Genomic DNA, 144179 nt, shown 5'->3' with positions numbered 1-144179 from the left:
TGATTAAAAATTGACCTTTAGCTCTAGTGACATGACACCTTTTCTCTAGTTGTGCGGGGTTGATTGTGAGTGTGACTCATGGTGACTAAAGTGAAGGGGAGGGACATTCTTCAGCCAGGTCACTCTGCTCCTGGGGCTCCTTGCACCTCTGAAGGCTAATCCCTTGCTAGGGCCTGTGTGTGAACATATGTCAGGGCTGGTGTGTCACCCTTGAGCTGATGTGGTGACTTAATGATGCAAGGGCCTGTGTGGAAATCATCAAACCGGCTGGCTCGGAGGCTCCAGCTCCCATCTCAGCCTGCTTCTACCTGGCAAGCCAGGAGGACCTGGGGCAAGGCCCTGCATCCCCTGCATCCTGCCCTCCTCATATGACCACCTCACCCACTCTTCCAGCCCTGGGCTTCCTCTGTCCATGCTGCCTCCCTTGCCTGCAGAAGGCCTTTGTGGTTGCTGCTCTGTACTTGCTGGTTTAATATCAATTTGACAGAAGCTAGAGTCATGAGAGAGGAAGGAGCCTCAGCTGAGAAGATGCCTCCCTAAGATCCAGCTGTAAGGCATTTCCTTAGTTAATGATCAATTGGGGAGGGCCCAGCCCACTGTGGGCGGGGCCATCCCTGGGCTGGTGGTCCTGGGTTCTATAAAAAAAAAAAAGGCTGAGCAAGCCATGAGGAGCAAGCCAGGAAGCAGCACCTCTCCATGGCCTCTGCATCAGCTCCTGCCTCCAGGTTCCTGCCCTGCTTGAGTTCCTGTCCTGACTTCTTTTGGTGATGAACAGCAATGTGGAAGTGTAAGCCAGATAAACCCTTTCCTCCCCAACTTGCTTTTTTTTTTTTTCCGTCATGGTATTTTGCTGCATCAAGAGAAACTGTAACTAAGACATGCCCCCTTCCCAGCCCAGGTCTTATTTTAATCTGGACACGACCAGTACCTTCTTATCCATCAAGTCTCATACTTAGTACCTATCACCTCCTGCGCACACTCTCTAACTTGGCCTTCCCTCTTGGCCATAGTTGTTTGAAGTCATCTTGTACAATCTATTTATGCTAGTTTATGGACTGGGTCGTACCCTCAAACCTAGAAAGAGTAAGAACCTGTTCCACCTCCCCTCAGCCCAAGCCTGAGGGTGGTGCCTGGCACACGGTACAACCTAGTAACCATTACTTGAATGAAAATATGAACAGCACAGGTTCAGTGTGAAGAAGGAGTTCAGAGCAGATCTCTAGGCCACGCTGGGAGCGCAATCTCCGAGGCAAGCAGGGATGAGCAATCTAAGCCTGGAGTCCCAAGTTGGTCCCTGCAGGCTGAAGGATGGGACCTGTTACTTGGTCTCCCAGGTTCTCCAGTTTGCTCACATGGGAGATAAAGGGATTGGATGAGATGCTTTTGCTCGGTGCCAGGCTTTCCCCGTGTCACACAGTATAAACAGTTATATGCTTGAACTTAACCTTCTCAAGTACTGCCTGATACATTTGGGTGTTTTCTGTTTCCCCTTTCCCTCTTTCTCATTTAAAAAAAAAAATGGAATGGGCCGGGTGTGGTGGCGCATGCCTGTGATGCCAGGACTTGGGAGGCAGAGGCAGGTGGATCACTGTGAGTTCGAGGCCAGCCTGATCTACAAAGAGACTTCAGGACAGCCAAGAGTACACAGAGAAACCCTGTCTCAAAAAAACCAAAAAGGGGAAAAAAAAAAAAAAGGAACAGGAAGAATGTGGCAACACAGGTCTTCCAGCCACGGTGGTGTGTTCTGAATCTATGCGTGTGCGCTGAAGAACATGCAGTATTTATTTTCCAGCCCCCTTGTTGTGAGCAGAAATGGAGATGGCTGAAGTCCTGAATTTCCTCCCCGTAGAAAGAAGCTGGGTCAGGTTCCGATTTCAGCACTGGCAGGTTCCAATTTCAGCATGTCTCTTCTTTAGAGAGGTAACTGATCAGGTGCTGATCTGGAGCTAAAGGCGGAGAGCATAAACGGCCTCCTTTTACACAGAGCTAGGCACCGCACAGGAGGTTTTTGCACACTATTATCTCATTTAACCTTAATTTTCCTGGGAGGCCTGTGAGATAGGAATTGTACTGCCATTTTTTTTTTCACATGGGGAAACTAAGCCTTGGAGATGGAAAATTGAATGTCTTAACTCACATCATGTTTGCCTCTCCTATAGAAATACAAAGTGAACTATGTCAGCACAAGTCTGGTTGTGCCAAAAGATGTGCGCAGTAACATTAATCCCTAATATTCATGCCTTAACTGACACTGTGTGTTGTTTGTATCTGTTCATGTGTGCACACAGGCTTATGGAGGGCAGGTGTTAATGAGGGCATCTTCCTCAATTGTTTTCCACCATAGTTTTCAGAACCTGGAGCTCAGGAATTGGCTAGACTGGCTGGCCAATGACCTCCCACAATCCACTGATCCCCATCTTTCCTGCCCTGGGACTAGGAAGCCTTGTTTGAAAGTCCGAGGCTCTATGGTTCTGGTTCGGGATGGCTTGCCTGTGATCTTTCTCTTACCTGGAATCTGGGGCAATATTTTAAAATGTCATCCACTGAGTCAGCAGAGATGGGGCTGAGGGTGAGTCACACAGAATGTACCAGGGAGAGCTTTGCCCCTGCCATTGTAAGCAGGGCATTCTTCGGGGCGCTGTGCTGTTCATTGGGGGTGCTTGGCAGCTTATGTATTCCTGTCTCGTATGCTAATGGAAAGCTAGTAGCTGGTTGTGACCATGAAAAAGGCCCCAGGTTAGGTGTCCTTAACGGGATAAAAGTCTTCTTTGATAAATCCTGCAGAAAACCCAAACAAACGCACCTTGTCCTTTGCTCCAAGCAAAGGTTGTATACTTAGCATTTCTATCACATTCGGGATTAGCGACTCAGAATTTAGGAGCCTGCAAATTTGGCATTTGCAGGTTCTTCAGGTTCTTCAGGTGAGTATAAAGTGATCAGCTCCAGAGAGCAGTATGTCTTTAAGCTTTGGGCCACCCTCAGTGGGGAGAGGTGTTTAGAACCGGGAGGTCCACAGCTCCACTGTTCACGTCACGTCACGCTGGCTGAGGGCCTCCACTCATGCGGAGGAATGGCAGAGGCTGGAGGGGCGTGGAGTGTGTGTCCCTACTGCTGGATTATCACAGAGCAGCGAGCTAGAGAGCGCCTCACCCCTGCAGGTGCAGTCTGCATCTCGATAAGACCCCAGGTAGTTTGTTTTCACTTTAAAGCTTGAGACATAGTGGTACATTATGCGCATGGGCTTTAGGAACAGAAAGACAGTTTGTGGTGTTGAACTGGTTCTCTCTCAGCAGCTCTCCTGTGTGTGACTGTACAGTATGGGGACAGGGCTCTGTCACTTGTTTGCTTGATCTCCATTGGAATGTGGCTCTGTGCAGGCTGAAAGCACCTGCACTTTCAGTGAGCCAAACTCCTAAAGGTCAGGTTTCTGGTTCATTTGGTCTGATTGATTAATTGATTGATTGATAGAGTGATTGAGACAAGTTCTCTCACTGGCCTGAAACTATCGCAGTGGCTGAGCCTGGCTGGTCAGTGAGCCACATATATGTCACCCCCACTTTAGGGGTTTCAAGTGCATGGCCGCCATGCCTGTTTTCATCTTCTGTGGGTTCTGGGGAGCAAAGCCATGTTCTCACACTGGTAAGGCAAATACATTAACAAGCAGACCTACTCTCCAGGCCTCTGTCACCTAAGTTTTATAAGATGAGGCAACCATGTGTGGTTCCTGTTTCACCTGACCCTCTCCCACAATCCACGTGAAGATTATCTCTTCCATATATTGGTCATAAGCCTTAGAGAAGTCAGCAGACCTCTCTCAGCCACAGATTTCCTCAGTAATACGAAGGTGGAATGCCTGCTTTGAAGGCTGTCAGGAATGTGACTTTGGAGAGGCTCCAAAAACAGGCATGCCGCTCTGTGCAATGAGTGGAAGGGCAGTCAACTCTTGTGATAACTGTTTGCAGGAATTAAAAAGATCATAAAGAGCTCTCTGAGGCCCAATTGCTCTGCCCATGCTGCCCCCTGTTGGCAGAGTCTTTAATTGACCAGCGTGGATTAGGAGAGTGAGAAAGAAATCCAAGAGCCTGCCCTCTCACATGTGTGTGGCGATGTTTGCCAACACATACTCTAATCAGAATTCCCTAGGAAGCACCTAAAAGTTCCCAAGGACTTTGTGCTAGAGGTTCTGACTCTCCATCTGCCCTAATGATCTTGGCATACAGCCAGTCAGAGCCTGAGTGATGCTTAAAGCACATTTGTGGGACTGTGGCTGACAGACATGATACCGGAAGGACAGTGAGTGACACAAGCACCTGAACTTCCGGGTGAGGATTTGGGCATACAGCTTCCAGAAAGAGTTGACCAGAAGCCTTCCAAAGGACAGCAGAGGTGTGAGGGGCCTGAAGAACTGGGAAAGCACAGACAGACAAATGCTCGGTTTGCTCAAGGTCACCCACAGAAACTTATCACTAAACACACCCAAGATGAGACAGACACCTGGATGTTCCTTATTGTAAAAATTGGTTAATCAAACCAGATAGCATAGTGATGAGAAGAGCTGAGTACGTAGCTTCATTTTGTTTTCTTTGCTTATGAGGAGAAGAACTTGCAAAATCCATCTGTGGAAAAAGACAGGCAGTTCGAGGACATGAGGAGAGAAGCTGGCCAGAGGGCCCAGGACTGAGGCAACGGAAAGGAATCTCTGTTTCTCTGAGGACAGGCAGATCTGGTTTGACATGGATGCACTTCCATGTAGCCTTTCCTGTTGAAACAGATTTTATCTCCATGCTAGCTGCAGGTGCATTCTGCGTACCTGGCCATCTCTTCCTCCTTATCCCCCTGAAACCTGTAGAATGTGCCACCTTCCCACACTTGTTGGGTACAAGCTTTGAGTTAACAAAACTCAAGCACTTGTGAACATTTCTGAATCCTCATAGCTATTCAATAAGACAAACCTTAAAATTATCCCATCCACAATAACTAACAACAACAACAAAAACAACAATAATTCATATTTGTTATATGGCTATACTTCCCTGTAAAGGAATGTAGCTTAAAACAGACAGAGCCAGGGTTTGGATGGAGACCTTTGACCTCAGATTTAATAACAATATTTAGAGCATATAGAATGGAGGATAAAATGTTTGCTATCCTATTTGCCAACAATTGATCTTGTTGGTTTTCCTTTGCAGGCCAGAAGACAAAGCTAAGCTCAGGGCGGGAGTCAAGTGGGAAGGATGTGTCCCTCTGTATGTACATTATAATCTATGTTACTTTTCTTCATCTGCTCCTGGGTAGTGTGTCTTGGTGGAGTGTACCTTTGAGAAGGATGGGGGCAGGGCTCTTTAAAAACCTGCTTATTCAGAGAGCGCAGTCTGTGATCAGGAAGAGGATGGTAGGACCACATCAGATGGCATTCATGGAGGAAGATGGAGGTGTTTCCCTGAGATCTTTTCATAAAGCCCCTCCAGACAGGGGCCTGGAAGAGACCTCATGGTGTATGGTGGTGTGTGGGTGAGGAATGCTCCCCACCCCAAGCTCAGGTGTTTGAATTCTTGGTGGTGGCACTGTTTGGGAAGGATATGGAACCTTGGGAAGGTGGAGTCTTGCTGGAGGAAGTGCATCACTGGGAGTGGGCTTTGAGAGTTTATGGCCCTGTCCCATTTCCAGTTTGCTTACTGCTTCTTGCCTGTGGATGGAGATGTGATCTCCGCCTTTGCTGCCTGTTCCAGCTGCCTGAGGCCACGCCTCTCCTTCCATTATGGACTCTTTCTCTGGAAACATAAGCCCAAATAAACTCTTCCATAAGTTGCTTTTGGTCACGGTGTTTTATCACAGCAACAGGACTCTTCAGTTGGCGGGACCCAGTTGCTGCGGGAGAAACAAACTCTTGACTTCCCACCTCTTTTTTTCTCAGGCCCTGGCCGTTGTGCTTGGGGTGGCGGATGGCGCCTGCTTGCTGGGTTGCAACAGCCTAGGGCACACTGGACTCTCTTCTAAGAAGTCCTGTGACCCTCGGCCCTTAGCCAGTGATACCCTTCCCTCTCCTTCTCTTACATACATGTCTGTAATGACACATTCATGAATAAATCATTTTGCAAAAGCTTCAGATGATACAGAGTGTTATTTCGTTTTTTTATAAAGATGGCGTCTCTTCCTCAACCTTGTCAGTATTGGCTCCTTTTCTCATTGCCAAGACAAAATACCCGACAGAAAGCAACTTTAGGAAGAAAAGGTGTCTTTTGTTGTGCTTTGTTCTTCTTCTACGTCAAAGGTACTGTCCCCATTATGGTGGCAGGCCATCTACAGTCATGAAGGAGAGACTGAGTGTTTGTGTTCCATTCTCCTTTTTGTTCAGTCCAAGACTCCAGCCAGTGACAATGACCCTACCTACCTTTAGGGCTGGTCTTTCCACCTCACTTACCCTAAACTAGAAAACCCTTCAAAGATGTGTCCAGAGGCTTGTCTCCATGGTGATCCCAGATCATGCGGAGTTGACAATAAAGATTAACCTTCCCCGCCCCCCATTCCTTACACTGTTGGTAGAGGCAGGGTGTGGCCCATTCTATCTGCCCCCCCCTCACAGCAGAGGAGGCCACTTAGTGCATTCTTGGAGGGACCAGACACATGCCAACTGTCATGTGAAGAAGCTTCTGTGCACAAGACACACATGTACATATCCTTTTTGATAAACGGGTTCATGTTGGCTCCATTGTACTGCCAGTTTTTCTTTTCTCTTCCTCCTGTTTCTTTTTACATAATATATCTTTTTTCTTAGAATTCCTTCTTTTATTCTTGCCACCTACCTGTTTCTCACTGGGCATTCTCATTCCTCATCCCTCACTGTTTCCATGATGCTCTGGCCAGTCTCCCTGGGCAGCCTCCTGGGGTCCAGGAGTAAGCATCCTTTGGGAAGGACCCCCAGGTGGGCTCACTGGCCAGCAGGTTCCTGCTCTCTATCCCCTTTACTGAGTCTGATGCCTGAGTCCTAAATTTCTCTGCAAGTTGAGTTGAACTGAAGAGAAATTCCTTTGCCTGGGAGTGGTAGGGAGTGTCAGGCCTGGGCTAGGGCCATGAACTTGACACATGCAGGCAAACAGGCACACAGGCACCCACGCGCACTCTCAGTGGCCTTCTACCCCAGCCTGCTGTGAGGTAACCTAATCTTTGACATGAATTACACAGTGTTGGTGTGCTGTGAATGGAGGACAATTAACCAAATCTTCAGACATGAGTTCTGATTCAGACAGGCTTGGCCACACAAATTGTCTAAAAGTATAGACCTCGGTTTCTCTGTCTTTAAGTGGGCTTGGAGGAGGAGGAGGAGGAGGAGGAACAGAAGGGCTGACACTGCTGCTGAAGGGCACTTCAGGGATCTTTTCTAGCTATGGAAACGGGTTGTTCATCTTTCACCCTAGTTTACTGTGGAGCCAAGCAATGGGGAGCTGACATTTTGGACAGAGCAACTGGCTCTTTTGGGTGATGACCTCTTGATGACCTCTGCTTTGGTCAGCAGCCATCTTCCCTCTTGGAGCAGCTGCTTCTGGCACCTCAGCTGACCTCTGATAAGGGCGTTTCCTGAAAGCCGAGCTGACAGCAGGCCACAATCAGTGTTCCAACTGGCTGCCGGCCTGCACCTGGCAGGTGCCTGGACGGGTTATCCTGTCCCAGCAGTGAAGAAGACTGGTAAGGACAAAGGTCCCAGGCTCACACTGTCAGCTTCTATTTTACCTCTGTTCTACCTGTAAGCTAAGAGGTTGTGTGGAGGGCGAGGGGGGCGGGTGTGCAATAGCAACTTGGTTTCCTTACTTTTCGGCTGGGGAGATTTCCAAAGTGGCTTTACAAACCACGAGTCCCTCCGACTTTGTCTTCTCCTACCTCTTTTCAACAGGGCTTTGCTACGTTCCCTAGGCTCGCCTCAAACTCACCCCCCACCCCCCAGCCTCCACCTCAGCCCAGAAGGGCCAGGATTTCAGGAGTGCGCCATCATTCCTATTTCCAGCCTTCATTATCTTGCTTTCTTACTCCTAACAATCTTCAGACATGCCTTGTCCACAGACAGGTGGGCAGCCGATATCACGATTCGTCTGGGATGGTGTGATCCCTGAGAGTCCTTGGTATCCACTCTCTGAGAAGCCTGGCTGTGTTCCTTTAACAAGAGTTGTACCAACACTCTTATCAGCAGCCCTTTCTCCTTGACAGCAGGCTGGGCTGGTCCAAGTGCCAGCAATCTTGCTTTCTGCTGCCCCCTTCTGACGTGAAAGAGTAAAGTCATCCAGCTACAGCCGGCCTAGTGACTAACTTTATCTATAGGTTTGTAAATGTTCTCTTCATGTAATACACATTATCATCATCATCATAATTATTATTGTTGTTGTTGTTGTTGTTGTTGTTATTATTATTATTATTATTATTATTAGAGACAAAGTTCCTCTGTGTAGCCTTGGCTACCCTGGACTTGTTTTGTAGAACAGGCTGGCCTTGAACTCACAGAGATCCACCTGCTTCTGCCTCCCAGAGTCAGTTTCTGCATACTGACAGGCATGCACCAACATGCTTGGCTCACTTCAATTATTTTTATAAAAATATTACCCATCACCTGTAACTCAGAGCACTCTACTTACTTGTTACTTCCACTGTCTGGGGGTAAGGACTTGGTTCCCTGATGACGCTCTATGCTAAGGTAAATGGCAGGGGTATTGTAGGGATGGCAGAAGACTTACTGAGTCAGTAAAGATATCACCCCCTCCCTTTGTGCTCATCTTTCTGTGAGTAGAATTGCACACTACATTAACATGTAGAATCTTAATGTGCATCTCAATATCTCAACCAGACTGTAAGATCTTCAAAGTGAAGAACCATTGCAAAGGCCATTAGGCTGGACCTGTCTGGCATGTAGGAGAGTCTTTTTTTTTTTTTTTTTGTGCAAGGTAAGAGGTATGAGCTGAATTTTACTATTTTACTCATTGGTACCCACTTTTTTTGGCACCATTTTCTGAAGAGCATATTTAATAAATACCTTTAAAATTAGGTGGCTGTGTTACGGTTCTGTAGAGCAACAGTACTTTTAGAATGAATGAATCTCTCTCTCTCTCTCTCTCTCTCTCTCTCTCTCTCTCTCTCTCTCTCTCTCTCTCTCCACACACACACACACACACACACACACACCTATTAGAATATTAGAATGGCTTACAGGCTGTGTTCCATCTAGTCCAACAATAGCTGCCTATGAATGGAAGGTCCAAGAATCCAGTAGTGGTTCAGTCCTCTAGGCTGGATGTCTCTGCTGGTCTTCAGCGTACATTGGAATCCCGAAGAAGTAGGCTCTGATGCCAGTGAGGGAATAGACCTGCTAGCTTCCTTCTTCCATGCCCTTATATAGACTTCCGGCAGAAGGCATGGCCCAGGTGAGAGGTGGCCCTCCCACCTCAAAGATCTGTACTAAATATGTGTCTTCCCACCTCACAGATCCAGATTAGAAGTGGGTCTTTCCACTTGAAGTAAAAATAGCTCACGGGTGACCCTTTCTCTTTTGGGTTTTAGTTAATTCCAGATGTAGTCAAGTTGACAAATAGAAAACAGTGGCTATAGTGTATGGATTTACTTTTGGGTCCTTTATTCTAGTCCATTGGTCTGCATGCCTGTTTTGTGCCAGTACCATGCTGATTTTCTTCCTATGGCTCTGTAGTATAGTTAGAAGGCAGGTAGTTGGGTGCTTATTAAATTACCCTTTCTGCTCAGAACTGCTTTGGCTATTCAGTATCTTTCTTGATTCCATAATGAATTTTAGGATTTAAAATTTTTTAGGTGAATAATGTAGTTGTGTCATTGGAATTTTGATGGAGATTACATAAAATCTACAGATTACTTTTGGTGATGTAATTGTTCTTAATAACACTGATACTGGAAGTCCATGCATGCAGGTGGCCTTTTATCTTCTGGTTTCTCTTCAGTTACTTTAGTCCGTGTCTCAAGGTTTGCATGGTAAAAATCTTTCACATCCTTGGTTAGGCTTAGTCTTAGGTATTTTTAAAAGTTATTGTGCATGCGATGTTTTTCTCAGCAAATTCACTGTTGGTGTATAGACATGCTGTAGATTTCTGTATGCTGATTCTTACATCTTGCTAATTGCTAATTGTCTGCAAGTTTGTCAGAGCTAAGAGTTCTGATGGCGCTACTAGGATCTTCCCCCATCCCCCACTTTAAACATAGCAGTAGAACTGCATGATGCCTCAGGTCCTTCCTGCTGCTAGCTAATTTTAAAGAGTGACTTATTTATTTTTATTTTATGTGCATTAGCGTTTTGCCTGTGTGTATATCTGTGTGAGGGTGTTGAATTCTCTGGAGCCAAACTTAACAGACAGTTGTGAGCTGCCATGTGGGTGCTGGGAATTTAACCTGGGTCACCTGGAAGAGCAGCCCGTGCTCTTAACCACTGAGCCATTGCTCCAGGCACGCTATTAGAATCTTTTAAGTGTGGGACCCTGTCATCTGCAGACTTGACTTGACGTCTCCTTTTGCTTTTTGTATTATTGTGATTTATTTCTCTCTTTTTAAAAATTGCTCTTCTTAAGACTCAAGCATTATATTGAACAACAGCAATGGGAGCGGGCACTCTTATCATGTATCTGATTTTAGAGAGATGGTTTTCAGTTTTTCTCCACTAATATAATTTGGCTATAGTTTTGGTTTGTTTTTGTTTATGTTTTGAGTTCACGTCCATCACTAGTTTATTACCTGTCAGAAAACTCACATGATTCAACACAATTAATATCCTGCAATATAGTTTTTTTTACTATTGCACTTTTCTTTATTTTTAAAAATATTTTTTTATTTTTTACATATACATTTATATTATTACACATATATACAATAAACTACCTATAGCAAGAAGAACCATGACACAATCAGGAATTATATATAGTGTTTTGGCTATTTGTATTTGCCAGCCTTGAAGAAAACATCTTTCCTATCCTGGTGCATCTAAAATTTTGAATGTAAATCAATATCCATCATATCTCATCATTATCAACTTAAAACACCTATCTAGACCTAAAAACATCTTAACCCCTATACAACTAAGCTTAATTGTGAAACTAAACTATGGTCTTCAACCCCATCAGAGACTTGAGAAGGAATAAAATTGATTACCTGAGTATACCGGGAGTGCAGGTGAGTAGCTTTCCAAATGAGAAGATGAAAGAGACAGTTTGCTACCTGAGCAGTCACCCATAACTCTCTATAACATTGGAGCATCATCTTCAGCCTTCTGGCCCAATATATCTGACAGACATATTTGTAAGGCAGGAATTATTGAGAACTTACTTACCCTGTCTTGGCAGAGTTTGGCTATTGACTTTGCCTGCATCCAAGCTTGCCCTTTCTTGGGCAGAATTCTGTTTGTGGTAGAAATGGGAGAGACATTTTTCCCAGTGTCTTTGAAAGGACCAGACAAACTCCATTTTAAAAAAGAAATTCCATTTTGTGTTAAACCTAGCCAAGGGCTGAACCCAGATTCCAGAAAAACCACAAACTAGTCTAAAAAATATTTCCTAGCAACACAATCAGCTCACCTTGGGAAAGTCTTTCTTTCTTTCTTCCTTCCTTCCTTCCTTCCTTCCTTCCTTTCTTTCTTTCTTTGGTGTTTTGAGACAGGGTTTCTTTGTGTAACAGCTCTGGCTGTCCTGGAACTCTTTAGACCAGACTGGCCTCAAACTCACAGAGATCTGCCTGCCTCTGTCTCCCAAGGGCTGGGATTAAAGTTGTGCACCACCATCGCCTGGATTGTGGTCCAGTTTCTAAATTTTGAGAAATTCCAGGCTGAATTAGAGTCCTGTGTGGGACAGTCTGAAATGCTGGACCAATTGAGATTAGAAGCTTTCTTTGAAGGTGTCCTGGGAGCTGTCTTGTTCTGATGAGGAACAGCAACTGAAGCACTTGGTCCTGGGAATCAGCAGCACTAGGGTTTTGTAGATCTGTTTGGTCTTTAAGTTACTGTATTCAGTCTTGGTTGTCCTGCTGATCAGATGCTGTGTGTGATCAGCCCCGCCATCTTGGATCTCCTCTTGGCTATAGTTTTATTGTGCTAAGACACATCCCTTTCATTCCTAGTTTTTTTCAGGGTTTTTACCTGAAAAAAACAAAACATTGAACTTTGTCAAATACCTTTCTGTGTTTATTGAGATGATCATGTGATTCTTGCCCCTTTGTTATATATTACATGTATTGATTGGTAATTACTATGTGCCCTTGGGATGAAACAAACTTGGTCATGGTATATGATATTTTTAAATATGTTTAAAAATATAATCTACAAGAGCTTTATTGAGCATTTAAAATATATGTTCATCAGGGAAATTGATCTATGTTCCTCTGTTTGCCTGCCTCTTGTTTCTCAGTCTCTGACTCTCCTCATCTGGTTTTGGTACCCAGCAAATATTGGAAAATTAACTCAGCTTGTGAACACAACAAAGCTTAAAACACATTTATGTTGAAGCTCTTTACAAAGCACATGTGACTGTGGCTGTTAAATGGAGTCTTGCTGACTTAGAAACAATGCTCAAGGTAAGGTTCTAGGGAGAATGACTGACGCAGACCCAATGCCTGGAGTCAGGATTTGGCCTGGCCCTAAGATGACACAGAGGTCACTTAGGCTGTTTGTAAAGTACAAATGACATCTCTCACAAGGATCAGTTTTATGTCTAAGAAGTAATCCTCAGAACCTCTTGCTTAACAGGTAGCAAAAGGGTCACCAGGTTGTAAACTACGTCCGTTGTCAGCATTCCACGAGGAACATGTTTCTGGTTTCTCCAGTGTTTGTCTGTGTGCACAAGGACTTTCTTCGCTCTACAGGAATAGAATCAGAATTAAGTTTAAGAATTTGCTCACAGCCAGGCATGGTGTCTCCAACCTTTAATCCCAGCACTTGGGATCTCTGTGAGTTTGAGGCCAGCCTAGTTTACAAAATGAGTCCAAAACAGCCAAGGCCAGACAGAGAAACCATGTCTCAAAGCCATCCTCCCCCAAAAGCATTTGTTCAAAAAACAGTGCCCAAGCAAGAATTGAGTAATTTATTTTTTTTAAAAAATATTTATTTATTTATTATGTCTACAGTGTTCTTCCTACAGGTCAGAAGAGGGAATCAGATCTCATTACAGATGGTCATGAGCCACCAGGTGGTTGCTGGGAATTGAACTCAGGACCTTTGGAAGAGCAGCCAGTGCTCTTAACTTCTGAGCCATCTCTCTAGCCCCTTCAAGTAATTTATTAGAAGTCTTTACATCTGTTATTAATCTCTCTTCTTGTGTTTGTACTCAGCCCATATATATATTTTTTCTATCTCATTTGTGGGAGCTCATGTTTTAGCTCATGGGCCAATTGCATTCTCCTGCTTGTCTAACCCATTCAAAAAGGTAGCTGAAAGCAAATTTCTTCTGGCTGTCCTTATGGACAGTATTGAGGGGGAAAAACATTTGTAAGACCAATAGTTGCATACCAGATACCAGGAGATGTATTGATTTGCGGTGTATGGCTGGATTTTGTATATACTTGCAGCCTAAAGCATATTTGGTCTTCCAGTTCATCACATGGGAAGTGTTGGTCTGCACTGCACCATGGGAAGCAGTGCCCAAGGGCTTGGGTGATCACAGAGAAGAGCTGACTCATGCCTAGTGCTGGTGCTCAGGTGAAACTGCACCCACGTCTCCAGATTTATCAGAAAGCCAAGGGAGGGCTTGCCAGAGTGGGCATGGGTGGGGTTATTTTCCAAGGGCTCTCTGCCCTCCTCCACTCTAATAGCCATCATAAGAAACAAACTGTGCCTCTTGAGCCTAGAATGTGAGGAATGTTCCGTAGCCTGATAGGCATGAAGCAATCTGCAGAGAGGCAGGGAGGAGCGGGCTCCAAGGCCAAGGCCTGACAGCTCAGGAGCTCTGTGGAAGTGGGCAGCTGCCCATCCTATTTTCCTACCTCCTCGCTGTTGCCTGGATACACAAAGTTGTCTTGTGCAGAGAGGCTGCTCTTGGGTCTATGGTATGTCTAGTAGGAGAGGAGAGGAGAGGCCCTGTGTCAAAGGGCCCCACGCAGCTCTCACAATCCTTGGCCTCACAGCCCTGGAGGAGAGTGTTAACAGGGGGCTCTTGGTCCAGGGGCAGGAAACATTTGTTCATCTTTGAATGAGATAACTGGCTTTGCTGACTTTTTTTTTTTTTTTTTTTTTTTGGTCGTTGTTTGTTTCCCATTTGATTTCTGCTCTTTATTCTTTTCATTCTATATTCTCCTTACACTGGATTTAATTTCTTTTCTTAGATGCCCTGTTTGAGACTCTCTCTGTTCTTATTGTAGAATCTGATGCATAACAGGCCCTTTGCGCACTTCTTTTGCAGAGTTGACAGCTGTTTTTTAAAAACAGTATTTGTTTATTTTTATTTTAATGTGCATCGATGTTTTGCCTACATGTAAATCTGTGGGAAGGTGTCAGATCTTAGAATTACAGGCAGTTGTGAACCGCCATGTGGGTGCTGGGAATCGAACCCGTGTCCTCTGGAAGAGCAGTCAGTGCTCTTAACTTCCGAGCCATGTCTCCAGCCCCCAGGCAACAGACTTGACAGGTTTCATGCATTGTTTGGAATACTTTCTGCTCAAACTACTTTCCAATTTCTCTCGCCATCCCTCCCTTGTCCCCTGAAATACTTAGGATCATTTTGACCAGCTTGCTCTTGGGAATGTTTCCAGATTTATCTCTCTTATTGACTTCTAATTTAATCCCTTTGTTGTTAGAGAATATGCTGGGCTGACTTCAACCCTTTTAAATTTATTAACATTTGTATTTTATTCCAGAATGTGTTTTGTTTTGATGACTACCTCACATTTACTTGAAAAGAATGTCTATTCAGCTCATTTTTGGTGAAGTGTTGCATAAATACCAATTAGGCTGAGTTGATTATTAAAGTTTTAATGAAATCTTGGGTTAGCTTACTACCATCTTGTCTGCATCTTCTGTTAATCACCGTGGGAGATTTTTTTCTAGCCCCTTCACCTCCCCTACTTACTGAAGGCAATTCTTTTACTAAAGAATGCAAGAAGTATTATTGCAGTGTACACCTACGGGAAGCAGTCAGGGACAGAAGAGATAGCTGTTCCCTCTTAAAAAGTTAAGTGTGGACAAGGGCAACATAAGCAAGGAAAAGTCAGTGTTCAGAAGCATGTTTTAAACTTACTGTGTGTGTGCATGGTATGTGTGTAGGGGCATGTGTGCCATGTGTGTGTGTGTGGGGGGTGGTCAGCGGATGAGTGTGTACAGTCAGAGCTCCCCTCTGCTTTACATGGCTCTAGGGATCAGGCTCAGGCCACCAGGTTTGCGTGGCAAATGCCTTTACGCACTGGACCACCTGTAAATATGTTTTAAAAAAACTACACATTCATTGCCACTGTGGAAAACAGCTTAGAGGTTCCTCTAAAAATTAAAATACAGAGCTTCCATACATAGGCTTGGATATTTTAAACCTACTTTATTTGGGGCTCCTTAATGCCTCCATGTCCCTTCCAACCCACTGACCCTAGACAGGAGAGAAAGAAGGTCAGTAGGGAGAAAGGTCATAGTTTGGCTGCCTCCTGTTGATTAGGGTCATCTGGGCCTTTGGGGCAATACCAACCTCCATCATCAGGCTATTCAGCCAGCAACAGCAAACGCAGCAGCAGCAGCAGCAGCAGCCTTTTCTCCCTCCTCTGACTATCTCCTTCATGTTTTCTTTTCGCAGCCCTCCTCTCCCCTAGCTCCTCTCTCTCTCTGTCTCTCTGTCTCAGCTCTTGTATTTTTTTTTCCAACTGGAAAAGACAATGCCTCCATACAAGGCAGTTTCCTGTTGACAAAGATCGTACCGTCATGAGACTTCTATCAGCTGTGGACAAACTGGAGCAGCCCCCATATCCCACACATGGGATTAAAGCAAAAACATGTTTACATCCTCTACATATGACCCAGAAATTCTGCTACAAAAGGTGATGACATGGGTGTGCCAGGAGATGGCTGTGTTCTTACATGCACTTCAGCAATGTCACTATAGCCAGAGCCCAAGTGTCCATCCCTGAGTAAATGGCTAAAGACAATATGGAATATATGTATTTGATCACAAAAAGGAGTGAAGCCATATGATTTGTGACAATATGCTAGGAACTGGTAGTCATTATTTAAATGAAGTAAGACAGGCACAGGAGGGCAAGTACACACATACATGCATAAAAGCTAGACAATCCTTTCTCCTACAGGCTGAAAGTAGAATGGTGATGGTTATCAAGGGCTGAGGAGAACAGATAGGGTCGAGTGGGGAAGGTTTATTAATGGGTTCTGAGTTACAAGGGAGGAGGAAGTTATGGTGTACTAACATGCTGTAGGGTGACTAACGGTAGCGATAAAGCCCTGGGCACTTGAAAACGCTTGATGGTCCTTCTCCTGTTCTGAGATCCACTCAAAACTAGCAGCTTTTTGAATCGCTTGGTGGATGGGCCAGATTAGCACACAGGAGGTCAGAACGTGCCGCCTCCAAATCCCAATCGCCCACTAAGTGATGGGCTTCTTTCCTGGTGGGAGGGGCCGCGTGCAGCAGCTTACCCTCCACATTAGAAGGAATACCTTTTAGTCTTTTCCACCACTGGATTCATCGCCATTTCACTGAGGCAGAAGGCCCTTACCTTACATTTTGGTTGTATATATCCCCACCCTCTGGTATGCAGATGATTTCCCATCAAGTCCAGATTCGTGGATACCTCCTGCTCACTTGATCTGATCAGCATAATGTCACTCATACAAAAGGCTATTATGACATCTTATGGAAGAGACAGACAATCAGGGTCCCTGAAGACCAAATTACAATGTATGTGTGGCAGAACTGTAAAGGTATACTGCTGGCTTTGCCAGCTTGAGGCAACTAGCTTTTGGTGGTGGTCCTCCACCTAGGAGGAAAAGCTGCATACTAGGTAGCAGGTGATGCACTAGTCTGCTCAAGCTAGGAAACCACACCCAGGGCAGTAGCTGCAGCTGGAGTCATCAAGTTGGTGACAATCACCTGGTTAACTCTGGGGCCAAGCCTCACTAGGTGACTTAAGTAGGGTTGCAGGAGGCCTTTGGGATCCACCATTGCCAAACCACTAGGTGGCAGCATAGCTCACAGTTTTCGGAGTTCTGTGTCAGCCACGTGTGCGTGTGAGTTCATCTGATATGTACATGCCCGAGTTTTTCCTTGTGTGTAAAAGTGTGTGTGATGTTAGCATCTGCTTAACAAGCTTTTCGTGAGGTTACATGCACTAACAACATAAGGCACTTGCAATGGTGTCTGGTCCAGCGTGCTCCTGTGTGTTGAGACGCATTTGCTGTTATAGTTGGGCGTGTTACTGGTGGTGACTTTTTTGAGGGCACGCTCACGGGATGCTAGTGGGGGTACTTGATTTTACAGCCTGCTTGTGTGTGTCTGCAACTAAGCTGGCATTTCAAAACAAACAAACAAAACCCAACCAATCTCCAGTCAGTAGCTGCTGCAGTGGCTGGGAGGAATGCTGTAGCTCTCTTTGCAGAAATGGCATCCCCCTTTTCACTGGTGCCTTTTTCAGATAGAGGGGCTCCACCATCGCTCCAACATATATCCTCAATAGCTCCACCGACACCTCAATACCTCTCTCTGTCCTGAACTTCAGCAACCTAGCACCATTGAGTTTATTGCACGTCAGCCGCCTGGCTAAGGGCTACCCTTACACCAGGAATAGCATCCTCCATGCCACTGGAAGTAACACTACCTCTTCCTCGTTACCCACAGTGTCATCCATTAGCCTGCGCTGATCAGCTGTGGGACCCAAAGCTCTGGCTTGATACTTTGATTGGAAGGGAGAAGAGCCAAGAACGTGGGGGTAGGGGGGGAGGAGGAAGGTAAAGTGGATCCTTGTGCTCTCAGAACACTCTGGATTGTTGACATTCAGCAGCTTAGGGTGGACCCAAAGGAATGACAGGCAGGCCACCTGGCCTCAACCAGCTTTAGGGGCTGATCTGGTGCTATGTATACAAACGCTAAATGCTGAGCCCCAAGATCTAGCTGTAGTCCAAACGAGTGCATTCTTGTGTAGACCAAAGGGTGTTGTATAAACTTTGCACCCCAATATTCTCTGGTTGATTAAATAAAAGAGGTTGGGCAGCCTGTAACTGGGCAGAAGAGAAGTAGGCAGAGCTTCGGTTCCCAGGCTTGGGGGGGTCTCAGGTAGACACCACGAGGCCAGGAGGAAAGAAGAAAAGACCTGGAAAAGATCGAGAGAAGATGTAGCCTGATGGAGCAGATCCAGCCCAGACAGGGTGAATTTTAGCAAGTGACTTGGGGAGTACAGCTGGGAGGTAGCCAGACTAACTTAGAAAATTAGTATAAGTTGTACCTGCCCAGTTATTGTACATAGAGCTGTTTAAATAAATCAACAGGTCCCTGTCTCAATTATTAGAGAACAAGCTGGGTCATAGAAAAGCTCTCTAGAATTAATACATATCCAACAACAGCCAGAACCATGCTTAGGTCCTTGGAAACCACCTGTGTACCACGCCTGCAGGTACCGTTGGCTGTCACTCTTAAGACCGTGTTCATTTATTTGTATTTTTTTTTTTTTGGCAGGTGTCAGCATGTTCTGTACCTCCATCTTGTTCCTGCAGACTCTCTCCCTGTGCCATTGTGTTACCCCCCCATGATGGTTTGAATAGGAATGGCTCCCATAGACTCGTGCATTTGAATGCTTGACCCATAAGAAGTGGCACTGTTAGAAGGTGTGGCCTTATTGGAGCAGGTGTGGTCTTGTTGGAGGAAGTGTGTCACTGTAGAGGGCGGGCTTTGAGGTCTTAGATGCTCCAGCTATGGCCAGTGTTACACACAGTCTTCTTCTGCTGCCTGCGGATCAAGATGTAGAACTCTTAGCTTCTCCAGCGCCATGTCTACCTGTATGCCGCCATGCTTCTCACCATGATAATAATAGACTAAACCTCTAAACGGTAAGCCAGCCCCAATTAATGTTTTTCTTTATAAGAGTTGCCTTGGTCACAGTGTCTCTTCACAGCAATCGAAACCCTAAGTAAGACAACCCCTGAGAGCTTTAAATGGCTATATGGGTGGGCATTATGTTGAGAGGGAAATCACCCTTGAAATCTTGCCAATTCATAGGGTTGGGTAGGATGCTTGTCAGAGGGAGAGGGTGATTTGGCTCTTGGTGACTAACTTTGTAGGAAAAGCAGCAAAGGAAGAGAGATGACACAGGGTCTCCCTTTTTAGTTCAGGCTGGCTTGAAACTCCCTACTCTCTTGCCTCCTTCTCTCAAGGACTAGGATTGCCAGGCATACATCATAACAACTGGTTCTTAAATGTTCTCAAAGGCATGGCACCATCCTCCTCAGGAAGCAATTCTAGCATCGAGTCCAGCCAGGGTGGCAATGGGGATCTCAGGTCTTCTGAAGGTAACAGAACTTTATTGTTGACATTTGTTCTTATTGATGTGATGAGTGTGTGTGTGTGCGCGCGCGCGCGTGTGTGTCTGTGTGTGTGTGCGCGTGCACATGCCTCTCTGTGTGCTCACTTGTGGGTGCAGTTGAAAGGACTAGTAGGCATATATATAGTTATTTTCTCATCCTTACACCTTGGGAACACTCTTGCACTGGACAGTGGAGGTCATTCCAATCTGTGTTCTTATGCTCTTATTATTTCTATGCTATTTGTAAATAAAGCAAAGTTTTCTTTTCTTTTCTTTTCTTTCTTTCTTTCTTTCTTTTTTTTCTTTTAGACAGGGTTTCTCTGTTTTGCCTTGGCTGTCCTAGATTCACTTTGTAGACCACAGTGTCCTCAAACTCACAGCAATCTGCCTGCCTCTGCTTCCCAAGTGTTGGGATTAAAGGTGTGCGCCTTCATGCCCAGCTCAATAGAGCAAAGTTTTAAAAGGCTTGCAAAAAAATCTTTGGACGGTTAATATTGATTGTCAGTCTCACAGGATTTAAAGTCACCTGTGAGATTAGCCCCTGGTCTTGCCTGTGAGGAAATACCTGGATGAGGCTGGGAAGACCTACTGTGACTGGGCAGCGCTCTTCCGCGGGCTGGGGTGAGCCGAGCACAGGCAGTCATCTCTCTCTACTTCCTGATTGCACATTTAATGTGGCCGGCTGTGTCACACTTCCACCACACTTCCACATGACTTTCCCTCGTACTGGACTGTAACCCTTGAACTGTGAGCCAAAGTGAACCCTTCCTTCCCTAAGCTGCTTCTGTCAGGTATTTTATTATGGCAATGATACAAGTGACAGGCTCATCTCTAGTACTCCTTGCTTGTGCCTTTTTGTATCTACATTTTGCTGATTAGAATCTTCATATCTCCATAATAGTTAATTGTCCTTTTTTTTAAGGACTCTTAAAACTCTTAACATGGGATCTGCTCTCGATTTATTTATTTATTTATTTTGTTGTTGTTGTTGTTGTTGTTGTTGTTTTGAGACAGGGTTTCTCTGTGTTAGCCTTGGTTGTCCTGGACTCACTCCGTAGACCAGGCTGGCCTTGAATTCACAGCCATCCACCTGCCTCTGCCTCCTGAGCGCTGAGATTACAGGTGTGCACCACCATGCCCTGCTGAGATCTGCTCTTTAAACACTATTCTTTACAGACGTAGAAAAAACAAATTTACAAAGCATATTATTGAAGCACAAAAGAACTTAGACAGCCAAAGCAATCCTGAGGGGGATATAGAATGCTAATTAATAAAGCAACAGTTTTCTTTAGTTTCCAAAAGAATAGACACAGAGAGACTGTGATTTATTATTAAGCTGTAGGTACTATGCTGGGCAGATTCTGAGCCATTCTAATCCTACTATCCTTTAAAACCAAAAGCCACTCACTTGCCAATCTGATGACCCTTGCATGGCTTCTGATCCATCAGTCTGTCTTCACGGCCACTGTGCTCATCATCCAACTTGCCTCGTGGTGACTCCTTCCTCTCCTTCTGCCATATTTGCCCTTCCCTCATGGTCTCTGGACCCCAAGTCCTGTGACTTAAACTCTGTCAACCAAGGATAATTGGGGAACATTACTTACATCACATGGGTATAGGAGATGGTTCAACATTCACAACAATGCTCACGGTAGGGTGTTAACTAGATCTCAGGGCACTTAGAAGATTCCTTATATCACGTGGGTACAGGGGACAATACAGGTAGTGAGATATACACCAGCGTCCCCAAACACAAAGGCTACATTTACTATGCTTAAAAGTGGAGCCACCCATGCCATGTGGAGAAAGGGAAGGGCAAAATTAGTGACAGTGGGTGTAAAAAGCCAGGCCTGAACCTCTAAACAGGTACAATATGCCTAGGGTGTGCTTGAACCTTAAAGGTACAATGGAGTTTACATAAAGTTGGTTTAAAAGTTAGTGCCAGGACAGGTGTGGTGGTGAATGTCTTTAATCCCAGAACTTGGGAAGCAGAGGCAGGAGGATCTCTGTGAGCTCAAAGCCAGCCTGGTCTAAAGAGCTAGTTCCAGGAAAACCAGAGACACACAAAGAAATCCTGTCTCAAAATAAAAGCCACCCCCATACAATCTTGTTATGATTTATCAACGTGAAAATGTTTATATATTCAGTGATGATGTTATTCATCCTCTTTGAGGAAAGTCAAAATATAGCAGACCTGGATAAAAATTGAACTGCCAAACTAGATCATTCTACACTTGTAATGGCTTCACCCACCCTTATTTTAGATTTGCTGAGAATGGTGTGTATTTTGTAATGTTTGTATAGAATGCTTTCGTTGTCCATTTTAAGATTTTATTTATTTACTTTATATATATGAAGGCTTTATCTGCATGTATACCTGCATACCCAAAGAGGGAATTAGAGGGTACAGATGGTTCTGAGCCATTATGTGGTTGCTGGGACTTGAACTCAGGACTTCTGGAAGAACAGTCAATGCTCTTAACCACTTAGCTATCTCTCCAGCCCTGGTAGTCCATTTTAATGATGTCATTTAGCTCCAATGTTTTGCTCTACTGTGTTGGGGTAACCTGTCTATTTGTGGAAGTAGGGTATAGGCATAGGGTTATTGTGTAATTTGAATGCTGATTTCTATACCTCCCATATCTGTTTGCAGTCCTTGTTCTGAGACTCTTCTGTCTCAATGTTGTGTGAACACTGCTCCCCAATTGTCCCCTGATATGCCAATAAAGCAGCTTACAGCCAATCCTTGAGTAGGGGAGTGAATAGGACTGGACTTCCTGCCAGCCAGGGGAGGAGGAGTTAGAAGAGGAAGTTGTGGATTGAGCCATGGAAGCTGTCCGGGAAACATTAGGAGAAGGAGCTGGAAGAGAAAAGGTACAAAGTGCAAGTACTTCTGGGATGCACTCTGGGCGGAAGCCAAATTAGCCTAGTGAATTAAAAATGAAGTAATAATAGCTGCTCAGTTCTTGTGCTGTGAAGTTCATTTAAATAATATAATAGAGTCTCAATTATTGGTGTAATTGTCAGGTTAAGAGAGACAGAAACAAACACAGTTATATGAGAATAACTTTGAGAGGAGGGTATTGAAGCCACCCACTATTTCTGTGTTGGAATTAATCTGTGTTTTCCTTATTGAATTGGCTGTGCTTGCATTTGGTGCTTATATGTTCAGAATCCTAACAACTTCTTGATGGCTAGTCCCCTTACTTGGTATGAATTAAGAGATAAGACCTTTATCTCATCTGTTTTGTTGACAGACATTTAACAATGATTTTTTATTGCCAGCATCATATTAAGTTTTTTTCATTATTTTGTGTCTTTATCGAATTCCATTTTCATATCCTGCATTAACTTCCTTATTTCATTTAATTGTTCATTTGTGTTCTTTTGAACCAACTGAGGCATTTGTTTATGTCTTTCATTTATTTGAGCACATTCAACATCACTTTGCTGATTTGTTGTCAGGGGTTTCCTTTAAGTCATATTTAGTAGGAATCATTACTCCGAAGTTGGTAGATTGTAGAGGAGACGTGTTGACTTGGCTTTTTATGATGTTATTGGCATTTTTGCATCGAGGCTTGTACATTAGGAGTTAGATCTGTGGTTGAATTTTTAAATTTAGTTTTTAAAGTGCCCCTTTCTTCTTTCACTGGAAATGTTTGCAGTGTTTTGCAGGAACTGGGTTGAGGTGACATTTTCTCCTGCTAGACTGTTGTTTATGAGGGTAGTATTTAATCAAAGTTTGCTTCAATTTTGGCTTTAAACTGTGAGGGGAAAGCAACATAGATGGAATGGAGTGAGCAACAAAGAACTGAGTGGAGCTGAGCTGGCTTGCTAAAATAGCATCGGGTATTAAAAAGGTATAAATGGAAAGAGAGAGCTGGGTGGAGATAAAGACAGGAAAACTGATTGGCCCGACTGCTGTCTCTCAGTCCTTTTCCAGGTCCTGGAATGCTGAGAGTTCAGCAAAGGCCTATTTGTTCTCCACTTGAGCCTTCCTTTGGAGGATTCCTTATGCTATCCCGGTCTGTGGAGAGTGAGTGCCTCACAGGTGGAGTCTCAGATCTGGTCATCCCTTGACGAATTGCTCTTATTTTCTATTCTTGCAGTGTAGATTAACCAGTTGGATAGCTCTGCTCATGTGTGAGTGTGTGTGTGTGTGTGTGTGTGTGTGTGTGTGTGTGTGTGTGTTCCTTCTCAATTCCTGCTTGCCCACTGGTGGCTAATTTCTTGTGAGTTTTGAATCTGTGTAACTGTGAGCCTCTCTGAGCCCCTCTTCAGTCCCGCTTCTGAAATGGGAATCTTAGGAACATTTCCTTGTCAAAGTCATCACAGAGTAGCTTTGCCATAGTGGCTTTTCTGTGATGAGTCCGCACTCGATGCCTGCTGTCCGGACTCCCTCTCCTGGGTGGGGTGCCTGGACCAGCAGGTGGGTTTAGTTCCTACACTGTCTCAGGGAGCGGCCTGCAGATTGGCAGTTACCACACGTGGTCTCAGACATGCTATGTTTCTTCTGCATATCCTTGGAAGGTAGAAGGTTTTTTGTTTTTGTTTTTGTTTTTGTTTTTTTGTTTTTTTGGTTTTTTGGTTTTTCGAGACAAGGTTTCTCTGTGTAGCCTTGGCTGTCCTGGACTCGCATTGTAGACCAAACTGGCCTCGAACTCACAGGGATCTACCTGCCTCTGCCTCCCAAGTGCTGGGATTAAAGGCGTGTGCCACCACCGCCCAGCTTATTGTTGTTTTTTAAACTCCCATTTGATTGAGAAATAACCTTTCAAGTCTTTGCGTGCTTTTGACAAGAGCCATTTCTAGCTTCCTGGCCTCACACAAGTTCAGGGGCATCGCTGCCATCTGGGGGGAAACAGAAGGTCTAGTTTCAGCTTGGACCACCACCAGGCTCCTGGTCAAGCTCCCACTTGCCCAGGGGCTTTGATGTCTGCCTTTGTTTCTGACTCCTACGTTTCCCCTTTCTTTCTTTAAAGCTAAATTAACCTCTGCCTTTCACATTTTGTCCAATGTTGCTCTTGACTGATTAAGTTTATTGCCTGACCACCTCATCTGGGCCACAGAGTGCTCTGTGTAGAAGGTTATAGACCCTCAACACTGCAGCTCTGCTCTCTGACTGCTTACACAGGGCAGCCTTTGCTTCATCCTCCTTCAAGACAGCATCACTATGTGAGTTTGTCAGGTATGACATCTTTTTTTTAAAAGACATATGTATGTATGTATGTATGTATGTATGTATGTATGTATACAGTACTCTGTTTGCATATACACTGGCAGGCCAGAAGAGGGCACCAGACCTCTTTATAGATGGTTGTGAGCCACCATGTGGTGGCTGGGAATTGAACTCAGGACCTCTGGAAGAACAGTCAGTGCTCTTATCCACTGGACCATCTCTCTACCCAGGTGTGACATCTTTTTTGAGCCTCCACTTCTTCATCTGCATGAAGGAGACAGTGGTAGTCCCTGCCTGGCAGGAGTGCTTTGCACTATGAATGAGGTGAGACCGAGGTGCAGGCACTCAGCCCAGAGCAGAGTCGGCTTCACACAGCCCAGTCAATGACTACTGTGCTGATCCTTTGACCTCCAAGTTATTATTTACTTTCTTTTTGTTTTTTTGTTTTTTGTTTTTGTTTTTTTGAGACAGGGGTTTCTCTGTATAACAGCTGTGGCTGTCCTGGACTCACTCTGTAGACCAGGCTGGCCTTGAACTCAGAGATCTGCTTGCCTCTGCCTCCTGAGTCCTGGGATTAAAGGCCTGTGCCACCATACCAGGCTTCAAGTTATTTCTTTTAAAATTGGCTCTGAGCTGGGAATGGTGGCGCATGCCTTTAATCCCAGCACTTGGGAGGCAGAGGCAGGTGTATCTTTGTGAGTTCGAGGCCAGCCTGGTCTACAAAGTGAGCTCCAGAACAGCAAGGCTACACAGAGAAACCCTGTCTTGGTGGGGTGGGGTGGTAGGGGTGGGGACCCAAGTAAAAGACAAGCAAACAAAATGGCCTTGAGCTTAAAAACAACAATAACAAGACAAACAACAATAACAATACGACAACAACAATGCTGTTTTAAGTCTAGAAAGGGCTTTAAAAACTATTTTCAAGACTGGACTCTTTCTGAAAGTCTGATGGTTCTTCACTTCTACATCTTGCTGCAGGAGGAAGTGAGCTTTAACCAAGCTAGAAACAGGGTAGCCTGGATACAATGGCCCCCACGTTGTGATGAATTTCTTTCACACCACGATACTCCTTCAAGCCCCATTCTCCCTAATGACTCATAATAAATTTGGCATAGGCTGCAGAATCACGTTTCAATAGCACCGAGCTTCCTTTTTGTGTCTTAGTTCCTCATTGCTTTGTCACCTGTCCCTAGGCGTTTGCTGAAACCACCTAGTAGGGTGCAGGCCAGTGGTGGCCTACTTGATTAAGTGTGTAGATCATGGGCCTAATCCCTAGTGCCACACAGATCAAAAGACAAGACAAAACAAAACAAAAGCAAACAAAGAGAAGTGAATAAATATATAATAAATTTCCCTCGCTAACCATACATGTGTGCTGACCTCTGTCAGCTCCATGGAAGTGGGGACCGTGCGCCTCACAAAGGGAACAAATGTTACAGAAAAACCTTGTTTTCAGTTATGACTAGCTCTTCTTCTTTGTATGCTGAATCTTGGCTTTAGGATGGTCAAATGTTTACCCACAGGAAGGATTTTGACAAGGTTTGCCTCCTTCTCCTTGGGCTGTGAAAGCGATGAATTTTACATGCAACAGTCACCACTGAACTATGAATACAAAACTAACATTTCTACATGCCATCTTCCCACAAGCGTTGCCGTCACGCAGCTGCTGAAGCCGGCGATGGAGTCTCTGCAGTGCTAAACGGCTTAGCAGAGGGATGAAAGTAAGACACTTGCGACTCTTTCCCAGCAGCTGTAATTTGAAAAGCAGATGTACTTATTTATTTTTTTAAATTTATGTTTCTATTGCTCATGTGGACTTAAAATACTAGCTGTCAGGTGTTGTGGAGTGGGCAGTGCAGACTGTGTGACATTGGTTTGATTACCAACACTTTTATAAAGGATCCTTCTCAGGCATTCTGTTTAAGGTATCACTTTATACACTACCAAACAAGTCCACATTTGTTTAGATTTTAAAACAGCAGGCCATGCCTGGTCATTTTTGGCAGTATGCTTAGTACCTGGGCACTAGAACCCGAGAAGAAGGTGACTCAACAGTTAGCTCCATGGGCATTTCCCGACTCTTGGTGTGGCTTGCTTGCTTGCTGTCTGGATTTCCCCGGAACTTTACTCTTGTTTTTTATATCAAGTACGGCTTCTGTGCTGAGATTCTTTTGCCAGTTTTTTATTTACTAATCTGTTTCCTAACATATGGTTTGAGAATAATAGACAGCGCAACATAAACTAAAAGGCGACTTCGGTACAAAAGTGAAACAACAAACCAGAGAGAGAGGCATTTTTATTCCTACTCCGACCAATTCAGCGGTTTCTTAGCTCTGCTCTCCACTGAGGAGCCAGCCACAATTGTCCCCACTTGGGAAGCTGATTAACCCAAGGAGCTGATGAGAAGATGATCTGCTGATGTCCAACATTCCTTGAAGTTCTGGATTCTCAACAATACTATACATAATCCATTTATTATTATGTGCCACAAATATTACATTGCCTGAGGTGTCACTTCCGCACTAAGTCCTGCCTCAGAGGAAAGCTTCAGACAACTGGTCTGCCATCAAACACCGGTGTGCAGCATGGTCTCTTCTATGGGCGAACACCACTCATTTAGTCAAAATACACTCTTTTGGCTTCTACTGTGTGCTAGGTGTCAATTCTAGAACAGCTATAAAGAAGGTAGAAAGATCGCAGGGCAAAATAAGGATAAGTAGTTAGGGATAATATTTATATTAGAGGCACAGCGTTGTTCTAAGCACTTGATTTAATTTTCACAACAGTCCTCCAAGGCAGGTTCCATCGTATCCCACATATCCCAATTTTATTGAACAGAGAAGCTCTGTGTGTTTTCTCAAGGCCACACGGTTTGTTTGCGCATAAGTAAGCTTCAAATCAGGTCCCTATCTCGTGTATGTTCTAGGACAGGCTGCTCCCTCCTACAGCCTTACCTGGCTTCTATGCTGAGTGACCTGAATTTCTTTTGTGTCCTCATCCACCACGTGCAGTGGAAGTTTTGACTGCAACCATAAGTTTGTTCTTATCTACCAGGTCCCTCAGATAGATCAAGGGGAGCCTCTATCTGTCCAGTGGTCTGGCAAAGGCAAACCAGGCTGCTCTGCTGGAGTCTCGGATCTATGCCAGGTGCACAACCGCTCGCTAGCCTTCTTTATTCTGCAGACACATTGCAGACACAAAGTATCGGATATAGATAACTTAGTGTGGCTGACCATCCTCCAACAGTCCGGTGACTCAAAACCAGGCAGGCATGTAGTAAGGGAAGGCAGTGTGGAACTAGATAAAAAACGAAGGCTAAAAATAATGTAGTTTCATACCTGTAAGGATGAACAGACGGCAACCATAGAAGACCAGGTCTTTTAAAGGCCCAGCAAAGGCTGGAGGGCATAGGCGACATCCCAGGAGAGCAGAGGGGTTGGAACATCAGGGATGGTGGGACCTGCTCAAAGCAACTCCCAGAGGAAGCTCGAGAAATGCGCATTTAACCATGTATAACAGATGCTATTTTCTTTGACATAAGGCTTTTGCTACGGATGAGATGGACTGAAGGAGCACTGAAGAATGGAAGGTCCCATTTGCACAGAGTGTATGTATACATCTGTTGTTAACAATAGTCACCACTGCTGCAGAGCCAGGAGAGGGTGTGAACCGCAGGAAGGCAGGGAGGAGGCAGCAGGTCACACAAAGCCACCCATGACCAGCTTTTGGAGCTCCAGGCCCCAGCCTGATGCCCTGGCTTCTGAGAGGGGTCACGAATCCTGTTGGTCATAGGATGCCAAGGAGAGCCAGGTGATCTCCATTCATGACGTGGGCTCTGCAGGGCCCAGGCAGTGCTGCGGCAGGTGGGTGTGTGGGTGGGGGACAGGGATCATTGCTGCTCACTGCTGCCACCTGCAGGACGTATAGGTGCCTGTCTGAGGCTCTGCCCCATGGGGCATCTGCTTCGGTGTTGTGGGTGGTGGGTGAAGTAGGGGCTTCTGATGTTCTGAGGCCAACACTGTCCTGGACCTGAACCATAAGAGATAGAGAAGGAAGGATTTGCCTGGGAGGGGCTTAGAAGGAAAGACTGCCTTAGTGGAAGGAGAGCGTCCACCTCAGCCCAGGGCTGACAGGCTGCCTGCATTCTGGCTCTGGACTGAGGTACATGCTGTCTCTGAACTGAAGCATGTGGCAGCTGGACTAGTGGATGAGACGCTGGGATGCCTTTGGCTTTCCTGCTATGTGTCTATATATTATCTATCTATCTATCTATCTATCTATCTATCTATCTATCTATCTATCTTTCTATCTATCTTAAAGTGGCCTACAGGCTGTGTTCTGGGTTGTCCAACAATGGGAAATTTGTGTGTCACATAGTGATGCCTTCAGGTTCTTTCTTTGACTTTGGACACTGACTTCTTTCAAACTACCAAACAACCACGTCAGCCTGTTTTTATGACGCTGTAGTTAGCCTCCTCTCATAGCCACCCAATGTCCAGGTGTGAGCCTACCTCAGGGCAGGCTGCTCTTCCCCACCCTCTCTGCTAGGTCTGAATCCCGAGATTTAAATTCCTCTAGAACTAAAGAGAAATTCCTTTGTATGGGAGAGGAAGGGAGTGTTAGCCCTGTCTGGGGTCATCAGCATGTTCAAACGTACAGCGTATACAAACACACGCACGCACGCACACGCAAGCACATTCAATCCTACCTCAATCCTACTCAGTCCTACTTCACTGTTGACCTGGAAACCTGATTTTAAGACTTAAGGTGGGGGGCGCAGTAAGCAATGCTAGTGACACACTGCATCATGCTAGCGTCCTAGCTCTTAAGCTTAGAAATCCACACTGTAGTGTCAGCAGATGGGTCTAGAGAGATGGCTCCTCAGTTAAGAGAACTCAACTGCTTGTGTGGGTAGTTTTTTTTTGTTATCTTCATACAAGCTATGGTCATCTTCGAAGAAAGAAGCTTCATTGAGAAAATGCTTCCATTAGAGTGGACTACAGGTATGTCTGTGGGGGCATTTTTCTTTTTTAAAGATTTATTTATTTGGAGCTGGAGAGATGGCTCAGAGGTTAAGAGCACCAACTGCTCTTTCGGAGGTCCTGAGTTCAATTCCCAGCAACCACATGGTGGCTCACAACCATCTATAATGTGATCTGATGCCCTCTTCTGGTGGGCAGGTGTACATGCAGGCAGAGCACTGTATATGTAATAATGAATATGAGTGCTCTATAGTGTGACATCTGTTTGGGAAATGCCAAAGCAGAAAGTGAGATGTCTATCTTACACAAGATACAGGCACTACACAAATTATTTCTTGCAGGGATGACATCACTGATATATATATATATATATTTTTATGTTTCTCTGCTTTCAGCTTCTCTTTCTTTCTTTCTTTCTTTCTTTCTTTCTTTCTTTTTCGAGACAGGATTTCTCTGTGTAACAGCCCTGGCTGTCCTGGACTCGCTTTATAGACCAGGCTAGCCTCGAACTCAGAGATCCACCTGCCTCTGCCTCCTGAGTGCTGGGATTAAAGGTGTGCGCCACCACGCCTGGCTTTCTTTAAGCTTTTCAACAGTAAGGGCTTTTATTACTAGGAAAAAGTAAGTTCGTTTACTTTAATTAATTAAAATTTAAGGTTAAGCATACAAAATAATGGGTGTCATTATGTCCTTTGCCCACATATGTATCACTGTACTTTGCTCATGTTTTCCCTCCCTTCTCCCATCCTTCCTTTTTCTCTTTTGATTTTAGACAGGGCCTCAGTGTGTGTCCCTGGCTGTCCTGGAACTTACTGTGTACACCAGGCTGGCCCTAATCCTGCCTCTGCCTCCTGAGGCAGGTGTTACTATGTTCAACTGAGTTTCCTCCCTCTCTCTCTCCCCCTTCTTTTTTTCCCCTTCCTTCCTTCCTCTTTCTGACAACCACTAATATTGGCTTAGCAGTCTACTGTTCTCCAGTATGAACCTACCCTACTTTATATGACATCTATGATGACCAAATTTCCAATGAAGTCTCATTCTAAAGGCTGGTACTTAGAACTTCTGTTTTTGTTTGTTTGTTCTTGCTCTGTTTTGTTTTTCAGGAGAACATTATTTAACCAGCAGCAGAGTCTTCTTGGTTCTTCCCTGCAGGTGTAGTCTGCCTTCCTTTCTTCCTTTTTTGTTTTTATGCTGTAGTTGGGATGAAGGGCCTTCTGTATGTTTAGCAGGCCATATACCCCTGAGATATGCTCTCCACCCACTTATTATTACTCTGACAAGACTGTAAAATTTTCAAGAGAAGATGTAGTTCCAATGTGCAGTGGCAAGGCTAGTGGCTGTCTGGCTAGGTCTGGTCTGCAGCCCCTGCCCTGCAGTCCTGGAAGATGTCTTTGAATTAGCTTGTGGCATTTACAAGCTGGGAAACTCCACCAGCAGATCTGGATTTTGGGTCTCCAGGACAAATCAGAAACACCTGCTGACTTGAGTAGTCTGTCCTGTGTTCCCCCTAGGCCAGAACACATTAGGGGCTTCCCAAAGTTGGGCCCAGGTGCCTTCTCCCTGTTGCTTTCCAGCTGGGTAAGTTGCCACTTGTCACTCAGGGAACTTTACTTATACCAGCTGCCACTAAAAAATATAAAGGGAATAAATACTCGGTAACAGCGTTGGTGGCTAATGGCATGGGTCTGGATTTCCACTTTTTCTTTTAGCACATGCTCCTGAATCTGCCCCAGTGAATCTTCCATCCTCACAGTTCTACTGAGACAGTCGGTGGCAGGCTCTTTACCTATATCTCATTATCAGCAGCAAGGACACAGTGGGTCACCTGTTGTGTTAGTATTAATCTTGCTGTGATGAAACTCCCAGAACAAAAAAAAAAATCCTGGGGAGGAAAGGGGTCGTTTGGCTTTTTCTTCTACATCACAGTTTATCATTAAAGGAAGTCGGGACAGGAACCGAAGCAGGGCAGAACCTGGAGGCAGGAGCTGATGCAGAGGCCACTGAGGAGGGCTACTCACTGGCTTGCTCTTGGTGGCCTACTCAGACTGCTCTCTTATAGAACCCAGGACAACTACTAGCCCAGGGATGGCACCACCCATAATGGGTTAGTCCCTTTCTCATCAAACACTAATTAAGAAAATGCTTTACAGCTGGATCTTTTAAAAAAATTTTTATTAATTTATTCATATTACATCTCAATGCTTATCCCCTCCCTTGTATCCTTCCATTCCTCCCTCTCTCCCATTTTCCCCTTACTCCCCTCCCCTATGACTATGACTGAGGGGGACCTCCTCCCCCTGTATATGCTCATAGGGTATCAAGTCTCTTCTTGGTAGCCTTACAGCTGGATCTTATGGGGGCATCTTGTTTTGTCCAGTTGACTCTCCCTTCCTCTCGGATGACTCTAGTATGTGTCAAGGTGACATAAAACTAGCCAGCACACCAGCTGCAAAGACACTTTCTCCCCAGGAATTCAGTCACACTGGAATCCTTTCACTGGCCCCTTTCTCATTCTTTCTTCTGCCCAAATCAGTGGCTTGTATGGCCCAGTCTCCATATTTCCTTTCTATTATACTGCTTTAGCTGTCTCAGAACACCACATTTAATCTCGTGACTTTAAACATCTCCCTTCTCACTGCTGAAGTTTTTGCCTGTGGCTGGTCCGCCCCTTTGAGCTCCCACTCCTACTTTTGTCTTCGCTTAGACACATGGTTCAAAGGCCTTTAAACTTCCTATGTGGAAGCCAGCTCTTCCGAAGTGTGTTTCTCAAGGCCCAACATTTCAGTAGACGTCACACTAATGCTCTCACTTGTTCAGGGGGAGACAGCATGCTCTCCATGGGCTTGTTCCCCTCAAGTACTCTGTCTGCTGCCACATCCTTTGAGATGGTTAGTTCTGTGCCAACTTAAAGAGCTCGTGGTACCCAGGTTGCTAGATTATTGAGGGAGAGAGAGAGAGAGAGAGAGAGAGAGAGAGAGAGAGAGAGAGAGAGAGAGAGAGAGGGCTTGGCCTGATATTAGGTGGGGCCATGTTTATTCATGGTGAAGGGGCATCTTATCACTCACATGCATGCATGGCTAAAATACCTACAGTGCAGATGGAATGTGGTCTTTCATAGGGGCAGAAATGACATCTGTAACCTGCAAGGGAAGCTGGCAATTGTAATCTTTTAGCAGGGAACTGTCACAGGTGTTTGGCCAACACACCAGTGTAAAAGTAGATATAGAGGCACCTAGGGTGGCTCAAGAAATTCATCCTAAGACAAAAACATGATAAATCAGGCGTAAGGCCCTGGGCTTGATTCTGAGGGATTTTTGTTTGTTTGTTTGTTTGTTTGCTTGTTTGCTTGTTTTTTGAGACAGGGTTTTTTTCTGTGTAACAGCCTTGGCTGTCCTAGACTCTTTGTAGACCAAGCTGGCCTTTAACTCACAGAGATCCACCTGCCTCTGCCTCCTGAGTGCTAGGATTAAAGGCGTGCACGACCATACCTTTCTGAGTTTTTTCAAAAGCAAGGAACAAAAGACAGTAAGTATCTTAAGTCAAAAACGTCATTGAATGCCCTGAGCCTGCCGGATGATCTAAGCCATTGACACTGAACTTCAGCTGTTTGTCATCAAGAGCTCCAGCATGGAGAACAGGACAGTTTGCTGCTGTGGTCTCTGAGATTGTCCACAAATCCTTCCCGTGGGCACCCTCCTCCTCCACCCCCAATCACACTCTAACCACTGGGCTTCCTTTAGGATGCAGTCCAGGCTTCTGCCACAGGGCTTTCGGCCCCAAGGCTTCTCTGCCTAAAAATCTCTCTGTTCTGACAGATTCATCGGAACAATTCATGAACAGAACTGAGGTCTTTGCATCTCAAGGGAAGTGACTGGACTTCTTCAAGAATGGGTTGGGTTGTTTAGGTTGGGTGTGCTGGTGCCCACCTTTAATCCCAGCACAGGCAGAGGCAGGTGGATTTCTGTGAGTTCAAGGCCACCCTGGTCTACAAAGAGAGTTCTAGGGCAGTCAGGGCTACACAGAGAAACCCTGTCTCAGAAAAACAAACAAGCAAGCAAACAAACAAACAAACAAACACGAACAGAATGAGTTGTTCATTTCATACTTGCCAAAATGTCTGTTCAACTAGCCATTCCAGGGTGTCCTCTAATAAAGTTGATTGATGCCTTGACCCTTCATTATTTCTGGTTGTGTGGTTCCCTGTGTGACAGTGGCATGTGCGTAAGTCCCACAGAAGAGAGAAGTTTATCCATTTGTACAGAGGCCAGAGCTTGGCTTCTCTTCATCATCTGGTTCCTAGGTTCCTCTCAGAGTCTTTGAATGGTTGCTTTCTAAAGAACACTTACCCTTTCTTCTTTAGGTTTTGGTGAGGGGAGGGCATGGTACACATCATGGAAAACAGATACTCTAAACAGTTGTGCATAGACAAAACACCCACCATGAGAGGGCTAGAATGAAGGGACCACACCCTGTGAGTCCTGGTCATCTCTGGCCCTCCTCTTCGTGTGTGCCTCCCACCATGGCTGGCTGGTCCAGAGGGTTCTCTATAAGAACACCTCACTGTGATCTGATAACTGTGGTAGGAGCTCACATGCCAGAAAGGTGATGCTTCAAAACACTGAACCAATTAGGATGGGTCCAGGTACTAAGTCTGACATCCAGAAATGGTCTCTCTCTCTCTCTCTCTCTCTCTCTCTCTCTCTCTCTCTCTCTCTCTCTCTGTGTGTGTGTGTGTGTGTGCGCGTATGTGCTCCCTTGGGCAAATTAAATGCCCCCTTCACTTATTTTCTCTGCTATCAAAAAGAAAACAACAATGCTTATATTATGGGGCCCTTGTGACACTTAATATCTAATGAGTGTTTGGTTTGTGAGCGCTTGGTTTGTGGAAAACAGTCTCTGATTGAGTTATAACCAATTAGCAGACAGTCTTTGAAGCTATAGTAGAGACCTGCTGGAAATCCTATGTGCTGTGTGCCCCCAGGCGGATCTGGTACACACTGTAGACACTGGACTTTTCCAGAGAGAATGTCTCCTGTCCTTCACAGTGTCACCCAAGGCTCCTCCTAGAATGGACACCTGACCAGGCTACTGCCCTTCCTAAAAGCCCTCTGGGACCTGAAAGTTCAGACTCCAGAGAGCCTGAGGCACACGGCTGCCAGGACCCCGCCTCTCTCTGCAAGCACCTTCTTGTCTTTGGGCGTTCCTGCAGACCTTGCCTCTGGGTAGGAAGGGAAGTGAGTGCCCAGTGATCCTGTGGCTGGCTTGTTAGAGCAGTCTCGGAGATATGCAGCCTGTTTGCTCTACCTCCTGGGAGCGATCTCGTGGGAGATTTTCTGAGGTTCAGCCTCCTTGTGTGACCATATGCCTTCCCCTGCTTCCCTGCCCATCTGAAACAGAGAAGAGGACCAGTTCTAGCAGGACCAGTTCTTCATGAATGCCTGACACTTTAAAGGTTTTGGGCAGTCCAGTCCTGCAGCCATAAAGTTCTTGGTGACTCTAGGTGATTTCCTGGGTTCTCTCCCACCAGGACTTGGTGGAGGTGGTGGGTGGTGGTGGTCCACAGCTGGGGGGGGGGCTTGTGTACGCAGCCCAGTTCACCAGCCAGGACTGCTTCACTGCTACTGATGCTCACTCACAGGCGGCCATCTGCTTTACCAAACGGCCAAGGAAACACATTTGCAGAGAGGCTATCTAAGAGCTGCCTGGGGAGTCTGTGGGCCAAGTCCATCTGGGAGAGAGCAAGAGTACCACCCTTGATTCCTGGGATGCTCTCTGCCCTCCCCTGCCCTAGCCACCCTCACAAGAACCAAACTGTATCTGGATCCTAGAATGTGAGGAATGTGCCACGGCCTGATAGACATGAAGCAATCTGTAAAAAGGCAGGGAGGAGCTGCTCCCAGCCCAAGGCCTGACAGTGCAAGGACTATCTAGCCTGCAGGCTGAGTGGCCCCTCCCACCCTCCCCAGCCTCCCCACCGGCCGGATATCAAAGGCTGCATTGTGCATTGAACAGCCTAGGTCCCTCATGTGCCAGGGAGGAGGCGGGAGGAGGGACACCACCGATGGGAGGCTCCCAAGTTTCTCCTGACTGGCGTTCCCAGGGGCCTTGGCCCAGGGAGGATGGTGCACACATGGGTGGCTGCTTCTGTATCCCTGGGGAGCGGAGTCTACCCTGGGGCCCAGGTGAGTTTCCTGAGGGGATCTAGCCTGGGGTTTAGGCAAGCTGCTGGTCCAGGAAAGGCTCAGGGCGTTGGTGCTTTGGAAACACTGTCCTTCCAAAGATTGGGAGATGGCTGTACTTTCTGGCTGCCTCTTTTCCGTCTTAAGGTTGGTGTTTCCTGTTCTGAGCGGGGCGGGGGGTGGGGGGGGGGGGAGGCAATGAAGACTGGGAACCATCTCCTTTTCCTGAGAGGCAGGCTGTGTGCTGGGTCTGTGCTCTGTGGAAGGGGAGTGAGGGCAGCTCTTGGCAGCTGCTCCTAGTGTGTGACTAAGCCCTTCCTTCCTTTCTTCCCAAGATTCCCTGGGACAGGAAGAAGGCTCTGCAGTGAGTTCCCCTGTGGCCCATGGGTGGTCATAAATTTGGCCTGGGTCACTCAGAGCTATTTTCTTCAGGGCTTCCTCCACTGAGGAAACACAGGCGGTTTTCTCCCTTTTACCTGTTCTGGTGGCTTTTGGCCTTTTGGGTTGCGGTCATGGAAAGTTGCCCTAAGATGTCCAGCAATCTGGACACATGGTGACCAGCCTTCCTAGCTTACCTGAGATTGAGGGCTTGCCTGAGATGTGGCCAGCTTTAAAACACACATGGTCCCAGCGACTAGGACAGGTCATATTGTTGAAAGCAACTTCTCATACACCGTCGGATGTTCATCCAGATGAGGGGTGATTGTAGGGGAAAAGGGCTGGCCTTGGGGGAGGATTCACTTAGGAGGCAGCTTTTTGAACCTTTATTAGGACCATGAATCTTCCGGGAGCACCACCATAATTTGAGAGAGCACAGCTGGGAGGCTCTTCTAGCTATGGGCTTTTCTTCTCGTAGACTACTTCCCTGTTTGGTCTAGTGACTTGGGCTCATCAAAAGGATTTGAGAGTTTGTTCTCTTTCTCTGTCTCTGTTTCTGTCTTGATCTCTGTCTCTCTCTTTCTGTCTCTGTCTGTCTGTCTGTCTGTCTTTCTCCAGGGTTTCTCTGTGTAACATTCCTGGCTACCTTGGAATTTGCTTTGCAGACCAGGCTGGCCTTGATCTCATAGAGATCCGCCTGCCTCTGCCTCCCAAGCACTGGGATTAAAGGTGTGCACCACCACACTGGTTAAAAGGCCTTGAGATTTCTAAAGTGACCCTAAAGCAAGCTAGAAATCCTAGACAACACATTTTGACATGCAAGGACTTCTTAGACAAGGGGCATGAAGTACTCAGACTCACCCAAAACTATAAGCAGACAAACTCCAAACAACATAAAATATTTGAGCGTGGCTCTTTTATTCACTCTGAGTAGCTTATTTAATGCCTTTCTTTCAGTTTCCTCACCCTTTTATGTATCACTTTTATGACACATCATGCTTCCCTCACAGGGTTGTGGTGGGCTCAAGACTCCACTTTCAACATAGAAAGCAGCCCAGCACACGGTTAATCATGCATAGTAGATGCCAGGCCTTGTTAATGGTATTTCTATAACCCTCACCCAGCACGTTCTCAGAGTTCCACACGGTCATCTATGAAGTCCGAGGCTGTAATCGGCTGGTGGAGATGCTCAAGGGTTTGGTCCCTGGTGCCAAATTCCAGCTTCACTGGGCAGAGCTCTGCTGCCCTTTGGCATGAGTCCCATTCGGAACAAGTTCTGCTGCGCAGAACTAGGAAAGCGATATTGAAGGTGTCTTCAATGTTCCACCACCCTGTCCTCTAATAATTGTATTCTTTCGCTTTTCCTTTTCACCATTGGCACTGGTCAGCCTCTGGATTCCCTGTCTCACCGAGAGCCAGCTTACTGTTTATTCTGTCACAGTTTTCCATGTCATTCTTCCTGTGTTGCTCTCCACCCACCAGGCTTTTCCTGAGGGAAGTTGCTAGGGGTGTATCTAAGGCCAGATGGTGTAAATATTTTCATCCTAGCCTCCTGGTACGTCCTAGGGAAAAGTCACGAAGTCTGAATACCTCTCAGAACAACTTAAATGGCTGCATGACCTTAGACGGGCAAGTTAGCTGACAGTGTGCTGCAGTGAGCGCTGCTGCTGGTCACAGGAACTTTGGGGAGGATTAGGGTGGACAGTGTGTCTCATGGGCATGACTTTTGGTGATGGCTGGCCGCTTTACTTTAGCTAACATGGACCACACCTCATTTCTCATTTGTTATTCTCTACTGGAGAGAGGTCTATCTGTGTTTTGGTTCTCTGGCTGCCTCCGCTGCTGTGTCTGTTGCGGTGGGAGTTAACAGCGAGGACTAAACCATGTGTCCTTGTGTGCAGGGGAGGCAAGAGAGAAGGTTCGAGGCAGTGTGGGACCCTGGGATTGCTGCCTAGGTTTTTCCATGGGGTGACCAGTAATGGAAGCTGGCTCGGGCTGCCTCAGCAAGCTGTGTAGACCTTTCTGGAAGCTTCTCCTGGTGATGTTTCTCGTTTCTGCAGAAATCTCCCACTAGCACATGGTGAGAGGGCAGGTCCTGGTCAGTTGCCAGTACCTGTGACTCCTCCCCTTTGGGTTTCTTGGTGTTGTTAGTAACCAACAAGTGCCCCCTTTAGATCACAAAGGAAACCGTGTCAGAAGTGCCTAACACTTGTTCCTTGTCTCCAACACCTTTTTGAAGAGATTTGGCATATATATATAATGTAGGGGAGACTTTTGTAGATACTGTCACTTTCTTTTCAGCCTTTCTAGTATGACTGACTCATTGATGTAATTACAGGAGGAGGGGAATGCCCACTGTAACAAACAGGGCATCACTCTAAATTTAAAGGCATGGAGAGATATTTTGACCACAGTGATGGGGCAGAGTGTTGGAATAACGAGCCCCTCCATGTTAACACACTTCTACTCTTCACCCTGTTCTCTTTTTTGAATAAGTGAAAGAGCTGCATCTACAGTTAGGGTTCCTGGATGGCTCTTTTCAGTCCGACTCCCACTCTCACTCAGTAAAATTAATCGCTTTTATGAATTCTGTGGTTTTTAATTTTTTTTTTTTTGGCCTCTTACTACATATCCATGCACATTTAAAATACTTTGCAGTTTTAAACATAAACAAAAGGCAATTGTTATGCAACTTGCTTGCCCACCCATTGATATTGCCGTCTGTGATACATCTCTATGGATGGATAGAAGTGTAGTTAGAGTCTGGGTTTTTGTTTTTTGTTTTTGTTCCAGCAAGGAGATGTAGGTTTACCTCACAAAAATTGCTGATGGCATGTTTGCTGTGTCAAAGGAAAAAAAAAAAAGATCAGTGAGTAACGAAGACTGTGCAGGCGGCCTTCACTGTTGATTTTCTTCTTTAAGTTTGGGGGTGATGATAGATGCAGAGAAACCATAGGAAGAGAAGGGGAGGGGCTCCATTTCCAACAAGTTTTTGCCTTGAGATGCTTTTATCATCAGAGACCTTTGACCTTAGAGTTCCAAGGTCAGCTACTGCAGTAGAAATAGCAGTCTGTCCCCCGTGATTTCGACGACCCCCTGACTCTTTTGATAACTTGATCTATGGCCTTGGTAAAATCACCACTCTTTTCTGGGACTAAATTTCCCAACATTCATTTTCAGTGGTGATTTTTTTTTTTTTTTGGTCCCTCATATTTATCTCCAGCATTTGGTATTTGGCAAGTCAGGATGCCTTCTCTTTTCTTATTTTAAAACAGTGTATCATTTACTCTGCTCTCTCTCTCATTTCACACTGCTAGCATTCCAGCCCAGCCTCCCACTCCCTCCCATGATTTTCTACCAGCTTTCCAGCTGGCCTCTGGGAGTCCTTTGTTTCTTTCTCTGGGTCCTGCTACTCCTAGCAAGGCGATCACCTTTATTATACCACTGCACTGCCAAGAAGGTTCCAAAGCTTCCCACTGCTTACATACCCACTCCCTCATTCCTCCTGCCATAAAATGCTCGTCTCTCTTGGCCCTACTATGTTTTCCAAGCATGTCCACCCGCTCGCCCAGAGTGTGCTGATGGCTTCTACCACCATATATGCACGCAGAGCTTATCACTACCCTGAATGCTTATTTCCTACAGATTAAAAGACTTCTTAGTTAGATGGATTCATTTTATTTTATGTATTTCGATTGCATGTATGTGTGTGTACCGCATGCATGCTTGGTGCCTGAGGAGGCCAGAGGGCAGCACTGGATCCCCTGAAACTGGATTTACAGATGGCTGTGAACCACCATGTAGGTGCTGGGAATAGAACCTAAGTCCTCTGTGAGAGTAACAAGTATGTTTAACATCCCCAGCCCCAGACATCTTTTTTAAAAAATGTGCCTAGAAGCTGGAGAGATGCCTTAGTGGTTAAGAGCACTGGCTGCTCTTCCAGAGGACGTGGGTTCTAGTCCCAGCACCCTCAATTAGGTGGCTCACCACTGTCTGTCACTCTAGTTCCAGGGGATCTAATGCTCTGGCTTTTTGCAGAGGGTCTTCTGGCTTTTGCAGACTGCAGGCATGCAAGTGGTGCACAGACTGCATGCAGGCAAAACACCCATACACATTAAAAAAAAAAAAAAGAAATTAAAAAAGTAATTGTGAGACATACGGTCCATGGATGATCACACTTGGAAAAACTGATTAGCTTCTCCAAACCTCACATCTCCTTTACAGGCCATGTGACTTTTGCCCCATACCAGGGTCACTGCTGTGGACGTTCTTTCCTGAAAGTGGGCTCACTTCACAGGCCGCTACTGTCAGATCTTTTTCTGTGTAAGGACACAGTGAGTGACTGGGTGGCTGGTCCGTGGTGGCTGGACAGCACGTGCTCTGTAGTGGGACAGCAGCCATTCACCTTTGCTGACTATGAGAGAAGGCCCTGGGCTAGGATCTTCCATGTTTCAGAGTAAACACAAGCACTTGGGGGTGAATAAAACGTCCTGACTTCTAAATGGTTTAAGCAATTAAAAATAAAAAATGTGTTCTGTAGGAGGGGGAAAAGATGTTTGGGGGTTTACTAAAGTTTGTGGTTAAACTTTGTTATAGGGTAGAAGAGCAGCTGCCACTCCTAATGTGTTCATCACGTCAGTGATCATGATGTCATTTAGAAATGCTGGAAAAGCAGAACCTCAGTGGACAGGGCACTCGTTACATTTGAGGAGCCCCAGTCTGCTCATGTGGGTCTCTACCCTGCCTTAAACTGTGTTGTCATGTAGGAATTAAAAACGGTAAAAGCTAATTTTAGTGATAAGTCTTATTCAAACTTTTAAAAAATATTTATCTTTGTGTGTGTGTGTGTGTGTGTGTGTGTGTGTGTGTGTGTGTGTGTGTATACCATGAGCTCTCAGAGACAAGAGGACAGTGCTGGATTACCTGAACCAGGAGTTACAGGCAATGTGGGTGTTGGGAATCCATGTTGATGAAGCCTAAGCTTCAATATGTACATACAAATACATGCATATACATATACCCATATCACATATATGACACACACATGATATATCATATATATTACACATGTGTATATATATATCACACACATATATAAATATGCGTATATGTCACATATACACGATACATGTACATATATCATATATGTATAGATATTTATATTCTGGATGACTCACATAAGCAACCAGGGTAAGAAACTGTGATTTGAGCAACTCCTTTTATAACTGGAGAAATGAAGGCCTTCCAAAGTGGGCTGGGCAAATGCTTTGTCCAGTATCATTTAACCAGTCCATGGAGAGGCCTGACCTGTGTTCTTTCTCACATCTCATGATTTCCAGTGAGTGCCTTTAGTTACTTCTGATTCCTGGGGGCAGAACTACAGTTTGACTCTAGCTCGTTACTGCCAGATTTCTCACTAAGCAGCTGACAGGTTCCCTGGATGAAGAGCTGGCACTTCCTTCTGCCCACGCAAGCTGAAATCTCTTTTGTTCTTACTGTACTTCTAACTGTTCCCACATTGAGGAAAGGGAGAGGCCCCTGGATATCAAGATGCCACCCTCAGTGGAGAGAGACCACGCCTCTTGGCAGCTGTATGAGGACTCAAGTTTGGGACTATCAAGGGTGATTATGACGGCTTGAGTCTTGTCATACGCTTGGGCCACATCATTAAACTTGGTGGGGCCTAAATTTTATAGGCAATTGTGGAGCTAAAATAAATGGCTCAGATAGTGGTAGAGATAAGTGTTAACCTTTTCCCCTAGGAGTAGGTTATGCTTATATGGTTCTGGTCCAATGGTTTAGTTCTTGAGAAATTTTGTGGCTGAAAGGACAAAGTCCAGCAACCAAAATGAACGTGCTCAAGCTCCTTTGTATTTGGAGAGTAACCATCAAAGAGGCCCATCCTGCATGGCTAGCCAACTTTTTGGGGTTCTCTGGTCCACACTGGGTGAAGACCCAGCATAGGCTATGCATTATCGGTGGAGTCCAAGGTGTGAGCATGATTCACTGGACACCACAGCACAAAAGAACTACATGGCCCAGGGGTGGTGGCTGGACACACCTTTGTGTCTATAGCAATGGGTACATTTCTCTGCTTTTTCTGTCCACTTCCTCATGCTTTTTAGTTGCACTCTCTGCCCTCTTTTCAACCTCAAGTAATCAAAATACTGCTCACCTCAGCTCACCCCAGTCCCTACCCTGTGTCCTGATCTCCTTTCCCCCCTCTTCTTTGTTTATATTATGAGTGTGAGTGTGTATGTGTGCATTAGAGGTCAGAGGACAATTTGTAGGTATCAGTTCTGTCCTACGGACTGAAATCAGATTTGCCTGAGTCAGGCTTGGCAGCCTTTACCTGCTGAGACCCACACTGCATCAGCCCACAGCCTTCCTTCTTTGAAGTCTGCTATTTTGGTGACGGTAGCAATGGTGCTTATGATGGGTTTAGAACCTGGTTCATGTTAGGCAAGCACTTTTTTAAAATTTGTTTTTGTTTTATGAGACAGGGTTTCTACATGTAGCCTTGGCTGTCTTGGACTCACTTTGTAGACCAGGCTGGTCTCGAACTCACAGAAATCCACCCACCTCTGCCTTCTCTAGTGCTGGGATTACAAGCGTGCGCTACCGCGCCCTGCTTAGACAAGCACTCTTCTAGTAGCTACAGCCCATGCCCTTTACTCCTCTTCTACAGCTACAAAAACAGTAACTATTTTAAGAGCTGGGAGGAATAGAGTTTTTTTTTTTTTTTAGACAGGACCCTATTTTGTGGGCAGTACAAGGACAGCATAGGGCATTCCAAGCGTTCCTCAGCCATCTCTCTAATGGTAACATTTCTCACTCCATTCCAGTCTTCCCATACCTATTCATTGATCTAGACCTTGCTGTAGTTAGGGGCATAACGGTCTGTGTAGGCCCCACACACTGGGAGCACCTTCAGTGTATTAAAGCCTTAGAACTTAGTTTGACCTATGGGTGGGAATAGTTAATGAAATGGGAACACCCAGGCTGCTGCAGGATTGAGATAGCATATATGACAGTTCTTTGATAACAGCTGGCTGCAAAGTAATTATAAGGCAATGGTGATAATAATAATAATAATAATAATAATAATAATAATAATAATAATAATAATAATAATTTTTTTTTTTCTACTTAACCAGTCTTTAATGAGAGTTGTGTAAGAGAGGCCTCTACTTCTGCATCTTTTTGACTGTTTCTTCCTTGTATTTGCCCTTCTCCCTTCCTACTTGTCCGGACTTGGCTTTCCTTTCCAGGATCTTCTTATAGTCTTTGTCCAATTTTAGCCTGGTTGTAACCACCTTGCTGGGGTGGATGCTCACATAGACAGTTATGCCATTAGCCTTTTCAATAATTCTTTCATGCCCTTAGTCCTGGGAAAAGCATTGATACTTGGTAGGAACTTTCAGTCCATTCTTACTAACTGCATACACTCTTTTGAGACAGGGTTTCTCTGTGTAGCCTTGGTTGACCTGGACTCACTTTGAGGACCTGGCTGCCCTCGAACTCACAGAGATCTGCCTGCCTCTGCCTCCGGAGTGCTGGGATTACAGGCATGCACCACTGCGCCCAGCTTTGCATACAAAGGATCTTTTGCTTTATTTTCTTCAGGTAAAGAAAGTCCTTCTAAGGGTCCACTCGGATTGAGTGAGGATACACCCTCATCTGAAAACAAGGGAAAATGTTTCCTGCCACAGAATACGACTCAAGGTATCTAAATCTCAAAGATATGTGTAATTTTAAAGACCGCCTTTTGGGTAGACTCTTACAGGGTCTTTGCTGCCAGAGATTGTGAACTGTAAAAACCTCTTTGATCCCATTGTGATCCCTGAGATTGTGAACTGTAAATCCTTGTCTCTTGTGGTTGAGCCCTTACACATCTTTAATCCAAGAACTTTCTGTTTATTGTAAACAGGTGATTAAGGTGCGGCTCAGCCTTATACACACCTTTAATCCAAGAGCTTTCTGTGCACAGGATTTAATAAAGTTGATCCTAGGTCAAGAGGCAGAGCAAGAAACCAGCTGACAGGGATTAGAGTAGGAGGGACTTTGAGTTGAGGGGAATTTAAGACAGCATGTAGAAGTAGAAGGGGGTCTTTGGCACTTCTTAGCTTGGAATTTTAGCATTGGCTCTTAGCTCTCTAGCTCTTAAGCTCCTCAGCGCCTTGGCCTTTGGCTTTTTGGGCTTTGAGCTAGCAAGCCTTTGGCCTTGTGGTTTGTGGCCTTTTCTTCATGGGCTATCAGCTGAGCTAGTGAGCCTTTTGGGCCTTTTATATCAGGACACAAGCTGAATAGGAAGGTCAGCTGGGTGCTTTCTCTGCCTCTCTGAGCTAGCCGGATTTTCACCACAACATCTGGCTCCTGAGTCTTTATTGGTAAAATAGAATGATCAGAGTTTTTCAATTAAAACAACACTAGACAATTTCAGGAGCTTCCTCACCTGTCCAGGTGCAGACACCCCTCTTGTCCTTGTCTCTTGTCACCTCCAAGTGCATTTTTTTTGTGTGTCTTTATCATATTGGCATGCTCGCGAACCTCCCAGGCTGTTACTCAAAGCTCTTTAGGATCTGACATATGTTAGGAACTCCATGAATATATATATGTATATATATATATATATCATGGTTAGAGAAATATATCATTGATTTAGATTTTCAAGGTGATGGGTGGCAGGGTTAAATTGAAAATAAAATGCACATTCAACACAGTACCTTAAAGAGTTGTTTGTCTGCAGTTGGTGTCCAGAAAATGCATGACAAAGACACAGACTGAGGAATGAGTGTGTGGAGGACTGTTTATATTCTGTATAACATTTATCACAGTCTCTTACATGTTCTAGGCTCCCAGTAGATATCTCTTAAATGAATGAACAGTAAAATGAAGACTGAGTATAAAGAAGGAAATTGATACCTGAGGGCATAGGATGAGACTGGCTGGCTAGAAGGCATCTGAGTGACCATTTTAGACGCAGAAGCAGATAAAGATTTGGGAATCAATGTGATGGGGATTGTCCAGTTAATGAGTGTCTCATATGGTCCTCTTTTATGAGACTTCAGCAAACCTCACAAAGAGAGAATTCTCAGTAGAAAATGCTGTCACTGAAATGAACCAGAGGACAGACAAGAGGGGTAGCTTCTGGTATACAGTAGTAGGGACTGTTTTGTTTTTTTTTTCTTTTTAAAAAAGATTTATTTATGTTATGTTTATGAGTCCTCTACTTGCATGTACACCTGCATGCCAGAAGAGGGCATCAGATCTCATTATAGATGGTTGTAAGCCACCATGTGGTTGCTGGGAATTGAACTCAGGACCTCTGGAAGAGAAGATAGTGAGCCATCTCTCTAGCCCTCCTTTTTTTTTTTTTTTTTAAATCCTTTTAGGTTTTGAAAATGAGGTCTCATTTTGTAGCTCTGGTTGTCCTGGACCTTGCTATGTAGATTAGATTGGCCTTGAACTCTCAGAGATCCATCTGCCTCTGCCTTCCTAGTGCTGGGATTAAAGGAGTGCAGCACCATGCTGGGCTTGGCGTGTCAGGGGGTCTGTGACATGGTCCTCTTCTGTATAATCACTACCTATCAGGTGGGAGTCAGAGTCTCAGAAGGGACGATGACTTGACTGTCATTTACTTAATATGTGTTGAGGAAGAGGCTTGAGCCCTTGTTCTGTTCGGTTAGGGTTCTCTTGAGGAACGGAACTGACAGAATGTATAAAGGGGGTTATTGGAGTGGCTTATAGGCTGTGGTCCAGCTAATCCAACAATGGCCAACGACCATTCCTTTTTTTTTTAAATTTTATTTTATTACTTTATTCAGATTGCATCCCAATTGTTATCCCATCACTTGTGTCCTCCCACTCCTCTCTCCCCCAACAACCATTCTTATGTTCAGTCCATGGACTGGATGTCTCAGCTGGCCTTCAGTATATGCTGGGATGCTAAAGACGTGAGGGCTAATGCCAGTGAAGGGATGGACGTGCCAGTGAACGTGAGGGCAAGGAGACAGGCAGCTCAGCCTTCCTTCTTCCGTGCCCTTTGTATAGGCTGACACCATAAGGCACGGCCTAGATTTAAGGTGTCTTTTATCACCTCAGAAGATCCAGAGTAAAGGCAGGTCTTCCCACTTCGGATGACTTAATTAGGAAAAATTCCTCTCAGGTGTATCCAGCCACGTGGGTTTTAGTTAATTACAGATGTAGTCAGGTTGACAACCAAGAATAGGCTTGATGCCCATCCTGTTTGCAACCATCATGATCCACAGTCTTCCAAAAATGTACTTTTCCTTGTGATTTGTCGAAGTGTTACATTTTGGGTACTTTTAAGGATATAAATGGTGTTAGTAGATATTGTGCAATTATCAAACCAGGTTCTTTCTTTTTCTCATTGAAAACTGTGTCAAAATGGTAGTTTTTTTTTTTAATTTAAAATTTTTTGTCACACTTATTTGTGTGTGTGTGTGTGTGATCTGATTTCCACATCAGGATGTGGCAATTGGTTCTTTCCCACTACATGTGTCTCGAACTCAGGTCCTCAGGTGTAACAAGTGCCTTTATCCACTAAGCCATCTCAGCAGTAATGAGAAAAATCTCACTCTTGGGTCACTGGCTTGACATCTGTAAGTTAGGGCCATCCCAGAAAATCCCTTGAATTGCCATCTGCTGTTCCAGAAACTCAGTGAAGTCAGCATTTGACTTACGAGTGTGTGAAAGCTGATGAACCTTTGTTCACCTTGCCTGGGCTCTGCTGGCCGTCAGTGTCTTTCCTGGCTCCTGGAGAAGACACTTAAAAGGAAGCTTTACCATCCTCAGATCTATTGTCAGTGGAGTCACCAATGCAGGGCTTGTTCATTAGTTTTTATACACTAAGATTAGGTGAAACCAAATCTGTAGCCTGAGCTTGCAGGAAGGTCACAGTGTGGAAGTAGAAGACATGTTGCTATCTGCCATCTTGTTTTATGCAGTACAATCCCAGACAGAGTCAGACAGATTACTCTCATCACTAGCCTGGCTTCCAGAAAGGTTAAACTAGGACACAACGTGCTTCAGTCTGCACTAGAGTGAACTGGAATTACTGCCCCGTGTGGTGATTTGGGGTACTACAGGCTCCCACATGCACAGAGGTTCTCCTCTTAGTATCAACTAAGATCTCAAAAGACATAATAGATCCTTCAGCCTCTGCCTCTCAAACTCTGGGATTAAAGGCGTGCGTCCCCACTGCCTGACAGGATAAAATGTTTTTCATTCGGAACGCTTGCACATCATTTGCTGGAAGCAATGTTTGCCCTGGTTGATTCTGTGTCAGCACCTGAGCAGAAGTAAGCACTGCTCACCTTACCTGGGCTCTGCTGGCAGTCAGTGTCTTTCCTGGCTCCTGGGGAAGACACTTAAAAGGAAGCTTGGAAGCTGGCGTGGTGGCGCATGCCTTTAACCCTGGCACTCGGGAGGCAGAGGCAGGTGGATCGCTATGAGTTCGAGGCCAGCCTGGTCTACAAAGCTTGTCCAGGACAGCCAAGGCTACACAGAGAAACCCTGTCTCGAAAAAAACAAAAACAACAACCACAAAAAACCCAAAACAACAACAACAACAACAACAACAAAGGAAGCTTGGAGGACCTTTTAGCCTCCTCAGATCTATTGTCAGTGGAAGACACCAATGTAGGGCTTGTGCGGAAACGTTTCCCCGTACTTCTTTCTTCTTTCCCACAGTGTGTCCAGCCTTAGCTCTTTTCTCTCTCAGATCTGGTGCTCTCCTTCTCTGTGAAGAGTCGCTCCCAGCGGTGTGCCAACGCCCCCTTACAAGAAGCTGCACGGAGGAGGCTCTGGGCCCTGGAGAATGAAGACCATGAAGTCTGTTCGCTCTTTAAGGTGAGCTGGGATGGCTGGCTCTTTACCCTAGGTTCCGAACAGCAAGGCCTGTGTCTTGAACAAAGTAAGTCCCCAAGAAAACAGCTGGCTGACAAAGGGCATCGGCGATTGTGTTTATATTCTCTGCCTAGCAGGAATGGGTGAACTAAACCAGAGAAAACGTATTTTTCTTTTTTTTTTTTTTCTGCCTTTGATTTTGGACAAGTTGCTTGAACTATGCAGAATAGGAGTGTTTATAGCAACTGCTTCAGAAGTATACTTCGCCCCCTAACTTGCCCAATTTGAATTTTGTTCTGTTACTTGGACATGACATTCATATATTTTTCCTATTGTGACTTAAAAATGAACATTGTCCCCAGAACACCTCATTTACTCTGTTACTCCAACTTCTATCTCTGTACCTGTAACCAACTGTCCGTTTCTCCTTTTCATCAGGTAAACGTTGAGTACATATTTTAAAAGTAACAATATTGTCAAGGAGAAGCCATAATTATAAATATTGGGATGACAGAGAAACAATGCAATAAATTAAATGGTTTTTCACAGTAGATAGATAGGAGGGTTAATAGTAACACTATATTTGGTATTACCAAAGGTTTGATCAAAGAACAAGAGTCAGAAATGGAGAGACTTTGTTCCTGTTAGTGTTTTGTGTGTGTGGTATGGTGTGTGTGTGTGTGTGTGTGTGTGTGTGTGTGTGTGTGTGTGTGTTTGTGATGACAACGAAAGTATTGCTTTACATAACAAGATGATATCTCCTATTATTTTCACACTCTCCTTCTTACCTGGTCCAAGCTGAGAGGAAAAGAGTGCTGTGGCTGTCAGGTAGCAGAGTGACAGTGGCTGCTTTTCAGGAGACTGCACCTGTAGAGACCTTGGCTTTGTGCATGGGTAGTGTGGTATCTGCTTCCTAATTAACAGCCAAAAGTTTAAGAAAAAATATGCGTTCCTGTGTGTGCCTGCGGCCTATGCGCACGTGTGTGGGTGTTGAGCAGGCCATTGTGGTGAGGCAGTCAAGGAGGCTGGAGAGGACACTAGACATCTTGCTCTATCGCTTTCCATCTTACTCCTTTGAGACAGAGTTTTTGCTCACGTTGGACTAGGCTGATGACCAACAAGCCCCAGAAACCCTCCAGGCTCTGCCCCACCCCTCAGGACTGGGGTTATAAATGCAGGGCTTACCTCTGGCTTTTCTTTCCTTTTTCCTTTTTTTTTTCTGGCTGGCTGGCTTTTATTATGTAACTTTTGATTGTTTCTTAGTAAATTTCACACCATGCACCCCAATTCCACCACCTCCCCATCCCTTTGTACCTGCCCTCCACCTTTGCAACCCTGCCCTGCTCCCCAAGAAAACCAAATCTCGCCACGGAAGCTGAGCTGTGGTGTGTGACATCCACCTGGCTTTCCTTACATGGGTGCTGGGGATCTGAACTCATATCTTATGCTCCAGAGACACGTGGTTTTACCCACCGAGCCATTTCTCCAGCCCTGGGCTTCTAATTTTCTTTTATTTTAATCCCTGGAGCTCAACTATGAAAGACATGGGCTGCTGCTGACTTCTGTGAACTTCCCTATAAGTCAAGTCACCTTTACTAAGGGCAGGGGCAGGACTTGATGGTGAGGGCTGTCTGTTAGGTCATGGGTAGGGAGGAAGCTGAGGGCAGGAGTTGGCTATATCCAAGATTCAGTCATGGCTCTACAGTTTACTCAATGTAGGTGACCCTGGGCAAGCCACCTCACCTCTCTGTGTCCTCATCTCTTTGTTTACAAAACTGGGGCAATGCTATTAGCTCCATGATACTATTAGTCATATCATCCATCCTTATTTAGAGAAAGCACACCTTGTCTGTTAGGCAGGGTACCGCTTTCCCTCGTCTTTTATTTAAGAAGTGCTTGGATGTTATAAAAGCCTGTTTTACAATGGAATAAATTCTATAGTTGCATTCTTTTAGGTGGGTTATATGTAAGTGCATTCTACAAGTGAAGTGAATACTACAAGTGCACTCTTTTCTGTGGGAGCTGAATGAGGTGTTGCTCACAAAGATTTGCCTTGCTACAGCAACAGGCTGGTTGATCACTGGATTCGAATCAAAGACCCAGATATGAACCCACACACATATGGTCACTTGATTTTTGACAAAGAACCCAAATCCATTCGATGGAAAAAGGATAGCATCTTCAACAAATGGTGCTGGTCTAACTGGAGGTCTATGTGTAAAAAAATGCAACTGGACCCATATTTGTCACCTTGCACAAAACTCAAATCCAAGTGGATCAAAGACCTCAACATAAAACCAGAGACACTAAGTCAGTTAGAAGAAAAAGTGGGGGAAGAACCTGGAACATATTGGCACAGGAGACAACTTCCTGAACAGAGCACCAACAGCCCAGGCTTTAATGTCAACAATTAATAAATGGTACCTCATGAGGCTGAGAAGCTTCTGTAAGGCAGGAGACACTGTCAAGAGAACAAAGCGACAGCCTACAGACTGGGAAAAGTTCTTCACCAACCCTACATCTGACAAAGGTCTAATATCCAAAATATATAAAGAACTCAAGAAATTAAACACCACCAAACCAAATAACCCAATTGAGAAATGGGGCTTGGAACTAAACAGAGAATTCTCAACAGAGGAATATCAAATGGCTGAGAAACACTTAAAGAAATGCTCAACCTCCTTAGTCATCAGGGAAATGCAAATCAAAACAATTCTGATATTCCATCTTATACCCATCAGTATGGCTAAGATCAAAAATTCAAGCGACACCACATGCTGGCGAGGATGTGGGGAGAGAGGAACACTCCTTCATTGCTGGTGGGAATGCAAACTAGTACAACCACTTTGGAAATCTATCTGGTGCTTTCTCAGAAAACTGGGAATAGGGCTTCCTCAAGACCCGGCTATTCCATTCCTTGGAATATACCCAGAAGATGCTCCAGCACACAACAAGAAAATTTGTTCAACCATGTTCATAGCAGCCTTATATAATAGCCAGAACATGGAAACAGCCTAAGTGTCCCTCAGTAGAAGCATGGATAAAGAAACGGTGGTACATATACACTATGGAATACTACTCAGCTATTAAAAACAAGGAATTCCCGAAAATTGTGGATAAATGGATTGAGCTAGAAATGATCATAATAAGTGAGTTAACTCAGAAGCAGAAAGACTCAAATGGTATATACTCACTTATATCTGCATACTAGCCCAAGAGGCATGTCCCACGAAAGCCTTCACTTACCAGGAAACTGGGACAGAGGGGAGGACATCCTATTGGGACTCTAGATGAGAGAAGCATGGGAGAATAGCAAAGCAGAAGGATTCAGAGGGTCCTAGAAACCTACAAGTAGAACATTATGATAGGCAGATTTGGGCCCAGGGGTCCCGCTCAAACTAAGGCACCAGCCAAGGACAATACAGGCGGTAAACCTTAAACCCCTACCCAGATCTAGCCAATGGACTGAACACTCTCCACAGTTGAGTGGAGAGTGGGATATGACTTTCACACAAACTCTGGTGCCTCATATTTGACCATGTCCCCTGGAGGGGGAGACCTGGTGGCACTCAGAGGAAGGACAGCAGGTTACCAAGAAGAGACTTGATACCCTATGAACATATACAGGGGGAGGAAATCCCCCTCACAAGCAGTCATAGGGGAGGGGAATAGGGGGAAAATGGGAGGAAGGGAAGAATGGGAGGATACAAGGGATGGAATAACCATTGAGATGTAATAAGAATAAATTAATAAAAAAGAAAAAAAAGATTTGCCTTGCAAAGGTCTGATATCTAGCATATTCTCTATACCCCTTCCCAAGCATCCCTACTTGCCCATAGGATGTATACCTGGGACCTGCGGTCTCTGGTATTGAGGGTATAGATTCTGTCTTAGCTGAGCTGAGAGCCTGTCTTTTGGACCTGTTTTTCCCCTTTGGCTCCCTAAGGACCGGGGTCTAGCAGGAGTCTCGGGAGTAGCTGTTGTTTGTCATCACCATGCTCCAGATGGCAGGCCTTGTCTGATCAGATGTTCAGACCATCACACTGAGGGACCAATAGAGAAAGACTGAGGGGATTCAAGCCTACTTTGGCCCCATATTAGAGAGCCAGAGGCTCACAGTCCTTTTTTTGTTCATCTTATGGACACAAGTTGGCAAATTTCCTTGGAGGTTGTTGGGTGGCTGGCTGGCTTTTGGAACAGAAACTGCATATATCCTCCATGGTCAATTGTGCTTCTTAGAATCACTTATGCCCAGGCAAGCAAGGGCTGCATAAAGATTTATCTATTGAGGTAGTTATCTCGGTGCTGTTTAGGGCATTAGCATGGTAAAATAATTCAAGTGTGAAAGGATGGCATTGTAACCATTGAACATAATGTAGGCCGCTCACTGACGTAAGAGATGGTTTATGTTACAGCGCACTGCTTAGTAACAACTTGTCTGCTCTTGGTTCATGCTGAGTCCTCACATGAGCCCCTCAAAGAAGACTCTGTTACCCCAGGCTTACTTGTTACTTTTGTTCAGGACCTCTCTGCAAGGTTGGTGAGCGTCCAGTCCCAGAAGGACCAGTTCCTCATCACCTTCAAGACCATGGAGGAGATCTGGAAGTTCTCTACCTACTTGAACTTAGGTATGTCCTGGGTAGGTAGAGGAGAGAACATTCTTACGCTAGCCAGTACGTTGAGCCTGGTGGTAGGAAATTGGTTTGTCTTCCATACTTAAGATGCAGCCCTGAAATGGATGGTTGACCTTGAAGTCTCACAAACTCTCTAAAATAAGTATTAACTATTACTCTAAGGTGTCATGTGAAGACATTTTATGAATGAAATGTTATTTCCCTGTGTTTAGGGAGAATTCTTTTTTTTTTTTTTTTTTTTTTTTTTTTTTTTTAGTTACACACTTGGCGAACAATTTTACAATTTGGTGAGCTCCTGAGTCAGAAGCAGTGGGATAGATGTTGAGTTCATTAAGACGAAAGACTATCCAGGCATCGGTGGCACACGCCTTTAAGCCCAGCACTCGGGAGGCAGAGGCAGGTGGATCGCTGTGAGTTCGAGGCCAGCCTGGTCTACAAAGTGAGTCTAGGATAGCCAAGGCTACATAGAGAAACACTGTCTTGAAAAACAAACAAACAAACAAAACAAAACAAGACGAAAGACTAGCTGGGCACACACATGTAATCACAGCACTCTGGGAGGCAGAGGCAGGCAGATCTCTATGAGTTCGAGACCAGCCTGGTCTAAGCGAAGCCAGGACAGTCAGGGCCACATAGAGAAACCCTGTCTCAAAACACCCCCCAAGAAACAAAAAAAGCTACCACCAAAGAAGAGCGAGACAGTACTCCAAATGTTGAAGTTCAGAGACGCTCTGTCACACGCATTTGTAAAAGAGTCAAAGAAACAGATGGAAGACCTAGCTTGTAAAATGGCCCTGGACTTCAGGGTTTTCTAGAAAGTTAAGGATGTTGGGGACACAGTGACGTTACCACTGCAGTGGGCGCTGTTTCCTCCTCTGCTCCAGGATAAAAACAAACAAGCAAACAAACACAAAACAAAACTGGCAGGAACCGAGGGCTTCCAAGCCAAGACACCTAATTAAGAGATAAATAACACTGGGTTCTCTGCAGTTGTACCCAGAAAGCACCGCTGAGCTGGGCTGAGGGTCAACCCTTGCCTGGAAGGAGAAGTTTCCCTTAGAGCATGGCGATTTTCCTTCTCTCTATAGGACATATTTCCTGTGACCATCACTGATGGTCAGTATTAAGATTTTGCTTTATGGCCGGATTTGTTCGTTCCATGGAGTGCATTGATGTTAAAGGGTCAGATACCCAGGCTCTAACACAGCCTATTAACTAGGCTCTGTGTTTTTATAAGAGTCCCAGGTGTGACCTTTCAAGTTTATGAAGACTTTTGTGGTGGACAATGAGGGTGGAGAATGGCAGACTGTTGCATTATAGGAACAGTGAAGGAGACGCAAAAGAAGAAGCAAAATTTCAATATGAGTAACTCATGGTCTGAAGAATAGTGACCTACAATAGTGATAATTAGTTTTATCTCACTCCCCTTTTTCCTCTCTCTTTCAATTCTGAGCATCAAACCCAGAGCTTTGCTCATGCTAGGCAAGCCCTATAGCCATTGTGTTCCATCCATCTCCAGCCATTTTTGCTTGTAAGGAGACAGAGCTTCTTAGGCTGTGGGTAAGGCCAGAGTCCGAGCAGATGGAAGGAAGTGCCTCATCCGGGTACAGAAGTATGAACTTCAGGTTAGGACTTGAAGCGGAGACCAGGGACCCTGAGTCACCACAGGGACTGGAAGACCTCCATTGTTGTAGTAGAAAAAAAAAATAGCTGAGGGCCAGTGAAATGGCTCCCGCCAAGCCCAATGACCACAATTCTATCCCAGAAACCCACATGGTGAAAGGACTAAAGTGACTCTTGCAAGTTGCCCTTTGGTCTCCACTTATTCATGGTGGCATACAAGTGTGTGTGTGCCCACATGTACACAACACAACACACACACAATAAATGAATACCTGTAAAAAGATTTAAAATGATAAATATGCATTTTGAAGACTGCAACTTTTTTTTGTTTTTGTTTTTTTTTTGTTTTAGTTTTTCGAGACAGGGTCTCTCTGTATTAGCCTTGCCTGTTCTGGACTTGCTTTGTAGACCAGGCTGGCCTTGAACTCACAGCAATCCTCCTGCCTCTGCCTCCCAAGTTCTGGGATTAAAGGTGTGCACCACCACACCCAGCCCGACTACAATGTTCTTATAATGGTAAACTTCACTAACGCCCAACTTATATTTCCTAACAGATGTTGACAAGAACCAGTTCCTTCTAGAAAGTGTCTGGTTAGCACTCTGCTCCATTTAAATGGCGGGTCTAGGTGTGTAGGCAGGAGGGATCCCGCTTTCTCTTTTGTGGTGGCTGAGGGTAGAACTCAGCGGGCTCAGCTTTGGCTTGACCTCTAGGCTATGTGTCCACATGTCTGGAGCACCTCTTCTTTGACCACAACTACTGGCTCAACTGCCGACTGGTGGATGACACAGAGATCCAAGTGTCTGTAGATGACAGCCACCTGGAAAACATATACCTGGGCCTCCTGCTGCAGGAAGGTGAGTCTGGCATGGGATTTGGGATGGGAGACTCATCCAGTTACTTGTTATCAGAGTCCCTCAGATAATTAAGGTACCGGGAAGAGGCAAAAGATAAATAAATACATCTCCAAAAAGATGAAAAGAACCTATTTGTTTTAACAAAACTTCAAACATCCTTCTCAACGCAGTCCTGACATCACACAAACAGCTGTGTCATTTGGTCTCAGTGACTCACGTTCAGGTCGCTTGGGAGTGTAAGAGGGTGTGCCCTGCCAGGCTCTATCCAGGATGGTAGAGTCCCTTGAGGTGGGGACCCTGGCCCCTGGCATCTTAAATGGAAGCTTTCCCTTGTGCTCCTAATGGCCTCCAGGATCGAGAAACAGTTCTATGAACACATGACGCAACTTGATTATAAAATAAATTCGTCAAACCTGAATTACTTCATGAAAGTCAATAGCAGCACGCTGGAGACCCAGCAGAAGCTGCCCATCCACTTTTTCACAAGTCCAGATGCCGTCAGACTGGTGGGTGCTCAAGTCTGACCACTTAATAAGTTTTGAAAGCCAGATTGGCTCCTGATAGTTTTACAAAAGCGGTTGATCCCATTGCACGGCTCCTAGGAAGGACACAACTCCTCTTATGATACTGCAAAGCTCATTCGGAGTCACCGCATTCCTCTCAACGGACTTCCTTTTCTCTGAAGGAAGGAAGCCCCGGGCTGCAAGGACAGCCAGAGTTTAGTGAGTGCACATGCATTTCGCTGGATCTTTTTTAATCTCTTTTTTTGAGGTAAAGTTCAGTTAAGCCTATGTCTCACCAATTACTCAGAACTGTTAGTATCTATCCCTGTCGGTGATTTTTTTTCTTCCTCTCTGGGATCAAAGCACATGGACCTTGGGCCTCCTCCAGGGTGGGGGACTTTACTCAGAGGAAGAAAATTGTCTGGGTCCTGCCTCTGAGTGTTACCTTATAAGAGATCCCTTCTCATTTCCAGTGACTTCTTGGAAGGACTTTTCTTGTTCTCTGCAGGTCACTTCTTCTGCAGAGCCGTGTGCGCCGTGGCTCAGCCAGCCGAGAAGGAAGGAGAGTATTTGACACTGTGCAAGAATGAGCTAATCTCTGTGCTCTCTGAGGGCGAATCTGAGTGGGAAGGCATGTCCTTAGTGACTGGTCAGAGGGGCCTGGTGCCCGTGTCAGCCCTGGAGCCCCTGCCGGTCCCCTTTCACCAGTGAGTAGCTGCCCACTCCCTGCGGGGGAAGGTCCCAGGGCAGACTGAAGTTTGTGCAGAATTGAATAGATGTCCTTTTAGATATGGTATTTCTAGTGCCTGGAGGAGGAAAAAATTGGGGCTTTTAAATATTTTTTAAGCCAAAATTTTAATTATTTGATTAAAGTGGGGAAAACTCTAAATTTTAGATGGATATAGTATATAGAAGAAATATACGACGTCCATTGCAGTGCTTTTCAATACATGGAGTGGTGCCACTTGTGTCACCTGAGGGTGTTACTATATGACCTGACCCTCCTCTGACTCTCTTGGTGTTGGTCCCAGAGGACCCCCTCCCTTTTAAATTGGCTCCCCGGGCATGTTCTTCACACTAACATTTGAGAATTTCTGCTGGACGATACTGTAAACTTGAGCATATAGAGTGGCAACATTTTCTTATGTCCTATAAATTCTGCTTGGTCCTGGCAGAATTGACAGCGGAAATACCAAAATAAGTTGTTTAACTGGCAGAATAGTTGCAGAGCTAGGAAACATTCCGTTTGGCTGAACTTTCACTTTTCACAGCATAAAGTAAGTTCTCAGTTTCCTATCATTAAATAAGACTCACAATAATACCACCATCGTCACTTTTCTATGGGACCATTTTGCTCGTTGTTCTAATGTCTTGAAATTCCCATGTTTTCACTGGCAGATGGTTCCTAAAGAATTACCCAGGAATCTGTGGCCTTCCCAGGAAGAGGGACTGGACAGGCTCCTGTCAGATCGGTATGAGTTGAAAACAGTGTTGTCAGGAGGACGATGTTTACCTGGCTCCTGACAGGGCATGGGGAGCCAGGGATTGTCCTCACACTTGGGGTCTTTGCCTGTGAAGTGAAGGTCACCAAACAGGCCTGAGGAAACATACATAAACAGGCAGAACACACGGATGTGGAGAGGGCTGGGAGATAGGTGTTACAAATGGCAGGGCTGAGAGAGATTTAAAGATAGGTGTGGGGGGGGGGAAGCCTTGCGTGGGCCAAATGAAACATTTTTTGAGCCAAATATGACCTGCTTCTAAGTCCTCACCCTAACCATTTTCTTAGATTTTTCATAGAGTACTGTGATTTAGGGGAACTGTCAATGCCTAGTACATAGTGAGCACCCAGTAAACACTAGATGAGCAGATGATTGAACTATGCAACTTTGGAGTTTGTTATGGGCCACACTGCCTCAACAGCAACTTCCTGCTTTCACTTCAATAAAGAAGTGCTGTAACCAAGCCAGATGTTGTCACAGAACCAAGCAAATGGACCAGAGAGGTGAGCAGCATTAGGGAAGCCCCACGGCCACTTGGAAGCTCCTTAGACGGTCACTCAGCGTTGCCTCCCACGTCTTTTCTGTGAGGAGAGAATTCTGCCAGGTACCCTGCTGGGTGCTTGGGAAGATCCGAGAGTGAAAGTGTGCTTTGTAAACTAGGCTGTGTCATAGGCACAAAAACATTGCTCTTGGATCCCAGGTGAGCCATAAGGAGACCCCAGATCCCTCTGGGTCCCCCACAGCACTCTGCTCCTCCAGTGACTGTGCAGTAACATTGGGTGGATGAGAGCTGATGACGTACCAGGCATGATGCGCGCCTGATTTCCACTCTAGTATTTATGAGCATCAGCTGTCATAGTGGCTCAAGCAGCTGGAAGGAGGTGTAGGCATCTTCCGGTGGGAAGATTCTCATACAGGGCTGGGCGCCTTGTGCCAAGCATGACGATGATATGTACGATGGTGGCAGAATCAGTTGAGGACAGTAAAAGGGACATTGCAGTTTTCCACGAGCTTATCAGTTTAAACCCATGCATATTCTGTGTTCTAAGAATGCCTTTCCTACACTTGTTAAAGTGTCTACTCTTTTTAAGCAATAAGAGCATCTGGGTTGTAGTTCCTTTTGGGGCTGTCCTGGTTTCGCAAAATGAAAAGCCATCCATCCCTTGCCATTCCTTTGAATTTGATTTTGGGATGTGTGTGTGTGTGTGTGTGTGTGTGTGTGTGTGTGTGTGTGTGTGTGTGTTACTGACTAAATTGTTGACATTTCTAAAGCTGGGATAACCTAGTCTGTAGCACATTGATGGAGAGGGGAGGATTCTCTCCCTCCCTTAAAGTGTTTTCCAGTTGCCCTGTGTGTTGTTTCTCACAGGAAGAGGGCGGTGCAAGGCTCTGATGGATTACAAACAGGAGGAAAAGGATGAACTGCGTTTCCTCCAGGGAGAAAGCATTGAAGTCATCGGCTTTGTCATACCCGGGCTGCAGTGGTTCATTGGGAAGTCTGTGAGCTCAGGAGAAGTGGGCTTTGTCCCCACCAGGATCATAGATCTCGATTCCTGCTCCCCGGTGTGAGTATGCTTTTGGGGCTCAGCTGCCTTCCCCTTTGCCTTAGTTAGGGTTTTATCACTGTGATGCAACACCTTGACCAAAAAGCAAGTTGTAGAAGAAAGGATTTATTTGGCTTACACGTCTAGATCACTGGAGGAAGTCAGGACAGGAACTCAGGCAGGGCTGGAACCTGGAGGCAGGAGCTGATGTGGAGGCCACGGAGGGATGCTGCTGACTGGCTAGCTCCTTATGGCTTGCTCAGTTTGCTTTCTTTTAGAACCCGGGACCACCAGCCCAGGCATGGCACCACCCACCATGGGCTGGCCCCTCCCTCATTGATCACTAATTGAGAAAATGCCTCACAGCTGCATCTCATGGAGGCATTTCCTCCACTGAAGCTCCGTCCTCTCTGATGACTTGTGTCAGGTTGACGCCAAACTTAGCCAATGCACCCTCTGAGCAGCTTTGCAGAGTGCAGGGAGTGCCCTGGATGAAGAAGAGCCAGAGAGCCTCACTCTGACATCCATGGTGGACACAGAAAGTTCGAGGAAGGAGGCGTGATCAGAAAAAGAATCATGTTGGTTATTTCAACAGATTTTTTTTGAAGTCTTGCTGTGTTCAAATAGAGAAGAGGAGCCTCAAGGTGCAGTGTAAGAGTCTGGATCCCATCACTCATGGTGTCCCATCACGAGACTCCCATCAAAGGATGAACATAGACAGAGAGCAGCAGATTACTGGCTTGGTCAATGACAGTCTCTTCTTCATAGGTCCTTTGGAGATGTTTGCACACTTAGTGTTCAGGCTAAAACTTGAATGTGTGAAGTCAGCATTGGCAGGGCACCTTCTCCTTCTTTCTACCTTGATGCTGGGAGGCCTGGTTCTGAGGAGCAGACCTACCCCTTTGACCAGTTAGCAGCAGGGTATCCTGTCATGGAGGGGTAGAGATGAGCAGCATTGCCCATTCTACTTGGGTGGGCTTTCAAAGGATATAGGAAAGCAGAAAGTTGGGCTCAGAAACTACATAGGAAATGATAAAACTGCTTATATTGCAAGAAGTTGTGGTGGCCACATTTCCCACAGTGGGGAGAATATAAAGCTACATAAAGAACATCTAAGGCTATCAAAGGAATATCAAAGGCTACATAAGGAATAATATTTAAGTCTACATGAGACATCCCTAAGGCTACATAAGGAGAAAGGCTACCTTTTAGTTAAGCCTTGCATCATAGGAAATTGAGCCTCCTCTTGGGAATAGGTTACCAGGAGGGCACGGGTGTAGTCAAGACTTTGCATGGTCTTCCCTGATGCAGAAGGTGGGGAGACTGCGTAAGGTGTCCCTTTACCTTATAGAGGATAGCGAGTGTCTGAATTTCTGCAGAGGCTGTGACGTGATGGGTGCTGCCTGGCTTTGGGGGAGGTATGTATTAATAGGGTACTGACCAGGGATCAGGAGTCCAGGGCTAAGGCTAAGGCTGGAATCCTGGAGGAGAAGTGGGGAGGAAGAGGGATGAGACCCTGGTGATGAGCACCAGCCAATAGTAACTTAAAGAAATCAGAAAGACTTGCAAATATGGATGTCTGTGTTTCCCCCACCCAGAGGTTTCATCTAATTGTTCTGAGAAGGGTTTGGGTCATGACACTTAACAAAAGGTTGGTCTAGTGGCAGCCTGGGGAAAGATGTCAGTCTAAATGACTCCTTTCTTTTGCTGCAGGGGGTAGTGGGGACCCACAGGAGTAAAGGACTTGAATCCAAAGTCCTGTATCTAGAATATTAGAATCCTGGTGTTGAGTGAATGGATCCTGTAACCAAGGTTCTGGTGAGCAGGGGGGAGGGGGGGAAGGAAAGGAGCAGATACTTAATGGGGGAAGAGCCATTTCTATAGCTGTGGGGGGAAGAAGGAAGACTACAAAAGGGCCCCTGAGGAAGAAGCTGACCAGGAGACTCTGGGCTGGTCCACACTGTTGGTGGCATCTGTGCATGAGGCAGGGCTGGTGTGTGTGTGTGGGGTGTGTGTGTGTGTGTGTGTGAAGCTTTCATAGTTGTCATTGAGGGAATGATTTGGAGGTATGAAAGCTTATTGGTTTTCGGATTTCTGGGTCAGCCTGGCCAACAGGCATCTGTAGCCAGTGGATCCCATGTCTTCATGAGCTGACCTGCACTGAATTTGCACATAATGAGTTATCTTTCTGGCCTTCTGTTCTTCTCACCTGTAAAATGTGTGTAATGCTGGTGCCGCCTGATAGGACCATCATGAGCTTAAACAAGACCATGCACACAGAGTGTGCAAAGCCTGGTGCAGTGTGTGTCAGCGTTTGATAGCTTGGCTTTTATCATTGTTTTTGCTTGCTTGTTTGTTTGTTTTTCAAGACAGGATTTCTCTGTGTAGCCTTGGCTGACCTAGACTCACTTTGTAGACCATGCTGGCCTCGAACTCATGTTGATCCACCTGCCTCTGCCTCCTGAGTGCTGGGATTAAAGGTGTGCGCCACCACGCCTGGCTACTATTATTGTGTTTTTGTCTCCCTTGTCCATGGTACTCTTTAAGGTTCAGTTTGGAAGGAGGCACTAGAGTTTATAAATCATATTGGGACTTCTGTGGCTCTGACATTACCCAGATGACAACCCAGTCTCATTAAGTTGATTTGGTGCTTGGCTATAAGGGCCCCCTCTCACACAGAGGAAGAGCATCTCCCACCCAAAGGACATGGCAGCGCACTTGTCACTTGTGGGATCCAATGCATTAGAAGCTGCATATTTGGTAGGAAGGGGAAAGGGTCAGGAACCAGGGAGTGGTGTGAGAGGAAGGGGGACCCTGGGTCCTTTACCCCTAGAAGCACTCTTTGGACTCTGTGTCTCTGCAGCACAGCAAGTGAAGGGTGGAGCTTAGCGGTGTACTCAGAGGTGTGACAGCCAAGCAATCTGGCCACAGCAGCCACTGTTGAGGTTTCTGTGGGTCACCCCTGTGCAATGTGCCTGCAATGCCACAGGGTGTCGCTCTTAGACTGTGTTCATTTATTTGAAAAGTTTCTGCGATAGATGTCACTGCTTGAAGCAGACTCTTCCTATAGATTTCCTCCCCGTGCTCATGTGCTGTTCCATAAAGGGTGTGAAAATGAACATATGTGAGTTTGTATGGTGTATGTGTCCGTGCACATCCAATTGTCCATGTGTTGTGAGAGTGATATTTCCCGGGATTGTTTTCGGAATCACCTTTGACTGATGCTTAGAACACATGGCCAAGACCCCATGCTTGCCCAAGGAAGCCAACAGATGACTTTCCTTTTTATAGCATTTTAATGGCAGCCACTTAATTTCACAGCAATGGCAGCTAGTAAACAAACCTGTAAAACTTGTGGCAAGCATTTGTCTTATTTTATATTTGTTTATTTATTAAAGATCAAGAGCAATTTAATTTGGGGCTTGAAAGAAAAAGAAAAGAAAACCAAAAATACCCAAGGCATGTAAGCTATAAATCTCAAAGGCTTCCCAGGGGAGGAGAAAGGGGGGCGGGGAGGGGTAACCATGCCATTTAAGCTGGCATGGGATCAGACACATGGTGGCCAAACAGCCACATGGAGAAGGGGAAGAGAACTTCAGAGAAAGAGTAAGAAAGCCCAAAGTGTTGTGGAAGCTTAAATGATAAGATGCTTAGAAAAGGGATAGAAATAAGAAAACAATGCTTTTCTGGATAGTTTAGAAGAGTGGGCCAGCTCAAGAAGCCTAGGCCTAGACAAATTATCATCCAAGAGTATCAGATGAGACAAAGGCTGAGGCCTGGAGGCGCTCACAGCTGCAGGATCACACTGGAAGTAGCTGTGAAAGGGTGAGCTTCTGCTGATGGCAGTGGTTAACCTGCTATCAACACATAACAGGCACTGTTCTTGGTAAAATTGTAAAATATCAAGTTCCAAGATGGAAAAAAGACCGCCTATCTCCGATGAACTGGCTGTGGCACCAAGAGCAGAATGTCAATTGGCAAAGGTAGTTGGATGTGAGAAACAGGATTATAAACAGAAGAGTAATAAAGAGTAAAAGAGACAATGCAGCAAAAGACAGAATGGTTTTTTTTTTTGAAAAATAAAATTATTCATATTACATCTCAATTGCTATCCCATCCCGTGCATCCTACCATTCCTCCCTCCCTCCCACTTTCACCTCATTCCCATGACTGAAGGGGACCTCCTCCCCTTGAATATGATGCTAGGGTATCAGGTTTCTTCTTGGTAGTCTGCTATCCTTCCTCCAAGTGCCATCGGGCCTCCCCATCAAGGGGACATGGCCAAATATGGGGCACCAGAGTTCGTGTGAAAGTCAGAAAAGACAGAATTTTTAACACTATAAAATTCTGAGTTTTTTCCTACTCTTTTTGCTGGATCTGAGAAAACTGGTTTATAGTTTAGGCATCTGGGAGTATTTCCCATTGGTTGTGCTTTATTAAAATGAACTATATCACAATGGAGATATGTTTTACTAAAAAAAAAAAATCAAAATACTCGCCATGAGAGGCACCTGTTCCTTTGTTTGGGGAGGCTGTGGAGACCCCACAATGTGAGCTCTTGCTAGTGTCCAGTCTACAGAGAAAGGTCATCCCAGAAGAAAAATTTCCTTCATACTTGCAAACAAAGCCATGGTCAAGTGAGACTTTGGCTTTTCCTAACATACAGGACCAGCTAGCAATAGGAAGAGGAGAGGCTCACCCTGAGCCAAGGTGGCCACTGAGGACCAGATCCTCAACTAGATTTGATAGTAAAAAGCAACATGGTTAATTTTGGCCACCTGCATGGTCTTAAACACTGAACAAAAAAGTATAACCAAAGATGACAATGATTGATCCGCTTCCTCCCCAGAAGAACAGTCCAAGAGATCACACTCATTAGACATGAGGCTTCACTTGTATGAGATGTCACTTAGACAATTATTTATCATTAACATTTAAAAAAATTTTTTTTTAGACAGGGTCTCACTATGTGGCTTTGGCTGTCCTGGAACTTAGTTTGTAGACCCGGCTGGCCTCATACTCAGAGATCCACCTGCCTCTGCCCCTCAAGTGCGGAGGTAGAAGGTTTGTTATTTTCCCACACACATATACCACATGCATGCATGGTGCTGTAGAGGCCAGAAGATGGGGTTGGATCTCCTGGAGCTGGAGTTACGGATGATTGTGAGTCACCTTGTGGGCGGTGGGAATGAAATCTGGTCACCTGGAGGAGGAGCCGGTTCACTTCACTGCTGAGCCATCTCTCCAGCATCAAGAAGTTGTTTTCTTAATGGTATATGTAGGTGTGGGAAAGTAACAAGAAAGATATAAGGCCATCGTGCTAGGACTTTGCCCACCTTATTTAGTGTTTTCAAACAACCATGTCTTTTGTTTGTTTGTTTCCTGTCTATCTTTGCTTTCTGCGCTGTTATCACATTTGCCTTGATTATTTTCTTCTCTCTTTGGCTTTATTTCAGATGTGTGTGCCCTTGTCATTTGTATTTCTCTCAATGCCATTAAACTTAAATTGTGGATAGTTAAACCCCAAAACTAAGAACTATGAAAAAAAAAATCCCAAAAACAATAGATAACTGGGAAAGACCTATAAGAATTGGGTTCCTTGTTTAAAATACTATTTTTATTTGTTTTGCTCAGGACTTGGTGTGCTTCTTCAGTTTGAAGACTCATCATGTCTTTCTCCAATTCTGGAACATTCTCAGTCACTCTCCCTTTGAATGTTGCCCCTCTCTCAATCTCTTAGTCTCTCTCCTGGGATCCTGGTGGAGGTACGTTGGACTTACTCTATCACTAATCTTGCTGAATCAGCTATTTTATCACCAGTCATCTTTTCGTCATTGGAGGCCACATTCTGGGGGATTCTACAGTTTTTCTAACTTTCTCCTCCATTACAGCTGAGCTTCCCTGTACCTCATCCTTGCCATTCTTAGTGTGCATGCCTCCGCTTTCCATTTATTGAGCTGTGTTCTCCTCAGAGGGTTGTTGTACTGAAAGGCGCTCATCCTTTCATTGTAGCATCCATCCCCTTCTTCTGTTTCTTTGTTCTAAGCAGGCGTTGTAAGTTAGCCTGTGGATGGCTGTTGCTTCCGGTTATGTGCCTGTCACTGGCTTCTTTGGGATTCTGCTGGGTTTTTCCGTTAGGTGAACTGCTTTTCAATATTGTAAAAGATTGACTTTGCACGAATCCTGTAGTAAAGAAAACTTCCTTGCCAAGAGGAGCCTTAGCGTTTGCTTCTCCGGAACTCATGGCCTAGGCCCTGTATGAGTTCTCTGTGGTCCCTGCGCTGTGCCTGTACACTAGCACCCCGCACACTCCACTGGTGTAGGCATTGGGGCCTGATGTTTTTCAGGACTCAGTGAAGAGAAGAGTGTGACTAGAAGTCAGGCAGTAAGACATTTTGGAGCCCCCTGGAAGGAAAGCTGCATACACAGGCTATTAATTTTGTTATTACTTTACGCGGGGCTGGGCAGATATTTCCACCTCAGCAACCTTTTTATCTCCCAGCCCCCATCCCTGGCCATCTGCTTTAATCATGGCTACCCAGGCTACTTCCATCCATAATCCCAAAACACTTGCACCTGCTTTCTGTCCGGGCCGCCTCTCTCCACGCGGGGCCTCAGGGTTTCTCTTCCTGGCCCATGTGGTTCTTTCTATCCCATGGTGGCTCTGCACCTTCTTTCTCTTCTGGTACCTGGGAGATAATGAGACAGCTTAGGAGGTAATATCTGCCCAGCCCCAGGTGAAATAAGTCGTATTCTAAAATCTATCAGGTGTCTGTGTCTTTTATTGATTATGATAGGGGGTTAGATAATACCACTGTAGTAATTATAGGCTTTTAATAACAAACATCATTAGACATTTTTTGTTTGTTTTTCAAGACAGGGTCTCTCTGTGTAACCTTAGCTGTCCTGGACTCACTTTGTAGACCAGGTTGGCCTCGAACTCACATCGATCTACCTGCTTCTGCCTCCTGAGTGCTGGGATTAAAGGCATGCACCACCACGCCCAGCATTAGACATTTTTATATTTTCTCAACAGTGGGATTTATGAAAGAGCTTATGTCCATCCCCCTCTTACACACAGGCTCAAGATCAAGTTTCCTGTCCCTGGGGAGCCCCAGTTTTGAGCCCCAATGTCCAGGCTAAACTACTACAGTCTGTGACATCTGCTCTCACCTTTCCTGGGTTTGGCTTTTCCTTTTGTCCTGTACCCCCAAGATTTCTCTTTTGTCTCTTAAAGTTTAAGGGGGTTAAGCTATTTCTCTCTTTTATGTGTGTAGAAGAGAGTTGCCTTGGAGCACGTGCTGTGTTCCTGGGTGCTTTGCTGGGTTCACTAGCTTTGTTTTGCGTTCAGAAATTCATAACGTAGGTCGTCACGTTTCTTGGATTCTCTTTAAACACCTGGAAGTCAGGGCGCTGGTAGATCAGCTCTGAGGCAGTGGGCATGGATGCTGATGGACAAGGCACCACTTTTGGTCTTGGTTTTACCACCCTCCAACTGTGGAATTCTGAACAGGTTCCTGAATCATACTCACTGACAAACATGGGTTAAAAACAATTTACAAAGAGAGTTGTGATACATAGCAAATGAACAGGCAAATTCAGAATACATTGTAACATTTAAGGCTTCTGCAAAACTTGGGTTTATATATGTAGTATGTGATATATATATATATATATATATATATATATATATATATATATATATATATATAAAACCACACACATATATATAATTTATGATTTATTTTTTTTTTAGTTTATGTGTATGTATGTGAGTCTGCATGCACCATGTGCATGTATTACCCATGGAGGCTAGTAGGTGTTGGAAGTAGAGTTACAGGTGGCCGTGAGCCAACCAGTGTGGGTGCTGGAAGCTGGACTCAGATCCTATGTCAGAGCAGTGTGCACGCTTAATCACTGAGCCACCACTCTAGACCCCTTGTATCTATTGTTAGTCCAACCCAAGGTTTTAACTGTATGCTATTTTGAGGCTGAAAATTGAGGATACTAGGAGGAATCTGGAGAGCCGACCAAGGATGGGGTTCACATGTATGGGAGAAGAGCTCTGGGCCAGGTGTCAGTACAGCACTCTAGTGCATGTTTGCCAGTGAGGGGGCGGGGGTGACCTTGAGCAGGTCCTGCAGCTGCTGGACTTGTTTGCTTTCCTTGCCTGCACTCTGGGGACAGACAGCAAGGGTCTGATCACAGCAAGCCATCTTCCCTGACTAGAAAAGCTCTCTTACTTCCCAGTCATCAACTCTAACTTTTTTTTTTAACTGTAAGCTTTTATTTTTTTAATCTGGAAGAGGGGATATGAATATCCTTGCCTAAAGAGCAACTGTAGAGGTTAAATAACAGTGTGGCAGCAGCCTTCAGATATGAATTTTTGGGATTTGGTTTTTAAGTTGTTTGGTACTGAACCTGATGTTGTTGTTGTTGCTGCTGTTTTCTGTGCTTTGTTTTGTTTGGGAGGAATGATATTCTTGGACTTTGGGGTCTAGTGGGCACCCGCTGGAATGTCCAGGCTCACAACCAGGGACTGAACAAACGCAGTACATGGCAGTACATGTACCATGCAAGATAGGATGTAGTGCATGTGTAGTGCCAGACAGGATGCTGTGCATGTGCACTGCCTGACAGAATACAGCGCATATACAGTTCAGGAAAATATGCATTGTATTTGCAGTGTGGGACAGTATGCAACACATGTGCATTGCGGGAGCAGTGGATAGCAGCAAAAGGCTACAGATACGCTTTCAAAGGTGGGAGAAGGCCAGGCCAGGGAGGCAATGTCAGAAGCGGAAAGGGTCACGTGACACACGGCACGGGGCTTTTGCCTCCCACTACCACATATTTTGGGGAGTCATTTGAACAGGGTGGGCTTTCTGGTGTTCAGTCTTTGGGCTCTCTCTTAAGACGAAGTTTATAATGAACCGCAGGCTGGTCACCTTCAGACACTCTGGAGTGCCTCTGCACCTGCACGACAATGGCTCCAGCCAGTTCTATCTGGCCTTGGCTGAGGGTGTGGGGTGTGAGGTATGTGGGTGATGGTGTCTGGCCTTCCTTATTGCCAGCTTTTTTTTTTCTCCTGTGTTAATTTCCCCAACCCTTGCCAAAGGCTTTCCTGACCTTGCTCTCTGCCCTACACTGCTGACTTAGTCACACTCTGTGGCCTAAAACTCTGCCTAAAACTCACTATATAGTCCAGTCTGACCTTGAATTCAAGGTAGCCCTCCTGATTCAGCCTCTCAGCTGGGATTACAGGGGTAAGCTCCCACATTGGCTTGAAAGTGACCTTGTAGCATAGTCAGATAAATGCTAAACGGAGTGCTTTGTCAGCCATTTGTAGTTCTCAAAATAACCTCTTACGAGCAAATGAGACGTTTTAGGTAGGTGGCTGGTAGGTAGGTAGGTAGGCTGCACATGAAGAGCTCCTCTGTTTAAGATTGTTTCCCCAGCCCCCGACCCTCCCTCTACTCATTTCCTGCCCCTCAGGAATTCCTTTCCTCTCTAAGTGTCACATAGTGCTGCTTTGTCTCCTGGAATCAAGCTCTGACAACCACATAAGATTGCTTCTGATCACAGGGCAGGTTTCTTTGCTGCCTTTCTACATGGGTACCATTTGCCTCTGACTTCTCCGGGAAGTAAAATACGGTTTCCTTAAACCCTTAGTATCCAGGCACCAATTCCCATTGCTCCAGTTACAGTCAGATGCCATTGAGGGTTGAGGGGCAGGGCTTTCTTTCTCCGGGGAGATGGAATTTTAATACAAGGGCATTTCTATCCTCTCTTTGACCCGTTCCCCTCCATTTAGCGTCCCTCTCTTCTCCAGCAGTGCAGAGATGATGCCAACCCACGGGCAAGCCTGCCTTTCTAAGCCTTACTACATCCTTGTGTGGAGAGAGCAAGATGGGCAGCTTCAGCCCAGCTCTGACCTGTGTCTCTCTTCTACCCCATGCAGGAGCAAGAACTCCGCCTTCCTCAGTGATGAGGAAAGATGTTCTCTCTGGGCTCCGGGAAGTGACAGGAAGGCTGAGTGTTCCAGCTTCCTGTGTGCACTTGCTCACACCGACATCGCCTCCGTCTACCGGCTGAGTGAGTGCTCCTCAGACCCCAGAGAAAGCCCAGGCTCTGGGAGACCAGAAAAGAGCCCATAGCCAGTGTTGTAGTAAATATAAAATATCTAACATTTATTATAAAATTAACCTATGGTCATTGCGGCAGTATTATTTAACCCACTACCATAATCAATAGAGACACAGACACCTGTTGCATTTTAGATTAGCCTCACTTTACCTGGGACTTAGCAAATATTAATCCTTTAAACTGTCCTTATCACTTCCCAGCCCCTATCACAGGCCATCTGCTTTAATCATTCCTATCTGGGCTACTTTCCCTCCATAATCCCAAAAATACTTGCTAACGCTCTTCATCTGGGTTGCTTCCCTCCATCCACGCTGATCCAGCCGTGTGCTTCTCTCCAAGCTAACCCGTCGTGACCTCTTCTTCCCTTTGTCTTCCTCCTGTAGCTGTCTCCTCTTTCCCAAGATCCTTCTGTCCTCGAAGCCCAAGAACTTTGGCCACACCTCCTCACTCTGCCAGGCCCAGGTGTGTAGGCATTTATTCAGCCAATCAACTTTAAATAGGTTGAGTAAGGTTTACACAACAAAGATAGGTGAACGTAAGAATGTGCTGGTCTGGGCAGCAAGCAGATCTTGGGGGCCAGTAATTAGGGTTAGAGTAGATCTCACCAGATCAACCCCCAACAAGCGAGGAATAGATTTCTGCATTCTATTCCTGTCCAGGAATTTGGGGCTGCAGTCACTGTCCACTTGATGGCCTGATTCACACTTGATTAGCAGTCTCCCCATAGGTTTTAGATCTTTCTGGATTACACACATCGTGTTACCTGGCAACCACGACACACAATAAAAACAACTTGCCTTTACCATGGACGGTCAGCTGCATTGACCCAAAGGAAGAACTTCCTGGGTCATGGCTAAAAGTCCCAGGGATGACTAGGTACCGAATCACAAATCACATAGATATCTGGGAAGAGACCTCAGATAAACATTTCTCCCCTTATTTTACAGATTAGGAAACTGAGGCCCAAGAATGTTAGTGCCCGAGCCAGGATAACTGCTAGACAGGGCAGCCCGTTTCATCACAGCATCTCAGATATGAGATGGCTCTGGGTTGTTGGATGCATCAGTCTCAGCAGTGGATCTACCTTGCTTAACGCAGTTTTTGGCCATGTGGAATGAATGAGGGAACGCGTGAATGAGTGAACAAACGAATGATAGTAATTTCCTTAGGACGGAAAAGGCCCACTGCTTTGTGGGAGGAAGTATAGTCACTAAAGTCCCCGAGGAAACGTTCTTTTTCTCCTAGCTCTTCAGTAACAGTGGCTTGTCTGCTTTCATGAGGCTGACTTAGATGGTTGTCATTTCATAGGAATAGCCAGAGATTGTCCATGGGAGGGGCTCTCAGACCAGTTCCTGGGAAGAGAGGCAACTGGAGGCTTTCTTCAGATATAGGGAGCCTTGTGAAGAATACACAGATGTCGGTGCTCAGACCTAGCAAAACTTTCTCATCATAGCCGTTCTTCCAGACTCAGGCAGGAAGCTGGAGCTGGGAGGAAGAGCGGGAACTCTGAATATCAAGGAGTGCTTGCTCTGGGAGGGGAAAGGGAACAGTGGCTGATGACGTACTTGCCTCAAAGAGATCTCTTTACTGTTGACCCATTGATCGGAAGATCCCAAACCAGGTCCTAGTAAGCATGCCACTTCTTGTTTAAAGACCAGCAGTCAACTCTGCTGAGTATGGACTATGCCTTATGGTTGTGTAGACCCCAGCCTCAAGTCAATCAGTAGGGGAGGGAGATTATTAGTAAACGCCAGCTGCCTTGGGGGCTGATGCCCTAGGAAAGGGGTGATTCTTCTGAGTCTGCTCTTGTGATGAATATAACATGTGCTCTCAATGCCCTGGAGAAATGGCTGCGTTAAGATGGGCGGATGTCCTTCAGCATTGGAGAGGCAAGAGAGTGCAAACAGCTTTCTGAGCCAAACCCCTTAGCTCTTCCAGCTTTGGCTATGGGGCCTTTCACCTTTTCTAAGGTGCAGATTTGAGTATCTACAATAACAATCCCAGAAGCTCTCCCCACAGGAGATTAGGAAGTGTCTTGGTCTGGTGTGGGGGGGATCCTGGTCCCTAGAGTTCTCTGATTCATGATATGGGGGCCACCTTGCTGCTCTTTTTGCCAGGAAAAGGTGGAAACTTGCCTCCAGTCATTGCTGTCCTGAGGGCTGTGTAGCCCTGACCTTCACAGTTGCATTGTGAGACCCTTTAGTCAAGAACATTGCTTTTCTTGTGTGGACCCTGTGCACCTTCTTGATTCTTACCTCGCTTTTTTTGTTTTGTTTTCTTCCCACTTTTGTGACATTGGGTGACTGCATATAAGTCATTTGGCCTTTATGCTTCTTTCAGTTCTCTGCCTTTCTTTCCCTTTCTTCCTTCCTTCTTTCTTTCTTTCTTTCTCTTCTTGAAATATTGACATACTTAGTAATACACCCCTTCCCCCATCTTGTTTTCCTTTGCCTTTAAATACTTCACCTGTGTGATCACAGCAGTCCTGGGACTTGGGCCAACGCCTTGTGTTTTGCTGTGAATCACAAATCTGTGTTTACAGTTTCCACTCTCCTTCTTGGCTCCAGACCTACTTCATTCTCCCACTATAGCTGTGACTAACTCAAGGTCAAAATATCTAAAGCTATATGCCTTATCCTGTCAAATTATTTGAGGGAATACACCTGGGGGGGCTCAGACACACATTATTGTCCCTTGAAACTGCTCACTTAAGGTTCCCAGTCTTGCCACTTTTTAATGCACACAGCACTCCTGTCTGTCAAGTGGGGGCATGAGGGGGGTGCAGGAAGGAAGCAGGGAGGGGAGGGAGAGCAGGAAGGGGAAGGGGAGCAGGAAGGAAGCAGGAAGGGGAGGGAGAACAGGGAGGAAGCAGGGAGGGGAGGGAGAGCAAGGAGGAAGCAGAGAGGGGAGGGAGGGAGAGCAGGAAGGATGCAGGGAGAGGAGGGAGGGAGAGCAGGAAGGAAGCAGAACCAATCCCCTGCAGCATAGTGTTAGAAGTGGCCTGTGCTTACTGTTCTCCCTAGCTCTGATATAAAGTAACTGAGAGATTTGCATCTCTCTGGATTGTTTTGACAACTCCACACTCACACCTCTTGTTTCCTCATATTCTTCTCTGACTTATATCACACGTTTATCTGAGTCCCCTACCGTAAAGTGTATGAGCTAAACAGGACGGTAGAAACTCTGAAGCTGATGTTGAACACAAAAGCTCCTCAGAGGTCAGCGGCCCGATGACTTGCTCTGGCCTGATGCTAAGTCTGTCCTTCATCCCCACCTAGGTGAGTTTGCATCCATCCAGAATCTCCAGAATGATCTGAGCGGTGAGTAGCGATCACGCTGAGACCAACCCCTTATCCGTAGGTCAGCTCATCTAGTCTCTTGGCAGGAGCTGACTGCCCTAGTTGAAGGCACCCAGGGCCACTCAACTCTGCCTGTCCTTACAGCATCTCAGCCTGAGGGCTTCAAGGAGGGCAGGTCTAATGGGACCTGGGTGGAGCGGCAGACCGTGAGCTCCAGACGTTCCAGCAGTTCTGTGGAGTCCAGCCTCGAGGAGGAACTCCTGTCAGCCTCCTCGGACAGCTATCACCTCCCAGAGCCTGATGACCTCGATGACCCGGAACTGTTCATGGACCTAAGCTACAGCCTGGAAGAGGACGAGGTGGAGCACTTTGCTCCCATCTTGGCTTTTCTGGATCATGAAGGCTACACCGACCACTTTAAGAGCCTCTATGACTTCTCCTTCTCTTTCCTTACTTCCTCCTTTTACAGCTTTACTGAGGAGGACGAGCTAGTGGCCTACCTAGAGACTTCAAGAAAGTGGGCCAAGATGAGGCACATGACGTGGGCCCATGCCCGGCTCTGCTTCCTCCTAGGCCGACTAAGTATCAGAAAGATCAAACTCTCCCAGGCTAGGGTATACTTTGAGGAGGCCATTCGAGTCCTTGATGGGGCATTTGAGGACCTCTCCCTGGTGGCTGCTCTATACATCAACTTGGCAGCCATCTACCTGAGACAGAGGCTGAGACATAAAGGGCCAGCCTTGCTTGAAAAGGCAGGTGCGCTTCTGGCCTGCCTGCCGGACCGAGAGTTCAGTGCGAAGAATGAGCTGGATGTGGTGACGTACGTGCTGCGCCAAGGGATTGTGGTGGGGAGCGGCCCTCTGGAGGCCAGGTCCTGCTTCCTGGCCATCCGATTGCTCCTGAGCCTTGGCAGGCATGAGGAGGTTCTGCCATTTGCAGAGCGTCTGCAGCTCCTTTCTGGACACTCCCCTACTTCCGAGGCTACAGCCACCATGTTGAGTTTTCTGTACGACAACAAGTATCTTCCACATCTTGCAGTGGCCTCCGTTCAGAAACATGGGACCCAGAGCACCCGGGGGATGTCTGCGTCCATTTGGCAGGCCTATTTGGTTCTCCAGAATGCCACTAAGATTGTTGGTGTTCCCTCCTCAAGCTGGGGTGACGTTTCTGCACTGGCCTGCCCAAGCCTCAGGCAGGCCCTGGCTGCCTGTGAAGAGCAAACTGACCTGAACATCCAGAGGACTTTGTGTCTCATCCTGTCCAAAACATACCTCCAGCACAGGTCTCCTGATGGTGCTGTCTACTACCTGAGCCAGGCCCAGCTGTTAGGGAACCTACTGGGTGAGCAGGAAGCTTTCGAATCTTCTCTCTGTCTGGCGTGGGCTTATCTCTTAGCCAGGCAGACAAAGAAAGCTTTGGAGATCCTTGAACCGCTACTCTGTTCCTTGAGGGAGACAGACTGTGTGACCCAAAAGGGAGTGGTCCATAACCTCCTGGGACTTGCATTTCAAGATGAAGGCCGGACAAGCAGGGCAGCCAAGAGCTATCTCCGAGCTTTGATCAGAGCCCGGGAGATGGGGAATGTGCATAACCAGGCCGTGTCTATGGCCAATCTTGGTCACCTGACCCTCAAGTCCTGCATGCAGCAGTCAGCCAGGGGCTATCTCCTGCAGGCTGTCCGGCTGTATTCTGAACTCCAAGCCAGCAAGGAGACAGACATGGAATTGGTACAAGTGTTACTCTGGTTGGGCCAAGCTCTGGTGTCTGGACACCAGCTGGTTCACAGCCGCCTTTGTTATGAAATGGCATTGCTGTTTGGCTTGAGGCACCGGCACCTAAACAGTGAGTATGTGCCATATTGCTGGGAGCATCGGGAAAAACATTTTGGTGCATGCTTTGGCGGTATCTCATTCCTGTCCCTGCTTTATGTTCAGGTCAACTTCAGGTCACCAAGTCTCTCTGCCATTTCTACAGCTCAGTGTCCCCAAACCCTGATGCATGTATTACCTATCATGAACACTGGCTGGCGCTGGCTCAGCAACTCAGGGACCGGGAGATGGAGGGGCAGTTACTGGAGTCCCTTGGGCAGCTTTATAGAAACTTAAACACGTCCAGGTGAGTCCCTGCTTTGTGGAGAAATGGCGTTCTTTCTCTCAAGAAGGCAAGTCCAAATGCATGTGGTACATGGATAATGTACCTGCCATGCAGCACTACCCATCAGTTGGGAGTTCTGTGGCCTGGGACAAGCTATACCTTGGTTTTCTCATTGGTCAGAGGAAGGTGATAATGGCATTTACCTTACAGTACCAGTGTGAGAAATGAATGTGTTAAACTCCCTGAAATACAGTCTCTGTAACAATGTCACTCTTACAATCTATCTTGACTGGCTGAGAGTGCATAATTCAAAGGGGGCCAGTTATACTGAGGACCATGACTTCTTCAGGAGGGCTTCTCTATTTAAAGACAATTAGGGTTCAAGAAAGGACACAAAGTTAATTAAATGCTGTGAGGCAGGGGTGTAAAATTTTATGGTTAAAAAAATGCTTGATTGGGACCTCATCTTTAAGATGGAACTGGACTTAGGAAGTCATGTCTACTTTCACCTGTGGTTGAGCCTCAGAATAAATACATAGGAGTAAAAGGGTAGACTCAGTACTTGTTTGTGGGAGAAAACTGTGTAAGCACTTTCTTCTGTGATTGACTTTTTGGTGATTGTCTTAGTTACAGTTTTATTGCTGTGAAGAGACACCATGACCAAGGCAACTCTTAGAAAGAAAAAAACATCTAATTCGGGCTGGTTTACAATTCAGAGGTTTGGTCCATTGTCATCATGGCGGGAAACATAGTGGCACACAGGCAGACATGGTGCTGCAGAGGCAGCTGAGAGCTCTGCATCTGCATCCACAGACAGGAGGAAGTGATTGAGACACAGTAGGCCTGGCTTGGCCTTCCAAGACCCCAGAGCCTGCCCCTAGTGACATACCATTCCCAAAGGCCACAACTCCCAATAGTGCCAGCCCCTATGAGACTATGGGGGCATTTTCATTTAAACTACCACAGTGGTCTCTGGAAAACCTTCAGTTTTGCAAAGCTATGTTCAAACATCCTTTAGACCATTGCTGCTCGAAGTCTCCTCATCCACACACCTTGCCACATGCTCTTTCACCAGTTTAAGGCCACTGGGATACTCATTTACTGGTGGGCAGCCTGCAGATCTGTCTCTTACAACAAGCCTCGGAAACCCCACAGAAGTTTAAAAACCTCTCATCTCACTTTGTGACAGATTTTTGTGTTATAACGTTGCATTCATAATTCTTAGTGGCTTCTGAAATAGGGTGGGAGTACTCGCTCGTATCGGTCAGGGAGGCAGTGGAGGGGAGGCGAGTTCAAGGCTAGTTTTTGCTTCTTAGGCACAACTCTTGTTAGGGTTTCTATTGTTGAGATGAAATATCATGCCTACGTTGGGGAGGAAAGGGCTTATTTGGCTTTCACATCGTAGTCCATCATTGAAGGAAGTCAGGACAGGAAGTCAAGCAAAGAGAACCTGGAGACAGGAGCTGACGTGGAGGCCATGGAGGGGTGCTGCTTACTGGCTTGTTCCTCATGGCTTGCTCAGCCTGCTTATACGATCATCAGCTCAGGAATGGTACCACCACAATAGGTTGACACCCCCCCCCCCCACTACCTCATCAACCAATAATTCAGAAAATACTCTACAGGCTTGCCTACAGCCTGATTATTTTTTTTAAATTTTATTTATTATTATGTATACAGTACTGTTTGCATGTACACCTGCAGGCTGGAAGAGGGCATCAGATCACATTATAGATGGTTGTGAGCCACTAGGTGATTGCTGGGAATTGAACTCAGGACCTCTGGAAAAGCAGTCAGTGCTCTTAACCTCTGAGCCATGTCTCCAGCCCTACAGCCTGATTTTATAGAGGCACTTTCTTAACTGAAGATCCCTCCTCTCAGATGACTCTAGCGTCTGTGTCAAGTTGACATAAAACTAGCCAGCACAGGTGCCATGGTAACCGTGGGTGTGCAGGCAATCAGACAATAGTTAATCACACAGCGAACTCTCTTTATGTATTTCCCCCCACTCAAAAATGAGACACGGCCTAAGTTCCCCACTGTCTTTGCTTTTGGTGCCAGGGAGAGAATTTTGACATATACAGGGGGACATGAAGTCAGAAACCTAAGGTTTTTTTTTCAGGAGGGGGGGGGCTCTGAAACACTCCACAGTATGGTCAGAGTTCTTGTAGGCAGCTGCTGTATGAAGCACAGCGTGAGGCACTTGCTTTGTGCTTATTTAGGCGGCTGAGTGGTTACCACTGAATTGGTTGGCCCATGGGCTCACCACCCGTGCATTGCCACTGTGTGCAGCCGGGCTTTCATTGCCAAAAGGAGCCACTGGCTGGGTTGCTCAGGACTTGCATAAGGAAAGAAAGGGGCTTGGCATGTGGAGGCAGTGTCTAATGACAAGATTAGTGGTCAGTGCCATCAATGGGAGTTCAGGTGCCACTGCAAATGTTCTTTTTGATCCTGGCCTGTGCAGTGTTAGGTGTCTAACAGCATGGGCCTCTCCTTAGGGAGTTCTCACGAATAAGGAACCAAGTTTTAAATATATATTAGGACAAAGTGATTGGTCCCCAAATAAGGAATGTAGAATTTCCCCCCCTAAAATGAGTTACAGTAAAAGAAAAAAAAAAAACAAAAACAACTTAAACCAGCATTAAGGGTTATGTATGAGAGATTATATTTCACATTCTCCATATTATGTTCTCAGCATAATAAATATTATACACATACCTTAGTTACACATGAAGGATTCCGATAAAACTTCTTTGCAATTCAGTGTACTTTTTGTTTGCATTATTTTCAGACTAACAATATTTTCATACTATTTCATATTTTGATCATGTTTTTCCCTCCCCCAATTCCTCTCAGAGTCTCTCCACCTTCCCACTTACCCAATTTTATGTTCTGTTTCCTCTCTCTTCAATAAACCCAACCCAACCCAACCAAAAAAAAATCCTAAGAAACAAACAAGAAAAACCTAAGGGGGGGGGTGGGAAACAATAAAAATGAAAATCAAAACAAACAAGCAAAAAACCATAATGGAAAAACGAACGACAAAACAAAGCAATATGAAATGAACAGTCCCAAACAAAAAACAAACAAACAAACAAACAAAAACCCAATGGGTTTGTTTTATGCCAGCCAACTACTGGGGTCTGCCCTGCAGTCTGGTTAATATACCTAGTAGGACTTCATTTGGAGAAAAGGGATTTTTCTCTCTTTACCAATGGGCATCATTTGCATATAGCTTCATCCTTAGGGGTGAGGCTTCTGGTCCACTTCTCTGTCTCCCTGATGGAATCTGTCTCTGAGTAAGCATTTTATTACACCATGGGAGCCTTTCTGAAATGTCAGGTACTATGTTAGGAAAAAAAAAAAAACAAACCCACCCAAAGCACTTGTCCCACACAGCCTCTACCGTGTGAGAGTGTGTGTTGCTCTCGCAGGTATCAGGCAGATATTGGTCATTTCAGGAAGTCTTCTTGATAGCAGCATCACTGAAGTTTAACCACATGCAATACAGCTGAGCCTTTACAATTTAATTTGCACCTCAACATGATGTTTTAGTTTTTAGAATTTACACGTAGCTGTGTTAAGTCTTCGTGCTGCCAAACTGCCAATCATCTTTAGGCCTCCCCCTCCAAACCCTGAAATCACCATCAGCAAGAACTCTCCATTCTCCACTGGCACCTCTCACTGGAACCTGCAAGTCTCCCATGTGTCCCTGTTGACACTAGCTACAAATGCGATCAGTTTTGTGACTGTTTTCTTTCCCACAGGATGGTATTTTCAAGGCTCATTTGTGGTCTGTGTCAGTATTCCATTGTGTTTAACCTCCCCCTCCCCCCACCCCCCGCCCCTGTTTGTTTATTTTCTGTGTGACATTGTATGTGTGAAGGTCAGTCCCTTCTCTTCTTTAAGTGGGCCCTGGGGATTGAGTTTAAGCTGTCAGGCTTGGCAGCAAGAGCCTTTGTCTGCTGAGCGATCTTGCTGGCCCACTCTTCTTTATTTTTATTGCAGAAAAATATTCAGTGGCTATGCCACGTTTGTTTATTTATTCCTTAGTGGATGGGTATGTAGGTTGTGTTTATCTTGTGCCTGTGATAAATAACGGGTATTTGTGAACGAGTGGAGATGGGGTTGTGTTTCTCTTGAGTATGGACCTAGGGGTGGGATTACAGAATTATAAGCTGCTCATAAGTTTATGTTTAGATATTTTGGGAACTACAGAATATTTTCAAAAGAGGTTGCATCATTTGCTATCCTTCTGAGCAGTGCTCCCATGTCTTCATTGTATTTGCTGTTGTACGCATTTCATTTTTGCCATCCTAGTTGCAGGAGATGGGATGGAATCTCATTTTTTTCCACTGTGGTTTTAATCTCCATTTCCTTAGTGACTAAAGATGTTGAACATTGTTCATTGGGTTTCTATGCTTTTTTTTTTTTTTTTGAAATGCTTGCACAAGTCGTTTTTGTATTTTATTTTATTGGTTTTTCGAGATAGGGTTTCTCTGTGTAGCCTTGGCTGTCATGGAACTCCCTCTGTAGACCAGGCTGGCCTCCGACTCAGAGACCCACCTGCCTCTGCCTTCCAAGTGCTAGAATTAAAAGATGTGAACCACCACACCCTAGTGATGCTGAGGAGTGAACCCAGGGCCTCACAAGTGCTGTGCGAATGTTCTACCACTGAGCTGCATTCTCAGCCCTAGATTTTTTTTTTTTTTCCGAGACAGGGTCTCTCTGTGTTAGCCTTGGCTGTCCTGGACACGCTTTGTAGACCAGGCTGGCCTCGAACTCACAGAGATCCACCTGCCTCTGCCTCCCGAGTGCTAGGATTAAAGGTGTGTGCCTCCACGCCCGGCTTCAGCCCTAGATTCTTATTTGTCCAAACTTTATTTATATCAGACAGTGACAATGTTCACTTATCCTTCTGATTTTTTGGTAAACACTGCACAGAAAAAAAACTTGTTTTTTTTTGTTTTGTTTTTTTGTTTTTGTTTTAAATGAGTAAACTCTGAGTAATGTCCAATAAAAACGAGCTCTCTGGATGCAGGATTTCAGAGACCATCTCAGGTCAAACTGACCCTTCTCTGGGATGAAATTTTGGGAAATCCAAACTCATCCTGATCCCTGTAGCACGCATCAACAAAATAAAGCTGAGATTTGAACAGACTTCCCAGGGAAAGGCTGGTTTAGAAAACTCGTTGCCCATATTTTCATTGCTTTCTTCCAGGCCTGGATTTTCCGAGATTGCTCTAGAAGCTGAGCCAGATCCAGGTCTTTTAACTGTAAACATTTCATTTGTTTTAGTTTATGTGTGTGGGTAATTTTCCCACATGTGTGTCTGCACACGGTTTATGTGCCTGGTGCCGGTGGAGGTCAGAAGACATTAGATCTTCTGGAACTGGAGTTACAAATGATTGTGAGCTGCCATGTGGGTGCTGGGAACTGAACCCTGGTCCTCTGGAAGAGCAGCCGGTGCTGTTAGCCACCTAGCCTTCACTCCAACCCCAGGGTTTTAAATTTTAATATGCCGTGGTTTCAGTTTTCAGAGTTCTTATTTGAATTCTTTGGAGGAAGCAGTCACTAATCAGTAACATTCACCTCCCCAGAAACACCAGCAACACAGTCAGAGGAAATTTTTGCCTGGTGTTGACTCCCAGGAAGGATTTATTAAGTGGGTCTTGATATTGTTATGGACTAGTGGTTCTTGAATGAAAAAAAAGAAAGAAAGAAAGAAAAAGGAAAGGATATGACTGATAATAGGTATAGTGGAGGAGAAAGTTTATTATAGACACATGAGAGAGCATAGCCAGAGGCAGACATGTCTGGGAGAGTCCAGGGTCATCATGACCCTGAGCCATGACGGGAGAGGGGGAGGGGAAGGGGAAGGAAGAGACAGGGAACTAAGTACAGCAGCCACGAGGTCAAAGGGACAAAAGGGCAGGTAACCAAAATGTCTGGATTTCATAAGGAAGAGCGGAGGAAGGTAGCCCAGCCCCTGGGCTGGAGAGTTTAGGGTAGAGGGCGGGGTCTACCAACCATACCTTGTAACAGGTAGGGACTGAAGGATGCTGGGAGACCCTGGAGGTCTGGTCCTCTTTCATAAGTTAAATAGGCCCCTCAGCCCCTTGTCCCTGGTTTGAAACTTAACACTTCTCAACCTTCCTAATGCTGTGACCCTTTAATACAGTTTCTCATGTTGTGGTGACCCCCCACTTCCTCTGCCCCCCCACCATAAAATTATTTTGTTGCTACTTCCTAACCTGTAATTTTGCTACCATTACTAATTGTAATGTAAACATTTGATAGGCAGGATAACCTTAGGCAACCTCCGAGGGGTCGAGACCCACAGGACCACTGCCAGGGACCTATTTCTTCAGCTCCTCTCAAAGGATTTCCATTCTCACCAAGATAAAGCAAGCAAAGGCTTAGAGCAGAGAGCACTCTGGGAAGGGGCGGGGAGACTGTGTGACAAAAGTCATCTGGGGAAAACATTTGGTGAGAGTCCCGAGGGTTAAGTATGGTGTTTGAAAAGAGGAGGATGGTAGTGAACGGCCTCTCAGGTAGAGGGAATAGTAGCCAGAAAGCAATAGGACCATGTGACTAACAGGTAGACAGACATTGGGGATCACTGGGACTCACGCTGAGAAAGGATGCAGAGTTGGGTGGGCTGGGGGCATTACATCTCAACAGGCCTCTCAACAGGCACTTACAATTAAGCATCTGTAAAGAAAATACTGGGTTAGCAGAAAGCATCTGTTGAGCATGTACTATTAGCTGAGCAGTGTGTCTGCTTTAGGGCAACCACACGTGGCCAGAAGTTTTGTGAAATTAGAGAGCTAACGTGGCCCAATGTCTTCCCTGAGGCCACTAGTAGGGGTTAATGCCAATAGTCTGAGTCTACAGCCATGTTAGCTAACTCGTTTGCTTTTTTATTTTTTTGAGACAGAATCTCCTAGAGCAAGGTGACCTTGAACCTTTACTCTCCTGCTCCCACTCCAAAAGTGCTAGGATTATGGGCACCAGCTACCACATCCCACATTAGCAAGCTTAAAAAAAAATAGTGTCAGATAGTAAATTTTTCAGGCTTTGAGGGCCACATGTTCTCTGTTAACGCTTCTCCACGCTGCAGCTGTATTGCAAAAACAGCTCTGGGCAGCCCAGAAACAAAGGCTGCCAAAGTGTGGCAGCGTGCCAGGGGAGCCACTCACAGAAGCAGGCAGGGGCGCGTGCTCAGCACAGGGCTCAGAGCTTGCTGCTCCTAGTCCATAGTGCGTATACTCACGTGCTTCGTACATGGTCTCTACTAGCAACCCTCACCTCAGATGAAGACAGTGCGCAGATAATTCTGCGGCGAAACCTCATGAGATTCCATGGATGAGAGTGGCTAAGTTATTATCGGCTCCATCCCTGCCTGCTGGAGTCTGCACTCATCGTGCTGGGTTTTTCTCAAAGTCCTGATTTTCCTATTTCAGGTGGTTTCTCTCTTCTGCCTTTTTGATGGCTATAATGGCTTAGTGGCTCGTGACCACTTTATGGGTGTTTAAAGAGGGAGGGGCTCATAGGTGATGAAAAGTTTGGCTCACTGGTCAGTACCTACAGGGTAATAACGCTTTGCTGCCTTCTAGGTGACACCTAGAGCGGAGCTGGACCAAGTGTTTCAGTCTCCGGGTGGGAGAAGTCTTTGTGGATCTTGTTCTCGGTCTTCATCTGACACGTGCAGACTGTGTTAGTTATTTTTTTCCCCGCTGTGGTAAAATGCCACGACCAAGGCAGCTTATTAAAAAAAAAAAAGCATAAGGCTTTATTTTCAGAGGGTTAGAGCTCATGACGGCAGAGTGAAGGCATGCTGGCAGGAACAGCTAAGAGCACACATCTCAGAACTGCTAAGTGTGTACAGAGGGCACTGGGGACAATGGGAGGCTTTTGAAACCTCACCCCCGCCCTCTCAATCAAACCTCTTCTAACAAGGTTGCACCTCCTCTAGCAAAGCCACACCTCCTCTAACAAGGCTACGCCTCCTCTAGCAAAGCCACACCTCCTCTAACAAAGCCACACCTCCTCTAGCAAGGCCACACCTCCTCTAGCAAGGCCACACCTCTTCAAACATAGGAACCTTTGGGGGGAGCGTTCTCACTCAAACCACCACACAGACCTACCCCTTGTTGTAGAGTTGAACCAGATAGGGTTCAAGAGGACCTTGTGGCTTTATTGGATCCACTCAACAAATATTTATTCATCATTTTCTACTGCCCAGACAACAATAGAAATCAGATCAAGGCATTACCGTCCCGAAGCTTATTATGCTCATAGAATAGTAAAAGGGGCAGGAAATGGACAGTTACCAACGCAGTTGCAGATCGGGGTAAGCACATCCACAAAATACTAACTACAAAGAGGGAACGCTTTGCTTGCAGCAGGCCCTTGTGGAAACTGATGCGAATACAGTCCCAGTTTAGGATCTATTCCTCCTAGCTTTAATCTTAATCTATTCTGCTTGCTTCTGTGATCTAAGATAAAAGCAACAAGACAAACAGCAGAAACAACAGAAAAGCCTCCAACATTTGGTCTCTAATGTGACTATGACTAATCCCTAACTCTTCTGTAACCCTCGGTGAAGAAACAGTTGCATTTGCTATGCCCACACTTGACCCCAAGGCTGTGGCTCACTACCACCAGCTTTTGCAGTTCAGAAAATTATGTCTTTAACGATTTCAGGTTATTTTATTTTATTTTTATAAGTGACAAAAGAAATCAAAGCTTTCCCGCAGTGGAGAGCTAAGCCAGAGGTTTAGTAAGCGTTGCTTGAGTGTGTGGTTAGACTCGTCGTGTTGTTAGATTCTGGTTTAAACATGGTTTATTACCTGCCCACAGTCACTTATACTTTCTGAGCCTTATTTTTCCACTTTTAATTACATTTATTTATTTGTGTGTGTGTGTGTGTGTGTGTGTGTGTGTGTGTGTGTGTGGGTGCTGTTGTGCATGTGAAAGTCAAAGGACAAATGTCAGAGTCAGTTCTTCTTCCATGCGGGACCAAGCGATGGAACTCCATGTTCAGGCTTGGTAGCGAGCTCTTTCACCCATAGAGCCATGCCTTCCACTGGCCCTCATTTTTCTCTTTTGTAAAACGGATATAGTGGCAGTAGTTGTGGTGCTCTTTTGAAACTACTTTGATGACTAATTGAGCCCGGGTGTGCAAAGTGCCCAGGGCATGCCAAATGCCAATATGGTCTAGGTAACAATATACTGTCATCACCACAATCATTGAGTAGCAGAGGCTTTTAAAATAAGGCTTTCGAAATTAGAAATGGCCAGGGAAACTTGGAAATGCTTTCTCTACCCCCGCCCCGCCCCCAGGGTGGGGGTGGGGTCATTGTTTATTTGTAAAATCAGCTAAGCACCTTGCTAGTTTAAAATCCTATGGCTGGTGAGTGGGAGAATGGGCATTGAAAGCCATGTCCCAACCCCTGGCCAGCCCTCTGGGAGTAGTGGTCTGGTCTTCCTCTAGGAAAACAATACCGGAGCCTAGGCTCAGTTAAAAGGCCAGGCAGGTCCACCCAGGCAGGGCTGGCAGAATGCTGTCTGGAATACAGATGTGCTGGGGTCACCTTGCCATAGTTCAACAAGGCCTGAGACGTAGTGTGAACCTGGAGACAGGAAAAATGATGAAAACAAAAGTGGGATCAAAGCTGGGCACAGTGGCGCATGCCTGTCATCCCAGCACTCGGGAGGCAGAAACAAGTGGACCTCTGTGAGTTTGAGGCCAGCCTGGTCTACAAAGGGAGTCCAGGACAGCCAGGGAATATAGAGAAACTCTGTCTTGAGCACCCCTCCCCCACCCTTCTCCCCCCCAAAATGGGATCAAGATCATTCAGGTGGAGAATTCACATAAGTAAATCAGTGTTAACCCATATGCTATTTTTTTTTCTTTCGGTTTAGGGATAAAACCAGATCTAGAGCCTTCAGGTAGTGGCAAGAGGAACTAAGAACCTGGGTCATTTCAGGTCAAGCTTGTGTGCGACACAGCACAGCTGTTGGCTTTATCACAATGGGGTAGTAAGGACTGATAAAAGAAAAGTACCAAGGCAGCTGGACACACCTCCCAATTGAGACTGTTAGAGCGCTTTAAAAATGATGGATGTGTGTCTTGGTGAAAGTCCTCCACTTACATGGAGGTCTCCTTGTTTTTACCTCCGACCCCACCCTGGGGTGCTTCTTAGAGAGACATGCTTAGCTCCAACCATTCTTTCCCTGGCAAGGAAGCCTGTGTGGTAGCTGCTGAGAATCTAAATCTTGCTCCCTGAGGATGTGAAGACAGAAACTCCAGAGCAAGGACATCCGAGGACAGTAAGTAGTAATAGAAACACAACAGGAAGTAAGATCCAGATGAGATTTACGAGTTCTGTCTTCACCATTTATTCCGGTCGGAACGAGGAGGAGAATGGTGGAGCCGTGCCTGGAGTGCCTTAGGTCTCTTTGCTCAGACTTGGAGAGAGAAGGCCGGGCCTTCCTGTGTCTGAAGAGTCCCGTGGTTCCTGCCTAATCAGGGAAGTCAGTGGCCAGCACAGTGCTGTATGCAGCTTCTCGCTTCCAGCATTGTTCCAGCTTCAGATCTCTAATACTTTACAGAGTCTAGTGTTTACCCTGGATGCCAATTATCTGATGTCAAGGGCAAGGCGGTAGGGACAACCAGCATTCTTTCCTAGCTCTTACAGGGGCCAAGTGCCTGGGCACTCTTTCCAGAATGCCAAAAGCTGCTTCGTTGCCCAAAGGGATCAGAGATGACCAGTCAAGGCAGGGTTTGCATCCCTCATTGGAAAAAGGGCCTGACAGCTGAGTTGCCTACGATGAGCTGACATATTAATCCATTTTCCATCACTATTACGAAATACTCTGGGCTAGGCAATAGGGCAGGGTGCCATTGTTACTCCAGGTCTGGGAAAGGCCTCTTGGATAATGGTATCACAGAGACGAGAATGTTCGGTGAGATAAGAAACCAGAGCTGTGCTGTCCCTCCAGGACAACTCAACTCTCACGACAACTAAGCAAGGTCCCAGGAGAGCCACGCAATTCCTCTTGTGAGCAATGCCTCCGATAGCCGATGAGCCAATTACCTTGGATTAGGCCCTATATCTTACAGGCCCTGCTACCTTTCAATTTTGCTACAGTGGAGATGCAGCCTCCAACCCTTAACCTTTGTGAGCCAGGCCATATCAAAGGCACAGCAAAGCCAGGCAGTGGTGGCGCACGCCTTTAATCCCAGCACTTGGGAGGCAGAGGCAGGCGGATCACTGTGAGTTCGAGGTCAACCTGGTCTACAAAGTGAGTCCAGGACAGCCAAGGCTACACAGAGAAACCTCAAAAAACAAAACAAAGCAAAACAGAAAATACAATGACACAGCAGGTGGGAACTGTATGTGAGTTCATAGTTGTGGCTGATAACACTTCCTATCTCTAGAAGTTGCGTGGTCCAGACGTTGGTGCATGTGATCACAAACTGGGTGTGTTTTAGCAACTCAGACCTATGGATTGTAACTGCCATGTTTCCATTTAGTTAGTTCCAGGTAGCTCTGGACATCTGAGGTTTTCTGAACCTCTCAGGTAGTACTAATGGGGCAGAGGCCATGTTGCGGGTGGGGGTGGGCAGCTCACACTTTCAGAACTGTGATGGGGGGAGTGTGGGGCTCTGGTTTTTGATCCTTCCAGCTCTGGAACTGCTTGCTCCAGGTCATCGGTTCTCGATCTTCCTAATGCTGTGACCCTGTGAAACAGCTCCTCTTTTGTGGTGCCCCCTCCCAACCATTAGATTATTTTTGTTGCTACTTCCTAACTGTAATTTTGCTACGGTTATGAATCATAATTTAAATATTTTTGGAACTGGAGGTTTGGCAAAGGGGTCCCGACCCACAGCTTGAGAAGCACTGCTCTAGAGCATAAACGCAATTGCACCAGAACAGCAATTCCTAGCCTGGATCACACAAGCTGTGACAAAAATGCTAGTGCCTGCATCATAATCCCAGACCATCCAGGGCTCTAGCTAGTGTGACATTTCAATATACCATGGTGAACCGCACAGCCTGGCTGCATATGAATGTTTAAAAAGACTCCGGGTGACTCACTGGGGCTGGAGGTGAGGTCTGGGGCATAGAGGGTGCCCAATGGTCCCTCCTGTTCTCTGAGTCTGGGTCTGCACCACCATGTCATCCACATCATATTTCTTCATTGACTGCTGTCATGGAGAAATTGCGTTTTCTACATTACACACTTTGCCCCCAAATAATTAGAGTACCCACTAATTAGAGAGTTTCCAGAGAGTTAAGTGCTGACTTCAAAAGATTCAGTCTGCTTTTGCTCTTCTTAATGAAACATCAAAGTCTTCATGATTTTAAGTTGCCCACTACTCATTGCCACTATGGCCCTCCAGGCATTAATTCCATACAAGTACATCTGGTGTCTTCGTAGGTGCTTATGAAAACCGTACTGCAGTATAGCCTAACGGTTGAGGGATGGGGGTGAGTAACAGTGGTCATGCTATTTAAATGTTCATTATCTGCTTACCACTCCTTAGGCACCAGTTTGAACACTCTAGAGGGCTTATGTTTCTCAGTCCCCTAAGGCAGAAACATTCCCCTTTTACAAATGGGGAAACTGAGGCTTGCATAGGTATGTACTGTCTCAAGGTCACATGGCCAGCAGAGCTCAGATTCAAATCAGCCCTGCTCTTTCTGTGGTCTGCTGCGAGCGTGTTCTTTTCCAGAACCTCCCTTGAGTCCTCCTGGGTTGAGTGACCTCCGAGCTCTTGAATCCTCCACAGCTCACAGGTCCACATCTGTCTTCAGATCCCTCAGGAGGTCTCTTACCTGCATCAAGGAGAGCCTGCGTATTTTTGTGGACCTAGGGGAGAGAGACAAGGCTGCTGAGGCCTGGCTGGGGGCTGGGCGCCTGCACTACCTCATGCAGGAGGATGAGCTGGTGGAGCTGTACTTGCAGGTGGGTGTGCTATCTTCTCTCAGCCACTTGAAGGAGCTCTAAGCTGTCTGGAGGCAGAGCCCTGAGAGCTTGTGGGGGTTGGGGGAGGCGCACTGAGCACAGAGCATCTGTTGCTGATATTCAGTGATGTGAGCTTGGAGGAGGAGTTATGAGTCTGTTCCAAGTCTTGCTGTCTTCACTTGCCGAGGTGGATTCCACATTTCCAATTTCAGTCATTTATCCATTAAGTGGGTGCCATTGCTAAATCCACGCAGCCTCTTGAACCATTATTTATTTACTTTTCTTGGACTCGACTTCAAATCAACCTTTTAAAAACACTTTACATGAGGTCTCAAAATCACTGGTTTGACTCATTTTTAGTGGTTTTCCCGAAACACATTAAAATAAATATTTAACTATTGAAACACAGACTGTTTATCTGAGCACTACTAAGATCTCCCCAAGTCCCACCAGAGGAATATTCTCCTCCCACACGGGGCCAGAGGTGGGGGTGGGGCACCTTCCAGACAGAGCACATCTGTGTCTTTTTTTTACCAGGCTCATGGGTGAAGGCCAAGACCACACAATGGCTAGGATTTCTAGAATTCTGAAGAGGTTCTGGATCCTCCCCACAGCTTGCCTCATAGAGCTCTGGATGATCTTTTCTCTGCCTTTGACAGCCATTTTTTTGTCCCACTAGGCGGGCATCCAGACAGCCTTGAGGTCAGAGGAGCCCTCACTTGCTCTCAAGCTTTACGAAGAAGCTGGTGATGTGTTCTTCAACGGGACCCGCCACAGACATCGCGCTGTGGAATATTACCGGGTAAGCCTCGGACTTCCCAGTGTGTTGAGCCAGACCCTGGCACAAATGTGGGCAGCTCCACTGGACTCTCTTGCTCATCCTTGTCCAGAACTCACATCTTCATCCCAGCGGATGAAGTTACTTAGTTACTCTTTGGCTTGACTAATGTAGCATCATAGAAGATGACCTAAAGGGACGCATGGGTAGGCACTATTATTGGCTCCCCTTTTCTGTTACTGTGATAAAGCAATAATCAAGGCAAGTTACTGAAGGAAGGGTTTATTTGGGCTTGTGGTTCCAAAGGTATAAGAATAACATGGTAGCTGGGCATGGTGGCACATGCCTGTAGTCCCAGCACTCAGGGAGGCAGAGGCCAGGCCGATCTCTGTGAGTTCGAGGACAGCCAACGTTATACAGAGAAACTCAGTCTCCAAAACCCAAAACCAACCAACCAACCAACCAGCCAAACAAAATAACAGCATATTAGAGAAGTGTGACCACAGGCTGGCACAGCAGCCGTAACATCTGAACGCTCACATCTCAAACTACAATCAGGAAACAGAGACTGTAAACTTGAAATGGTGAGTTTTTGGAACCCCTAAAGTCCATCTCCAGTGACAGTCTTCCTCCAGTAAGGACACCCGTCTTTTTCCTCCCTGGTCACCAACTGGGAACCAAGTATTCAAATGCCCGAGACTTATGCAGGGATGGTGTATTTCACTCACACTAGGACAGACACTAAAAGCATGCTACTGTGCTTTTAATAAACACGTATTAAAGTGTACTTAAAAATTAAAATGCACAGCACCAGATCATCAAATCATGATTTCACAGTTATTTTTGCAAACGATGAAACAAGAAAATAAGGGCGTAAACAATACAAATTAAGTAAATGTCGAGGTGTGGCAGATACATGAATTGTTGCTCATCAACTTGAATGAAGTTTGAGAGATACTTGGTCCCCAAACTTTACTTGTTTGGGTGTGTGCTCTTTGCTCAGTTGCTTGCTTTTCATCGCATATGATTAGATGCCAAATATGTGCTGGGCACTAAGCCAGAAACACCTTACTGACCATCAGAGTGCTTTTTGTTTGTTTGTTTGTTTTGAGACAGGGTCTCTCTGTGTAGCCTTGGCTGCCCTGGACTCGCTTTGTAGACCAGGCTGGCCTCGAACTCACAGCGATCCACCTGCCTCTGCCTCCCGAGTGCTGGGATTAAAGGCGTGCGCCACCACGCCTGGCCCTCAGAGTGCTTATTTTTATATGCATTTTGTGGATAATCAAACTAAGGCTTGGGGTTGGAGAACTGCCTCTGTTTAAGAGCACTTGCTACTTGCAGTGCAGCTCTGTTTGCTTTCCAACACACATATGGTGGCTCACAACCATCCGTAGCTCCAGCACCAGGGGATCCAAATACCTTCTTCTGGCCTCTTTGGGCCTTGCATGCATGTGGTGCACATACATGCAGGCATACGCTCGTGCACATAAAATAAAAACAAACAAAATTAAAAAGAAAAATAGCTCTCTTCCTGCAGATCCAGATGGAGCACTCTCAGCTCCTTCTCCAGCACCATGTCTGCCTGTGTGCTGCAGTGCTCCCTACCATAGTAACAATAGACTAAGTCTCTGAAACTGTAAGCCAGCTCCCAGCTAAACGGTTTCTCTTATATGAGTTTCTGTGGTCATGGTGCCTCTTTATAGCAATAGAACACTGACTAAGGCGTGCATATTTATGATTATATTTTAATTGGCCTTTAAATTTTTCTAACTCTTTTATCTATGTAGAGAAAGAATTATTTTTCTCTTTTTGAGGGTCATATCCACAACTAGGAATCATATGTAGCACTTAAGACACTTAATGGCTATTACTCTGCCCAAGGCATCATTCTCTTTGGTTTCTTACTCATTTTTTTTTCCTGTTCTTGACCTTTCTGCTCACTTATCCACCTTTATGCCCCTGTATACCTGGAATATTTTTCTTCTCTTTGTTTTGTCCAACTTTCTCTGATGGGTTCATGGAAATTGCCTAGCTTGGCCCTGTCTCTGTTCTTCGCTGGGCAGTCTTGAAAGCTGTGGTGGGATTTACTTCCTTATGAATTAGAGCACTAGAATTCTAGAACAAGGACTCTCGACCTAAGGGCTACAGAAAGGCTTCAGAGGTTCTACAGATTTCTGGAAATTACACACAAAAATTGGTGGTGTATGCCAGTTCACATTAGGTAAATGCAGCCCGCTACACTTATCAGGGCCTCAAGAGGTTTCAAGGGCCCTAGAATGTAGCATCTACCAGTCTTAGGTGATCAAGCTGCATATGATCCAAATTTACCCTGGTCTCTTGAGAAGCCACAAGGTTCTATTTTCTAAGAACTACATCTATTTCAAGTTCCTGTGCACAATTAGCTCTCACACTGACAACAGTTCATTAGGATTAGCTATTGAATGGTAGTCAGTATAGTACCAACATTAGGACTAAGCAGCCACCAGTTCAGACCCTTGAAAGCCAACCAAAGGTATAGGGAAGCACAGATGCTCTTCATCATCGTGGTCACTGTCATATTCTTTAAGGCACTGGAAGCACAGCAGTGAAGAGACAAACTGAATTCCTTTACTTGCACTCTAGTGTATAAAAAGAAAAATAAGGCTCAAAGATATGGTGACCTGCCTACACTTACAGAATTATGAAAACAGAAACGGTTATTTACTGAACATTGTCAGACACCAGCTCACATAAGAATTTCACATATCAAATGAGATGAATGACTCCCCGGGTGACCTCAGAGTTATCAGAAACTTTGGGGAGCCCTATACTGGGTGCCAGATGTTACTGGGGAAATGAGTTTCTTCTTTTGAGTTAAAAGAATTTGGAAGCTGGGCGTGGTGACACACACCTGTAATCCCAGCACTCGGGGAGGCAGAGGCAGGTGGATCTCTGAGTTTGAGGCCAACTTGGTCCACAAAGTGAGTCCAGGACAGACAAGGCTACACAGAGAAACCCTGCCTCAAAACAACAAAACAAAAACAAAACAAAAGTTAGAAAATGACTTATAAAGAAGCCCAGAGACAGTTTTATTAAAGTGAAGAGAAAAACAAGGCAGGTGGGCTATAGTTTCAACAGCACCAGGAAGAGAGAGAAGAGTGGAAGGTGGCCTGGTTGTTAAGTGGCCACATGGTGAGGAGGGCATGTGGCTTAGTGAAAGATCGAAGCATCAGGAAAGCACATCCAGGCTTTCCCAATATCAGAAAAGTGGCCAGGCTACATGACAGGGACTAGGCAATTTGGCATTGCTGCCTGATGAAAGACCTCCAGTCAGCTGCTGTAGGGGCTGGGTTTCTAAGGGAAACCCTTATCTTACTAAGGGGACAATTGTTCCCTTTATCTTCTTAGCCTGACTTTAGTGACTGACAGGCCTAGATGGATTAGCTCTTAAGGGGGAGACAACTGTTTGTGATATCCTAATCTTTGGAGCAGATCAGAATGTCATATCTTCTTCCAGGGCTGGAGGAAGATTCTGTTCTTCAACGGAGCCTCAACAGAGCCGTGATATGCTCAGTGGCCTTCAAGGCCATTCCTGAGCTGAGACCTTAAAACCATTTAGGACTGGGCTGAAATCGGGGAAGGAATATAACCCATTTTCACCAAGAAAATCTAGAGACCCCATTCCAGGGATGTAGGTGTGGGTTTTCTTGGTTGTTTGTTTGTTCTTGGCTATTTTATTTGAGTTCTTATACCTCTACCTCCCTCCCAAACCAACCCTTATCCCTTCCAACACCTTAACACCAGGGAGAAGAGACAGAAAGTTAGAGGGGAGGGGGGGGTGTAGGTCTCTTTAGATTACTTCCTGCTGGTTAGAGTCGGGTTCCTTGGGGCAAGTCCAATCTTTATACTCAGGATATCTCCAACTTCTCCTCAAACAACAGCAGCCAGGAGCAGCAGGGGGGAGAAGCAGCTGCCTCCTCCTCCTCCTCCTCCCCTCCCCCATCTTCCTCCTCCTCCCCTCCCCCATCTTCCTCCTCCTCCCCTCCCCCATCTTCTTCTTCTTCTTCTTCTTCTTCTTCTTCTTCTTCTTCTTCTTCTTCTTCTTCTTCTTCTTCTTCTTCTTCTTCTTCTTCTTCTTCTTCTAGTTCTCCCACCCATTTTGGAACTTTGACATTTATCCCCTCTGAAAAGGTCCTAGAGTTCCAAACATCAACTATCCTCAGCTTGCAAAATCACACCCCTGCTACCATACGAGGCAAATCATAGCTGCCATGGACAGTCTGAAGCAACCTCGTATCCCACACTTGGGATTAAAACAAAAACATATTCACATAACATAACTGGGCTTTTAAAGAATCTAAGATTCTCACTACACAGGAGTTGTTCACTGGAAAGGGTTATTGTCCGTTTCCTAGGTTAACCCCTAAGATGGCTGCAGGCAGGTGCTCATTCAAGAGGTGATAAGAGGCCAGAGCTCCCTTCTGGCATCCCTGGCTAGAGAGACAAGGATGACATGTCCTGCTTTTGGCTAAGGACAATAATGAACTGCTGAGACAGGCAGTGGTGGTGCATGCCTTTAATCCCAGCACTCGGGAGGCAGAGGCAGGAGGATTTCTGAGTTTGAAGCTAGCCTGGTCTGTAAGTGAGTTTCAGGACAGCCAGGGTTACACAGAGAAACCCTGTTTTGAAAAGTGAACAAACAAACAAACAAACAAAAAAGAACAGAACTATTCACTCTTGGGATTCCTGCCCTTAAAACTGCCTAGCCATTAAAAAAAAAAAATCTGCCCTCATCATTAGGAAGTCAACTTTCCTTTCTGTTTGCAGTTGCCCCAATTTTAGAAGATCCAATGGCTTCCAGCTCTTAAACTGGTTACATCTGGGCAAAGTGCTAAGAGGAGAGTGAGTTGAGGAAAGGCAACAGTGGCAACACCTGGTCACCACAATCTCTCCAGGAGAAGCCAGGCCTGTGGAGCACGGTGTGCCTGTAGATTAAGATCCCCTTGCCTCTCTTCTCAGGCTGGGGCTGTCCCTTTGGCGAGGAGGATGAAGGCGCTTCGGACTGAGCTGAGGATCTTCAACAAGCTGACCCAGCTGCAGATCAGCCTGGAGGGCTATGAGAAAGCTTTGGAATTCGCCACCCTGGCTGCCAGGCTGAGTGTGCTCACAGGTAGGTGGTCCTAGCTCCAAGGCGCATGGAGCCAGAGGAATAAACACTACTCAGGCATGGCTAGTGAAGTGCATGGTTAGTGAAGCAGTGGGCGTCAGCTTTGAACTCGGGCCATGTGGGTTCTAATCCCATTGTTGGCAGGCAGGGAAACTGTAGTTGAATTAGTTTCCACAAGGTTTGGTTCGCCATCAAGAGAGCAGTTTTCAAACAAAAAGCAATGGTTGTCTAGGTAACCTGGCAACTTGGGGTGAGGGACATAAGTCCTCATTCTGAGGTCAGTGTTGCCAATGCTTATTATTATGATATCACAGTTGGTAACGTTCCCCATGAGATAAATGGTACTTTATCCTAGGCATAGGTAATGCCTTTGTCACATAAAGATGATTTTTTCCCATGAGTTTTTAATCAATTGATAGGAAAAGAATACCTCCCCCCATGGAGTAGAAATGCAAACAAAGGTCAAGTTCCCATTTAACCTAACCTAGTTGAAAGAGCTTCTTGTACTTAGAGGGAAAACTGGTTGAAGATACTGTAAGCCATTGGCAAGGAGGAAAGGTAGAATTAAAAAGACCGAATACAAACTTAGTTTTGAGTGTTGTGTGCTTGAGGAAAAGCAGTCTTGATTAGAGAAGACTTGATTTGATACAGGAGTAGATGGAGACCTGTGGTAGTTCCAGAAGGTTCTGAGTATGTGTGAGGTCATCAGATACAGGAGCTAGTGTAGACCTTTGCCTTTTCTCTGCAATTTAACTGTAGGAAACCTCACCCAGAAGTTTGTCACTGAGCTCAGGAAAGCCTGAGAGACCTTGGGCAGCTCAGTCTGAGCTCTGTTTCTATTGCTTCCTGGAAAAGAGCCTAATGAGTCTGGGCTCACCGTACACAGGTGTCTCTGTGATTGTAGTTTCCCAGGTCAGAGAATTTTCTCTTCTTTTTGACTGCTTTTTATAATTTTGGCTTTTGGCTCTTTGAAGCTTAAAAGCATTTTTTTTTTAAAGCACCAAATAGCTTCCTTGTAAGCATTCCAAAGGCAGGACCAGGTGAGGAGCTTTTGTTCTCTGCGTTAATAAAAGCACTTTGTATTACAATGGTTAGTTACTAAAACCATGAACTCACACATACACTTCAAACACCTTAAGCTCTAAGCTCACACAAAGCCACTGTTAGGATGGTCGCTGTGGACTCCATGGAACTGAGACTTGGTGAGGAGCTGTGATGTCACCGGACTTTCAGTGTTCTTTGTTTGAAAGGAATTCCTAATTACTTAATCAAGCATGTCTTGTCATCTTAACACATCTTGTGTTTTAAGACATAGCTCCCCCTCCGTACTGAATTACAGCATCGTCTGCAACACAGAGAACATTTCTTCCAGAAACCAGACATCCCAGCGTTTTGTGGCTCTCTTTGTAGCATGTTCCATAGGAGCAATGGTCTATGTATTTGTGGGATTATTTAAGGAATTCCTTGTGCTGAGACATTAAACTCCAGGAGGGAAGGAGCCTCCTCTTTGCTCTTTCTTATGCCCCCAATCTCTGACATCTAGTAAACTCAGCAGGTTTTCTGGACTGAATATGAGTGAACAATGCCCAGCGCTGGCTACAGGGTCTCCCTCAGTCTGGTAACTCCGGGGACGTCAGAACAGAAGCAGGCTACAGGGTCTCCCTTACTCTCATAATTCCTAGGAGATCAGAGACAGGAGCTGGTGGCTTTTCACCGCCTGGCTTCTGTGTACTTCTCTCTGAACATGTATGAGATGGCGGAAGACTGCTACCTGAAGACTTTGTCCCTGTGCCCACCATGGCTGCAGAGTCCCAAGGAGGCGTTGTACTATGCCAAGGTGTATTGTCGCCTGGGCCGACTCACTTTCTACCAGCTGAAGGTAAGAGCTAGCCTTCCGTGATGGACTTTTGAGAGCTACCTACCATTCAGCCGCTCTTTGCTAAGAAAGTTAGTAGGAGGCTTTGGAGCAGAGGTGAGAGGACCAAGGGGCCAAGATGATTGATCAATCTTCTGTCATAGGGTAGGAAATGGTTTCACTGGGGACTTTTTCTGTTAAGCTCCACTGGAGAAGTGAAAGTGGTTGAGAGGAAAGGCCACACCTCGACTCTGCTGTAATCCTTGTGAATACTGAACGGCACGTCTACCAAACGTCCTAAGTCGGCTGCACCACATTTCTTATGAAGTTTTAGGAACTTACATTACTTAAGAAATGCACCCGTCCTTGAATCCCAGCACTCGGGAGGCAGAGGCAGGTGGATTGCTGTGAGTTCGAAGCCAGCCTGGTCTACAGAGTCAGTCCGGGACAGCCAAGGCTACACAGAGAAACCCTGTCTCGAAAAACCAAAACCAAAACCAACCAACCAAACAACCCCCCCCCACAAAAAGCACCCACATATGGATCTGTGGGAGATAATTACATACAGCCCCTTGAATATTAGGATATTTAAGCCCTAAGAAGGTTCTTGCCTTGATTCTCTTCTTTGCTGGGCTGGAGTCCAGTCTACAACTCCCCGTGGAGCTTCTGGAGCTGAGTTGGTAGCCTGCAATCCTGTAACCCCAAAATTATGTCCTCAACTTTGGCTTCTCCTTCTAAAGGTCCTTGTCACCCTAGCATAACCCACAAGACTTGTGAGTCTTGTCCAACTTTGACCACAAGTGGAGACTCAGGGCAGCTCTTCTGACCTTTTCCTATTGGTCAGACTGTTTCTGGCGCTATGCGAGATAATGAGAACCGGTCATCCTCCTTTTACATCCGAAGACACATCTGTTTCTTGTCCTGCTGTGTAGGGAGGGACAGGCGAGGTGAAGGCCCACTTAGCTGTCATGCTGTAGGGCCACAGCAAGCAGCTCAGGGACAGAGAATACATGGTTTGGCTGCATCATCCAAGGACTCCAGGCATCGCAAAGGGAAAAACCTCAAACAGCTATGATCAGAATGGGCATTTTACCGACTCATGGGACTGAGTTATGGATTTAGTTATGGAAGCTGAGGTATGGATTTGGTTTCGGGTGCTTCCGGATCCTGTTCCTCCATCAGCTTCCTAGACTCCTCCCAGTTCCTTCTTGACACTGTATGTTCCTGTTTCTCTGTGTCTCTTGGCCTTATTCCTTGCCAGTCCCTGGGAGGCTGTCCTATATCCAAAACCACACAGACTGTTTTCTTTGTTGGGTCACACTGAAAAGCTCGAGAGAAGAGTGGACAGGTCAGGTTTAGGTCATGGGACATAACCCTTGAAATGCCATGTCCAGTGCAAGGTTGTATTGTGATTGGATGACATGGGGAAGATGCCATCTCTGTGCCTGGAGATTGGCAATGCCACTGGAGCTAGAGTGCAGTGAGGGAAGAACTCCTTTGAGGCTGTGGGATGCGGGATGTGGGATGGAGTGAAGAACACTATTGTTCTCTGCATAGACTTTAAGTCTATCCCGGAAGTGCTGCTAATGATGTCTCTTCTTTGCCCCATTGGGTTAGGATGCCCATGATGCTACTGAATACTTTCTCCTGGCGCTAGCAGCAGCGGTCCTTCTGGGTGATGAGGAGCTACAAGACACCATTAAGAACAGGCTAGACAAAATCTGCCAGAGCCCCTTGTGGCACAGCAATCCCTTGGGGTGCTCTTCTGAGAGGGCACGGTGGCTCAGTGGTGGGAGTCTGGCCCTCTGAAGAGACCCATCCCCTTTCTGACCACTTTGCCATGGCTAGATGCTGCCTTCCTGTCCCATACTCTCAAATCTGGACTGGGAGTGTTCAAGTTTATCACCTCATTTTATGGAGAAGGGCGTTGCTGAGAAGGAGGTGGGCTCTGTGAGGAGCATCCCGGCTTTATGCTTTGCCTCAGGAGCTTTGCCCAGGACACTGTGACTCCTTCCTCCACACACACAGTTCTGAAATGCTTTCTCTCAACCCAGCTCTGGAGAAAGTGAGGAAATCTGGGGAAAGGGCAAGCAGACTGCCCTGGTGCCCTCACCAGTGTTCTCAGGGATAAGGTGCCCTCCAATGGCAGTGGAGGAAGCCACTGTTTCTTGCTTGCTTTCTTAAAAACCAAAGGAGTCTCATGAGGACCTGCGGGCACACAATTCAGCATGGTTTTTACTCAAGAGGCATAGCCCCAGAACAGCCAGGTGGAATGCACAGAGGTCCAAGTGGGATCCATATTCTCCATTCTGCCTGAAAGCATGGCTCCTGTATGATCTCCAATGAAGCTCACCCAGGGCTAAGGCTTGAGAATTATGCCATACATTACATGTAAATACTGTATATCATTAAATATTGGATATTTACATTTATATACACTCTCGTCTCCTTTACCATGGGACTGGGGTGGGTGGGGGGAGTGGAAATGAGATGAGAAGCTATGAGCTTTCTGTAATCACACACCACACGGATTAGCTTGAAACAACATTGATCATCCATCTCATAGTGTTTGGACAGCTATAATTCATGCGTGACCTTGCTGGGTCTTCTGGCTCAAGATGGCTTACAAGACTGTGACCCAGGTGTTGACTGGGAGGGCAGGGGGAGGAGGAGTCACCTTGGGTTCCATTGAAGAAGAAACTGCTTCCAAATGGTTCATGTTGTTGGCAGCAGTTGGCTTGGTTTGTTGCTGGCAGTTTTCCAGAAGTTAGCCACAGTTGGTGCCATGTGAGCCTTGCTACCATACGATCGCTCCTGTCATCAGAATGAGCAAGGCAGAGAGGCAAAGAGAGATCAACAAGAGAGGCTATAATTAAATTGAGAAATGGCACCCATTTGTTTTGGATCCATTATAAGACAACATCTAGCAGAGCCTCTTATGGCATAGCAGTCATTTGATGCTCCTCAGAGAGGATTGGCTGGCGCAAAAGAGGGGTGAGTGGCTAGCAAGGGCACAGAAGTCAGGAGGGGAGGGATCAGCGAGAGTATTCAGGAACTGCTCGCCATTGTTAACTGAGTTCTTTGTAATGGAACTAGGGAGTATGCTCAACCACAGTGTCAGTGTCGGATGATTGACAGCTGAAATGGAAATTCTGGGTCTGTACCTGAGATATTTGAGTGGAAACCTCTGGAGTCCAGCTCCTTACCTCTCACAAGTGTCCACAGCCATTCAAGTGCACACTGAAGTGGGAGAAATGTTGTCCCAGGACAATGCTTCTCAGGCAGTGTGCATATGAATTACCAGTCCCCGTGGAACAAGCCGACCATGAACTTTTGGTTCCTGCTCCTTTTAATTCTTGTTTAGTGAGTCACATGTTCCAGGAGCACGCATTTTGAGAGAGTAACTCCAGGGATCATGAGGCAGGAGGCTCATTCCTGCTCCGGCCTCTGTAATACTCGTGAGGAGATCTGGCCATCATCTCTGCAACCTGCATATAGCCACTTAGATTTGACTAACTGGACCATATTCCTTTTGTCTTTAGACTTTGGGGATGACTAGAAATTGTCTGTGAGGTGGGGGTGGGAAGACATGGTGTGCTGAGACATTACATTCAGTCACCAAGGCTATGGATACATCAACATTCCCCGCCCCCCACTGGGGGGGGGGTGCTCAGTCTTTATCAACTGATTGCTATTCTAGAGTGCTCTTCCCCGGAAAGGAAATGGAATGATTCAATCCACTCCTGTGTAAAACAGATGCGCTTCTGCTCCCACAACAAGCTGCAAAATCCCTAGGCTGGGAGGAATGTTGTGGTTGAGACTAGCTGGTCTAATCTCCCATGTAGAGAGCCCTTGCAGAAACATTCCTGAGGGATGGTCAGGGTACATGCGTTCCAGAGCAGTTACACATCTTGTATTTGGAGAAGGCACTCTTGGCCCAGAAGCCATGCCACAGACATTCTGCGTCTTACTCAAGTTACAGTCTCTCCCTTTGCCCACTGACGGGCTGTCATCCTCTGGCGGAGCTGATACTGCTTTAGAACCACGCAGGCTTTTGATGTTGGCTCGGGGCACGAAGACTATAAGAGAGGGCTAGTGTAATTAGTGCAAGCTGATGTTGTAGTTTAAGCCTCACTAGGATTTGTCCCCTCAGCAGCCATATCCTATTCTCTACATCGATCTTTGTAATGATGTGAAACTGGGCATTTTTTTTTTCCTCATTGGTTTCAAGTGTTTATGTTCCATGTGTGCGTGCATGTATGCATTTGCATATGTGTGAATGAAGGGCATTATACTGGTTTTATATTTCATTGTAAGTTTTGGTTAAAGTTTTCTAACCGTGCATTTTGATTTATCTGTAAATCTGGTAAATTTGCCTGTAAATCAGGTCAGATAGAAATGATCGCTAAATTTCCAAAGGCAAGAGTCAGGCTAATTTTAAAAGAACCCAAACATTGTGCCAGATAATTACAATATGGGTTGTTCCTTTTGGAATTCCATTGATCTTTTTTTCCTCCATTAGCCACAGACATTGGAAGGAAACAGGTTCAACTTGCATATTTCATAGCTATGGCTTAGGTACCTCGTTATCCCAGCCCATCTTCCAGAAGAACTTCTGTGGGTTGCCTGGCCCCAGCCTCCTTATCTCTTATCAGAATGGCCATATTGCTTTTGGGAGCACCACTTCCCTAGCCAATAGTGCTAGCATTCTGAAATCAACTACTACTATTGTGCTTCTTCTTATGTCTGCTCAAGAATCTTGATACAGTCATTCGTATATACACATGCGTACATACATACATACATACATACATACTACATATATGTGTTTGTGCTAAAGTGAATATAATGTAATTAATTCTTCAAAAGTTTATTTGGGAGGGGGATATGCAGGGATGAAGAAAGAAAAATGGAACAGATCATGGGGACATGGGAAACCTTGACTTGATGTTAATTACAGGGAGACTCTGTACCTCTGACCTCTGACCTCTGACGTCCCTCTGACAGCTCCTTTCCTGCAGATTTCTTACATGAGCAGGTTTGGAGATGTCATCTGTGGGATGAGGATCAGAACTTCATATACCTTGATTTTATTCTTCTTTCTATGGGTGAGTAAACTAAGAAACAGAAAGTAGTTTTTCTCCCAGGCACACACAGCAATTCTCTGAGGTTTCTGATGCAAAGACTTAGTTGGGGGTTGATAGAGATTTCTGCCAACCATAGCCCCCTTCACAATACGTAACTGTGTCTGCACATGCGCTTGAGCCTGTGCTTATCACCATGTGCAACACTAGATGAGCCATTTGTCAAGCTATTTATAACTACTTGGTTTGGGGGCTTTGTTAGGCCTTCTTCCTTCCTCTCCCTCCTCACTTCCTTTGCTTATGTAAATCAATTCTATAAAGGATGACTGGTGTACATGCACACACACGCGCACACCAGAACTTCATAAATAATAACAAATACAAATGTGCAAAAGCAGTTCACCGAATTCAAGCTCAGTCCTGTTGCTTACCCAAAGTTCCTGGCCTAGGCCTCACCTTTCACTGCTCAAAAAGATCGAGAAAGTAACAGCGACAAATTGTAGAAGGCAGCCTAACATTGATCAGGTTCTTTCTGAACTATCTGAGAAACAGAAGCAAGCAGAAGGACTCCCCCTCCACATGGACAGAGTAGGTGACATCGAAGCATGTGCCCCTCAGGACAGGGAAGCAGAGGCCAGGCTGGGCGAGGGAAGAAAGGTACACATGATGCACTGTTGAATAGAATCAGGAGCTACAGCATCGCTGGAGGAGTCAGATCCAGGCTGCTGTGGGTCCTCAGAACAGGAACCTTATCTGGGACAGGAGTGATGGTGTCAGGGAGGCCTTCTTGGAAGGAGCAAGGCTTCAAGAAGCCACAAAAAACTCCCAAGTGGCAATGAATTAGGGGGAAACCGAGGAGACTTGGGGAAATGGGGTGGTGGTGGTGAAACAGGCAAAAACACAAGCTCAACAGGGATGTGGGGTCAGGCTCTGAACATGTTTGAGCTTTACCCTGAGGATAAGAGCAAGCTGCAGAAGGGGTACAGACAGTTGAGATAGACATGGAGGTCACCCCGAGGACAAGAGCAAGCTGCAGAAGGGGTAGAAGCAATTGAGAATGACATGGAAGCAGTGTTGTGAATGCTATGCAGGGCAGCAAGTGGCAAGGCGAGGGGGTAGGGTTTAGGGCGGTATTGCCCACCGCACACCGCCATTCTGGATCGCCTTCTTACAGACTGTGTGACGGTCAGCAAACAACGTTCCCAAGCCAAGCTGTGTTAGACAGCCCATGCAAAAGTACCCAGCACACACACACACATACACACACACACACACACACACACACACACACACACACACACACACACACACACAGTACCTGGCATAGTGGATAAACTTCAGATGAGCTGATAAAGCTTTGTTTGCCTTCTTCATTTCACAGACAAGGAAATGGCTGAAGCAAATCTCTCTTTAGGGACAACTCACTACCCGAGGAACAAAGAAACCTCATCTAGAACACAAACAAATGAACAAATGGGACTATTTTTAAAGGGAATCTATTGACTCCACCCATCAGTTCATTTATATTAAAGCTAAGCTTTGGACTCTTCCTCTTCCTGGGCTTTATCGGGCACTTTGCAGTTGTGTTATGGATTTCTTCCTTTCTGGTATAAACTCTGATGCTAGAAAGGGCAGTGACCCTCCGCGGTGTCTGGGGACACTGGCTCTTTGTGCGTGGACACTTGAGGCTGAAGACAGCTTCGTAGAGGGACCAGAGTAAGTTGTTTTACTCTAAACACAGGGCATCCTTCATCTGGAGTTTGGGTGGAAATATGATGTGTCTTCAATTGCAGGGACTCTCCCCAGTGAAACAGCATTCAACAGATTCCCGGCATATCTGGTTCCTTCCCACCACCAAAGTCTAGGTCTGTTAGGGGCACTCTTTGCTCCTGGACCTGTGCCACCAGCCTTGTCTTGTGAGCAGATAGAGGCTGCTTGGAGCTCTGGCTCTGTGAACTCGGCATTAGCTCATGTTCCTCAGAGGCATGTCTTCTGCCCAGAGAGGCAAAGGGTAGTGGGTATTTGGGTTGGAGACTCTGTCCAACCGAGATTTTAGAGATAAGACCAAGAATGATACATATGGCTGAGACTCCGTAATGCAGCCACTCTGTTTGGTTTCTTGGCTGACTAAGGCGCCAGAGGAGGGCACTGTGATTTCAAAGTTGTTTCAAAGCTGGGAACTGCACGTTCTGGTCCTAGGGTTGCCTCTGACTCATGCCAGAAAATCAACATAGATCCCCTTCCAAGGAAACTTCCACAGCAGGCAGGTGCTGGCCCATCTCGGCGGAAATCAAGATGTCCAGCAGGGGGCAGCAACGTCTTTTCCAACTCTTCATGTGTGACGTCATCAAAGACTACATAATGTATTTAGAAGCTCTGAATCAGCCTGGAACAGCAGCTTCAAAAACTATCCATATCTACATCTATACATAAAAAGGATTCACGTTGTTTTGGTTAAATTCAAGTACATGTATGCATAAACACATTGTATATATTTGACAAACACCTCTAATTTCCTATGTTGAATATACTTTGATTTACTCATTTTTAAAAGAAACAGTCTATTTTAGTTAAAAAAAAAAAAAAAGCAAACCCACACAGTATGGGTATGGAGAGAGGGCTCCATGGTTAAGAGCTCTTGTAGCTCTCAGAGAGGATCTATGCTCTTATTCATCTGAGCACCTTGTCTAATGCATGGTGGTGCCATTGAGAAACTTCATTGCTCATCAGCTATGAAGCTTATCATTGGTAAGTGGGGGTGTTAACAGAGCTGATGAGATTGTTGTGAAAAATCAAATGACTTAATATAGTTTTAAAGTGTGTAGCACATTACTGTTGCATCAACGAACATTTCATAGTAGCATTTTTGAGTCAAGAAGGTAGTGGATTCAGCTTGTAGTGTGCAGGGAAAATATTAGTGCAGTTTTCAACTAACTGAATGTGAAATTAGCACAGTGCTTATGTTTTCTATTTGGTTGTGTTTTTTTGATGTCAGAGATTGTCAGTCTATGTCACCACTATACCTGTAGTGCCAGAACATTGGCTGGCCCTTGAGAGGTGATGCTCAATGTTTACTTAGTGCATAGAAGGATGAATAAATGAATTATATACCACATTTATTTACACATGGATAAAATAATGAAGTAAATTGTGTTCCTTATAGGATGCCAACATGACCTTAAACAGAGGTACTTTATATGATTGTAGGCATCCTGTAGACTTGGAGGATGTGCAGCTTCCAGGAGGAAATGTGTCTTTGTCGGGGGCCAGGAGAGGATTGATTGTTTCTTCCAGTTTCAACAGAACCATCCAGGGTTCTGGTCTATCCCGGGATAGGCCTTCAGATGGAGAACAGCATCCCGAAGTTCTCCAGAAATGATGTGGCTAATTCCTGGGAAAGAAAAAGACCTGTCTTTAAAGAGAATCAATACATATATAGAGGAAAGAACATCAAGGTGGGTGGGTTGGGATTTGGGGGTTGACTAGGAAAAATTGGGAAGGAGAGAGAGAACATGACTAAAATATGGTGTTTATTTTTTAAAAACTGAAACACAAATTTAAAAAAAGAAAAGAGACCTTTCTTCCTGTGCTTTAACTTCAAACTGAGGTCAGAGGCTTTAGGCTGATTTGAAAATAAATAAAGGCCCCAACAGACAAAAGCTGTTCTGGAGCCAGCCCTCATTGTAAACACCAGCCTTCCTTTCCTCTGGCCTGAAGCTTCCAGGCACTTCCCTAGCCCACTGTGACCTCACTTAGCCCAAAAGTCTGGTGGCTGTGGCAGGTCCTGGTGATCTAGATTTCTGAAAGATGTCTGTAGTCTTGAGTTTATTGCTCCATAGATTTTCCTTTTATAAAGAATGTATAGCACACAATTCACAAATAACAAAATGATGGACAATCCATTTAGACCTCTCTCTGTTGTGGGAGAGCTATCATACTATTTTCCCATAAAATCACTCTCATTCTTAAAACAAAACAAAACAAAACAAAACAAAAACAATGAAACTTTCTATCATAATTTTCAAATAGGCAATTAATTCTGAAACAATGCACCTACTGATTTGTATGTTTCTTGTATCTAGGCTCATTAGGGTTGCCATGGGATCACAATGTAGTTTTGACATGAATGTTGGTTGATACCTTTGTGAGCAATTAAAATGGAAGTGGAACAATAAAGATGCTGGAAAAGAGCCCATTTGTCAATGGGATGAGTGGCTTTCTGTTGAATGAGAGATAAAATAAACTGCCTTAGTTTCGTTGTGTTTGTGTCAGAGAGCAAATCCAGAGGTGCCACAGTCCTAAGTGTAATAAACATGATTGCAAAAAGGGTTTTATTACATTTATGTGTGTGTGTGTGTGTGTGTGTGTGTCACTGGCACCATCATGTGCATGTGGTGGTCAGAGACAACTTGTGGGAATTGATTCTTTTTTTCTACCATGCGGGTCCCAGGGGTCAAACTTAAGTCATCAGGTTTGGTAGCAAGTGTCTCCCCTTGCACATGTAGCCTTGGCTGTCCTAGACTCTCTTTGTACACCAGGCTGGCCTCGAACTCACAGAGACCTGTCTGCCTTGAGTGCTGGGATTAAAGATGTGTGCTACCACACCCAGCTAGGATGCCATTCTTAACTCTAGAATACTAACAGAACTGTTAGTTAAGCCGGGCTTTTAGTGTTTATTAGCTTTTGTGGTATAAATGCACCCACCTCACATTAATGTGGGGGTGTGGGTGAAAGCTTATGCAGGAGACAACATCCTCTCCATGTGTTGAGTCATATGCCACATATTTTCACGGAGGGTCCTTTGGTATCTTAAAAGGCCATTTTAAAGTTTTGGGATCAAAAGGGATTGAGGTCCCAAAAGGCATGTGGAAAGGGTCAACAGATATTTACATAGCTCTAATTCTGGGTTTGGGGATAAAGCTTATACGAGGACTTCAGTTGGAGTTCAAGGCTTGCACCTCATTGTGTCAGAGAGTAACAGGTATCAAGGTTTAGTGGCTTTGGACACCTTAGGGACACAATCTCATCCCTCTGTGCCTCAGTTTCCCCACCTGTTAAATGGGACATTTATCAATATCATTCATATTTTTAAAGTATTCATTCCCAAGCTGTGTTTGGAACTTATATTCAATAAACAATGGATACTTTGAGCCATGTGAACTCCAAAATAAATAAAAGCAGCTAATGTTTACTGAGGCCCTGCTGCACAGCAGGCATTGCACGAGTTCTTTGAACTCATGATCTCATTTTGTAGTTATAAAACCTCAGGGAGGAACTATTAGCTGCCCCCAGTTTGAGCTGAGGATACTGGGGCATGAAGAAGATGCTCCATGATTTGCTCGAGGTCTCGGGCAGTGGAGAGAGGAAATGGATACACTTGGTCTGGGTCCAGGAACCCCGTTCTTCATTAATGAGTGGTTCTGAGTGTCTTTTCTCTCTGACATCATCCACAGGGCTGTCTTCAGGTCCCCAAATTTCCCTCATTTCAGCCAATCAGCACTGTGTGTGTGTGCTCATGTACACACATGCGCACACGTGTCTGTGTGTATGTGTGTGTGTATGTACTGACAAGGTCATGCCACTTGTGAGAAGAAGCCAAGATGCAAGAAGCCATATTTTTGCCTTTCTAAAAAAATTTTTTAAATAATATATGAGCATATTTCATATGGATGCTAAGTGTGGAAAGTGTGACCAGGGGCAAGAATAAGAAAAGGGATAACAAGGCTTTACCACACTGCAGAGCACGTCACCATGAAGTGTCCTCTACACTTGAGTTGTCCCAGAATGCTAAACCCACAGGGGAATGCAATGAAGAGTGGTTTAAGGGGAAAACATTTAGCAGAAGAGGTAACACTTCTTGGGCATGCTCATAGAGAGGAGGTCTTCACCCCTACCCAACATGCTCACCAACACATACAGAAAGGTATGTGCAAATGTGTATCCTCATTCAGGGAACCTACTGCTTTTTATGTGTGTCTCCTAAGCCTCTATCACTTGATCTAGACCTTTGCACACATTGAATGGCTAGTTCCAGCAGTCACATATTAGAATGACAGCACAGAATGCCATAAGACACAGAAGCCACTAGGGCCATTCAGAGAACACAGTTATGCTAATGACTGCCACTATGAAAAAGCAGTTGGAAGGTGTCAGCAGTTTGCTATCTTCAAAGCTCAGATGTAGGGATGTCCTTCCTTCAGCATGCCTTCCAAGGGCATATTATACAATTGGCTCATCTATGGCTTTTGTCCAATGTTTCAGCAACTGTGACATCATTTCTGGGTGTGTGTGTGTGTGTGAACTCAGAGACGCTCAATAGCTCCATTTATGCTGCCTGAGAGGTGTACATAGGTTCTGATATGGTCTTAGCATCTGTGAGTTATTAGGAAACCATATCAGTATTTGGAGCTATGGCTATTTCAACTGTAAGATATGGATGATGAGCTCCTGTGCCCCAAAGCTGCCATAAGTGTGATGCCATGGTGTGTTGGATGCCCTTAGAGTGGTGACTGGAATATAATATACTTAATAGTTTAGACTTTTCTCTAAGCCTGTGAAAAAGTAAAAAAGGGACATCAATGACTCCTGAAGGAGCCAAGATGTACAAAGAAAATAAATTACAGAACAATGAGGCCAGCAAATTTTCCTGTAAACCATGACTTGTTACATATATGTTACATGTATTTCCCTGAATGTTTTTTTGGTCACTTTCTTTTTGGACTCAGTGGGGTGGGGGGTTGGGGCGCACAACGAGACTAGATAACCAGCATCTGAAATCCAAAGCGGAAACGAAAACGGCATCCTTTGAGTATCAGAGCTGTGGGTGCGAGAGAGTGTCTTTTGCTTGCAGTAGTTTTCTAGCAAAGCTAAGTGACCTGACCTAGGGTCTTTGTGATTTTCTTTGCCTGAGAGGCATAGCTTAGATTCAGGATTGCAACTGTCAGAGAGTTTCTGTGGCTGGCTCAGTAAAGTGCTCATTGCAGAAGCAGGGGGATCTGAGTTTGAGTCCAAACACCCACATTAAAAAGCCAAGTGTGGAGTGCGTGCCTGTAATCCTAGCACTGGAAAGGCAGAGAGGTAGGAGGATCCCTGGGGCTTGCTGGTCAGCTAGGCCAGTGGAACTGATGAGCTCCAAGTTCAGTGAGAAGTTGTCTCAAAAGTAAAATGGAGGCTAAGAAAATGACTCAGAGGGTTAGAGTGTTTGGTACACAAGCATGGGGACCCGAGTTCAAATTCTATGTAATATGCCTATAATCCCAGAGCAGTAGAGGCTAGTGGATGCTAGAGACAGGGGGATCACTGTGGCTTTCTGGCTGCCAGCCTAGCTTCGAGTCCAGTGAGAGATCTTGTCTCAAGACAATAAGGTATACAGTGATTGAGTGGGACATCTGATGTCCTCTAACTTCTGCATATGTGTGAAGACACGTGAATGGATACATTACACACATGCTACATACATGCACCTCTCTCCTCAAATGAGATGGAAAACAATTGAGGAAGATACTTGACTTCAACTTTTGGCTTCAACACACATGTACACCCACATGTGCATGCATATGTACACACTTGTACTCACACATTAAACATGTACACACACATACAAATGCTGTGTTTTATGGGAAAGTTTATTTTTAAAAAAATATAGGAAGAATATTTTAAAACATGAGCACAGCCTGGTGTGGTGGCATATGCCTTTAATTCCAGCATTCTGGAGGCAGATACAGGTAGATCGATGTGAGTTCAAGGCCAGCTTGGTCTACAAAGCAAGTCCAGGACAGCCAAGGCTGCACAGAGAAATTTTGTCTCAAAAAACCAAACCAAACCAAACCAAACCAAACCAAACCAAACCAAACCAAACCAAACCAAACCAAACCAAGCCAAACCAAACCAAACCAAACAAAAAACTATGGTCACAAGCCAGCTGCAGTGGTGTACACCTTATCCCAGCGCTTGGGAGGCAGAGGCAGGCAAATCTCTGTGAGTTCGAGGCCAGCCTGGTCTACAAAGCAAGTCCAGGACAGCCAAGGCTACACAAAGAAATTTTGTCTCAAAAAACCAAAAACCTAAACCCAAAAACAACAACAAAGAACCCCTAAACCCCAAGAACCACAGACCCTTAGTCACAGATATATCAACTAACCTTACATCGCATTTTAAAAATCAGTTTCATTATTTCATATACGGTTGAGACCTTTCCAATTTCAGTAGGAAAAACAAAAACCTTCAGATTTTAATTTTGAAATATTTTAACCATCTTTTTGTGAGCTTCTGCTAAGAGAGGACAACATCTGGCACACGTGAGTGTAAGTGGCCTGCGAGAATAGCTTACAATAAGCACAATTTGAAAAGAGACCAGGTGTAGTGTTCCAGATGTTCATGGCTGTATAACAAACCACCCCTGAACTTTGTGATCTAAATGAACATCTTATTACCTGTTGGTTGGAGGTATTGACTAGGCTTCCCAAGGACTCGTGTGACCTTTATCTGAGGAGGCAAACCAACAACAGACCAAGGAAATGATTCTGCCCATGAGGAGCTTGGTGAACAAATGGGTTTTATTAGGGCTATCTGATCATGGGCAACTTATGAGCACCTGCATCCCTGAAGACAACGCCTCTCCTAAGCATCCTCCCAGCATCCTTGAGTTATTAAATGAAAATCCCAGTGCTGGCTGTGGGATAGCTCCCTATGAATTGTTGGCTCATGGAGGCCCCAGAATAGTCCAGGCTATTGCCACTGTTCTTGATTGACCATGAGACTCAGATGGCTAAATTCTATTGCTGAAGACTCCACACACTTTGCTTGCAGGCCACGGGGAGAAATCAATCTGGACATGAACTGGAATCTTCCTTGTGGACAACTCTGAGAATACCAGTATTTTACAGACTTCTGGTGTGTGTGTGTGTGTGTGGGGGGGGGGGAGCCAGTGATAGTCTAGCTTAGTTGTGAATCTGGTGAGATATAATAATGACATTTCCAGTAAGATCTACTCAGTGGCAAGAGGGCTGTTTGCTGGATGCTCGGCCTTATCTCATTGGGTAAGTTGTGGGAGGTTCTGAGTCCATATTTCTCTAGATTTATTCACTCAGAAAATACTGGATTCCTTGTAAGGGCCTGGAATTGCTTCAGTCTCTAGAAACAGACCAGTGAGCAAAAGCCTACGGATGCTGCCTTGGAGTGAGAACCCCCTGAGGATACCCCTGGACAGCATCAGCAGTGGCAAATGATCTTTATGTTGAACGAAGATGGCTGACAAATATGACTGCCTTTCTCCACCCAGATGGGTTATTACAGTGGTTGAAAAGTAACTAAACTTATGGGCTAGAAAGAAGGCTGAGTGGTAAGAGCACTTGCTACTCTGGCAGAGGACTTGAGTTTTGTTCCCATGGTAACTACAATCGTCTGTAACTCTAGTTCCCTAGGACCCAGCATCCTTTTTTGGCCTCCATCTGCATCAGGTCCGCATGCCCTATGTAGGCAAAATATATGTAGGGAAAACATTCTTACCATAAAATAAAATATATACCTTTAAAAAAATAATTAAATTTAACCAGGCAGCGGGTGGTACATACCAGCATTTGGGAGGTAAAGGCAGGCTGATTTCTGAGTTTGAGCCTTGCCTGGTCTACAGAGGGAGTTCCAGGACAGCCAGGGCTACACAGAGAAACCCTGTCTAAAAAAAACAAAACAAAACAAAACAAAACAAAAAAAACAATTTATTCCATATATTTTAAAAAGCAAGACTAGTAAGGTGACTATGGGATGGATTTAAAATATAAAATTTAAAATCAGAGAATTAGGCATCATCAATTACTCTGAAGGAGATTAGTTACTGAGTTAATTGCTAATTTTCCAAAAAAATATTTTTTAAACAATAGCTCCCTGGCATTGAACTGGAGTCTTTGAAAGCTCTGCCTCTCCTTAGAACTCAGATATGACCTCATATTATTGCATTGTTAAATAATCTCAACATTTTTTGGGTGTAACCAATTTAGCAAGTTAGTACTTGATGCCATTTATACAGCGTGTTTCTCAGAGAAGCAAGACAGAACATGGCCGGGAGATTACAGCATCGCAACGGGATTTAGGTGTCCTGCGTTTAGTCACCCGAACAATTCTCATGAGCTGTTTCTGCTGCGAAGTCCACACATTCCAAAACAAGTGGCTTAAACATCTTATCCAAGAAGGTGCCTGTCATTCAGCCAAACCCATTGAGTGTGACTAATTCAATTCAACTCCATTTCTCTAATTGACATTCAACCTACATCATTAAGGACGTATTGTGTGGGTAACAGGGAGTGAGCGAGACCACAGCCTGGAGGGGATCATCTCCCCTGGACAAGAATGCAGCTGAGAACTGGTGCAAGAAGGGAAGAGAGCCCTGGGGATATGATGGGGGTGGTCGAGTTGGGTGGTTGCTCCATTGTGGAAGGACGGTCATGTTCTATTTATTTACAGTGGATTGTGTTGGAGCAAAGTTCAAAGCAGTCTGTAGAAGATAGCTGAAGGTCACAGGTCCTGAGCTCTCCAGCTAGCTTAGCCACCAGTAGGTTTGTGTGATCTCGGCCTTTCAAGGCCCCCATTTCCTTACTAATGCTAATAGAGGTAGGACTTGATAGGAAAATCTCCAGGTTTCTTTACATTCCAAATTAGTAATGGGATTTGCGTTTTAGGCTTTAAGAACACCTAGGCAGATTGAGGTAAAGAGCTGAAATAGCTAGCTTTCTGATTAATTGCTTATTTTCTGGTTCCAGCGCTCTTTTCCATGTACGTGTCTCTTGATCCTCAAAGAACAAAAGGATAAAACAATATCAAACCTGGAGAGGTGGAAAAAATAAACAGTTAAGCAATATATTCAGTTCCACAGGGCCGGTAAGCATATGATCTGTCAGGCAGAGCCCTGAGGTGTGACAGTGGTTTATAATTGAATTAAAACAGCTTGCTTCAAGAATATGAAGAAAGTGACCTTCACTCTCCCTTTAAATACCAGTGTTTCCAGATTGGATCTTAAAAACAAACAAACAAACAACACCCTGGAGGCAGGAGTCTCATGTCAGAATCATGACAGATAGGAAGTTTTTTGAGCTCCAGATGAAGACAATGTGGCTAAACCTATATAAAAATGACATTTTTGCCCATTTGAGAATGAAGATGATGCGTTCCTTCTGGGAATGTAAGACAGAACAGGCATAGTGGGAAATGCTTTGGTGGTTTCTTATAAACACACACTTAATAAGTTCTCTAGAATACTCCTTTACATAAGAGAAATGAAAATGTGTACACACACACACACACACACACACACATCCAAATATATGTGTAGTGACTTCTTCATGGCTGTCCCTAACTGGAATACCCCAGTGCCTTTCAGTCAGTGACCTGATAAACTGACATAGTTGCATAATGGAATATAACTCAGTAATAAAAAAGGAATGGACTCCCAGGGCGGGCAACACTTTAGGTGATGCTCCCAAGTGGTATGCTAATTTGGGGATGTCTGACTTGAAAGGCTAGGCACACATCTGATTTTACCTGTAGGATATTTTTGAAAACCATGGATTAAAAAAAAAATAGAGCTATGGTTACTGGATGCTGGGAGTCATGGAGGGTCACGAAGGAGCTGTGTGAAGTGACAGGAATGCTCTGTGTCTTGATTGTGACAATGACTGGCAAGACTGAGTGCATCTGTCAAAACTCAGAGACCCATGAGGCCTAAAAAGTATGATTTTTTCTATATGAAAGTTATAACTTCATAAACAGATACTACAAAAGATATTGAAATGGCTTTTATTTTTTCAGAAAAATACTCCATTCTTATTTATTTTCTAAGGTGTCATGTAGGCTGAGAATCAACAAAACTTCCTTTAAGAACACTATGTCATCAGATCAGTTTGCCCCCATGTTTGGGGGACCATGAACACCAAGTTAGAAACCAGCAAGATAAATTCCTTTGCTTTAGTGTTTGGGGGGTTGCTCCCTAACCTTAACTGATGCCTCTGTAATCCACATGCTTTGAACATTGAGGGTTATTTTTGCTATTTGCTGGTTCCAAAGTTTTCAGGTCACTGGAGCAAACAGGGCACAAAGCATTCAAGGCCACTCAAGGTCACACAGGTTTTCTGAGTTCAGTGAACTTGGGCACTGAGACAAATTTAACACAGCATGCCAGCTCTGTGAGGGCTGAAGTGTCCCATGAACCCTTTAAACAGATACAGGAATTTGTTCTTCTGCCATACACATCAATGAATCACTTCCTATATCCCAACTCAAAAGGGTAAGGTTTGGAAAATATGAAATCCTACCTAATGCTGAGTGAGGCAGAGCCTGACTCAGGAGTTTCACCTCATGCAAAAGGCCTATACCATTTCCACATCTTTCTTCCCAGGAACCTTCCTCGTCAGTCATGGGCCCAGATACGGTTCCTTTCAAGACAGCTCATCAGGCTGGGGTGGTGAAGTATGTCTGTAATCCCAGACTGGGTAGGTAGAGGCAGGAAAGACATGAGTTCATGTTGGCTCTGGTTCCTTAACATTTAGACTTTATTATGAATTTATTAAACAAAGGTATCTTCCTTACACAATGACTATCCTAAACAGGAGGGAAAAAGAGGTTAAGGAGAACAAGAATAAACCTTCTGTGTTATCAGTTCTGTGAGGCCAGTCCCTTGGCGTCTCCAGGCGTGCTCCCAGCTCCTCAACCCGATAGACTAGACATAATCTGCACCACTTGCTCCTGGTCCCACCTGCAGCCTTCTCCCTGTCTCTCTGCCTCCCCAGGTCTCTCTTCTGGTTCCCTCTTCCCATGAATGATCGATTTGCAATACAATAGCCCTGCTGGAGTCCTAGCGCTATCCTTAATCTGCTGGCACAAATGGCTCCTCACCAATTCTTCTCTCAGTGGGGTATCAGTGGTGTCCCAATGGGGAAAAGTCCCCCAAGACTGCTTTCACCTGGGACCTAGTCACATTCCTTCCACAAATTCAAGGCTAGCTACAAATGGAGTTTGAGGCCAGTTTGAGCCATTTGAGACCCTGTGTCAAACAAAATGAAAGCAAACAAATGGATATTTTGTCAGGCAGTTAGTTACCTTGGGTCACCTGAAGTTGGCATTTGCATATAGGGTTTTGTTTGTTTTCTTGATACTTTTTTTTCCCTTGCTCAACTTCTACCTGAATTTATTTAAAACTTTTACATAATTTCTTAGTATATGTATTTTAAATGGACAAACATGAATCTCATATATTTAACGGTGTACAATAAATGAACTGAACAAAATTCAATAGAACACTCCTACAGATATTTGACCAAGCAGAGGAAAGAACTGGTGAGCTCAAAGAGCATTTGAAATGATGCAGATAATTTCTGTAGAGAGAAGATAAGAATGAAGGCAGCTTAAGGGATTTATGGGCTGTCAAGACAGCTAACAGCTGCACACAATTTAGAAGCAAGTCAGAAAGAGACAGCCCATTTAAAGAAACAGTGACTTAAAAGTTTGCACATCTTGGAAAAGATGACTGTTTATGGACTCTTTTCACTTGGGGGAGGAAAAGAGAAAGGAAGGAGAAGTTTCCTGTCACTTACAACCAAGCTGGTTCCTGTTGGAATTCTGATCCAGGACAAGCAGCTGAGGTGCCTATTTAACATTCCAAAGTGGACCTGGCCTCCATGTTCTCTCAGCATCCCTCAGTCCTTACCTGAACTTTTCAGGTCAAGGGCTAGGCTTCCTCTCTGCCCATCCCCCCCACCCCGCCCCCGAGGCTCTTGGCTATATAAACTATAAAATCCAGACATTTTGGCTTTCTTCATGTACATGTTTTTTTCTCTCTCTTTGGTTTCCTTCTGCATGACAACTTCTTTAGCCTGTTCCTTGGGACCAACGAACCCACTCAAGAGCCGCCATCTCCCCCTCCCTTCCCCTCCCCCCCAATAAATCTGCCTTTATACTTTACTTTGTCCTGAGCTAGCTCATATCTTTGGTGGAGAATACCTATCAGTTCCAAGAGCCTGTGACTGCTTCACCGAGTTTTCAGCTTGGCTTTGCTGTCCTGCTTCATCTCTCAGCCTAGCATCTCGGCATGTTCCATGCTGTCCCTGGGTCAGCGGCCTCTTCTCCAGCACCTTGAGGGAAAGCTCAGACCAGATGATTACTATGGCAAGGAAGTAAACGTTGAGTCTTTGGCCTTGGGCACAGGAGATGAAATGCTGACAGCAGGTGTTGGTTGGGGGCCACTGTGATGAGGAGCAGATGACTCCCAATAGGAAACCGGAACCGGAATGACCTTCTGGGAATGCTCATTTCTGCTAGAAGAAACCAATCTATGTCTTACGTCATCAAAACCCAGATTACTCAGCAGTAATGTATGTGCTAGTGAGAAGCAAGCTTCCCTTGGCTACTTGGGACATCCATTAGGGAAAGTGAGTGCAAAGGCTCAACACGTGTCTGAGATGATGTGGCCTCTCCCGGGGAGTTTGTTTTTGTTGTGCCTCTTATTGTCTCCTTTTGAGCCATATTTGTCTATACCTAGGCCATAGGCATTTTACCACCCAGGTCCTTCTCTTCAACAAAGGCAAGGAGAGAACTCTCAGTAGAAAAGACAAGTGGAGGGAGTGGGAGGGAGGGAGAGGAAGGGAGGAAAGGGGAGAGAAGGCAAGGGAGAGGGAAGGAGGGAGAGCACAGAAAACTGGTACTATATGTAGAACATATGATGGAATTTCAATTGAGTACAGCCTAGTCAGAGTGGACACCAGAAGGCCAGAGCAACAAGATGCATTTGGAAACTCCCCTTTTTTGTTTACTTCTAGACTTTTAAAACAGTGGGCAAGTATGTCATAGGCTGTTTTACATAAGAAGCACTTATTTAAAATTGCTTCTGATTACCCTATAGATGGGAACACAAAGGTCCAGGGATGGAAGAACTGAACCGGAAGTTGACATCAGCAAGTCAGTGTCAACACAGATTTGGGTTCAGGACTAGAGTCTTCTGCTTTAAGGGGTGCGTTCTATTTTTTGGAGGTGATGGAAACTTTTTAAAGGTCAGGGTTTTTTTTAGGAGGACTAGGTCATGGAAGGTGTGGTGTCAAAGGCAATTGTTACACACTGGTTTCGTCCTCTTTCCCTTTTGTTTCCTCACCACTATGAGATGAACTGCTCCACCGTGCATGCCCATCAAGATATTGTGCTTTACCACATGCCCTAAAGCGACAGGGTGAGTCCAGCAAGGATGGGAGCATCGAAAACTGCATGCTCCATTTAATCTGCTTTCTAAGTTGATTATTTCAGTTATTGTGCTATAGTAACAGAAATACTGTACTTAAACCAACTTCCCCAAACAGTGTTTCACATGGTCCCAACATAACTCAGTTTTTTAATTTAAAAAGAATCCTAAGTAATCTCTCTGAACACATAATGCATCTTCATACTCCCCCAAATCAAAACTAAACAGACTGACACAAAAATCCTTTAGCCCCTGATTGTCTGTATTTTCTATATTCATAGGCTCATAGGCAGCATTTTTTAGTTTCTAGTGCATGCTTCCAGGGAAATTTCTACACATACAAACAATCTATGATGTGCTTTCCCACTGTTTTGAAAGTATAGAATTCTGTATAGTCTGTTTTTAATCCTGTTTTTTAAAAAAATTATTTATTTCTATGTGTGCTAGTGCATATGTCACTGTGCTTGTGTGGAGGTCCCCGAGGACAACTTTCAGGCGTTGTTTTTCTCTTTCTACTCTCTGGGTTTCTGGGATGGCACCCAGTTCCTCAGGCTTGGCAGTAAGTGGCCGCACTCAGCACATCATCTTGTTAGATCTTTTTCTTCTTTTTAACCCAAGGGCCATCTCTGTTGGGTAAAACATACTTCGGAAAAAACAAAAAACAAAAACAACCCTTTTCTTATGAGTAGACAGAGTATTCATTTTAAAATCATTTTTATTACATCTATTCATTTTTATGTATATGGGTGTGAGTAGAGAGGGCACACGTGTGCCAACGGTTTGTGTATGGGCACCAGAGAACAGCTGGTAAACTTGTAAGAGTTGGTTCTTTACTTCCACCTGGGTCCTGAGGATCGAACTCAGGTGGTCAGGTTTCGTGGCCAGCACCTTTACTCACTGAGCCACCTCGCCAGCCCACTAATTAGTTTTTATAGCTGCGAGGCTTCTTTCCAAGGTGAGGTGGTAGAGGAGTGTGAGGAGGAGGAAGAAGGGGCCACCCCACCCACTTCCTGCTGGCTGGGATCCTTAGGAACCGAGAGAGGACCATGTAGAGGGTGAGCAGTGTGTTCTCACGAACTGACACTTTATTAGTTACTGCTCATGACATAGTTAACGCATGTTCTTAGTTATTATTACCGAGTTAATCATTCGTCGTTATACCTTTGGCCTGAGCTGATTTAAAGCTCTTGCTCATGAGGATAGAACTTTAAAATCACCTCTAATATGGTTCCAGGGAGACCTAGAGGCCCACAATGCCATCTAGTTCCCTTGGTGGACTGGCGTCAAAAGCACATGTCAGTCTAACAGCTGAGGTCAGGAGCCAGGACTCAGGTAAGAGTAAATGACTCCCCCACCGAGCACGTGGTAAAGAACTCATTGTCTACTTCAGTTCTTTCCAGTTTAGAACATCTTTTATTTGGACTCCAGCCAGCTTTTCATCACTTGCCTCAGTTGGGGAGTAAGAATAATTGTGCTTACAGGATCTGGGGGGATGGTGTTTGTGAGTCCCCCCCTTTTGCTGCTTCTGTGATTTCGGACAGGCATTAGTGGACGACTCCAAACCTGCATGTCCCCTTCTGGTGTCTCCTCTGACCTCCTCAGAAGGCGGGTCACTTCTGGGGTGAGAACGTGTGACAAGGACCTGCCTGGGAAAGACAGTGACCTCATCCTACTGAGCTGAAGGAGTCTTTCTGCCAGGTCTGTTACACCTAAAATGGGCTGTCCTGCCCAGAGGAAGGGCGAGGCAGGACCGGGTCAGTCTCCACAGGATAGCTGTGTGCACTGTTCCCCAAGCCTCCCGCCAGGCCCCATGCTGCTCTGGGCAGTTGTCTACCTACCATAGCTGGGAAATCATTTCTACTCTTTAGAGTGAACTTAACACCATCTCCCTCTGCAACTGTGGCTCTCTCTTCTTTCTTTCTATGGTATTGGTTTCTCCTTTCTCTAGCTTCTGTATCGGATGCAAATATGTTAGATCATTCATTCATCCACAGCTATTTACTGGGCACCTACTGTGTACCAGGGCTAGTAGATAAGGCCAATGCTTTCATAAAGAATCAGAGGGTAAGCCAGTCATGGTGGTGCACGCCATTAATCCCAGCACTCAGGAGGCAAAGGCAGCTGGATCTTTGTGAGTTCGAGGCCAGCCTAGTCTACAAAGTGAGCCCAGGACAGCCAAGGCTAGACATTGAAACCCTGTCTCAAAACAAACAACAAACAAACAAACAAACAAAACCCCCCAAAAACAAAAAACAAAAATAAAATAAATCAGAGGGTAGAAAATAGAAATGGCACACTGTTAAAAAAAAACAAACCATCTTATTAATAATGGTTATGGCTAAGAAAGAAAAAGTTGCATGTTAGTTTGGGGTGGGGAATAGATGTACCAGGTTAGACAGGTCAGTCATGGGCAGCCTGCTGAGGAGGTGCAATCTGAGTTGGGCTCTGAAGGGCCAGGTGAACACAGCTGTATAAAAGCAAGAGCAGGGGCCATTCCAGGCCGAGAGGAGAGCAGGTACCAAGACTCCGAGGCTGGCTCAGTGTTCGAGAAATAGGAGAAAGGTGCTAGAGACAGGGTAGAAAGGATGGGTAGAAAAGAGGTTCTTGTGTGCAGTCTTTGTATCTAGAAGTAGCCACTGTTAAGCAGGGGGAAAGTGAGAACTGACTGGAATCGAAATTATTCAACGAGTGTTGACACTTCTTTTGCGATGGACAGAGTGCAAGGTGCTGAGAGCCCCAGTAGAGGTGCTGTGTCTTATTGCAGCCACTGCCCCCAAGTGTGGCCTATTAGAGACGTTGGTCCCCTAGTGCAGCCGTCTAAGCATCACTCTCACTTCCCACTTTGCATATTAAAGCACTCAGTTTGTCGGCTTCCTCCCTCACCTGAGAACGTGGTCCATGGTCCTTTCAGCATCTGGAAGCGTATCAAGAGTACAGCTTCTGGAGGCTACTCCGGACCCACTGTTAGGAATCTGCACTCTATTAAGACCCTGAGTTGATCTGTGTTCATGTTTACTGTGGGCCAGGACTGGCCTAGAAGTGACTAGAGAGAAGACAGTAATGAGACAGATGTTCGTGCAGTAATTTATAACCCTATACCAATAACCTCTCACATTGGCGGACCTCAGCCGTTTAATGTGCATGCACAGCATCTGGGAATAAACACAGATTCTGACTCAGTTGTTTGGAATGGGACTCTAAACGGACTAGCAAACTTTAAGGTGATGTGAACACTGCTGGTCTGCAGAGCTGAACCTTGCACGACATTGACCCATGTGCATATTTGATCACTACGTCTGCCCTGTTGTTAGCTGTTCTGTCCACATTCTTACAGCTGAGTTATGCCACCCCAGGTGAGCACGTGGACTTGAATCCTTATCTATAGAACGGGAGTGGGTTCTCTTCAAGGACTGCTCAAGCAGTGCAGGTCCCTGTGGTACCATGGGCTTGGCACAGTGCCTGGCACACAGTAGGTACTTAGCACTTAGTAGCTTGTTTTCTAGAATTTGCACCCAGCTTTCACTCTTAAAATCTGGGGTTCTTGTACGAGGTCTACGGAAATCAGCAGTCGGCTCAGCACAAGCAGAGAGGGTTGGTAACTAAACTCCTTAGCACTAATTGAGTATGGGTGGAGTTGACTGATGGAGTTCTCTCAGAAGTTGGTAAGTTTATGCTGGCGGCTACAAGGACATTTCTGTTTCTGGAGCTGGTTACTCATCTGAGCGTCCCCTTCCTCAGAGGCTACTAAGACTCAGGCATGCCTTTAGGGGTCTACCTTTTCCTTTCTGTGTCACATGCTTACATCATCTGTGTGTTCCGACAGCATCCGTGAGCCCTTAGGTTTAGTTGCAAAGGCCACTGTGCCCATTCCTGTCTAGTCAGGGATGCTTTTTGAGGAGTTGCCTAGATCCATGGCTGGCTGGCCTTGGTGACACGATAGTGACTGAGTGTTTAGGTTACTATGGCCACTGAATTCAAACAAGGAGAATGCATAAGATACTTCTTGAACACTTTAGCTTCAGCTCTGGATATTGGCTTTCCTGAAAGTGCTAGAAATCCTAGGGCTAGACTCAGTCAACCTCTAAATCCTTGATAGAAATAATCAATATAGCCTTTAATGATTCACAAAGCACTTAGTTTTATTTCGTGATCTTGCAGAGGACATAAAACAGGCATTGCACAAATTGTACACCTTTTTAATTAAATTTATTTGTTCGTTTTACATCCCAATTGCAGACTCTTCCCTCCTCTCCTTCGTATTCCACCCTCTCCCCCCTTTCCACCCTTATCTTTTCCTCAGAAAAGGGAAACCCCTCTCCCGTACCAACCCACCCTGGCACATCAAGTTGCATCAGGACTAAGGGCATCCTTGTCTACTGAAGCCAGACAAGGCAGTCCTGCTAGAGGAAAGTAATCCAAAAGCAGGCAACAGAGGCCATGTCAGAGACAGCTTCTGCTCCACTTGCTAGGGGACCCACATGAAGACCAAGCTGCCAACCAGTTACATATGTATAGGGGGCCTAGGTCCCGTCCATGCATGCTCTTTGGTTGGTGTTTCACTCTCTGAAGGTCCCCATGGGCCTAGGTTAGTTGGCTCTGGTAGCTGCTAGCAGCGGAGGAAACTGAGACTGAAGTGGCCACCTCCAACCAGGCAGGACTTCCAGTGGATGGAGGGGATACCAACCCATGCACAAAACCTTTGACTCAAAATTTATCCTACATACAAGATGCACAGGGATAAAGATGGAGCAGAGATTGAGGGAATGGCCAACCAATGACTGGCCCAACCGGAGACCCATCCCATGGTGAGACAGCCAGCCCCTGACACTATTAATGAAACTCTGTGATTCTTGCAGACGGGAGCCTAACATAACCGTCCTCTGAGAGGCTCCACCCAGCAGTGGATTGAAACATATGCTGAGACCCACAGCCAAACATTAGGCTGAGCTTGGGGGAGATTTGTGGAAGAGTGGGTGAAGGGAAGGATAAAAGGACCTGGAGGGGAGAAGAACTCCATGAGGATATTAAAGGGATTAAATAACTGTCCCCCTGTCACTCCTCAGTAACTGCCTTCTGACTCTAGCTCAGTGTTTGTTTATTCGGTCTCCCTTCATCTGCATGACAGCTGGTCTGCACAGGTCCTGTGCTGAGCCTTGAGACTGCAATGCTGAGGAAAAGCAGACATGTCCTCTGTTCAAGGAGCCTGCTTTCTAGCGAGAAAGACAGATGATAATCATCCAGACAAATAGTAGAGTACTGCTGGGACAAGAGCCAAGGAAGAGAGGCCAGTTGCTCTGAGAGCCTAATGGAGAGGAATTTGACGTAAAAGAGAAAACTTCTCTGGAGCTACTCAGAGGGGATATGAAGGATGATCTGAGGGTACCCAACAAGGCTCCCCCCCATCTTTACTCGTAAGATTACTGTCCAGCCAGCTGAAGGACTGGCAGATGTTTTGTATAGACACTTCCTTAGTACAGATTCCAGTCTGCCCTTTTCGTCCTTTCCTTATCTCCCTACTTCCTGGGAATATCCTTGAAGACAGAGATCAGCCATTGAATAAAGTGACAGTCAAGGGCACTCAATGGAGGCCTAAGGAAGTTGACTGGGCATGGCTACATAGGCCCCTCGGTGAAAGTCCTCAGGAATGGAGGCAGCAGAGGACAGGAAGCAAAACACAATGTCCCTTCCGGGCAGACAGTTCTGTAGCAGGCCTCCAGACCTGAAAGTAAGGCATAACCAAGTATCTGGAACATTCTATCTCGGGTACCTTGTCACGAACCATCAGAAAGCTCTCTTCACTCTTGGAATTGAGGGCTATAAAGATAGGGCTCCGAGGTTCAAATTCCACCCGTCAGATTCTAGGCAAATCATTTGCTTTTTTTTTTTTTTTTTTTTTTTTAACATCTTCGTGGCTTCATCTGCAGACTGAGGAAGATAAGATAACTCCTAAAAATGTTGTGAAGGTCAAACAAGATGGTACTTGTGAAATTCTTGCTGCAGGATGAGTAGCACGCAGTAGTGATGATACTAATAAGGGTGTTGACACTGAGCCCAGGAGACGGCACAGCAGTTCCCCTGTTCCCTCATTACGTAGGCAGAAGCCCTCTTGTGAAACATGATTGTGATCTCCTTTGGGTTTAGTTGATAGTCTTGTCACTGCTAATCTTAGGCTGATTTTTATTACCATAATTAAATACAGGAGACTAGGCAACTTACCAAGAACTGATGCTTATTTAGTTCGTAGTTCTGGAGACTAGGAGGCCCAAGAAAACGGTGCCGGCCTCTGTTTAACATCTAGTGAAGGCCTTGGCCTGCACATAACATGACAGAAAGTAGGTATCACATGGCAAGGCAGCAAAGGGGGGCCAGCCAGAGTCCTTCTTCTTACAACATTGCCAGTCCCATCATAAAGAGCCTCACCCACATGATCCTGTCTAATCCTAATTGCCTCCTGAGGGCACCACCTCCAAATACCATCAGCATGCAAATTTAGGGATTAGGTTCCAATAGGAGTTATGTAGGGAACAAGAAACTGGCAAAGTTAGTGTCCGAAAATCTCCACAAGGGCTTGTTCAACTTCACTGAACATCCTGCAAGTTACTGTCCAACCACTCCTTTACACTTTATGCTTTCGTATGGACAGCGCTCAGCTGTTAGCCGTTCACCTCCCTCCTTCCGAAAGCTGCATCCTCACTTTATGGAGACTTTCCTGTTTCTCCATAAATAATATCTTTTTATTTCCCCCTGCTTTAGGCATTGAGGCTATAGTGATGGACACAGAGCCAAAGCCCTTACCTTTGCATGCACAGATTATATTTTGCTCTGGGGACCCAGGCGACACACAAAACAGATAACAAAGACATGCCGGATGGTGCAGTTCAGCTTCTGGGGGGAGAAGGCTATGTAGTAAGGCCTGTGGGAGAGGATAGAGGATTGGGGGAAGATTTTTAGAGGCTGTTGAATGGCGATATCTAGCTGAGTGAAGAGATGGGAAAAGATCCTTCCACGCAGAGGGAAGAGGAGTAGGAGCAGAAGCAATGAAGCCAGCATAGCACGGAGCAGAGGAGAGCGTTGTAAACTAAGCTGGGGGGGGGCGCGGGTAGGAGCTGTATTGAGGGTTGACCACCCTCGGAGACTCCATCAGTGCCCTAAGAACAACTCTGTTGTGGTCCTTTTCATCCAGGGCTGAACTGAGCTTTCTATATCTGTAGCTCAAGTACAGTTCCTGGCTTCCTAAACGATGGCTGGAGGACACTGGCAAGTTGTCTCAGTATGCAAACATGCTTGCTGCCAAGACAAGTGACCTGAATTGGTAAATGGTGGAAAGAGGAAATGGACTTTCCCAACTTGGTCTTTGACCTCTACATAAGTGCTATGGCTTGCATGCATATGTGTTCCCACAGACAAATAAATAGTGCATTTTGAAAAAAGGAGCCACTGGTGGTAGAGATGGAGACTTGGGGGCAACGGAGCCTGTTGAATGCAGTGTGTCTCAAGAATCTTTGCTGAATCAGCACTCACAACGCGCTCCCCTCTAACTAATTTTAATAGCATTAGCCCCAACGCTTCAAAACAGTGCCAGAAGATGCTCTGCCTCTGGTTCAGATCAACATACGTGCTCATCTCTCCCAGATGAAGACAGAGCCAGACAGGAGGTGTTCTGGAAATGAACCCAAGTTGTTGATCAAGACCTAATCAATTTCAAAATAGAATTTGGAGCAGAGTGTAGATGACCTAAGAGGAAAGGAAGACAGGGGTGTGGCCAGGCAGCTAGGACATCCGCCATTGGCAAAACAGGTTCTGGCAGAGGGAGGTCTGACAGTTGAGCATGACAACTGGGAAAAAAAAAAGTTGGGCCCACGAAGGATGGGGAAGCGAGAGTGAGGGTCTGAGTCATCAACACTAATGAAACCTTGGGCCACACTCAGCTTTTCCTGCCAGCTCAGGCCCAGTGAAAGCCGTTTGCTCAAATCCTGTTCTATTTGAGGAAACGCCAGCTGCATGGGAGGAAGTACTACTTGTTCCACATTAGGAACAAGAGCCCCTTCTCTTTGCTTATGGGTGTTTGTGGACACCAGCTCTGGAGTGTGCGGGGTCATCCTGCTGCTCAAATAAGTTAGGGCAGGGCAATCCAGCATGCTCGGAGGCTGGGAGCCATCCTGCTCAGAGGCTGGGAGAAGGTGAACTGGAGTCACCCCCCAGGAACTGTGGATTTTAGTCTCTCTAAAGAGCCCTGGAAGTCTCCTGTACCATCTACACAGGAAAGAGATAGAGTGGCCAGGTTTCAGTCACTGTCCCACCTGATCCTTCCCCTTGACTCGGGAGAGAAGCAAGGAAAACCTGACTCCACTATTGCCAGGGGAGCGGAACAGGTTATAGCATTGACTTTGATGTCTTTTCAGGCTGGAAGCCATATACACACTGATATTTATTTGTTACCCTGGAAACCATGGCTGAGGTGCATTGTGGCAGGCAAACTGTAGGGGAACCTGTTAGGCAAGACAGGATGTCCTTGGAGACATAGACTACTGATGGTGCTGAGCCTATGACACATACTAATGGTTTCAGGAGACCACAAGCCCCAGTAACCTACCCCACTGTGTTGCATGCTCTCTGGGCATCCTGCTTACAGTGTGAGGTAAGCCTATACAGAATTTACTTTGCTTAGCATCTCAGTGGCTATTTCTATTGCAAGGACTATTGCACAGGGAACATGAGTAGATAGTGGGAGGAAATGAAAATTTCCTTTCTTTGTGAACCAGAGGCATCCATACATCTGCCACTTTGGACTATGGCTCCTATTTGAGAGTAGAACAAGTCAAGACTAGTCTTTTATCATGGTAAAGGGCAAGCATAAGAATTTATTCAGACGTTATTTGGGTGATCGGCAGCCATCTATAGCAAGATGTGTTGGTCTAGAAACACCAAAACTGCTTTCTTTCTGCTGGTTCACATTTATAGCTGACCTTAGTCCGGTGCTGTGTGCCTCTAGGCCCCTGCAACTTTTGCATAATGAGAGGGTTTGAAGCAGAGCATGATGTCTTCAATCCCATGATGTTTGACATGTATTGAAAACACTGAACCATGCTGTGGTAAAGTGTACCTGCTGGCCATTTTCTTTGATGCTCCCAATTTAGGAGACAGCCTGTGCAGAGCTGATGCAAGGGCAGCACCTCACGTTTGTGAGGATGTTTTTGTTATGTGGAGGCCAGAGCTTGATGCGAGACTCTTTCTTGATCACTCTTCACTCTTTTTTTTTTTTTTTTTGAGACAGTGTATTTTGTTAGACCTGGGCCTTACCTATTTGATTGTATGGCTAACAAACTTCAGGAGCCCTCCTTCTCCATCTGGTCAGCACTGGCATTATAGGTGTGTGTGGTCACACTTGGCTTTTTGCACGGGTGCTAGGGATTCAGACTTAGATGGTCATGCTTGTGCTTGGCACTTTATGAACTGAGCTATCGCTGCCACTCTCGTTACAAAGCAACAATGATCTCTGGTTTCAGGGCCTCCTGGAGCTGCAGGCATCTAGCTAAAGCAGACTGTGACTAGACTTTTGTTTCTGTGGCACACTGTATCTTTTTATGACTGCCTTTTATTTGTGAGCAGCAAGTCCAGCTATGGCAGTGGGGGAAGGTTTTCTCTTATAACAAATGTGTCTGTGTGGATGGGAGTGTTTAAAGAAATATGTGGACGTGGTATCAACATGTGACATAAATAGTGTGTGTGGGGGGGTTGTCCAGGGACAGTTAGGCTTTTGGTGACCTCTGTGCACCTTCCTTCCTGCTCTGAACACCTGGAAGGATGAGTGTCCTTATCTGAGCACAAGCACTCACTGGTAATAACTGAGCTGTTGGCAACATAAACCTGTACATCCGAAATGTCTGGTGCCGTGGGCGGCCTACCTGGAGTTCAATTTATGGCTCTGATGGTGTCAGTGCATGATTCAGTGGAACATACTGTGATATAACGGCTTCTTTTATGATGGAGACTACAAGAAAAACCTCTGTTCCTACACTTGGCCGCACAAGGCAGATGCACACATGCACACATACATGTACTCACGCGCTCATGGATCAGGGAACTCTTTGGTAGTCCTGTGTAGCCATTTAGTGTTGTGTGACCCTGGCAAACATCTTAGCTCTCCAAGCATCAGTTTCCTCACCTGTTTTGTCACACACATTTCTCACACAGATGTGCATGTTTGAAATGCCACCTTACATGTAATTTTCATGATTCAGAAATTTAGAGAACATATTCATATTTTTTTAAAATTAACAATGGCATTTTAGATCCTCTCTGGGAAAAGGCAAATTTCAAATTATAAGCAGATGAGTAAATCAATGAGACTGCATTCACCGTTAGATTGTCAGTTTCTTTGTTTTCAAATCTTATTGGCTTTCTGTTTGGAGTATTTTTAAATTGACTGGCTGTTGAGTTCAAATGATGTTTTAAACAAGTTTTGGCGCAGGCTATAGCGTTTGGGTGTGTCACCAAGTTGCCTTGGCTGGGTGACAGTTTAAACACAGCCAAACAGCTGGTCCTGCAAGGAGACTCCTTGATGGAAAGATTTCCCAGGAACAATGGTCTGTCTTGAGCTTTCTGTGTTTGGGAGCTTGTGAGGGGCCCTGTGGTCTCCCTGGTCCCTGGGACCTTGCTGTTCAGGGGCATTACCTACTCTCAACGAGATGCATCTATGTTCTTTTTCCTCTCTGCAATGGCCCTGGCTGGCTCTGATTTGTCGTAGTAATGGAGAGCTGTTGCCTTTAGAGCCAGAGCTGAGGGACAGAGAGGTAGAAAAAAAAATCACTTTACCTTATATTTCAGGACCAGCCTTGGTTTTGGATGAGGAAAGGAGAGGGACTCAAGAGCATTTTTTCACTTAAGGCCAGTCTCTGCCTCCTCCTCCTCCATCCATCTGTTGCATCATTGTTAACTTTTTTTTTGGTGGGGGCGAGGGGGTCACTGAAGCAGTGGATGAGAGCTAACTTTCAATATTTCCACAGAAGGAAGGAAAGAGCGACACGTTTAACGGCTTCCCCAAATGCTCATAATGAAAAGGAAATTATTACAACTGGAGACATACGAACCTAGCCTAGGCCAAACAATACTTTTTTTCTATGCCCAGAATGTAAATATTTCACTTGACTTTCACACACGCTTATAGCATCTCTCCAGATAAACGCCACACAATCTGGGAACAGTTTATAATAACTAGCTAACCTTTCTGAGGACAAAACATAATCACAGGAAATATAAATTGGGAGCCGAATTCTGTGCGGCACAGAGACAGACTTTCTAGTTTCTAGTGACTTGGCAGTATGCTCAGTTATTATAAAAGAGATGTGTGACAGGACTGCTGTGGTGACGAATTGTGACAACGTGTGGTATTGAAAGCAGCCTTTCTATTATTTAAGCTAGAAGCTGGCTCACAGTGGGTCTCAGTACAAGGAAGGGACCGCTTTCTAGGGAGGTGTCCACGTGGAAGATCAAGTGCTCTTAAGCCGTGGTGTCACAATGGGAAAGAACATGGAGACCTCGTGTTAGACCTGTTCCCCATCAGTCTTAGGGGTGTCCTTCAAGGCACAGTGGTGCTCACTGGCCAGATGCTGCCGATCAACTTTCTGCACCACTGGTTCAGAAGTTTGAATGTGCCTCAAGTCTTTAATCTCCAACTTTCCAGAGCAGTCAAGATGCTACAAACTGAAGTGAACGTCCCCATGCCCTCTTTGGGATGTAGTCTGGAGTTTTTGAGGTTTGGCGTGAGGGTTTAAGACATTAATCTGGACCTGGTAGACTATGAAGAGGAGATAAAAGTATCTGAGACTGAGGCATTCCTCTCCTGGCCCAAAGGTGTGAGTGAGTGAAAGTGTCAGAGCCTGAGATCTCTCAGTCTGCAGGGGTTGAAGAGGACAAGCACTGAGGATGCTGGTACAGAGGAGTGAATGGATTCTGTGCAGTGTCCTCTGTGGAATCGGTTCGGCCCCAGGTATTGGCTGCTGGAGTCCCAATGGCAAAGCTGCACAGGGGACTAGTAAAACCCCTTGAATCTTCCAGTGGGTGTTGTGACCCCATTCCAGGTATTGATTCCAAAGGAAACAGTCTCAGAGGCAGTTGCTCCGGCAGCTGTGTTCTAGAGCGATCTCACTCTGTGACAGAGCAGAGGTCAAAATCACCAATGCTTACAAAGGGCTTTCTTTGTCTGCCAGTACGCCAAGGCCTTGATGTTGGACATTGTTGGTTCCCTAGGCAGCCCCTTGGCAGTTGTGCAACAACAGTAGATGCCTGTTAGTCACGGTCCCAGGAAGCTATTCTCATCTCCCCGTGGCCTTTGGTTTCCCTTTTGGAGTCTCACCCTCTGTATGTTAGGTTTTGCCAACCTGGGGTTCCATCCCCTCCCGCTATGGTGCCTGAAACTTTTTTCACCCAGAGAATGCAAGGGAAAGAGCAGTTAGCATCGTTCTTCCTGCACTAGGAAATCTACAGCTTCCCTGGCAGGAGCAGAAGCCGCAGAACTTAGTCACTGCCTTTCTGGTGTCTGGGCTAGACTCCCGGCAGCTTCTGTGACTGTCTGCTTCCGGTGTGCGCTGAGCCGCCTCTTCTCACTTGTGATTGGTCCTGCATGGCTCTCTCTTCATCACAGTAAACGGCCTCTTAGCTAGAGTCTTTGCGTGACCCCTGCCAGTTTGGGTGTGTCTGACTCCGAGGCTTGTGAACTTGCCTGTGTAGCACAGGAGCCTCTGGGCTTCTTGCCAAGAAGTTCTGATCCCGAGGATTCTAGGACTATCTGATCAATTCTTTTCTAGATTCTTGGAATCGGTCAATGTTGACAATTCAAATCTCCTCCCTCCACCTCCCCCTAATCTGCTGTCTGTTAGCTGTGTCTGCCATAGGGCACTGTACTGGTTCAAACTGAGCTGGGCTGACACAGCACGTCCCTGTACTACGAGGGAAACAACTTTCCCCTGTATTGTCCTTGTCTTCAGCACTAGCCTGTCTGGGTTGGTTGCTTTTTATAAGACAATCTCTAGGAGAAATCTAGAGAGCACCAAACTTGAACTTGAACGGTGAGCTAGTTGTCTCTGTACAATTTTGGGAATTTTGGAGGCAGCCCCCAAAGTCTATGCAGCAAGCAAGACTACATGGCAGCTTTGGGAAATATTTCACTGTCTAATTTCAGTGGGAAAGATTAGGTGTTGTCCTATACTGGTGTGGGTACACACCTATAATCCAAGGACTCTGGAGACTGAAGGAGGAGGATCAGAGTTCAAGTACAGCCAGGGCTACATAGCTAGACCCTGTCTCAAAACACAGCATAGGGAGAAGGCGAGAAAAGAGAGTGGAGGGTCGGAAGACAGGTATATTTAGTGAGACTGGAAGGGGTGGGCCAGCTCATCTTTATAGCTAAGGAGCCAGACAACCAGCAGGGTAGAAGCAGGGCCACGGAGAGCCCAGACAGGAAACACAGTCACTCTTAGTAACACAGGGTACTGTCAGTTACCGGTATGTGGTATACATAGGGCACTTGAAGAATTCAGCCAACCAAGGAGGATGTCGGCTAACAGACGGGCAAGGACAGGGTGTCTCAGGTTGAGCTTCTAGCAGCCTGGAGGCGTCTCTGCTGCAGGACATTAGCTTACATGTCATTGTTCCCAGAAGGTGTCTGCCCAGAGTCCTGTTGCTTTGTGCCTGCTCTGCCTATTATGCTTCTAGGAATACTGATCTCTCTGTAAAGACAGAGCCAGCCTCTGTTTCGTGGTGTCTGAGTCAGGGGTATTACTGCTTACTGCTATGAAAAGGCATCATGAAGAAAGCATCTTGGGGAGGAAAGGGTTTATTTGGCTTACTCTTTCTTTCACATCACAGTTCATCATCCAAGGAAGGCAGGACAGGAACTCAAACAGGGCCAGGAACCTGGAGGCAGGAGCTGATGCAGAGGCCACAGAGGGATGATGATGCTTATTGGCTTGCTCAGCCGGCTTCCCTGTAGAACCAGGACCACCAGCCCAGGCATGGACCCACCCACAATGGACTAGGCCCTTCCCTATCAATCACTAATTAAGACAATGCATTGAAAGCTTGCCTACAGCTCCATCTTATGGGGATTTTCTTAATTGAGGTTCCCCAATCTCAGCTGAAAATTAGCTTGTGTCAAGTTGACATAAAACTAACCAGCACACATGGGCTCTACATCTGTGGACCCTAGCAGTTTGAAAACATAAAAAAGGCACTGGTTATTCTTTTTAAAAATTAATTAATTTTTAATTTGTTCACTTTACATTCCGATTGTAGCCCCCTCCCTCATTGCCTCCAGGTCCCACCCTCCCTCCTTCATACCCTCCTCCCTTCTTCCCCTAGTCCTTCGAAAGGGGGACCCCTCCTCCCCCAACATCTGACCTCAGCCTACCAAGTCTCATCTGGACTGCCTGTATCCTCTTCCTCTGTGGCCTGGCAAGGCTGCCCCACCGGGGGGAAGTAATCAACATGTGGGCACTAGAGCCCATGTCAGAAGGAGTCCCTGCTCCCCAAAATTTGGGACCCACAAAGAGACTGTGCTGCCTATCTACTACATCTGAGCAGAGGGGCTAGTCCTCACCATGCGTGGTCCTTGGTTGGTGCATCAGTTTCTGCAGCACTTGCTTCCTCTGTCCAGATCTGTTGGCCCCATTGGTCTCCTTGTGGAGTTCAGTCCCCCAACTCTTCCATAAGACTCCTTGTACTCAACCCCTAAAGTTTGGCTGTGAATCTCAGCATCTGCTTGGATCCCCTGAAGGGCGGAGTCTTTCAGAGGACCTCTGTGATAGGCTCCAACTTGTTCCTTCTCTTCTATTTGCCCTTCTGAATGAGAATTAAGCATCCTTCCCAGAGTTCTCCTTGTTATTTAGCTTCTGTAGGTCTCTGTATTGTGGTGTGGTTATCCTGTATTATGTGGGCAATATCTGCTTATAAGTGAGTATATCCCATGCAGGTCTTTCTGGGTCTGGGTTACTTCACTCAAGACGATCTTTTTAGTTCCATCCATTTGTCTGCAAATTTCAAGATTTCCTTGTTTTTGTTTCTTGAATAGTATTCCATTGTGTAAATGTACCATTCTTTGTTTGAGGGACATCTGAGTTGCTGCCAGATTCTGGCTATTATGAATAAAGCTGCTATGAACATAGTTGAGCAAATGTCCTTGTTGTATGGTGGAGCATATTTTGGGTAAATGCCAAGGAGTGGTATGGCTGGGTCTTGAGGTAGAGCTATTTCCAATTTTCTGAGAAAGCACCAGATTGATTTCCAAAGTGATTGTACAAGTTTGTATTCCCACCACCAATGGAGGAGTGTTCCCATTTCTCCACATCCTTGCCAGCATGTGCTGTCACTTGAGTTTTTGATCTTAGCCATTCTATTGGTATAAGATGGAATCTCAGAGTGATTTTGATTTGCATTTTCCTGATGACTAGGGATGTTGAACATTTCTTTAAGTGCTTCTCGCATTGGGTCTATTCTAAGCATGAACCATCACTTGTATCTTGTCATTTGCTGAATGATATAGCCACTCACACGGCATTTACACTGCATTAGGCATTAGAATTCATCTTTGATGATTTAAGGTATGTCAAGGGATGACTGTGGATTATATAAGAGACTTGAGCATCAGCAGATTTTATTGTATGTCATGGGGCCTAGAACCCGCAATCCACAGGATGACTCAGTATTGGAGCCTTTGAATTAGTGTTTGGGGCTGAGGAGGCCAGAAACTGGTTAACTTATTGTCTCTGTGGTATTATGGGCTGCAGATGACATGATCTCATCGCTTCTCTGAGGCGAAGGTTTGTGCTATGGCTGTTGCCCAGAGGCTGAGGTGACAAGGCACCACTGCTTGTGGAAAAGCAGAGGTGAATGAGGCAAGAGAACACCACAGGAGGCCCTGCTCCTATGCCTGGATTTAAAGTAGTGCGATAGCAGTTACACATTCCATTAGCAAAGGCCCAGAGCAGCAGCGTGCTAAGTTTCCTGGATCTTGCCACTCAAATGTCTCATGTGTACTTGGTTGTCCTAGCATGTCACTCAGGAAGAATGATCTAGGTCAGAGGTCACAGATTGGCTGCCTCCAAGCTGCCCTGGCCACCAGATGGTTTCAATCTGCTTTACCAAAGTTAAACTATTTGTTTAAGAAACACTTTATTGTATTTTGTATGTAGGGTAGTTTTGTCTGCACCAGTATCTGCGTATCATGCGCATACAGTGCCACGAAGGCCAGGAGATGGTGTTGGATTCCCTGAGACTAGAGTTACAGAGTGTCGTGAACCGTCTTGTGGGTGCTAGGAATTGAACCCTGATGGGCTCTCTGGAAGAGCAGCGAGTGCTCCTACACTCTAAGTCATGTCTCTGTAAGGCCCCGGGTCTAAAATCTTAAGTGACCATCCCTTGATAAGCAGCAGATGCTATCTGTACATGCTTGCACTTCTGGTTTCTACTGAAAAGCTACAGGGTGTTTGTAACTGACTCCTTTCCATGAGTCATGAGTTCTTCACATGCCACGGCCTCCTCCCCCAGCTCGCTTCACTTCTTAACAGCCCCAGTCAACACCCATAGGCAGTGGAGTGTGAGCGCCTCAGCCTAGGCTCTCGTCCTATGCAACACGGTATAAGAAACAAGCGCTGTAACACCACCCAGGGCCCCAAACCTGGCCCCTACCTGCCTGCAGGAAGCTGAGCTGAACCCGGCCCATTCACCTGCCACTGTCTATTAAGAGTTAAATGAGGTAGAGGCCATATTGTCCATTGTCCTAACATATTTGCCATTTGAGCCTTTATTTGAAAAAAGATTGATTTCATTGGGCTACATGACTGCTAGGTCCATACGGCAAGCATGGGGACCTGAGTTTGATTTTGAAGATCCACATAAGAAAGCTGGGCATATGGTGGTGGTGGTGGTGGTGTGTGTGTGTGTGTGTGTAAATCCTGTGTACTGGGGAAGGGGTGATACAAGAAGATCCATGGGGTCTCCTGGCCAGCTCGCCTAGCCTTGTTGGCAAGTTCTAGGCTAGTGAGGGATTCTGTCTTGAAAATAAAGTGGTGGACAGTGCTACTGCAGAACGGCACTTGAGATAGTCTTCTGGCCTCCACACCCATGTGCACACATATACATGTGTCCTGGAACACACACACACACACACACACACACACACACACACACACACACTTGATTTTGCCCTTTACTACCAAGTGGCCTGACTAAGTGCTGTCTCTCCCACTCCTTCCCTAACTCTTCGACCTCTCCTTTTCTCTTTCATTTCAGTCATGGTCTCAAATTCATGATCTTCTTGCCTCTGCTTCACATGTGCTGGGATTATAGGTTTGTGCTACCATACCCAGCCATATTGAGGCAGTTTCTAAACAAGCATTTTCTTCTACCTCTGTAATCAATTAAAATAGCTTCAAAACGAGAGAGGAAAGTTGGCTATCCTTGCTTGCCAGACCTTGAATTGTCAGCAGGTCACACAAAGTCATTGTTACTGGTCAGGGACATGAACTACTGTTTTTGTTTTTTTAAAAAAAGATTTATTTATTATTTATACAGTATTCTGCCTGCAGAATTATAGATGGTTGTGAGCCACCATGTGGTTGCTGGGATTTGAACTCCAGACCCTCTGGAAGAGCAGATGGTGGTGCTCTTAACCCTTGAGCCATCTCTCTAGCATCTTGTTTTTTTGTTTTTGTTTTTTTAATGTTTCCCTAGCCGCCAGCCATAGCCATGAGTAAGCTGTGGGCTCCCTGAGACTATTGGCTCCTGCTTTTCTGACTTCAGGCCTGACCTGCAGGCATTGGCTTATTCCTGTTGTCTCTCATGGGAATGCCGTCTGGAACCTGTGTGGTGGCTCTCTTCCATGTGTTCCTGCACTTTCCCCCACATTTTCTTCTCAGAATGATGCTGCAGTCAGGGGCTGCCCCTCCACCCACTCCTTTTCCTCTGCCTTCCTTGCCAAGGAGTCCAACTCTAGACTGTGATGGAAAATGCCAGAACCTTGTTTTTCCTGTCATCCTTTCATGGTGACTGGAGATGGTCCCATGACCCTGCTCTGGCTATTGACAGGACATAGAGTTTTCCCAGAGGCTTTTGGGAGATGTTTCCTTCCTTTAGAAGTTTTCTGGTTCTGTGTGTAACTTCATTAGGACGTGGTGTGTGGACCTGCTGGGAGACACTGGTAATATGTAAAAATGGCAGGAGAGAGAAAGAAAGGCTCTTCGGGGATGTGTTCCGGCCTTGAGTCATCTCCATTCACAGAGGAGAAACCATTGAAGCTTATTCAAGTTAGCATTTGGGTGGCTGAGGCAGGAGGATTGTAAAGACAAGCCAATCTGTGCTGTACAACAAGAGCTTGTCTGAATAAAATAAAACAGAATAGTGTTATGTCAGCTCTTCCATTATAGTCAATGACATCTTAATTATATAACATTCAGCCTTCTTTTACCTGTGGGTTCCACAATTTGAAAAAAAAAAGTATATCCAAGTAGTGGGGATGCATACCTTTAATACCAGCACTCAGGAGGCAGAGGCAGGGGGATCTCTGTGAGTTTAAGGCCAGCCTGGTGTACAGAGCAACTTCCAGGACAGCTAGGGCTACACAGAGAAACCCTGTCTCAAAAAACAAACAAACAAAGCCCCCCCCCCCACACACACAGAGAGAGAGAGAGAGAGAGAGAGAGAGAGAGAGAGAGAGAGAGAGAGAGAGAGACAGAGAGACACAGAGAGAGACAGAGAGAGACAGAGGAGAGAGAGACACACACACATACATTTCACTATGACTGAGGTGCTGTCCTGAGAGTCTTTTGTGTATTAATTAACTCAGCTTTGGTGATGATGCAGGAAATCAGGCACAATTTTGCTCATTCTCTATGGGAGAAAACTGACGTTTCCTCGTGGCAGTTGCTGTGGAAAGTCATACTCTGACATTATGCAGAGCCATGATTCTGTCCTGAGACTTCTGGATTCCTAGGCCCTGGGCCCAGTGGCAACTTAGTGTTCTCTAACAGAGAGAGGATGGTTTGTTCCATGACACATGGCACTGTGCTGGCACCGACTCTGGTGCCACATTTGCCGTGGGACCAACACTGGGAGTGCTCCTCCGCTGCCCACCCTCCGCTCTCTCCAGCTTGCCTGCTTCCACATCTTAGTAGGTGCTCAGTTCTAACACTAGGCTTCAGGGCTCCCAGATGCCCGCTGTGCTCGCTTCCTCCCTTTAGGGTTCAGGCATCAGACCTTGGTCCAGTCTGGGTGAACTCAGGAAGGCTGATCATTAAATTCAGTCAATGGCTTGCTACTTCTAGCTGTGTTATCTTGGGAAAATCCCTTTCCTTCTCTGAGCATTGGTGTTCCTTTCTGGAATATGAGATAATGAAGACCTTATATGCTAAGGTCACTTAAAAATATTAGATATTTGGGGTATAGACACAAAATACTTATCAAAGTTCCCATATATGTAATCACTTGAAAGCTGGTGGATATTGTTGTGGGTGAGCGGCACTCTTGGTCCTCCTGTCACCTGTCTGAGGAGGTTTTGAGGAGGTTCGTGGACTAGAATGAGGTAGATAAAAATCCTGCATCGTGGAGGAAATAGAAATAGGTTTAGCAGGAGAGGCACTGACCTCTGGGTCAAGAAGGTGATATCTGATGGGCTTTGTAGTCTCAGTGGCTCCTGTGCCTCACTTTGATAAATGTGTTAAATGTGTTCTGCCTGAGAGGGCACCCAGGGCCTCTCCTAGGGAGGATGCAGAACCCTGGAAGATGCACCAAGAATGTTGCTCACCTTTGCTTCGGGACTCTGCCTAGAGAAAGAGAAAGGAGTTGGTCAGTGTGTCTTCTAAGTGAGCTGTAGCTGCCCACGAACTCATGGCATCCCTCAGCCCCAGCCCGGCAAATGCCAATCATCTAGTGGAGGCGGGAAGTCAAGAATCCCAAGGTAGAGGAATGAATGAGCTACTTACAGTGAGGAGGTGGCACTTGTGACCCCTGATCCCCAGTGAGGTGGGCTTGATTTTCCATAGCACAGATATTTAGAATATGACAATGATTATATTTTTTTAGTAAGAGTGAGTCACTTATTCATGGTCATGGCCATGAACCTAGCCAAACTATGAACCAACACCACAATAAACTTGTTCAATTGATGGCCTCAGAGCCACAGAGGCTGAATTTCCGCTGACCAGGAGCTAGGTTTGATGGGGTTTTCCCTTCAATTAATTATTTTTATTAAATAATTAAAATGTATGAGCAATTCTATATCTAGTAAGCCTGGTCACACTAGATGCTTCTTCATATTTTCCCCTAAAACTTTGAACTTTCCCTTAAAACTATACTCCAGTCTTAATGTATAATTTTGCTCAATGTATAGAAATAACAATAAACTGCTTAGAGGACTTTCTCATTTATTCTTCAGACAAACCTAAAATGTAGGTAGGTTTCAACTTCTGTTTTACAAAGGAGGGATGTTTGATGGGTCAGTGAACCCCAAGCAAGGACAGGTGGGAGGGCATGTGAACGCCTGGCAGTTGGTGTTCCCCAGCTGACTCTCTCAGCAGTGGTTGGTTCTCAGCCCCAGTGATAGCCATGTGCATGCGAGCGTGCACCAGGAGGTCACGAGCTCAGCTAATCTCTTTGCAGGGGTTGGGAGTGTGCCACTGTGAACTTCATTTTAGGGAGGAAGGAACCGCTTTTGCATGATTATGTAAGCTGCCTGCAGCAGTATGGGTGGTGTTGCTAGGCTGTCCATGCAGAATGGCAGAGATTGGGAAACTCTCCAGGGCAACAAAAAAGGGGCACTTTCCCAGCACCACGCAGTGAGTCTATAGCTGGTCAAGGCTGACCCTTTGCTGCAGACTTTTTAATGAACACTGGTCCAGGGGTGTTGCAGGAATAGTAAGTATGGAGAGGGCCCTGCCCTGCCCCTTGCTCTAGTAATGGGAAATAACTCAGTGAATTGGAGTGCATCCTTGGGGAATGTACAGATCTGTTCAAGCTATAGATGGAACCTTCAAAGAGTGTTTCCCCCATCCTATGTGTTTTTTTTCTGCAAAAAATGGCATAATAAACACAGTCACCTTCTGGGTTTGAGGAGAAGAAAGTAGGGACCATTCATCACATGTCTGGAAGGATAACTATCACACAGTTGACTTGAGGGAGCTTAGGTACTTCTCTTCCTACTGAAATGGTCTGTGAGCCAGAGAAGTTTGATATTGCTGTGGCTAAGCCAAGGGGTCTGCTTTAGGGCTAGCTTCCCACCATGTTTGAGGTTGGACGGTTGAGGAGGTTGAGACAATGAGTTGCATCTCAGGCTGTCTACATAAGACACTCATGTACTGGGACACTCACATGCACCTACAAATTGTATGCACAGGCACATACAGGCTTATACATATATCTGTGTATAGACACACAACTATTTATGCATGATGTATTTGTGGCATGTAGAGCCCCTGCTAACACACACACACACACACACACATTGTACATACATGCAGAAACACACGTAACCGTTGTGCTATCTACATGCACACACACAACTGTGTGTTCACACAGAATATAGCTATGACAGACAGATGCTCCCAGACATGCATACACAGTGCACATGTGTGCACACTCTAGTTAACACTGCTTGCTCTTCAGATCTCAGTCTTAATGTTCTTGGTTCAGAGCAGCTGGCTGCCCTGAATTTTGGGTGTGGCCAGGTATCTTTGTGCTTTCTTACGCCTCTGACCTTCCATGCTTTGGTTTGGATTTTAGTTGCCATTGAATAATTGGAATAAATTGTACAGATATGCATTTTATACTAGAATGTTAGTTCTGTGAAGGGCAGGGACCAGCCTGACCATTCATACCAAAGTCACCTGACAGCCTGAGACACAGTGACTCATCAATAGATACTAACATCAATGGGCATCTCCAGGATCCATATGTACCATCAGTGAGCATCTTTAGGACCCATATGTACCATTAGTGATCATCATAGGATCCATACATACCTTCAGTGAGCATCTTCAGGACCCATATGTACCATCAGTGAACATCATCAGGATATATACGTACTATCAGTGAGCACCCCCAGGATCCATATGTGCCATCAGTGAGCATCATCAGGATCCAAATGCACCACTAGTGAGCATCCCCAGGATCCATATGTGCCATCAGTGAGCATCATTAGGATCCATATGTACCACTAGTGAGCATCCCCAGGATCCATATGTGCCATCAGTGAGCATCATTAGGATCCATATGTACCACTAGTGAGCATCCCCAGGATCCATATGTGCCATCAATGAGCATCATTAGGATCCATATGCACCACTAGTGAGCATCCCCAGAATCCATATGTGCCATCAGTGAGCATTATTAGGATCCATATGCACCACTAGTGAGCATCCCCAGGATCCATATGTGCCATCAGTGAGCATCATTAGGATCCATATGCACCACTAGTGAGCATCCCCAGGATCCATATGTGCCATCAATGAGCATCATCAGGATGCTTCTTGCTTTCTGCCTGGGGAACACATTGCTTCATCCTGCAGCTTCTTTGCATAAGACACCTTGTAGAGAATTTTGGCCTTCAGGTCTATGGTGACTTTGTATACTTTCCCAGAGAGCCAAGCCTCAGAATACTACAAAAATTCATGTAAAAAAATCAAAATCAACTTTTAGATATATTCCTAAGAAAATAAATCCCAGAGAGGAGATTTCTAACTCTTAAATGTAGACAGCTCTTAACTGCCCCACCCCCACCCTAATCCCCGAAGAGTTTAAGAGACACCAGCAGCTGCCACAAGTAATAAGCTTGACAAGTCACTGTCTGGGCTGGAACAGACTGTTTTCTTTCTCTTGAGCCATTAAAACAGTAACCAGGCCCCCATTAGACATCAAGAGGCCAGGAGGCAAGGGGGTAGGGGTGGAGCATAGAAAATGACAAACACAGGCATGATGTTAAAAAGCAGGCAGCTAGGCTAGAGTCATTCTCTTTCAATTATTGACTTTTTTCGTTGCCTAGCTTTGGGCACCGTCTAGGTGATAGGTACTGTGCCTCTAGGGGCGAGGCAAAGTGAGGTTGACAGTCCTTGGCCTCGAGTCTAGCTGCCTAAAGCGACCAGGATAGATTACAGGCATTCAGTGTTCTCAGTGGTCCTAGGAGACAGGGAAGACCTCTGGAAGGGAAGGTGTTCGAGCTGAGGCTGGAAAATGAGGCCCAACGGGTTAGGGTTTGGAGGCAAGAGAACTGTTAGTGGCCAGCCTCCACATGGAGAGGGCACCGGAGGCAGAAGTGGGGTGTGGTCGGGTACAGGGAGTACACATAGACTGCCCATGTGGCTCCAGGAGATCCAGGATGATGGTGATGCTCCTGGGACTAAAGCATCACAGACTAAGAGAACCCAGGGCAAGTGGGAGGCGTTTCCTAGGAGCTGGAGTGCTGTGGGAGACAGGGTTCTGCCTCCTGGGGACCTGGATACAGGAGATGTGGGAGAAGGGGCTTAGCCATCACTGCCTATGAAACAGGCCATTCTCTGCACTCTTGTCTCACCTTACACATGGATAGAGGTCCAGGCAGTCTGCCAAGCATCTCATGGCTGCCACCACCCCTGTGTCAGTCTGGATGAACACCCCCACTCTATGACCTAGCCTCTTCCACCCCATAGTTATTGGTGTCCTGCAGGGTCTTCTCTACCTTGGGCACCTGGACCCCATCTCTAGTACCACCAGAGGCTGGGTCACTGCAGCACACCCATTTCTTCTCTGGGCTCTTGTTTCCATGCGAATGGGAAACTGGTCCAATTGATGACACATCTGCCTCTTCAGCTTTATTTTGTACCTTCCTGTATTCCAGGTACCCTTGATCTGCCCTCAATACCTCAGGCTCACAGAGCTCAAGCTTGCCCCAGGGACATTTTCTTCAGAGACATTTTCCCAACTAGGAGCCATCATTTCTTACACTGTACATTAACTGTGTGTGTTCCCCTTCCCAAACTTCTCACAGTGTGTGTTTATTTATTTATTAATTTATTTATTATTTTTATTTTTATTTTTGTGGTTACCAAGTAGGCCACCTTCTCCTAAGGATGTAAGCAGAGGGTATAAGAGGGTATATATGACCTGTTCATGGCTCCTTTTACATGGAACTATCTTAGATATATGTTACCTATGAGCTTATCAGGCACCGAAGTGACAGATGATGCCAGTGGGTTCAATATGGCCTGTAGACATTTATGATAGTTATTAATTACACTCAAGCCTGACCTGTAAGCTCATGCTCCAATTTTCAAGACTTATCACAGAATTTTAGTGACATATTCTGGTCACTAGAGGGCGATGTGCAGCCATAAAGCTGGGTGGCTACAGGGACCCCAGCCCCTTGGGGAGAGATGAAAGTCTAGTGCTCAGTCCCTTCTGTTTTCTACTATTCACGCCCAAGCTGGATAACATGTATTTATTTTCTATAAAATATATTTTAATCAAAATTTTTCTCTCTGCCAACCAATTCTTCCAGATCCTGTTTCCTATCAACCCAAATTCATGTTGTTTCTCTCTCTCTCTCTCTCTCTCTCTCTCTCTCTCTCTCTCTCTCTCCTTCTCCCTCTCCCTCTCTCTCTCCCTCTCCCTTTCCCTCTCTCTCTCCTTCTCCCTCTCTCTCTCCAAAACCAAACCAAACCAACCAACCAAACCCTCAAAAGACAAAAAACCAAAAATCAAAACAGACAAACAAACTAGGGAAAAGAAACCAAAACAACAACAACAACAAAACCTCATCAAGTCAAAACAATACCAAAACAAAAGTGCACAAACCCCATGGAGTTTGTTCTGTGTTGGCCAGCTACTCTGGGCATGGGCCTGTCCTGGAGTTGACATACATAGTGATGCACCACTGTAGAAGGGACTGCCCATTGGATATCAATTACAAACAGCCTCTTGCTTAGCGGTGGGTCTTTTTGTCCACTTCCCGTTTCCAGGGCGGGAGTTTTGTCTACTTTGAATCTGTGCAGGCCTTGTACATGCTGTCACAGTCTCCATGAACTCATAAGTGCATCGGTGCTGTTATATCTGGAAGATGCTGTTTCCTTGGACAGGCTGTAGAAAACTTTAAAATGCATAGATTATTAAAAGTTGGAAAGCTTACCAAAGTCTGTTTAGCTTAACTCTTGCATTGAGTCCCAGATGAGAGTGGTACACAGTCTCCACTTTGTCTTCCTCATTTTCTTTCTTTCTTTCTTTCTTTTTTTTTTTTTTTGAGACAGTGTTTCTCTGTGTAGCCTTGGCTGTCCTGGACTCACTTTTGTAGACCAGGCTGTCCTCGAACTCACAACAATCTGCCTGCCTCTGCTTCCCGAGTGCTGGGATTAAAGGCGTGCGCCACCATGCCCAGCTCTCTCTTGGTAGTATTTTTAACACTCTTATTTTCTATCACACAGAAGAGATCATCACAACCTCTGCCTGTGCCTCCATCCAATATGCTACACACCAAGTGTTAGAATTTCTGGTCTACAAAACAGATGCCTGTTGTATATGGCATATACTGTCTTGAAAGAAAGATGACAGTCAAAAAGTTACGAGCCAGGATTAGCATGAAGGTAAAAGGCAGAGCTGGGCCAGGCCCTCAGAGGGGCACTTCCTTTATTCTCAAGCTCATTCTGGGCGACAGAGTCCTTTTGGGACAACCAATAAGCACACTAGGTGTACATGGTGCTGCGTGATCCTTCCCCTCCCCTGCCTCCTGCTCCTCCATCTTTGTAATTGCACATTCATCTCCATCCTGAGCATGTGATCAGAAGATATAGATCTTAGCTATCTGGGGTTTCAGGTCTTTGGGTTTGTAGTTTTCATCACTGGAGTCTGGGTCCCAATATAAACTGATTGAGGGCCAATGGAGGGAGGATTGAACCTGCAAAGCTTTGCAGAAGTCCAGGGCAAGTCTGTGCTGGGCATATTAGGAATACTTTTGCTTCCAAAATATGGTGTGGGTGCTGTCTATGCTGAATCACTTGGTATCCTAGTTTGCTTTCTATTGTTGTGATAAACACTGTGACCAAAAGCAACAAGGGAACAAAGGGGTTATTTGGCTTACCTAGGGCAGGAACCTGGAGGCAGGAACTGAAACAGAGACCATGGAGGAATGCTCCTCACTGGCTTGTTATTATGCAGTCCAGGATCACTAGCTCAGGGATGGCACTGCATCCAGTGGGCCGGGCCATCTTACATCCTTCATCAATCAAGAAAATGCCCCATAGACTTGCCTGCAGGCTAATCTGATGATGGTATTTTCTCAATTGAGCTTCTTTCTTCTGAGACAAACAGACAAACATAAAACACACACACACACACACACACACACACACACACACACACACACACACACCAACCTGCACATCTGGGGAGATAATGAGGAGGTATTCAGTTTATGGAGCATTAACTACTCCCCCTAATGGTTAAGTAGCAACCCTGGATGAAGGCCTGAAACCTGCATATTTTTCCCTCTGAATATAGTTAGCTTTATTATAAAGAATATAAAAATTACTACCCATATTTTAAAAAAGACATTGTTTGGAACACATATTCATGAAAGAGGAATTGCTGTGCTTTGCAAAGTCAGTCTGTCTACTGTCAGAAATATCACTCCCATTACGTCAGCAGAAGGCCAGTGGTGGAGACAGTGGAGTAGCCACATTATCTTCTGCTCCCTTCATTCTAGTCTGTAGGCATCACTTGGTACCACAAACAATACATAATCGATTTTACTCATTGAGCAGAGTCAAAACTGCTGGGTTCAATTATATATCAGGAAACCGGCATATTAATGAGCTCTTCAGGTTACTCAGGTACAGGTGAAACACACAGTCATCATCCTGAATCTGTCTGTGGAAAGGATTCAGGCACCTCCAAAGCCAGCTCCGGGGACTTGGTGGCAACAGGACATGCCATCAACCACCAAGATGTGACACATTTCTACTGTTACCACCATGAGCAGTGTGTCCTTTCCCTGTGTGTGTGCTGCATCACCTTATAAAAGGACCTGTTCCTTTTCCTCCCTCTCTCCCTTTCCTGCCATTCCCTACCCAGAGACAGTCTCTGTGTCCTCCCACATGAGACCTGTTGCTTGGTGTGATTTTATGGATTCCACCTGCCTTACAGCTCTGCAGCAGAAATTACAACACTTACAACACAACAGGCTTCAGATTGGCCTTGTCCCATGAGCTATGTATGTCCCAGAAGAGCTGTGGCTATGCTGAATATCTTGTAATTCAAGTCAGATCCTAAACACACTTTGAGATCTCACTCTAACGAAGTGCCATTTGCAGGGTGAAAGGCATTTTCTCTTGCTTGTTCATTTTCCTAAACGAGTGCTCACCTCTATGTCTCCCAGACAACTTAATTCAAAAATAAAATTTTAAAATGTGCGTAGAAATCAACTTCGCAGAAGACTCATTCTTGATCTCAGGAGGAAGGGGATGGGGAAGATCTGTGGCAGAAGACAAAACAAATTAAACTCCAAAGCTAAGAGTTAAGCTCCTCCAGACCGAAGCATTATTTGTTGTTGGATTTATTGTCACTGATCACCTGGGACAAGTGAGACAGGCCAGGCCTCCCCTGAATGCAGCTCAAAGCTTGATGCTCTTGAACTTGTGGTTACTGAGAGGTTGTGTTGTTGTTTCTGTTCAGGAGTAACAGCCATGGGCTTGAGAAGCTTTTCAACTGGACTGGAGAAGGACCAGGCCAGAGCTATCTTGCATCCCAAAGTGACTTGGGTCGTGACAGAAGATATTTCCTTCAGAACTCTCATTTTCAGTCTTCTGCCTTGCGGGGCCATAGAGCGGGGCCAATGGTAGAGGCTCTTGGAGCTGCAGCCACTCTCGTGAAGCAAACAAGCTTGGAATCTGGGGGCTTAATGAGAGAGATGTCCCAGGCAGCTTTCCTCATTCTAGGCCAGCCAGAATGCTGGGAGTTGGGGTGATGAGGACCTAGGCCAGGTAAACAAGTGACAGGTGTCTCTGTGTTGGAGGCTGCCTCAAGTCATGCCAAATCAGTGGTTTAGGCTGTTGGGCTAGGGAGAATAATCAACCGGATTTAGGGCCTAAAATCTCCGTGTAATTCACATCAATGGAGAAGGAGGTGACAGTGTTCAGAGGGACCAGAAACAGAACAAAGTCAACGAGGACAGGAGAGCGGTACCAGGCATGGAAGAAAAGGAAAAGACGTTATAAATGCTAGAGAGAACTGAGTGTAGCAACATGCCTTTGTAATTCCTGTCCTTGGTAGCTGGAGACAGGACGACCAGGAATTCAAGCCAGCCTTCATTACAGATAGAGTTCAAGGCCAACCTGAGCTACAAGACACCTAGTCTCCAAAATAAGTATATAAACAAGCAAATGCCAGAGAAAAGCACTGCTTTTTAACACACTTCCTGCTATGCTCTTGACTGTGTTGGCATGTGTACTCTGTGTCCATGGTCACTCCTTTGATCCCCATCAGAGCTGCAAGGCAGGCTGGTTGTTTCATATTAGCCTGGAGACTGAGGCCTGTAGATAGCTCATCAGTGGAATGGCCATGAAAAAGCCTGGGTCTCCACTCTCTGTGCCTAACGCAACGCTGTTGAGTTAGTAAGCTTTCTACTTTCAGCCCTGGTCAAGTGACATTTCACATGAGGAACAAAAGATGAAGGTAAGCCCCCCCCCTCCCTGAGACTCAACCATGAACCCCAATTGGAAGCCAGCAAATTTGCTGGTGCCTTAAGGCACAGGCCACCCAAAGCTACTGGCTCCTTGGCAGAAGAGGGGGTGTCAGATGAAGGCCTGGCCCAGGGGTCATTAATGTGGTGACACACAGAGAGA

The 144179-nt window shown here is 45.6% G+C and overlaps 1 protein-coding gene and 1 long non-coding RNA gene across 6 annotated transcripts; one reads left to right on the top strand and one right to left on the bottom strand.

Annotated features, from left to right (window-relative positions):
- Positions 1–35636: 35636 nt before the first annotated feature.
- On the top strand, positions 35637–97462 carry SH3TC2 (SH3 domain and tetratricopeptide repeats 2). 4 transcript variants are annotated; one of them, XM_084780845.1, is made up of 17 exons: positions 35637–35825; positions 43827–43925; positions 47947–48074; positions 52594–52699; positions 55040–55183; positions 56195–56393; positions 57085–57158; positions 58558–58753; positions 68694–68827; positions 72157–72198; positions 72322–74019; positions 74112–74292; positions 87102–87252; positions 87932–88054; positions 93029–93179; positions 94862–95055; positions 96649–97462. In XM_084780845.1, exons 1-17 carry the CDS (start codon positions 35705–35707, stop codon positions 96838–96840), a joined length of 3933 nt encoding a protein of 1310 aa, XP_084636971.1. In that variant the 5' UTR covers positions 35637–35704; the 3' UTR covers positions 96841–97462. The 4 variants fall into 4 exon arrangements, 3 of the variants coding, with proteins under 3 accessions (XP_084636971.1, XP_084636972.1, XP_084636970.1); XM_084780844.1 differs by having other exon boundaries at positions 35759–35825; positions 94859–95055; XM_084780846.1 differs by lacking the exons at positions 94862–95055; positions 96649–97462 and adding an exon at positions 94732–94835.
- On the bottom strand, positions 64328–69326 carry LOC311596936. 2 transcript variants are annotated; one of them, XR_014779040.1, is made up of 3 exons: positions 69149–69326; positions 65309–65421; positions 64328–64915 (listed from the first exon to the last, which is right to left on the bottom strand). It is a non-coding gene; the product is annotated as an uncharacterized lncRNA (long non-coding RNA). The 2 variants fall into 2 exon arrangements; XR_014779039.1 differs by having other exon boundaries at positions 64328–65421.
- Positions 97463–144179: the final 46717 nt, after the last annotated feature.

This window comes from Acomys minous, assembly GCF_964271855.1.
Source record: "Acomys minous genome assembly, chromosome: 4".
Classification (NCBI taxonomy): Eukaryota; Metazoa; Chordata; class Mammalia; order Rodentia; family Muridae; genus Acomys; species Acomys minous.
The sequence above is the reverse complement of the archived record's forward strand: the minus strand, read 5'-3'. Positions and strand labels throughout refer to the sequence as shown.

Coding starts and splice junctions, on each gene's coding strand:
- SH3TC2 (XM_084780845.1), top strand. CDS start 35,705: ATGGGAGGCTCCCAAGTTTCTCCTGACTGGCGTTCCCAGGGGCCTTGG. Junction 74,020..74,111: donor GAGGCACCGGCACCTAAACA/GTGAGTATGTGC, acceptor CTTTATGTTCAG/GTCAACTTCAGGTCACCAAG. Junction 88,055..93,028: donor GCGCTGTGGAATATTACCGG/GTAAGCCTCGGA, acceptor CTCTCTTCTCAG/GCTGGGGCTGTCCCTTTGGC.